The 117,900-nt window shown below is 42.5% G+C and overlaps 3 protein-coding genes across 3 annotated transcripts; all 3 read right to left on the bottom strand.

Annotated features, from left to right (window-relative positions):
• Positions 1-13,869: 13,869 nt before the first annotated feature.
• Positions 13,870-14,704, bottom strand: LOC132494248 (RAD52 motif-containing protein 1-like). Its single transcript, XM_060105246.1, has 2 exons — positions 14,089-14,704; positions 13,870-13,887 (listed from the first exon to the last, which is right to left on the bottom strand). The coding sequence occupies exons 1-2, from the start codon at positions 14,602-14,604 to the stop codon at positions 13,870-13,872; spliced, it is 534 nt and encodes a 177-aa protein (XP_059961229.1). The 5' UTR covers positions 14,605-14,704.
• A 25,244-nt stretch (positions 14,705-39,948) lies between these two features.
• POU2AF3 (POU class 2 homeobox associating factor 3) lies at positions 39,949-49,204 on the bottom strand. Its single transcript, XM_060105245.1, is given in 9 exon segments — positions 39,949-40,320; positions 41,707-41,936; positions 43,341-43,395; positions 47,326-47,420; positions 47,909-48,012; positions 48,116-48,656; positions 48,930-49,014; positions 49,017-49,069; positions 49,072-49,204. Coding segments are annotated over 9 exon segments (1,668 nt in total).
• Positions 49,205-59,350: 10,146 nt separating this feature from the next.
• On the bottom strand, positions 59,351-105,956 carry POU2AF2 (POU class 2 homeobox associating factor 2). Its single transcript, XM_060105244.1, is given in 10 exon segments — positions 59,351-59,675; positions 59,677-59,726; positions 61,139-61,314; positions 61,317-61,436; positions 63,977-64,019; positions 87,603-87,712; positions 89,225-89,370; positions 94,619-94,731; positions 95,545-95,643; positions 105,822-105,956. Coding segments are annotated over 10 exon segments (1,317 nt in total).
• Positions 105,957-117,900: the final 11,944 nt, after the last annotated feature.

Here is a 117,900-nt window from a genome sequence, read left to right as displayed (position 1 = left end):
TAGAGGGAGAAACGTTATTGAATATGTCTAATTGCTTTTAAAAATCTTTGTAATATACCAATTTGAAGATCTGGGACTAAGTTCAATTGATTTCAGTTCTCTGCCTGAATAGATGTTACAGCTGAAAAAGATACCATACAAAGATATTTAAATCCAAATAAAATAGTATATAATTCGCTGTACTAAGTAAATTACAAAACTCATTTCGAAATTCCTTCCATCAATTTTGCAAAGGCTTTATTTTAAAATTTGGCTAGTAAATTTCATCTTAGTTTATGTCAGCTAGTCTTGCAAACTCGTTAAGGGGGTTGACTTTTTATTTTTTAACACAGTGAGTAAAAACCACTCAAATTCTTTATTTGGAAAATTTAAAATAAACTAGAAAATTCTCCTACTTTTAAAAAAAGTGTAAAGATAAGTTTTACAGGTGACACATACCTACATTGTTGTTAGAAATAATATCACATAATGGTGGAATCATTCCTAAACATGCACTAGACTTCACTTTCTAAAGTTTTCCCCATTCATTTCTTTCTAAAAGCACTATTAAAATGTCATCTCTACCTTGATGGTCTGGATTAAATGAAAATTGTGATTATTACTTTAAAAAAGTCTGCAGGTAGCATATTTTGGACAGTCAACTTATCAACCAAAAAAGGTCAGAATGGCTTCCCTGGTGGTGCAGTGGTTGAGAGTCCGCCTGCCGACGCAGGGGACATGGGTTCTTGCCCCGATCCGGGAAGATCCCACATGCCGTGGAGCGGCTAGGCCCGTGAGCCATGGCCGCTTAGCCTGCACATCCGGAGCCTGTGCTCCACAATGGGAGAGGCCCCAACAGTGAGAGGCCCGCATATCGGAAAAAAAAAAAAAAAAAAAAAAAAAAAAAAAAGTCAGAAGATTTAGTACTATTGCATTTTTTAAAAATTGCTAATAATTTATTTTTAAGTTTGACAGTTCTTTGGAGTTTTTTGCCATGAGATAATCAGTGATTCTCTTTGTGGTGGAAGAATCTCATATCACTATAAAGATTGTATCATTTAAAGCTATTGCACCTATAAAATTAATCACATTTGTAATTGCCCTGTAAACTTGAAAGGTTGCCATATGATATGGAAATGAATAAGCTGAGCAAGGGCATCACCATTACCCCTCCTCTCGTGCGTAACTTCCACTTGTCCCTGCAGACACTTTCAAAACCATGGATCACACATAACCAAGTGGGATGCCCCCATTAGTCCGTGTTTGGTGACCAATTGGTTCTGGTTTGCCTGGGACCTTCCTGGATTTAGTCCTGTGTTCCAGGAAATCCTTTAGTCTGGAGCAAATTGGGACATTTGATCACCTCAGTCCACATATTAGGTACAACTAGATATTAATTTCTTCTTTTCTCTGCTTTTTTTCTTATAAATTAGTAGGTTATTGGTCTGCACGCCAATGGTTTGTCTCATGTCATTACTAGGATATATGTGTCCCACTTCAGAGCTTGTAACTGAGATTCTTGCTGACTAGAATTCTCAGTAAAAGCTCCCCTGGGAACCACAGGAGGGAAGCTGGCTCTAACCTGAAGAACCTTGTCCTAATGGGTTCTAAGTCAATACTAGGTCTAGAAACACCAGTGATTCTACCAGGGAATGATCCTGGGGTTTCTCATTTGAGTGGTAATAGCATGAGATACACATTACATACTGTCTTAAAACTAAAATCAAGTTCTCACAAAAGGTTTTCTTTATGTATCCCGATCTTAAAGCAACACCTGTACAAATAAGACAATGTCAACTCATTTGGGAAAATCTTAAGAGAAGGCACATTTTTCCTAAGGTCAAGGTGATGGCTTCTTCCACCCAATTCAATCAGGTGGGACACTTTAACAGCAGTCTCTGCCTAGCCTGCATATTAGAACTTCTTGGGGAATTTTTAAAAATCCCTGTGTCCAGACCAAGACTTAGATCAACTAAAACAGAATTGCTGGGAGTGCGAACTGGGCATCAGGAATTTTTAAGCTCTCAGGTGATTCCAGTGTACAGCCCAAGCCCAGAACCACTGCTCATCTACCCTCCCCTGCCAGTGGTTTTGGAATAGCTGTCATATCTGAAACCTGAAAAGGAGATCTCAGTGACTTGTGCATGACATGTAGAATTGATTCTGTTTTATTTAATTAGCATTGTTTTCCTACCAAGCCAGGCAGGGGTATAGTACTGCACCATCTCTTCATTAGAGGGTGAAAGCCCAGTGGTCTTAGCAATCACTATAGGAGGTCTCTAGAGTGGATACATTCAGTTGAGAGATAGCAGCTAAAGTCATTTCAGATGCCCATTATCTGCTAGCACACGGATTTTCTTTTAATATGTGTAGTTCCCACAAGCAAATGTAAGAATGAAACATAAAGGAAAGAGCAGGATGTTAGAATCTTCTCCCCTTGCCTCACTTGTGTGCTTTTAAACTTCAGTAATGGATTGATATATTCAATATGGGGCTGCTTGGGTGAAATGAAAAGATAACGGGGACAACAGCTATGGTAGAATTCCTCATATAAGCCTAGGCTTGTGGTCAAGTCCAGGGCCTCCCTGGGCAGAAGGATTTATGACCTTCAAACCAAACCAAACCTTAAAGGATGAGCCATGTAGGACCGAGAAATCTGCTTCTTCCAGTGATGGAATATAACTAAGCCTTGACCAATGTCCTTATTTGCTATCTTATTATTTTTTTTTACATATGTTCCCATATGCCCTCCCTTTTGCGTCTCCCTCCCACCCTCCCTATCCCACCCCTTCAGGCGGTCACAAAGCACCGAGATGATCTCCCTGTGCTATGCGGCTGCTTCCCACTAGCTATCTACCTTACGTTTGGTAGTGTATATATGTCCATGCCACTCTTTCACTTTGTCACAGCTTACCCTTCCCCCTCCCCATATCCTCAAGTCCTTTCTCTAGTAGGTCTGTGTCTTTATTCCTGTCTTACCCCTATGTTCTTCATGACATTTTTTTTTCTTAAATTCCATATATATGTGTCAGCATACAGTATTTGTCGTTCTCTTTCTGACTTACTTCACTCTGTATGACAGGCTCTAGGTCCATCCACCTCATTACAAATAGCTCAATTTCGTTTCTTTTTATGGCTGAGTAATATTCCATTGTATATATGTGCCACATCTTCTTTACCCATTCATCCGATGATGGACACTTAGGTTGTTTCCATCTCCGGGCTATTGTAAATAGGGCTGCTATGAACATTTTGGTACATGTCTCTTTTTGAATTATGGTTTTCTCAGGGTATATGCCGAGTAGTGGGATTGCTGGGTCATATGGTAGCTCTATTTGTAGTTTTTTAAGGAACCTCCATACCGTTCTCCATAGTGGCTGTACCAATTCACATTCCCACCAGCAGTGCAAGAGTGTTCCCTTTTTTCCACACCCTCTCCAGCATTTATTGTTTCTAGATTTTTTGATGATGGCCATTCTGACTGGTGTGAGATGATATCTCATTGTAGTTTTGATTTGCATTTCTCTAATGAGTAAAGATGTTGAGCATCCTTTCATGTGTTTGTTGGCAGTCTGTATATCTTCTGTGGAGAAATGTCTATTTAGGTCTTCTGCCCATTTTTGGATTGGGTTGTTTGTTTTTTTGTTATTGAGCTGCATGAGCTGTTTATAAATTTTGGAGATTAATCCTTTGTCAGTTGCTTCATTGGCAAATATTTTCTCCCATTCTGAGGGTTGTCTTTTGGTCTTGTTTATGGTTTCCTTTGCTGTGCAAAAGCTTTGAAGTTTCATTAGGTCCCATGTGTTTATTTTTGTCTTTATTTCCATTTCTCTAGGAGGTGGGTCAAAAAGGATCTTGCTGTGATTTATGTCATAGAGTGTTCTGCCTATGTTTTCCTCTAAGAGTTTGATAGTGTCTGGCCTTACATTTAGGTCTTTAATCCATTTTGAGCTTATTTTTGTGTATGGTGTTAGGGAGTGATCTAATCTCATACTTTTACATGTCCCTATCCAGTTTTCCCAGCATCACTTATTGAAGAGACTGTCCTTTCTCCACTGTACATTCCTGCCTCCTTTATCAAAGATAAGGTGACCATATGTCCGTGGGTTTATCTCTGGGCTTTCTATCCTGTTCCATTGATCTATCTTTCTGTTTTTGTGCCAATACCATATTGTCTTGATTACTGTAGCTTTGTAGTATAGTCTGAAATCAGGGAGCCTGATTCCTCCAGCTCCATTTTTCGTTCTCAAGATTGCTTTGGCTATTCGGGGTCATTTGTGTTTCCATACAAACTGTGAATTTTTTTGTTCTAGTTCTGTGAAAAATGCCAGTGGTAGTTTGATAGGGATTGCATTGAATCTGTAGATTGCTTTGGGTAGTAGAGTCATTTTCACAATGTTGATTCTTCCAATCCAAGAACACGGTATATCTCTCCATCTATTTGTATCATCTTTAATTTCTTTCATTAGTGTCTTATAATTTTCTGCATACAGGTCTTTTGTCTCCTTAGGTAGGTTTATTCCTAGATATTTTATTCTTTTTGTTGCAATGATAAATGGGAGTGTTTCCTTGATTTCACTTTCAGATTTTTCATCATTAGTATATAGGAATGCCAGAGATTTCTGTGCATTAATTTTGTATCCTGCAACTTTACCAAGTTCATTGATTAGCTCTAGTAGTTTTCTGGTAGCATCTTTAGGATTCTCTATGTATAGTATCATGTCATCTGCAAACAGTGACAGCTTTACTTCTTCTTTTCTGATTTGGATTCCTTTTATTTCCTTTTCTTCTCTGATTGCTGTGGCTAAAACTTCCAAAACTATGTTGAATAAGAGTGGTGAGAGTGGGCAACCTTGTCTTGTTCCTGATCTTAGTGGAAATGGTTTCAGTTTTTCACCATTGAGGACGATGCTGGCTGTGGGTTTGTCATATATGGCCTTTATTATGTTGAGGAAAGTTCCCACTATGCCTACTTTCTGCAGGGTTTTTATCATAAATGGGTGTTGAATTTTGTCGAAAGCTTTCTCTGCATTTATTGAGATGATCATATGGTTTTTCTCCTTCAAGTTGTTAATATGGTGTATCATGTTGATTGATTTGCGTATATTGAAAAATCCTTGCATTCCTGGAATAAACCCCACTTGATCATGGTGTATGATCCTTTTAATTTGCTGTTGGATTCTGTTTGCTAGTATTTTGTTGAGGATTTTTGCATCTATGTTCATCAGTGATATTGGCCTGTAGTTTTCTTTCTTTGTGACATCCTTGTCTGGTTTTGGTATCAAGGTGATGGTGGCCTCGTAGAATGAGTTTGGGAGTGTTCCTTCCTCTGCTATATTTTGGAAGAGTTTGAGAAGGATAGGTGTTAGCTCTTCTCTAAATGCTTGATAGAATTCGCCTGTGAAGCCATCTGGTCCTGGGCTTTTGTGTGTTGGAAGATTTTTTATCACAGTTTCAATTTCAGTGCTTGTGATTGGTCTGTTCATATTTTCTATTTCTTCCTGGTTCAGTCTGGGAAGGTTGTGTATTTCTAAGAATTTGTCCATTTCTTCCAGGTTGTCCATTTTATTGGCATATATTTGCTTGTAGTAATCTCTCATGATCCTTTGTATTTCTGCAGTGTCAGTTGTTACTTCTCCTTTTTCATTTCTAATTCCAGTGAGTTGAGTCTTCTCCCTTTGTTTCTTGATGAGTCTGGCTAATGTTTTATCAATTTTGTTTATCTTCTCAAAGAACCAGCTTTTAGTTTTATTGATCTTTGCTATCGTTTCCTTCATTTCTTTTTCATTTATTTCTGATCTGATTTTTATGATTTCTTTCCTTCTGCTAACTTTGGGATGTTTTTGTTCTTCTTTCTCTGATTGCTTTAGGTCCAAGGTTAGGTTGTTTATTCGAGATGTTTCCTGTTTCTTTTTTTATTTATTTTTATTTTTATTTTTTTTTATTTATTTATTTTTGGCTGTGTTGGGTCTTCGTTTCTGTGCGAGGGCTTTCTCTAGTTGCGGCGAGTGGGGGCCACTCTTCATCACGTTGCGCGGGCCTCTCACTGTCGCGGCCTCTCTTGTTGCAGAGCATGGTCTCCAGACGCGCAGGCTCAGTAGTTTGGCTCACGGGCCTAGTTGCTCCGCGGCATGTGGGATCTTCCCAGACCTGGGCTCGAACCCGTGTGCCCTGCATTGGCAAGCAGATTCTCAACCACTGCGCCACCAGGGAAGCCCGTTTCCTGTTTCTTAAGGTGGGATTGTATTGCTATAAACTTCCCTCTTAGAACTGCTTTTGCTGCATCCCATAGGTTTTGGGTCATCGTGTCTCCATTGTCATTTGTTTCTAGGTATTTTTTGATTTCCTCTTTGATTTCTTCAGTGGTCACTTCGTTATTAAGTAGTGTATTGTTTAGCCTCCATGTGTTTATATTTTTTACAGCTCTTTTCCTGTCATTGATATCTAGTCTCATAGCATTGTGGTCGGAAAAGATACTTGATACAATTTCAATTTTCTTAAATTTACCAAGGCTTAATTTGTGACCCAAGATATGATCTATCCTGGAGAATGTTCCATGAGTACTTGAGAAAAATGTGTATTCTGTTGTTTTTGGATGGAATGTCCTATAAATATCAATTAAGTCCATCTTGTTTAATGTATCATTTAAAGCTTGTGTTTCCTTATTTATTTTCATTTTGGATGATCTGTCCATTGGTGAAAGTGGGGTGTTAAAGTCCCCTACTATGATTGTGTTACTGTCGATTTCTCCTTTTATGGCTGTTAGTATTTGCCTTATGTATTGAGGTGCTCCTATGTTTGGTGCATAAATATTTACAATTGTTATATCTTCTTCTTGGATCGATCCCTTGATCATTATGTAGTGTCCTTCTTTGTCTCTTCTAGTAGTCTTTATTTTAAAGTCTATTTTGTCTGATATGAGAATTGCTACTCCAGCTTTCTTTTGGTTTCCATTTGCATGGAATATCTTTTTCCATCCCCTCACTTTCAGTCTGTATGTGTCTCTAAGTCTGAAGTGGGTCTCTTGTAGACAGCATATATATGGGTCTCGTTTTTGTATCCATTCAGCCAATCTGTGTCTTTTGGTGGGAGCATTTAGTGCATTTACATTTAAGGTAATTATCGATATGTATGTTCCTATTCCCATTTTCTTAATTGTTTTGGGTTCGTTATTGTAGGTCTTTTCCTTCTGCTGTGTTTCTTGCCTAGAGAAGTTCCTTTAGCATTTGTTGTAAAGCTGGTTTGGTGGTGCTGAACTCTCTCAGCTTTTGCTTGTCTGTAAAGGTTTTAATTTCTCCATCAAATCTGAATGAGATCCTTGCTGGGTAGAGTAATCTTGGTTGCAGGTTTTTCTCCTTCATCACTTTAATTATGTCCTGCCACTCCCTTCTGGCTTGTAGAGTTTCTGCTGAGAGATCAGCTGTTAACCTGATGGGGATTCCCTTGTGTGTTATTTGTTGTTTTTGCCTTGCTACTTTTAATATGATTTCTTTGTGCTTAATTTTTGACAGTTTGATTAATATGTGTCTTGGCCTATTTCTCCTTGGATTTATTCTGTATGGGACTCTCTGTGCCTCCTGGACTTGATTAACTATTTCCTTTCCCATATTAGGGAAGTTTTCAACTATAATCTCTTCAAATATTTTCTCAGTCCCTTTCTTTTTCTCTTCTTCTTCTGGAACCCCTATAATTCGAATGTTGGTGTGTTTAATGTTGTCCCAGAGGTCTCTGAGACTGTCCTCTGTTCTTTTCATTCTTTTTTCTTTATTTTGCTCTGCATCCATTATTTCCACTATTTTATCTTCCACCTCACTTATCCATTCTTCTGCCTCAGTTATTCTGCTATTGATCCCATCTAGAGTATTTTTTATTTCATTTATTGTGTTTTTAATCAATGCTTGATTCATCTTTAGTTCTTCTAGGTCCTTGTTAACTGTTTCTTGCATTTTGTCTATTCTATTTCCAAGATTTTGGATCTTGGAAATAGAATCTTGGATCATCTTTACTATCATTATTCTGAATTCTTTTTCGGGTAGACTGCCTATTACCTCTTCATTTGTTAGGTCTGGTGGGTTTTTATCTTGCTCCTTCTCCTGCTGTGTGTTTTTCTGTCTTCTCATTTTGCTTATGTTACTGTGTTTGGGGTCTCCTTTTTGCAGGCTGCAGGTTCGTAGTTCCCGTTGTCTTTGCTGTCTGTCCCCAGTGGCTAAGGTTGGTTTAGTGGGTTGTGTAGGCTTCCTGGTGGAGGGGACTAGTGCCTGTGTTCTGGTGGATGAGGCTGGATCTTGTCTTTCTGGTGGGCAGGTCCACGTGTGCTGGTGTGTTTTGGGGTGTCTGCGGACTTTTTATGATTTTAGGCAGCCTCTCTGCTAATGGGTGGCGTTGTGTTCCTGTCCTGCTAGTTGTTTGGCATAGGGTGTCCAGCACTGTAGCTTGCTGGTCGTTGAGTGAAGCTGGGTGCTGGTGTTGAGATGGAGATCTCTGGAAGGTTTTCGCCGTTTGATATTATGTGGAGTTGGGAGGTCTCTTGTGGACCAGTGTCCTGAAGTTGGCTCTCCCACCTCAGAGGCACAGCACTGACTCCTGGCTCCTCAATTTGGGATGATTTGTTGTCTATTCATGTCTTCCACAGATGCAGGGTACATCAAGTTGATTGTGGAGCTTTAATCCGCTGCTTCTGAGGCTGCTGGGAGAGGTTTCCCTTTCTCTTCTTTGTTCTCACAGCTCCTGGGTCTCAGCTTTGGATTTGGCCCCGCCTCTGCGTGTAGGTCGCCGGAGGGCGTCTGTTCTTCGGTCAGACAGGACAGGGTTAAAGGAGCAGCCTCTTCGGGGGCTCTGGCTCACTCAGGCCGGGCGGGAGGGAGGAGCATAGAGTGCGGGGCGAGCCTGCAGCGGCAAAGTTTGGCGTGACGTTGCACCAGCCCGAGGCGCGCCGTGCGTTCTCCCAGGGAAGCCGCCCCTGGATCCCGGGACGCCGGCGTTGGCAGGCTGTACAGGCTCCCGGAAGGGCGGTGTGGACAGTGACCTGCGCTCGCACACAGGCTTCTTGGCGGCGGCAGCAGCAGCCCCGGCGTCCCACGCCCGTCTCTGGGCTCCGCACTTTCAGCCGCGACTCCCTTATTTGCTATCTTAGATTCTATGTATTTCAGTGGAGAAAGATCTTGATGTCTGGCGGGCCTGAGAGAACTGGAGGACTTGGGGCCCAGGAGTGTAAGGAAGATTGTCACCAACTGCTGGTAAACAAGACTGGAGACCCTTATTTTGTTTACCAGGTGCAACAGCATTTATGTGCTGGGTACTTGTTGTGGAACTCCAGGCCCGGACCACGAGAAGCTCAGAGTTATTGGGGCAAGTGGAAGGTTTCAGTAGAGCGAAATGAGTGGTAGATCTAAACACAGTTGATTTACCTGTCCCTCCTTTACCAATGAAAACGTTATTACCATGTCATTTAATCTTCACAAAAAGCAAATAAAGACTGTACAATTTTAATTCCCATTTATGGGAGGAAGACACAGATTTAAAGAGGCTAAGTAACACGTCCAAGTTCACACAGTCAGTAAATGGCCCTGCTGGTGTTCAAACCCACCATGTCCAATGCTCATTCTTTTAATCATTTTGTCATACAGCCAACAACATTGGCTCTGGCCTGAAGAGCCCTGTCATAATGGGTTCTATGTCAGTACTAGGTCTAGGAACACCAGGGATTCTAACAGGGAATGATCCTAGGGTTTCTCATTTGAGGCAGAGAGTAGGGATGGAGACCGAATATATCTATTTCTTACTATAAATCACAGTATCATAGTGACCAACTAATATGTCCAGACTTGGTGCTGGGACCCTTTACAAATCAAGAATTTGTTGCCTTCTTGGTTCCTGGCATACTTAACACAAATCAGAATATTTAAAGGGCTGAAGTAAAATGTATTAATATTTTGGTCAATTTCAACACAATATTCAGTTCTGTTAAAGTATTTGTTAGAGTCTCTTAATCTGTAGATTTGGCTAAAAATGACTTTCAGAGGAAGGATATGATTAATATGAAATTTTTACAGAGATAATTCAAAATACGTATTTCACTTGATTATGAAAAGGATTTTCTTTTGTTTTTCCAAAAGACTTAGATTTACATATTCACGTTCCCCCTTTTAAACGGAAATCTGCAAACCATCTATTAAAAAGAAATAGCCTAATTCTTTCTGCACAAGCCAGTAAAGAGTCCAAGGGCTTTGGGGCTAAGATGCACTAAAAATGCCTCAGTGCCATGGCAGACTTGGATTTCTAGAGGTGTGCTTTCTTTATGTCTAGGGAAGTAAGTCAGGATAAAGAGTTTTCAGAGTTGCAGCATCTGCAGCATTTGGCCCTGTTCACCCCTGGGAACAGTGACTCTGATCTATGTACTTGAAAGACAAGGAGGCAGACAGGAGATCCTCATGATGCTGAAGGGGCTTTTGATCAGACTTGTCTGCTCACCACAGTGACTCAGCACCAACTTACAGAGACTAGCTCAGACTGCTGTGCATTTGCTGCTGTGTTTCATGTCCAAGTCTTGATTAGGGGCCCTTTTGACATGGAATAACCGTCTCTTTCACATATCAAAAGCCATTGTTACCTCATCTGAGGCAATGGAGCATAGTGGAAGGAAGAACAGTTTGGAGCAGACAAAAGTTGGTTTGAATGGGGATAATATATGTGATAATATAATTAAAGAGACCACTGTAATGTCTGATATTTCATAAGCCTTTCATAAATGTTAGTACCTCTTAAGTAGAAGGTTAGAAGGTCCTGGATCTGAAGCTTTTAAAATTTAAAAACAGCTCACAGTTTTGATAGAAATACTTTATATAAACAAAATTTAGAGGCAAATCAGTTTTCATATAGCTGATGTTGAAACAGAATCTCCTGGATGGGAAATAATTTGCCTTCCTGTTTACAGTTGTCATTTTTCACCAATTTTAGGTCTGAAATAAGAGTATTTTTTACATAAATAATGTAGTTGTCATAAGCTTTATCGTATTAGTAATCACAGTTTTTAAAATTAGAATGTACACACAGACTTGCTGAAGTAGTAATGACTTGCTGTATATTCTTTTTCTGGGAAAGTTCAGTGCAATGAATGAGCTGGGTTTATGAGAAGTCTGGGTATTGGATAACCCATGCATGGCGCAGATGGGCTGATGGGCTGGTATGTGACACGGAGAGCACATCTTCCAGGGGCTGAATTCCTCAGGGTTATGTCCTGAGGTCACCAGGGAGAGTTTTGATCTTTCACATCAGTGTTACCTTTTTTCTACCCACCATCTTATTATGCAAATGTTCAAACATGCACAGAAATTTAAAGGATTATACAGTGAACATCCATATATTCACCACCTAAGATTCTATAATTAACATTTTACCACAAATCTGTCTAGCTTATTTACTCACCCTCTATTTCTCCTTTAATCTGTCTTGTATTAAGATAGATTTCAAAGTGAGTTGCTGATACCAGTACACTCACCCCTAGATACTTTATGATGCATACAAGAAACTGGTATTAGATTAGGGTTTTTTTTTTTTTTTTAAATTGTGAGGTCAAATTTGCGTATGGTGAAACAGATAAATCTTAAGGGTACCATTAAATGAGTTCACCTGTGTAACTCAAATCTCTATCAAGACACAGAACACTACCATCAACCCCAAAATTTCCTCATGACCCTTCTCAGTTAATCTCCATGCCTACCTCCTTAAAGGCAACCACCAATTTTTCTTTTCACCATAGATTAATCAGTGTTGCCTTTTGTAGAATTAACATGAATGGAATGACACAGTGTGCACTCTCTTGTGTAAATCTTCTTTTGCTCTGCATAATGTTTTTTATATTCATCTGTGTTGTGCACGTATAGGCAGTTTGTTCTTTTTTATTGCTGAGTAATATTCCATTGCAAGAATATCTAGTGTAGCTTATTTATCCATTTTCCTATTGATTGACACCTGGGCTGTTTCCAGTTTTAGGTTATTATGGATACAGTTGCTAAGAACATTCTTGTACAAGTTGGTTTACTTTGTGTGTGTGTGTGTGTGTACATACACTTTTATTTCTCTTGGGTAAATATCTAAGAACAAAATTACTGGAGCATACAGTAGATATATGTTTAGTTTTATAAGAAAACTGTTAGATCTTTTTCCAGTGTGGTTATACCACTTTACACTCTCACCAGAAATGTATGAGAGTTCCTGTTACTTCACTGCCTTGCCAACATTTGGTCTATCTCATTTTGGTTTTAATTTGCATTTCTTTGATGACTAATGATGTTGGACAATTTGTTCTACATTTATTTATTGATGAGTCATCTTCCTTTGTGAAATGTATGTTCAAATCTTTTGTCCATTTTTTTTTTTTTTTTTTTTTTGTGGTATGCGGGCCTCTCACTGTTGTGGCCTCCCCCATTGCGGAGCACAGGCTCCGGACGCGCAGGCTCCGGACGCGCAGGCTCCGGACGCGCAGGCTCAGCGGCCATGGCTCACGGGCCCAGCCGCTCCGCGGCATATGGGATCCTCCCAGACCGGGGCACGAACCCGTATCCCCTGCATCGGCAGGCGGACTCTCAACCACTTGCGCCACCAGGGAGGCCCCTGTCCATTTTTAATAGGTTAATTTGTCTTCCTTTTACTGAGTTATAGGAGTTCTTGATATACTGTGAATACAATTCCTTTGTTAGGTATATATTTTGTGAATATTTTCCTCCAGGCTGCAGCTTGCCTATCATTTTTCTAATAGTGTCTTTTGATGAGGATAAGCTTTTAAACTTGATGCAGTACAATTTATCATTCTTTTCTTTTATGGGTGTTTATTTCTGTGTCTTATCTAAGAAATCTTTCCCTCCCCAACCCCAAGTTGTGAAGATATTATCCTGTTTTCTCACAGGGGCTTGGTAGTTTTATGCTTTACATTGAAACCTAAGATCCGTTTGTGTGTGTGGTATGATATAGGAGTCAAGGTTCTTTTTTTTTTTTCTGTATGAACATTCAGTTTATAGGAGACAAGTTTCTTTTTTTTTCCTACATGAACATTCAGTTTTCCTAATACCATTTGTTGAAAAGCATTTCCTTTCTCCATTGGAATTCTCTGATGTTTTTTGTTGAAATTAAGTGACTATATAAGTGTGATTCTACTTCTCAACTTTATTTTCTGATCTTTTGATACTTTTTATCTATTCTTATACCACTACCACACTGTTTTAACTAATGTAGCTTTATAGCAAGACTTGAAATCAAATATGTAAGCCCTCCAATCTTGTTTTCCTTTTTTCAAGATTGTTTTGAATATTATAGGTCCTTTTCATTTCCATGTAAATTTTAGAATCAGCTTATCAATTCCTACAAAAAACCAGGTGAGATTATGATTGGGTTGCATTAAAGTTGTAGATCAACTTGTAGAAGATTGACATCTTAAAACATTGCATCTTCTAATCCATGAACATAGTACATCTCTCCATGTATTTAGACCTTTAAAGTTTTTCTCAGTAAGGTTTTGTATTTTTTAGTGTACAAGTCCTATGCATTTTTTTTCACATTTTTTGCTCCTTTTTAATAAAAATCCTATATACAGTACATTAATGTTTTCTTTTAGAAATTAAGTTGGCAACTTAATCCCTAATTCGAGGCATCCATATAACTGGCTTACAGAAAGGTTCTTCAGCAAAATATTTAACACAAGATATATATGAGATGCTGAGATCTGGATAATATACCTTACTTGAAAGGCATGAATAGTTTTAAAACACTGTAGCATAATCACACTTAAGGCCATAGTTACTTTGTTCCCAAATCCCTGCAATTCTATTTGAGGGGAGTTCTAAAAGGCCTGTGTCTTCTCCTGTGTCCACAACTGTAGACATACACTGATGGCCCTCAATCCTGCTCTCCAAACTTCAAATAACGGGCCAGAGGCAAGGCTCGGGACTTGGAAAAGTCCTAGAAATTCCCTGCCTCAAAAGCAGTTTCAGAGTTTCACATTTTCCTAAGGAAGACAGAGCTGAGTAGACATGCCAAAGTCTTCCAAATCCTGCTGCTTGTTTTGAATTATGGCTATACTGGCTGTGTACCCCTTGAGTTTGTATCTCCACATACTTGAATTAAATCCTGTAGTTCCTCTTCGGTTCTAGCATCTGTGACCTCTTCACAGGGTCTATGGGCCACAGCTATTTTACCACTTTCTAAAGCCACAATCAGCAGTTTCTGGAATGCATCTCTCATAGCCTTCTGAATAGCAAGCTTCTGGGTTACCTTCCTTTCCATAGGGAATGATAATGACCCTTCCTCCAACTTATCCAAAGCTTCCTCAGCCATGACAACTCTGGGACTCCTGCACTCGTGGGAGGGCAACACCACCTCTAAAGCACAGAAGAACTTCAGGCTTTGCTTCTGAAGTGGTGTCACAATATCTTCATTTTCCCCTTCTTCAAGGTTAGAAAGATCCTGAAGCTTGATGATCCTTTTTGACCACCCATTGAAACCAAAGTAGTGATTTGCCAATTCTTGGCATCTGGAGCTGTTTAGGGCCAGCGTATTATGTTGAACCACCTTATGTCTGGTGCCGAGATGAACCTGCAGTTCACTGCACTGTGTATCACCCAAAGAGCCCATCAGAGCTCTTTATAATTTCTTACACATCTCACCAGCACTGTAGTTCTTTAGTCATCAATGACTTCATCCAATTCCTCTCATTACTTTCTACTCCATCTTGGATCCACTTGTCAACCCCTATGCATTTTTAAAATTTATTATTAAGTATTTTATGTTTTTGATGTTATTATGAAATAAATTGTATTTTTAAATTTTATTTTCTAATTGCTACTAGTATATACAACACAATTATTATTTGTGGATTGACCTTGTGTCCATCACCTGCTAAAGTTATTTACTGTCTCTAGTATCTATTTTTTTGTAGATTTGTAATGATTTCACATGTAAGCATTCATGTCTGAGCAGAGGTTTTACTTCTTTCTTTCCAATCTGAATTATTTCTTTTCCTTGTTTTATTGTATTGGTTAGAACCTTGGGTAAAATGTTGAGTGAAAAATGGTGAGAGACAATCTATTTGCCTTATTCCCAATCTTAGAGAGAAACAATTCAATATTTCACCATTATATATGATATTAGTTATAGGTTTTTTTTTAATGTAAAACCTTTATCATATTGAGGAAATATCCTTATATTCCTAATTGCAGAGTTAAAAAAAATCACACTGGTGCTTAATTTGGATTTTTTTGATCCACTGAGGTATTCATTCAGATCTCTGAATATCAGAGGAGGGGCTGGGCTATGAACATCACTGTCACAACACACATTTGATGAGCATCAGCTATTCGTCTTCATTGTGTTGTATGTAGTAGAGTTTGGCCTGGAGACAGAGGGCTGGATAAGGTGATCTCTGGTTGGCTGCCTGCCCTAAGATTCCATGACTCCTTCCTATGTAAGCCACAAGAAAAGCTGATGTCTCAAGCTGCCACTCACTAGGGAAACTGATCTTCCCTGAAGGAGCCCCTCCCTAATTCTCACCTGGCAGTCTAAGCCCCAGGTGGCCAATTTATTGGTCCTCATGGGGCTGGGCTGCTCCAGCTGGACCCAGGAGCTCAGCTATGCAAATACCAATTATGAGTTTGTATTTGTGTTGACCTCACCTTTTGCTTTGAAACCTCCAATGCCCACCAGAAGGAATCTGTCTAGGGAATTTGGACAGTAGTGTTCTTTTTTTTTGGCTTGTTGTTTATTTGGTTTTTGCTCGTGGTGAATTTTATATCTCATAGACATGGACTTGTGATTTTGAAAAATATACCTAGCTTTGATACAGTGATTCTTCTTAAAAAAAAAATGCACTTTGCCTTTATTTGTCACCTAGCCAACTTTACTTCAATCACTTGCTGCTCCTAAAATAAGCTGTGGACCTTCCTACCTCTGGGTCCTTGACATGCCCTTTCTCTGCTGTTGATTCATCTCCAGTGTCCAGTTCAAATACTGCCTTCTCTGAGAAACCCTCACCATCTGATCAGAGTAAATGGTTCTGAGCTCCCAAGGCCCACTGAAGAAATCCTTCCACCTCCTGTGAACCCCAAGGATCCTCTGAAGGAAACACTTTCCCCTTCAAGATGTGTGGGGAGGCAGGGATTGGGCTTCAAACCCACTGTAAGGACAAGACTGAGGGATGAGTTGTGTGCCTGTCACAGCAGCCCTGGGTGGTCACCCTCTGCTCGTCAGGTTGTCACGTCCTGGGAAACCTCTTTGCATTGATCAATGGTGTCTGTTTTTGCTCTATAGCTGGATGGAAAGGGTTAAGCAGTTAGGCAGTTCCCCTGTGGCTTGGTAATTTCTGGAGAATCCTGGTACAAGTAATTTGCATAAGGCAGACATCTCCTGGACGATGCAATGCCCTGCAATCCCAATGCAAACGAACTGCAGCTGTATTAACCTCCGAGGCTTGGGGGACTGATTGGACAGTCCCTGGGAGCCCTTGCAGATCACCCTGCCCCATCCGGCCCCAGGGACAGCAAAGTAGAGACAGAACTTCCTTCGTCTGGGGTCGGAGTTACGCTGAAGATGATTTTCCCCTCATTTCATCGCATCAGCAATAGGGCTCGGGAGACTGCCGGAGAGCTTCGCCTATGAGGTTATACAGACCTGGGTTCAAATCCTGGTAGTCATGTGACCAAGGGCAAGTTGCTTGGTAACCCTCTGCCCTCGTTTCTCCATCTATAAAATGGGTTCTCAAAGGATTGCCATGAGGATTAGATGAGATAATATAATATATGCAAAGTACTCAGCCTAGGGCCTGATGACTTGAGTGATTTGTGGCTGTGATGATGATAAGGAAGAAAATCTACTCTCAGAGATTCCTCTCTGAAACCTGTGAAATCTGACATTCTCCCCTGAATAAGAAGACCATCGGCAGTGTTCTAAAGACATGTGGCCCCCTCTCACTGAACTCTGCAGCTCCATCGGGGATGACCAGGGGTCCCCTTGCATGGGGACACCCCCATCCGTTCAGATGATCTGCTGCCTATTGAGGGATGAAAGGGAGAAAGGAATGACACTGAATCAGATATCCCACGAGAAGAGTCTTAGGACACTGTGCAAACAGAAAATTCAGTCCTGTGCCTTGCGCTCTGATCAGATTCACTTCTCTACCAGGATGAGCAGAAACTCCTGGATCACACCTGCCAGCAGGGCCCCAGCCCCAAAGAGTTACAAGAGCCTAAGCTCTCTGCCCTTATGAATATCTACCCCTCTATAGGATCCCTGCCATCAGAAGCCCTCCTGGTGAGGAAGACTCTGCCGGCCTCTGTGAACAAGGAGACCTAGCACGTGGGCTCACCTTCTCATCTCCAAGGAGAATATCATTTTCTATTCTTGCCCCATTAATGGGGGGAAGGGGGTAGGACAGGAGTCTTCTGCAGGGACCTGGGAAGTCCCCAGGGAAGACTCAGTGAAGAGGCTGGGGTCCTGGTTGGCCCAGAAGAGTCTGAAGGACCTGGTGGGACCAGGAGAACTAGGCACCCTGGGACTGAAGATCACCTTTGCCCCTTCCAAACTTCAATCCGGGCTGGTCTTTTCTTTATGTCTGGGGCTCTTGGACGCCCTCAGACCAGCAGACCCTGCTGACCCCGGGTTGGAGGGCCTGGACTTGGTTCTCAGCCTCAGGCAGGGCTCAGGTTCCCACTCTTCACCCCTCCCCATACCCCGTGCCCGCACCTGCAGGGTTTCGCGGCGGTAACTCCCACAGGTGCTATTCCTTCTATCCAGGCCCCCAGACCCAGAGGGCTGAAGCAGACTTTCATTCTAGGATTTAACAATCCAGAAAACTTGTTTTGCCGAGGAGTGTAGATTCAGATTCTGTGTATCCTGGAGCAGTTTCTTTGTCGAGATGTCTCAGGAAAGACTCTAGGGCACCTGCTGTGGGAGGCAAATTCCACCCTGCGTGCTCCTCAGGGACCGCGTTTCCACCGAATCAAGATAAAGCAGGTAGAACTATTGTCAATATTTAATCGGGTACACGGATTCGGCTCTGTAAAGGCAACACTCAGGACTTGTGTTTGCAGACGCTGGCCAAGTGTCAAGAAAGTATTAGTCCCTCCCACGTTTTAAGGGCAAGATTACAGAATTTCTCCCAAAGTATGTCAGAGGAATTCAGATGAATAACAGCTGCATAACAACCCCAGACCCCTACCTCTTCAAAGCCACGCTGCGGTTCTGTGCTGGGCCGGGCTGGGAGGAACAGAGCCTTGTCCTCCTAAGTGGACTTTCCCAGGTCCCCTTATTGCCCTGACCTGCTCTGTTCACCTTCTCTGCTCAGACAGCGCTGAGAGCGGTCAACTGCGTGGTGGCCTCACAGGAAGGAAGAAATGCTCTCTTTAAGTTCTTATATTTGACCTTTGTTTTTCCAAATGACTTACTCTAGGGATTTGGTCTCCTTGGTGGCCAACTCCTGTCCTCAGATCGAACGGGCTCCACCAAGTCGGGGCTAGGACCACAGATGCTCTGAGGCCGAGTCCTGGGTCCCGGTCCTACTTCCATTAACGTCCTTTGATCTCAACAGACAAATGTTTCCACCCGTGCTCTCCACCCAACTCTCCTCTTGGATGTCACTTGCCCTCCCATTTCTTCTCCCTTGGGGTGCGTGCACCTGCGTGTGCCTGTGTGCGGGGTGGAGGAGGGGCATGCGCTCTTGCTGTTTCCCTGGTAGAAATCCTGGAGTTGTGATGAGGTATTGTTACTTCCCAACAGATTTCTGCCAGCTCGAAGGCATACATCACAGCTCCTCCAGATCTTTAAGAGCAATAAAAGTTGCCTGCAATGATTGATCACTATATACGCACAGGGTTAAGAGCTTTATCCATTACCTCATTTAATCCTTCACTACATCTTCCGAGCTAAGTGTGATTATCAACTTCATTTTATAGCTGAGGCTAAAGAGACGTAGAAAGGTTAAGTAATTTATTTAAGATCACAGAGCTACTGAGTGGTCAAGTCAGGGTAGAAGCCCAGATCTGTCTGAGTCTACACTGCATCCTTTACCACCACATGCTATCATTTTTCTAATGTAAATAATTAAAACAACTTTATATTAAATTTACTATAATTGCACAAGTAACACATGAATACATTATTCTTGTGTAAACTTAAAACTGCTCAGATAGAGCTGGAATCCCCTTTGATCAAATCCCCTATTTTTTGTTACTTTCCCTCACTCAGTGGGTAATTATTCTCAGTTTGGCTAATACAATTTCAGACCTTTTCCTTTATCTTTACATACATCTAAATATATGCATAGAAAACATCAGCATCACTAGCTGTGCATAAATACGTGGGATCATGCTTATAAGCATCATTCTGAAGCTGCTTTCCTTTCACAATAGGTCTTGATTCTCTTTCCATGTAAGCATAGCAGATTCGTTCATTCCTATCAGTACCTAAAATTTCATGTTATGTGTACATACCATAGTTTTCTGTTTTGTTGGTCGTTCCGCAATTGGTGAACATTTGAGTTGTTATCCACTTTCCATTATCACAATGTTTCAACCAAGATCCTTGAACATAGCTCCTTGTACACTTTTGTAAGTATTTTTCTAGGACAGAGGAAGTGGGGTTGCTGTATGATAGAGTATGCAAAATTTAAATTTTAATAGATACCAGCAAATGATCCTCCAAAGTGGCTGCACCAATAAATAACTTTAACAATTGTTACACACATGTTGGGGGAAAAGTACTGTCTCTCCAGTGAGGATGGCACGAAAGAAAATGGGCTCAAATGGCAATAGGACATGCACAGGCAACAGGCAGCAAGTGACTGAGCTGTGGCTTCACAGCCTTCTAGTTGGGCAGCTGATAACCTCTCTGAACCTCAGTGTTCACATCTGTAAAATGGAGACAACAATCTCACTAACTCAGAGGGCTGTTGTGAGGATTAATTGAGATGATACATGAAAAACTCATAGTATATATAGCCCTGAAGACAGTTATCATTAGCTCTAGGGGAGGTTTGGGGCTGTCTTTCCTAGGAAATCTTTAAGGACAGCAAACCCACATCTGGGCTGGACCCAGGTGCTGTCCCCTGGAGGCAGAAAGTTGGATGACAGGGCATTGATGCTCAGCCAATTTAAAAGCAGAGCTATAAGCCACTAGCCATGACCTTGAGCTTGACAGGCCAGCCTAGGAGTGGTAGAAGACCATACAGCATGGACATTCACTGCTGTTTTATGAAAATTACAAGGTCATAAGAAATGCTCTTGATGTTTTTGCCCTTGAAATATCTTGACTTTTTACCCCCGACTTCTTTAACATTCTGTGTGGCAAATATTCAGGATTTCAGACCCTCAAGGCAATGCTAGAGTAGTAATGCTTTATTTGGTGGGTTTTATTTTCCTACCAGCATGGCATAGTCACCTTGGCTCTGACCTTCACTTGGTATGAATAGCCCTGAGAAAAATGTGGAACCGCTTTAGGTCTCAAATCCTTTGTAAAAATTAGATGATAATAATATCTATAAGTAAAGATAATGTTTATGGAACACTTAAAATGTATCAGACATTGTGCTAACTAATCACTTTACATGTATTATTAGGTTATTACCTAATTTAATGCTCACAATAAGTAGAAGTGGGTGGTGGTCTAGGAGGCAAATCTGGGTTTAAACCCACTAGCAAGAACTGACCCCAAGTGCCAGGCTGGACCCAGCTCTCCTGGGGAGTGGTCTTCTCTTGGGCCTGGTAGATGAGACCAGTACTGGCAATCCTTGGCTTGAGAGGAAGCAAAGAAGGTCATGTGTTGCTGACCTGCTTCTCGGAAGCCTTCATGGTGATCTGATGCTTGCATGGCAGATTGGGTCTGAAACCAGAGCTCTTGAACCATCTTGAGCTTCTTAAACCACCGTCTCCCTTCTCCATCCTTCCCTATGCCCAACTCCGTGTGCCAAAGGGAGGGTGCCAAAACCCAGTCCCTCTTTCTCCAGCTTCTAAGCTGCTGAAACCCAAGGGGGAAATTCTACAGGCGGAGCAGCACCTTAGCATCTTGGCACCTTGGAACTCATCAGAGCTGATTTTCTGTCAGATAGGAATGCTGAGAACAGGGCAGTGAGAGAACGGGACACCACAGAGGTAAGATATGGTGGTGGAGAAGTTTGGAGACTTGCCCTGGGAGGACGGGCCTAAGCATGGAGAAAAGAGAGAAACACAGACAGAGAAGGAAGGGGCTTCTGAAGAAAATCTATATGCTTGTGACCATCCCCATCTTGGTGACTCAGTTGTCTCCTCATCAACCCAGGGACTGTGAACTCCCTTCTCGGGATGTGACAACAGTCATACTGTCCTCACTGGGCAGGCTGGGAGCTCAGATGGGAGCTCTGCCTTCTCAAGTGCCTCCTGGAAACTCCTGTTCCCTGAGCAGGTAGGACATGGGGGAAGCCAGTCATAGGAACATGGATCTGTCTGGGCATCAGAAGCTCTTTGCCTGTATGAAACTGGACATCCCAGGGCCCTTCGACCATCACGCCTAGCAGCACCTGGCTCATCACCATCTTTAAAGAAAACCTGTTTCTTGTGTGGTTGTGCCTGGGCCTGAGCTGTCCCCTCCAAATTCAACAGGGACAGTGTTCTGGCCCAGGGTATGGCTGACCAAGAACAGGATTGGGGGCCCTAAGACCGGGGTTAAGTAGTTGGGTGAACCTGGGCAGGTCTCTTTGGCACCGAGCTTCAGTTTTATTCTCAGCGGAGTGTGGGGCTGGCCGGCTCTGAGTGGGGAAACAGTCACCCCACAGCACGCGAGGTTGAAGGCAGCTGAGTGTTTAAGCAAAGGAGGCTAGTCTCTTCCTTGGTGAAATTGACAAATACCAGCTCCACACGGAACCGACTTCTTCAGAGGTCCTAAAACAAAGCTAGTGAGTCTGAGGGTGTCACACAGTGAGGGGAGCTTCTGAGCTTCCAGATCTCTGTTTTGCCAGGAGCACTCACTGTTCCTAAGGTGACCAACTGTCCCAGTTTTCCCAGGACTAAGGGAGTCCACAGAAAGCTGTGGGGGATGTTGAGTGGTAAAACTGAGAAATTTGAGGCAAACTGGTCAAATTGGTCATTCTAACTCTTCCCCGAGCTCTCTTCCTGGAGGCCTAGGTCAAGGCCTTTCTGTCCCTTGGTCTTGGGTTGAGTCCAAACCCAGATGCACTTGGCTCTGACCCACTGGAGTCTAGCAATGGACCTGGGCTGCTTGCTTTTCTTGCCCATGGGCTTGGTGTCTTTCTCTCCTCTGTGCCTTATCAATCTCATCTCCCTCACCCACTCGAGTCAGACAGTCCTGGATTTCGACTCTTGGGGAAGTTATTTGATCAGGTGTTCCCATCCGTACAGCATAAAATGACACATATTGTGCTCTCATCAGGTGCCAGACAAAGTGCTAAGGACTGTCCATATCTTAACTCATTATTCCTCACAGCAATCTCACGAGCATTATTATTATCTGTATTATCAGGCATTATTATTATTATCTGTTTTAGTCAGAGTTCCCCAGAGAAACAGAACCAATAGGATGTGCATCCATCCATCTATCTATCCAGCTGTCTATCTGTCTATCTATCTATCATCTATCTATCTGGAGAGATTTGTTTTAAGGAGTTAGCTCACATGATTAAGGAGGCTGGGAAATCCAAAATCTGTAGGGATGGGGAACAGCAGGCTGCAGACCAGGGAAGAACTGATGAGCATGGAAAATGAGGCACAGAGAGGTCAAGTAACTTGCCCAAGGGCACATAGCATTAAGAAGGGGAGCCAAAATTTGAAACTAGGCATTCTTTTTTTTTTTTTTTTTGTGGTACGCAGGCCTCACTGTTGTGGCCTCTCCCATTGTGGTGCACAGGCTCCGGACGCGCAGGCTCAGTGGCCACGGCTCACGGGCCCAGCCGCTCCGTGGCATGTGGGATCTTCCCGGACCGGGGCACGAACCTGTGTCCCCTGCATCGGCAGACGGACTCTCAACCACTGCACCACCAGGGAAGTCCAAAACCGGGCAATCTTTTTTTTCAGAGCCTAAGCCCCTAATTACCATGGTAAACAGCCTTTGTAATATGGGGCTATTACTATACCTATTACCTTGCTGAGTTCTTGGGAGGATAAAAAGAGATACGTTAATCATTAGAGAAATTCAAATCAAAACCACAATGAAGTATCACCTCACACCCGACAGAATGGGCATCAATCATCAAAAAATCTAGAAACAATAAATGCTGGAGAGGGTGTGGAGAAAAGGGAACCCTCCTACACTGTTGGTGGGAATGTAAATTGATACAGCCACTATGGAGAATAGTATGGAGATTCGTTAAAAAACTAAAAATAAAACTACCATATGACCCAGCAACTCCACTACTGGGCATATACCCTGAGAAAGCCATAATTCAAAAGGACACATGTACCTCAGTGTTCATTGCAGCACTATTTACAATAGCCAGGACATGGAAGCAACCTAAGTGTCCATTGACAGATTAATGGATAAAGAAGACATGGCACATATGTACAATGGAGTTACTCAGCCATAAAAAGGAATGAAATTGAGTTATTTGTAGTGAGGTGGATGGACATAGAGTCTGTCATACAGAGTGAAGTAAGTCAGAAAGAGAAAATCAAATACCGTATGCTAACACATATATATGGAATCTAAAAAAAAAAAAAAAAGGTTCTGATGAACCTAGGGGCAGGACAGGAATAAAGACCCAGATGTAGAGAATGGACTTGAGGACATGGGGAGGGGGAAGGATAAACTGGGACAAAGTGAGAGAGTGGCATGGACATATATACACTACCAAATGTAAAATAGCTAGCTAGTGGGAAGCAGCCGCATAGCACAGGGAGATCAGCTAGAGGGGTGGGATAGGGAGGGTGGGAGGGGGGCGCAAGAGGGAAGAGCTATGGGGACATATGTATATGTATGGCTGATTCACTTTGTTGTACAGCGGAAACTAACACACCATTATAAAACAGTTATACTCCAATAAAGATGTATTAAAAAAAAAAAGAGAGATACTTTGTGTGCTTGGTGACTGGAAGTGAGGAGACACTCAGTACTTGCTACTTCCCTTCTCCCAGATCTTTTCTGTTGTAAACAATGAGCCATGTGGCCACAGATAGTCTGGTTACTATTACTATTAGACTCAGATGGTTGGCACCCATGAGGAATGGATTTTTAGCCAGGAACGCATGTGCCTTATACACGCTTATTACGTTGCATGGCTGGGGGCAGTGGGGATGCTGGGCCAGTCACCTGCATTCCTCTGTGTGTCTCTAAGCCAGAGCAGGGCCAAGCCAGGAGCCTGGCGAGAGATAACAGGGTCTGGGGCAGGCCTGTAAATCCCAGGGCCCTGCAGCCAGCAGGGAGAGAGGGGCCAGGTGGCCTCAGGGGGCTTTGTGAGCCTGCCCTTTGTCCCAGGCCATGGCCTTGGCATGTGCCCAGCCCCCCCGTCTCTGCTGCCAGATGCTAGGATGTGGAGCCAGTCGGACGGTGACCCCTGAGGCCGCCTCACCTGACCCTCTGCCGCAGTTATCGGTCCATCTGACCTGAGACCCACGTTGAAGCTATTGAACTGCTGGCTGTGGTATGTGCAGGTGACATTCACGCTCATGTCTGCAAGCTGTTGTGCAGGACCCTGTCAGTTTTCGAGGAGACGCCACCAAAGGCAAAGAGGTGAGCTCTGGCGCCAGCAGGCCTGGGCTCAAATCCTGACTCCATTTACTAACTTTGTGACACTGATCAAGTCAATTTACCTCTCTAAGCCTTGGTTGACCTCTGAGCTGGTTGGTTCAGCTACAGGGACTCACACATGTCAAAGGGCTTGGCCCAGAATAGGAGCTCCTTTCTCTTCTGTGCTTGGAATCACTCCTCATCTGCTTAAGACGTTGATCCTGAGGCCACCTTCTCTGACCATCTGCTCTGTTTTCCTTGAGTCTAGAAGCATCAGGAAGGGCTCAAAGCATCTTTGACTAGCCTCATGCTTGGAGCCTAGGCTTACAGTGACTGACAAAGCCAGGCTGGGCTCCTGAGAGGGGGGCCAAACTTGGCTGAAACCCAGATGGTGGCAACAGTCTCGCTGCAGGGAAAGCACCCCAAACTGCTGGGGTGGATTCTTGTGCATTTCAGTTATATCTCCTGGGAACAAGTCCTGGCTGGCTGTGATTGATTTTTTTGGCTTTCAAGTTATAGCATATGAATTTCTAAATTTCAAAGCCCTCTAGCCAATATGCAAATGGCTTTAATTTGAGGTGTGACAGGTGGAGTTAACACTAGAAAGCCAACACTTTTTTGGTTCCTGCCATAATGCTGATCACCGAAAAGCAAGATTATTCTTTCAGTTTATAGAAATTGTTTGGGTCTCTTCCATCCCATGATCCTTCTAGGCTGTGGTGTTGAAGAGGAAAACATTTAAGGAGAAAATTCTAAGAAGAAGGAATTTTTTCCCTGCTTTTGGATATGACACCTCGCTCTCTGTGTGGGTTTAGCAGGAGTCTCTTGGGGGCTGTGTTTGGTTGACAGTTGGGTCAATCTTGGATCATAGAGGACAGGACTTGTTTTGGTCCTTTTTTGTCAAGTTTTCTTTTTTCTTTAACTCCTCATGGACTTTTGTTTGTGGGACACTCTGGCCCTACAGAACAGTCCCTGTCTGAGTAATTGGGATTAAGATAATCGTTAAAAGCATGAGCTTTAGAGATGGACAGATGTGGATTCAAGTCCTGACTTTTTCCACTTCCTGTCCTTGTGACTATGGGAACTTCAAAAACCACCCTAAGACTTGAGTACCTGTAAAATGGAAATCAAAACAGCATCTGCTTCATTTTGCCAGGGTGAAATACGTAATTATGTAAATCACATAGTACAGCACATGATACTTAAAAACTCCCTCACAGAATGTTTCATTCTTTGTTTACTGTATTATTAACAAACTAAAGAGCTCTAACCCATTAACAGCTGGTGGGTCATACTGTGGTTCCAGACTGTGCTGAGTGCTCCATGGGGAGACAAGAGAAAGATTAGCCTTGTTTCCTGGCTCTGAGGAGCTCCAGGAGAGACAGGACTTACACATGAATAGAAAATGATGAGCCAGTGAACAGCCAAGCCAGTGTCTAATAAAATGCTAAGTTGAATGAGACCGGTGATAAGGGGGATTGAGATTCAAGGAGGGAGGCTGCTATGAGAAGTGAAGAGGTGCCCAGCATTTACTGAGTACTTACTATGTGCTGGCTTCACAGGACTGGACCCTCAGTCCTTACCATAGCCCTGGGAGGTGGACATTTTCACATGTGTTTTACTCACCAGAGGGCACTGAGGCTCAGACACATGAAATAACCTGTTCGAAGTCATCCAGGTAGACTTGGCTGGAGGTGGCATTGGAGTCTGGATGACAGAGGGTGAGCTTGAGCTGACATGGAAAGAGGGGTGGGGTGTGGAGAGGCAGAGGTTGGAGGGGAGCTGTATTCCTTGGTTTGCTGCCTTTGGCCCTTGGAGCTGGGCCCTGCTAGGAAGACACTAGAAGTTCTGCCTGGGACCCACCGCTGGACTTGCCACTCCTGACAGGCAGTGGGCATCAGTGCCAGCCAGTCCTGGCAGGTGGAGACCACATACAGCTCCTACCTTGCCACAGTCCAGCAGTGAAACCCGACCTGTGTCTTGGCTCCACAAGGTGCCAGGCATTTGCCTTCTTATCAGGCTGGGCACATTCCATGGCCAAGTGGCCACCTGGGTTGCTTGTCAGGGTAGATCCACTTTGGGCTGTGTGTGCATTTGCATCGCTGCCTGTCCTGCAACTTTTGCATTTTTGAGAGTCTGGCCTGGCGATGCGGGAGCGGGTGCCGGGGTGGGGGGCTGCCTTGGCTGCTGCCCTTTGTGGCAATGAGACACACTGCATCCTGGGAGAAGCGTGGTTCTGGTGTAAGAGGACCTGGCTTTGAATCCTGCCCTCCTTTCTTGGTTGTATGATCTGGGGCAGGTCACCTAACCGCTCTAGGCCTCAGCTTCCTTTACCCAAAATGGAAATGGTAAAAAATACCTACGCTCAGTTTCAGTTTGAATATCAAATATTATAAAGACCCTGACCTACCTTGCTAGGTGCTCCATCAAGTTAATAATCATTATTTTTAATGGTAATCACTGCTTCTGGAATATTGAGAGTTCTAATCTCCAAAATCGTGCTCAGAAGGGAGTGCGCGGGGATGAATACAAGCGTGTGGTGTGAGGCTGCCACAGTATCTCACTTGTGCAGACTCGGGGGAAGCCCAGCTTCCAGTCCTCAACTGTGTGAGGGAATCTGAGCTTGCAGAAATCCTGTGCTTCACCAGATGGCTCAGAAAGGCTGCGTGATTGTGATAAAACTTTGCCCCTACAAAGTCTCTGTTGGGCTGGAACTGGGTTTGTGGAGAGTTTAGCTCAAATGCATCACTCTGTAGGGAGCTACAGTGATCATAACGTGCAACTGCATGTATACCTTTCTCGTCCGTCATATCCGAGGCTCAGTGGAGAGAGAACACAGTATGTGTCAGATGCACCTGGGTTTAAACTGCAGCTTGGGTTTAAACTTCAGGTGATCTGGGGCAAGTTCTTCCACTTCTCTCAGCCCTCTCTCATGTCAGCAGGGCTGCATTCCTCTACACTTTCTTTCACTTGGCATTTACAAGAGCCTGTGAGGTTGGCGTGATGATGATGATTATTGAGCAAACAAGCTCAGATCACTTCAGCGACTTGCCCGAGGTCACTTGTGTGAGAAACCCAGAGTGAGAACAAAGTGTCACACAAGCTTGAGCCTCATGTGTTGAAAACTTCATCTAGATTCCCCGGGACCCTCTCAAAAAAGTTCTAGGCCAGTAGTCCAGTTTGAGACCTTGAGTTCTTCCTTTGGCTTCTTAATCACTGCGCTTTTCCAAACAAAATTCCTGTCCTCTGGTGATACCGACTGCATGTTTGCATAGTGTATCTCTGAGAACAATCTCAGGCCCCAAATCTGCCATTTTATGAGAAGTTGGCTAATTATATGAGGCACCATCCGTCTGCAACATGGAGAAGATAGGGCAGATTGACTGTTTCAGGGGATTGTAAAAATTCCCCACATGGCTGTTGCTAAAAAAGCTCTAAAATGGACTACAGGGTGGTTCTGCAAAGACATTTTTGGGGAGGGGAGGTCTGGCTTTATGGAGAGTCACTAAAGAATAGTCTAGATTGGCCTGGGGTTTTGATTTTGATCAGTTCAGTCTGAAATCAACTTTATTCTCAAAAACCTGGTCGACCAGCTCTGAAGTCTCAGTCAGGTGAACACAATGCAGAGTTAGTGAGAGGGTGAAGGTAGTTCTGGTAAATTCGGGGTTCTTTTCTGAGTTTCAAAAAGTAGAATGACCCCTTAGAGGAGGCAGACCTGTGGATCAAAAATTTTATTTTCCTCTAGCAAATGAACAATTCACAGTGGCTGGAGGAGAAGCTGTGGCTTTTGTGGATGCCACCTTCTCTACAAGAGCACGTGGCAGCCGAGCGGAGAGCAGGGAGGAAGAGGAGCCGAATGATGGATGGCGCTCGGCCAGGAGAAGCAGATTTCTGCAAATCAGGCTGCGGGTGATTCTGAGACCTCTGCTTGATCTTAACTTGCCCAGCTCCCAGCTTGGACAGTGAAAGACAATCCCCAGTCCACGTGGGGAGCTGAGGTTCAAAAAAGAGGCAGCTAATGGTTGCATGAGTCAGGCTGACAGCTGGAGATGCAGTGGGTTTTTTTTTTTTTTAACATCTTTGTTGGAGTATAACTGCTTTACAATGGTGTGTTAGTTTCTTCTTTATAACAAAGTGAATCAGCTAGGGTTTCCCTGGTGGCGCAGTGGTTGAGAGTCCGCCTGCCGATGCAGGGGACACGGGTTCGTGTCCCGGTCCGGGAAGATCCCACATGCCGCGGAGCGGCTGGGCCCGTGAGCCATGGCCACTGAGCCTGTGCGTCCGGAGCCTGTGCTCTGCAATGGGAGAGGCCACAGCAGTGAGAGGTGTGCGTACCGCAAAGCAAAACAAAACAAAACAAAACAAAACAACAAAGTGAATCAGCTATACATATACATATATCCCCATATCTCCTCCCTCTTGCGTCTCCCTCCCACCCTCCCTATCCCACCCCTCTAGGTGGTCACAAAGCACCGACCTGATCTCCCTGTGCTATGCGACCGCTTCCCACTAGCTATCTATTATCCATTTGGTAGTGTATATATGAGACGCAGTGGTTTGATTGGCAGGTTTGGAGACTGGGACTCAGGAGCTGGCTGACTTCTTAGCTTCAGCCCTCCAGCCTCTAGGTGAGTGTAATTCCCTGTCCTCCCCACCCCCTACTTCATAGGCTGTAAGTGAAGGGAATAGAGGACCAAGAGTAATGCCTCAAGGTCTCCCTTGAAGCCAAGGTAACCCGGTTCCGCCCTTCCCAGTACCACGAGCTGGCGAACCCATCAGTCTCTCTCTTTGAGCATCTACCTCTTCTTCCTGGCTTTTGCGGTGGGTCGTTCCCTTTTCTGGGAGGAGTCAGGAGGCATCCCACAGTGGATGTGCTAGCACCCTCATGCTTGTTCTCTTTTCTCTCTCTTTTTTTTTTTTTCTTTGCAGTACGCGAGCCTCTCACTGTTGTGGCCTCTCGCGTTGTGGAGCACAGGCTCCGGACGCACAGGCTCAGCGACCATGGCTCATGGGCCCAGCCGCTCCGCGGCATGTGGGATCTTCCCGGACCGGGGCACGAACCCGCGTCCCCTGCATCGGCAGGCAGACTCTCAACCACTGCGCCACCAGGGAAGCCCTCTCCTTCTTCTTAATCAGCACTTGAGACATGCTAGGAATAGAGTCCTTGCTTTCTCCTTCTCTCCCTCGCCTCCCCTCACTCTCACTCTCTTGCTCTCTCCCTTCTTCTTTTAACCTTTTCTGTTCCTCTTCTTCTTTTCTCTGTTTTCCCAGCCTTTCCCCTTCCTTGTTTGGATGCATTGATTTGGTCCCTACCCCTGACAATGTTGCCCCCTTAACAGAAGCATGGGCTCCCTGAGGCCAGGGACCACGGACTGAACTTGCACCCCGATCTGGCATATGCAAGGACTGTCTTGAAACATTTGTCAGTGTGGTTCTCAGTGAGGCTGTGTCCTTCCTGGCCTGTGACTCCACTGCAGAGAGCAAGGCAGGAGTGCCGCCTTCACTCCCCAAGCCCTCCTGGGCTACTTTCCTGGGCTGTGGCTCTGTTGGGGCAGATTTAGTAGCTGATGGTGGCTTGTCTCTGCCCTGGGTGGCGTGTCCTGTCCTCAGCCCAGTGTCAGTCCTCAGCTGCTGTCTCCACTGCACAGACTCTTTTTTAGCAGCAGAAAAGGTCTTGGACAGCAACTAGGAGAGTCTAAAGTTCCCTGTTCTCTGCATTTCTTTATTCCTCTACTGGCAACAGGAATCCTTAGTGGCTGGAAAAACCAAAAAATATCTGAGCTGTAAGTGTCTGACCCAATCTGTCTGAAAAAATAACACAAAATAAAAAAATGAATTTGTTCAACTCTACTTGTAAGATATTACTGCAGACAAGCATATATCATTATCCAAGTTTAAGGGTGAAATCTTGGCTTTTCATGGCTAGAGACTGACCAAAATTCAGAGGTGCATGAGAGTTGGGGTCAGGAAATATCCATGGAAGGTTTAATTGAAACCTTAAGGTAAATAGCTAACTGCCAGGAACCCGGTTAGCTGCTTCATGTACATTCTCACTGAGTCTGCAAACAATCCTAGGAGGCAAGCAAGTGTTATTTTTATGCCTATTTTACACATGAAAAAGCTGAAGCTTAGGAAGGGTTAAGTAGTTTAGACAAACTTATGTGCCTGGAGATTCAAACCTGGGGTGACTCTGGTTGGTGCTTATGTTCTTAGCTCCTGTATTGTACTGCCTCCAAAAGGAAGTATAGTGTCAAGTTTGGAAAGCCTTCAGGCCCTGAAGTGAGGCTATCCAATCGATAATGAACTCTCATATTAATAAGTCATCACAAGAGGATTATGATGCTTGCCTCTGTTTTATATGTTTGGGTCCATTAGACTAGCCCTAACATGTATATTCTTTACTTCTGGACACCATTACTACAATTTGTGTAGCTGCCACCAGGTGAATAAGTATCTTGGTCCCTTGCTACTCAGAGTGTGGCTGAGCAAGGCACTGAAAATACCTAGATGAGTTTATGAACTCCATAAACACATAGGTTTGGTCCCAGACGACCAGAAGTGTCAGCCTCAGCTGGGAGCCTGCTAGAAATGCAGGATCTCAGACCCACCCGACCTGCCCAAGCTCAGTCTCCACTCTAATGAGAGCCCCCAGTGACCCAGGTGCATGTGAAGAGAGTTGGGCTCACAGCCTTGGCCTATGGCTACGTTACCTAAGCAGTTGGATTTTTCTCAAGAGTAGAAGACAGAGCTAATTGATTCATAATTCAGTCCACCCATTTTTCTAAAGGAACACAACTTTTTATTATTTAAAAAATATTTAACCAATTATGATGTAACTGATAACCATGACTAGCTCATAAGAACTAACCATTTAAAAACATTTCTGTTGAACAGTGACATTTACCTGAATCTAAATACCTGGGCACACCTCAAGTACTTCATTCACTGAACATCACCTGTTCTCATTCTATCACCTAGAGACTTTCTGAGTCACTCCACAGGATGAGATCCTTGAAAATCACTCAACAAAAGCATTTAGCCACCTGTGTGCACTTATTAGAGAAAAGAACAAAGATAGCCACCACTTATTAAGTACTTCTACTTGGGGTCAATACACGTTACTCATATTTCTATCATTTTTTTTGGTGTGGTACTTCAATTTGCATCTCTTCTGATTTATTTTATAGAAGAGAATTTCATATAATATTGTGAGTTTTTGTTGACAGGGGCTATCTTAGTCACCTTTCCACCTGCAGAGTGCCTGGTGCAGTGTTTTATATAGGGTAGTTGCCCAATAAATGTCTTTTGAATGTGGGACAGCCCAGAAACTCCAAGCTTTTCCCAAGGATGCTTCTTAAAGGAGCCTTTTGATTTTTCTTTAGGACATTAAAAATAATAGTTCCATGGCATCATTTGAAACAGAGTTGTACTGGAGCAGTTTCTTTGCAGAGGCCATGATAATATCTGATCAAATTCTCTTAGCTCCTTTTCTGTTCTGTACCATGTTTTACCCCACAGCTTTCCATTTCAGCATTTTGTTGTTAGTCAAAGATGCTCTCATTCTGCTGATGGGTAGCGCTGACTTGTCCATGGATGAAGAGTGGGTCAGTAGTGTGAACCTCAGGAGAATTCTGTTCTAGAAGCACCTAGGGCCTTTCCTAGGGAAAGGAGGTCATAGGCTATGGAATTAGACAGATTTAGGTTTGAGTTATGCTCCTTTAACTTATTGGCTTGGCATTTGACTCAACCTTTCTGAATTTTAGTTTTCTCATCTATAAAATGGGATAACAATACCTACCTTATTGGCTGGTTTGGGGGACCAAATGAGATAGTGGCAGGTAGGTGACCTGGCAGAAACAAAGTAACTGGGTATCTCTACCTGCAGGGGTGACCAGCTGAAATCAGCAAAACCATGATTTTCTCCTGAAGTGCAGAGAGAGCAGAAAAACCAGATAGTTAGGGAAATCTTTTCCAAAGGAAGGAATGTGACTCTTCTCAGACCCCTGTAACACTGATGATGCTCTCACAATCCCCATCCTCTCCAAGACAGGATGACCTCTTGTCTCAATGTCTTAGAGAATTTGGAAAGGTCTTGGATGCTCTGGCCATGCAATGTGACCCAACTTCCTGAGCTCTTTTTTTTAAATGGAAGTATAATTGACCTAGAACGCTGTTATTCCCAGGTGCACAAATAGTGATTCTGTTTCTATACATTACAAATGATCACCACCATAAGTCTAGTTACCATCTGTCACCATACAAAGTTATTACAATGTTATTGACTATATTTCTCATGTTGTACATTGCATCCCCTGGACTGTATGAGCTCCTTTTGATCAATGCAAAAACCGCCCCCCCAAAACAAAATAGTATTCCATAAGTTGTTCCCAGGACAAAACCAATTTTTAAGAGTTTTTCTGAATGAGTAGGTTTTACTCCATTGATTTATGTGCTTTGGTCACCAAATTGTAGCCCAGAGAGGTTAAGGCTCTTGTCCAATATCACAGAGGAAATAAGTGGTAGAACCAGGAATCAAACCCAGGTCTGTCTTGCTCGAAAGATTGTAAGTCTGGGTTGTATTGCTTTGTGCCTGGGGAGCTGGATTCCCACTCCCCTTGTCTGCTGCAGGAAGGAGACAGACAGAAGCCAATGCTCCTTTCTTCCGTTGCAGGGGTGGGAAAGAACACAGAGGCTCAGGCTCCGCTTGGCTACCCAGATGAGGAGGCTCATTTCGTCCTCCCCAGGTGACCTCCTCCAGGTGATCAGCCAGGTCTGTAGGGGGTGGGGTGGGGGCCCTCCTCCAGCCATTCCCACCGCGGGGAGAGGAAGCCTCAGGAAAGGGCAGCCAAGCCCATCGTAGCTTTGATCCTTCCTGCAAAACATTGGGAACACAGAGAAAACTTCAGCCTTTTCATTTTCTTATTCACAAAGCTCGGTGAGTGAGTGATTAAAACTCTTGAAGAAGAACTTGAAAGAAGCCACAGGGAGACTGCCCTGCAGTCTGAGTCTACCTCTGCTTGCTGAGCCTGTGGCAGAGAACAAGTTGCTTGGACAAGCCTGGCCCCTCAGACCCAGCTCAAACTGGCTTCAGCTGGCATGTGCCGGACAGGAGAGAGGAGAGCCGGGGAAAGGGGCCCCCGAGGTTCTCATCTGCCACACCCATCTCTGCAATCCCTCAACCCGCTGTGCTGCCCTGAGGCCAGAATCCAGTTAAAGTTTAGATGGATGTCCTGGCTGTGTTTTTCTGTCTCAGGTAAAGGGTGGCACGGAGAGAGATTGACTCAGGCAGAGGAGGTGCTCAGGCTGGACCCATCTCACCCACATGAGGCCACCTTCCATGCCCTCCCCCGGCTGTGCCGTGTCTGGTGGACAGAACAGTTCCATCAAACTGTGGAACGTCTCTGTGTAGGAGCAGGCTACTACAGAAGGAGGAAACATTCCTGTGGCTTCCTCAGGCCAAAATGCACATAAAAGGGAGACACAGAGCCCCAGAGAGAGTAGGTGATCGCCTCCACCACCTGGCTCAATGCTTCAGTGGAGATGGGGAGACTGGTCCCCAGAGAGCATGGCAGGAGGTCATCTGAACAAGGCTGACTATGTGTCCCAGCCACTGAAAGTCCCTTTGCGACATGAAGCAAGTAAAGGAGCCTCATAGAGAAAAGGTCAAAGGATATGAGAATGTCCACATGATGCCAGGCCTGAAGTCCCTCCAGGCCACAATTCTCTGATAATAATAATCAAGGGAGGGAGGTTTTCTGTTGGCCAGGACCTATGCTTTTTATGAAACTTTAAAAAATGTCTTTCAATAACCTTATGAGGTTTGAAGGGCTACCAGAGGATGGATTTTCTGTTTGTCCCTCAAGGGGACCTAAGCAGTTAGGCACGTGTCCCTTCTACCTCTCGCTCCCCCTCTCCATCAGCTCTTTCTCAGTAGCTCATTGTGGACCTGTAACAGCTTTATGTGCAGTAAAGAACTTCCCTCCTGAAAGACAGTCGTGTGCTCGGACAAGTCACCTTGCCCCTCTGGACTCAGTTTCCTCACTTGTGGAATGAGGGTTGGTTGGACAAAACCACTGGTTCTCAACCCTGTCTCTGCATTAGGATCTTCTGGGGAAGTTCTTAAAACATACGAATGCTTATTTCATAGACACACACACACATCTATGACACATAAATGCATGCATGTGAAAAGGGTGAAAACTGCATAAGATCTGTAGTCTAGTTAATAGCATTGTACCAATGTCACCTTCCTGATTTTGCTATTGTACTGTAGTTATTTAAGATGTCAGTCACCAGTGAGGGCAGCTCTGTGAAGGGTACATAGGACTTTAAGTACTAATTTTGCAACTTCCTGTAATTTTAAAGTACGGAGTTAAAAAAATCCTAATCCCCAAGTTCTACCCCAGAGATTGTGATTCATTAGTCTGGGGCTTGGATGGCTATGTTTTTTTAAAACCTCCTTGGTGATTGTAATTCGCAGCCAGGGTTGAGGACTCCTGAAGTAGACGATGTCTGGGTCCCTTTCCAGCCCTGAAATATTATCAGCCAAATTAATCTCAACCCCTTCCTGAAACTATTTAAATGTTCAACTTGTAGGGGTAATTTTTTAAAGTTTATTACCCACTGTGTAAAGGCGTTCTTTTATTTGTCCTAAAGTTACCCCTTGTCTGTTAGCCTCTTTCATTTCCAAGCACTGTCATCCTCTAGCTGGATCTTGGAATTGCTGCTACTAATTGATGCCCTTTCCTTGTGATACCCTTGCCACCACTCACTGGCTGCAGGTCATTTCTTATTCACCTGGGCCACAAGCCCCTGCATTAGATGCTGCCAACTCCGCACGGGTCTCAGCAGATAGGGGTGAATCGGGCAGGCTTCCCTTTAAAGTCTCTTCACTTTATTCTCTGGACTTCCACCCAAAGCCCTATGGGGAACCAGACTTTCCTGAGCCACTGGGGGGTAACCAGTAGGAATTATAATGTGGGAAGGGGAGGATTCAGACATAATGCTGAATGGGACTGTGCTCACCGTCTGGAAGAAAACCACGTCAAACTTAAACCTCTCACGGGGAGCACACTTAAGGATGTGCCCCTGTTCTTATGCTAGATCGTCTGCCCTCTGACAAACTGTCTTTTCAGAGAGCACTTCCTTCCTTTCACAACCACAGTGAAATTGTTACCCTATCCACCTTTAGGAAAAGTGTCACCTATCGACAAATTGATCTCTTCCGGTCATCAGAGCAATCCTAGGACTTGAGTAGCCCCCAGCAGAGCTCGTCTCAAAATCTGACTTATTCGACTATGAATTACGCAGAGGGAGGGAAGTGGGCCTCGATAGGACAGCCCCATGTGAGCTTGGACAGGTTTAGTCCTGACAGGTTAAAAGTGAATATCTCTTCTTTCCTGCTGATCACCCAGGTGGCAATGAATGAATGTCTCTTTCTCTGTCTCTGTCTCTGTCTCTCTCTCTCTCTCTCTCTCTCACACACACACACACACACATTTTCCAAGACCCAACTGCATGTTCTTTATCTATATGAAGCAAGAGAAACTGTTTTCTAAATGGATGCAGATTGCTGCCTTCAATGAGTTTGAAGCTTCATTACTGTGCAGAGCTGTGTCCACTCAGATTTGTTCATCTTCCAGCTCCTACATCTTGCCCAGAGGCCTATTGGAGCAGAAGAAACGGGTCTACTTTCCCTGCCTTTTAAAGCACGGAGCCACCTAGTCCCGAATCCCCCCTCCATTGCCACACTAAAATCTAGTCACTCGGGCTTTGTGATACCCCCCACCCGGGACCAAATCTTGTTTCTTAGGCAGGGCATCCCCATCCCCTTCGCTGTGAGAGGAAGGGAGGCAGTGTGAGGGTTAATTTTCCTGAGCAGCCCTGCCACCATTGTGCAGGCATCACAGAGGGTTTGAGGATTTAGAAACGATTGTAAGTCTGTGTTTATTTTAGTCTATTATAGTCACAGTTTTCATTGGCTTTGATTCGAGCTCATTGTAGCCTTCATCTTTCTGGAATGAATAATGATTTTAAAAAACAATTTCTATCAAAAAGTAGCACTGCACCCCCTCCCTCCCCATTCCTGCCCTGGCCCCATCATTCCAGTTATCCTTATCTGTGCCTTGCTTTCTGATGTCCACCTGCAGTCTTAGGCAAGCTGCCAAATGTCACCGCTCTGGCCCATTGCTTGAGGTAATAGTTTCCAAATGTTTACTGCTTTAAACTTTGTCTCATCTTATCTCTCTCAGGCTCCAAGGCTTGACTCCTAATGTAAATTTCCCAAGAATTTGAAAATCAGTCCACTCCCATCCTCCCCGTTTTAGATTTTTAAAATCACACCCTCTTTTAAACTTTTGACTGGAGTTTGAAGGCATGTAATCCATCTTGCACACAGTAAGCACTTGATATTTTGTTTTATTGATCTCTCTAATGGTTCTGAATAACAAAATGATTCATTCATTTAAATTTCCATTTTTAATCTTATTAAATGCCTCTGAGGTATGAGGAACTGGTTACAGATATACATGTACAGATACATATATGACTTTTAAGGCAAAAGATCAAGTTCCAAATAGATTATGCCTCCAGGTCTAATGCATGGAAAGTATACTGAGACCATTGGAAGTTCTGACTGTGGCATCAGATAACCTGAATTGGAGAACACTGATCCCGACTTATAGGTTGTGTGACCTCGGGCAAGTTATTTCATCTCTCGAAGCAGCAGTTTTATCATTGAGAAAAATGAGAACCATAATAGTATCTATCGGGTGTGCTTGTTTGAGGATTAAATGAGATAATGTTCACGTCCCTGGCCCATAGAAAGAGCTTAGTCCATGTAAGGTATTATTATTGTGCTTCTAGGTTCTACAAGGGAACAATCCAGACATTGAATACATCAGTGTTTTTCAAGTGTTTTTCAGAAGCAGCTTAGGTACATTTAACAATGCAGATGCCTGGGCCCCACCACCGGGTTACTGATCATGCTTTCTCGCACTGAGGTGTAGGCACCTGTATTTTACCCAGCTTCCCAGGCATTTGTTGATGAGAAGCCTTCTAGGTTGTCCCACTGCTGCTGCGGGGCTCCCGAGCTGTTGTTTGAGCTGCAGTGGTAAGAGACTGGGTGGGCTGTGATAGACTTTGTAATGTGCCAGGTGATCTGTTGCCCCAAATTTCTGCAAAGGTCTTAAGGACCATTTTAAGGTTGGAGATATTCATCATAATGCACAGTAGCGATATTAGCTATTGTCTCACATTTTTAAATGCATCTTTTTCCACGCCAGATTTAAGGAAAACCTCAGGGGCATGTGAAGAAAGAACAAGAAACGGGGAGGTAGGAAGTGCTCTCTGTTTGTTAGAGCTGCAAGATCACCTATTCAGAAGGCAGAGGATAGAAGTGGGGAATAAAAAAAAAAGAATGGCATCCAGGAAAGAGAGATTTTGCCAACCACTGGACATCTATGGGTTCTCTGCTCTTTGTCCCTTTGGGACAGCTGCTGGGGGTGGGGTGCAGGGTGTGCAGGGGCTTTGGGCTGTGTGAACAGACGTTTGTTGACAATAGGCCAGTTTCAGTTTAGTTCAAAACTATTAAAAATTTAGTTTTATTGGTGTCTCAGAAAGGCAGTAATTGTTCTGTTCCCCTGGCATATCTATTCCATGAGACAGGTTGTAACTTGTCTTGTTTTCCCAAGCCTTAGCAGAGTCTCCAGTGAGGGAACAATCAGACGGTGTCAATTTGAAAGCAAATCTGTCTCCTGATCAAAAGAAACCCACTGAGATAGCAGTTTGTCACCTTCTTCCCCTCCGTCCCCAGAGTGGGGGACTCTAGCAGCTCTTGTGCTTGGCATCTTTGTATCCTGTGGACAGCTCGACCTGTCTGGGGAGCTCTGACTATTGGTAGTCAGCTGGGAACGCAGCTTTGTGTGTACAGGGGTTTAATGGAGGATGATTCCACAGGTTCCTGAACAGCCTTTCACAAATGGCGACAAACTTTTCACCAGTGGAGAGTAGGAAGCACCACTTTGTGTTTTTCAGACCCAAGTTCAGGCACTTATTGGCTGGGTGACATTGGGCAGGTGACAACTTCTCTGAGCCTCAGACTCCTCATTTTGCTACCAATGTGTTGCGAAGATTAAATGAAAGAATTAAATGTGTGAGAAAACCCTTAGACAATTCTGGCACACAGGAAGGGCTCAGAAAATGGTAGCTGTGGCCAGTACCAATGGTACCAGTATTGCTGCCACTGTGATGAACCCCAAGATGAGGAAAATGTCCCCCAGACCTCACAGCAGGGATGAAGTCCTGTGCCCTAACGCCCTCTGCAAACAGGATTTAACAGTATAGTCTAGCACAGATGGCTTAAGTAACTCCTCTTCAGCTTGAAAGACAGTTGGCCTTGTTCAAATAGATCAATCAGAGGAAGTTCAGTTGTAAACAACATGGTCAATCCTACAAATCAATCTGTAAACACGAGTGATGCATATTTAAAGACCTAAAGCAAAAATCCAGAAATAGAAGGTAACAAAGAATTCTAACCTTTTTGGTACATCAACTGCATGGTAGCTCTCAAGAGAAAGATCAAGTATTTGCCCCGAAAGTTTACAAAAAAGGATTTTGGAAATGAAAAAGAATTATCTACTGGTTAACAGTGCTGTAGCTAAGATGTGCTTTTTGGTCATATTAACCTTCCACTGACTACTGATAGATATGAGAAACTAATGATTCATAAATGTCTTTCTCTGATGTTGCCCCAAGACATACACTCTCATCTAGTCGTGAGGCTGACTGTCCCTCTTCAGCCATCATAGCTGTGTCTACCCTCCATCTCCATGGGAGCCAAGGCACCTCACGATATTAAAATAATTTTCGATCCATGAACAAGTGAGATTAAATACTGAAGAGTAATTAGTGATTTCCAGAATTAGTTGGTATTACTCAAATCAACTGGGGAATGAGTATGGGAAAATAAAAAAAATAAGCCAACTTTTAATAATACAAAATTATTTATTAGTTAAAAAATTATAATTTGTTCGTTACACAGAAAGTAAAATGAATATTCCCTACAACAATTTTAACTGTAAGCATACAAAGTAGGAGTGGCAGTATGACTGGGTCTGAATTTCATATTAATGCCTAAATTAGTGTCAGAAAATCAAAAATGGTGACATGTAAACTGTGCCTGTGATATTTTGTTAGCAGGTTGCATATTGTGAGTTGTCATCTAGAGGTGGTAAAAAAATAGATTTATGCATGCCATGTTCCAAACTAATGTAATTTCTATTAACTATAGCAGATGTCCCAGTTTGTTTCCCTCCTATAGAAATCACTGCTTGCTGCTGCTGAGGGAGTGAGGTTCACATAGTCTGTGCTGGGGTAAGAAAAACACTCTGAAGCTCTGAAGGTGTCCAAGTGTTCTGCCTCGCAGGATGCACAGCAGCAGACAGAGGCGGTGGCAGAGGAGAAGCAGTTGTACTGGGTGTGTGAGGGCAGGTGAGGGTAGGAGTAGTCTTCCGAGGGGTAGCCACAGTTTCTGGTGTCCAGAGAAGGGGGAGAGTTGTAATTCTCTGGAGTATATGAAGGTAGCTGAGCAGGAGAGTAACTGTAGTCTAAGGAACCAGAGAGAGTGGAGGAATCCGAAGGCCATCCTGGGGTCTAGAAGATGAAAACCAAGGAACAAAAAGCTTGATAAATTAGACAGAATTAAAGGAACTGAATAGAGTAGATTTATTAACTCAGAGTAAGAACATTAGGGAGGGAAAAAAAGAGAAAAGCACAACAAAACACCCAACCCAAGTCTGCAGAAGTAATTTTATTTGCTGGCTGGCGTGATTCCATGACACCGCATTCTATACTTACCTATTTCTTTCCCAACAATAAATTGCCTTGCTTCACTGGCTTTCTTTGTTATAAGCATACTTTAGAGCATGCTTTGTTCTTAAACCACAAAATCCCATTGTGCTTCATCACCTGCACATCAAATCCTGCTGTGTGCCACGATATAAGCTGCAGGTGGCACCCTGGATGTTTCTCCACACACTTGACTGTGGAGAACAAGGTGAACATACACAGGTAGAACCGAGATCCTCAATGAGCCAGTGTCTGGGAGACTCCAAGACTCGAAACTACTGTTACACACGCTAAAGTCTTGACCCCTGCGGAGAAAGGTACTTTCTGCTTCCTCTTAAGCAGGTCCACAATTGTTACTGAGAAAGCCTAACTTGGAAGCTGGAAGAGAAGTGAATGACTGGGGCCCTGTGTGCAGATCCTGTGGAGTTAATTTCTTATCCCCTTAAAATTTAGTCAGATACCTACACGGACTTTCGGCAAAACAAAAGAAAAAAGTATTTACATTAAAAAACTACTTTCTAAGGTTTAAAAAAAACTATATGAGTATCTAAAAGACATCTTCAACAACTGCTATCTACCAATGGACACCTTATTTCCATTTTAAGTGGTAACACATTTTCAAACATTTGAGGTCCATGAAGAACAGACAATCCAAACGTTTTCAACTATTAGGGCTTCATTTTTTTACCAACCATCTCAGACCCAAATGAGTTCTTGTGCCTGTACCAGACCAAAACAACCAGTTAGTAGAGCCAATTCAGTGCCAGAATAAAACAAAAAATCCCTTATCAGATGACAGTTTGTACTGTGTTGAAACAGCCTTAATTCTAATTTCTAAACTCAAAAATCCAAGGGCCATTGTTTAAATCAGTAATTTCAAAATGAGTAGATTTCTGAACTTTACAGTTTAAAAACATTAAATGAGTATTGCCAGGAAACCTCTTTTTATGGCCACACACCAAAGTACTTGGGCGTAGCCGACTTGGGAAATCATAATTACGCGTGTATCCAAAGGTTTTTGCCCTTCAGTGTGTGGCTATTTCTACCTCCATTGAGTTTTAAATGGTTCTTTGCTTGTTTCCTGGATGATTTTCTTGTTGATAGTGTTTTTATGATTTCTCACGAGATGATACAAACTCTCTGCCCCATAGTAAACAATAAGAGGTTTTGTAAAGAACAGAGATAAATTACCAGGCTCTGGTTAAAGCAGAAAGGGGCAGCCTGGAAGCTGTCTGGGAAATAGTGTGGAGTACTTTGCATGGAATTGGGCGAAGGGTCCGGGTGTGTCTCTGTCTGAAGGTAGGAATCAAATATCTGGTCGAGGAAGCCTGGATTTTCTTCACAAGAAACACAACTGGAAAATTCTCGGGGTTGGAAATAATTGGGTGTGGAAGGAATTGGTTCAGGCTCAAAATACTGTCCTAGAAGAAAAAGGAAAAGGAGAGATTTTTGTTTAAAAATTGCACTTACAGATTTGAATGGAGTTCTGTTCTATATTCTGAATATTTACTACCTCTAGGGGGAAAGGGGGCTTAAGAAGTTCGAGAAAAGTAAGCAGGCAGGCAATCTGGATTTTTTAGTTGCCTTAGAGAATTCAAGCCCACTGAAATGAATCTGGTTAATAATGTGAAAACTGGCTGTAAATGTGGCCTGGGAAAAGAAAACAATGGTGATCCCATTTCTGTCCAACTGTCACAGTCAAGCTCAAACTTCCCCTGTCCACTCTCTTAGACTATAAAGCACCAACACCCCACCCCTATCTGCAGTCCAAGTGACCCTCATCTCTTAGAAGTAACTTGTAGCGTTGTTTGAGACTTTAAGAAAACTTCTGATGCCATGGGAAATAATTCTCTTGATTTAGGGTTAACTGCTTTCCAAAAGTTTTCACACTTACTCAGTAACTTAAATTTTGAGGAGTATCACAAATGGCAATGCATATTATAAATAAAGAAACCAGGAATGTCTACAGATTAGTATTGCTCATTTTATATTACAAAAAGCAAAATGTTTCCTTAGTGAACATGTTACACATGATCATGGAATTAATATGTTAAATACCAAACAAGAATACTTCTGAAACCCCTCCCTTTTCCATTTCAGTATTAATAGGCCCCATTTCTGATTATTACCCTTAAATGCTCAAAGAAGATAGGTTTAGAGTGTGTCCATCAGAGGAACGACAGAACACTGGAGTTTCTGAAGTCTCGAGGCTCCTTTAAGGTTAAGTGGCACATTCAGTGGGGAGCTCCCATAGCACTGGTTTCCTTATATATGACCTCCTTAAACTCTGAGCCGTTGAGTGGCATAGGTAGGAGTGTTTATGTAATAGAGTTATTCATAATGGGCTGAGAAGACTTACACTTGTTTGAACTGCTTTCTGGGAAGAGAGAAAAGAAGGGGAGGGAAGCCCCTGTTGGCTAGAAACTAAGCGAAACAAGAGCAAAGGCATTGTTCTAGGACCTCGGGATGTTCTGTATTCCATCTAATAGTACACTAAAAAAGATAACAGGTTTCTGAAAACAATTCTGATCTTTTAATCGTGTTTAGTTACTTGGAGACGAGGACCTGGAACTAATGTGAAGAGCAAGCTCTTGGAGCAGAGTAGGTAGCAGGGAATAGACAGTTCAGAAATGAGGACAAAATGTTGCACTTGCTTCCTTGCTGGGCTTGTATTTGGAGTCACCATGCCTTTTTTCACCTTCTGATTGGTTGGATTCCAATTAAATGGTGGTGCCTATCTTAACCCCTGAATCAAGTACTGAAAGCCTTTCGAGATGGACTTTTGGAAGTGTTTTTGAGGGAACTGTAAGGCTGGCTTTACTGACCTGCAGAAGATGGTGGGACTGGGTCTGAAAGGTGGACACTGTTGCCTCCGGACAGCTGCCAAAGCAAGAAGATGACCACAAAGCAAAGTGAAATAAAAGTTCTTTAAAGGGAAAGCTAAGACATTTTGACGTGAACTGTGTTGCCTTCCGCTTAAGGTAAGCCAGCTTCTTTCTTCTGAAAAGAACTCACTGTTGTGAAATACAACCAATGTTATATCTTCTTCGGATTCAACTTTTAGTTTTGCTTGGGAATTTTTTTCTAATATCTCCCACTTAAATTATACAGGTTGTTAATTTTGATAAAAATTAATTTAAATGATTTTTTATATGACATAAATGAACAGTGCAAGAAAACACAGTAAATAGCCTTTCTATTAAACTATTTAATTTAAAATAAATAAGGATTAACATTTATTTAATCCCAACTATCCATAACTTAGTCAATCATTTTCCTCAAAATTTTCATATACTATCTGGCAGCTTAATCCTGGATAGCTAAAAATAGTCACATGCTCTTCCTAGCTATGAAATATTAAAATAGAAAATATTTTCTTAAAGTTGTGAACTGGAGTGAACTGGAGCCTATCTACATTCTAGTTAATGGCTGGGAAATATTTCACCTCTCGGTATGTTTTTTACTATTTTCTATAAAAGTTGCTTTTTTTTCACTATGATAGTTAAATACCTGAAGTTTATGAGACTGTTCCTTTTAACTATTCAAAGTAAAGCAGCCTGTGTCATCCAGTCAAATTGATAATTGTACTAACTGAGTAATTTAGGACTTCTTTTGTTTTTAGATTTCAGGTGGTGGCTTTAAAATTTAAAGGGACCAGCCTTGCTCTGAGAATCTGTGCTGGGAAGCAGAGCTCAGCATGCCTCTCTCCTGGTTTACAGGGTATACTCACTCCTGTACACTGAGCCGCTGGGAGCCTGCACAGTCAGCCGCTGCTGAAACAGGAGGTGGTGTTAATTTTGAAAACGATCCATGCTGTAATGTCATGAACCAGGAAGTTGGAATCCCTCACCAGTTCTTTATGCAAATATTTGGCTGCAGCTTAAGTTCAAGCACTTGCAAGGAGTGGGTTTTAAAAACTCGGCTTCAATGTAGAGCTCTGGTTAACCCCATTCCTCCCCCGGAATGGTCCATTTGTAGGCCTCCCCAGGTTATCTCCCTCAGGTATGTTTACAATACCCTACTTGATATTATCTTTCTAGTCATGGGTTCACTTTCTACTTTGCTGCAAGTATACAAAGTCTCCTCTCTCTTAGATTTCCAACAGCACAAAAATCCACAATCTACAATTTATAAAAATACATCAAGGCTGTTTAAAAAAATTAATGGTAGAAAAAGGGTAAATTATGTCTTTTGATAAGTACTAACTCCAGTTTCTCTTTATCCTAAAGGTAAAAGAGTTGTGTGTGCATGCATGTATGTGTGTAGGGCTGTTTGTAAATTGATCTGGCCAAAGTAAGTTTTTTAATCAAACTGACAAATCTGGAATACACATGTTTCTCCTGGCACTGAGACCCTAATATTTGTCTCAATCTATAACTTCCATTCAGGATTGCCTTCTTAAAATTTCAAATTGTGGATTCTACTCTGACTTTATAGCAAATTACGATAAATTTCTTCCTGCTTTATATATTTGATAAAGTTAAATCTTTCCTTGGCTTAATGTTTCCCAGAGGTATCCTTAAACCACTGAACAAATTGGAGATGATCTCTGTTAAACCAGAAGCAGGCACACACCATGCCCTGTTACCTGCCATCCCTGCCTACTGAGTATACCTCACAGCTCTCCTAGAATCCTGGATCCTTCTGATGGTTCCCAGTGAGAGATTTTACATTTGGCTATTGTAATTAAATCATCTCTGTGTTACTCCTCCATGTCTGTGAGGATCTGGGTGGATAAAATCTTCCAGGAGCAAAGCAGGGCTGGCTTTGCTCTGCATGTTCCTGAAAGGCACTGGCTCAGAAGTACTGCTTGATTATTTCTCAGGGAGGAATTCAGAAAATTCAGATAAGTCAGCCTGCTCCAGGAAACAGATACTGGTCAGATGCACAAGTGAAATGTTTCAGCCTTGCCTTCCTTCCAGCAGCTAGCTAACAGGGGAACAGTGGCCAAACCATCCTGTAAGAGGCCAAGAGTAATAAAATTGCCATGTGCAAGTGGGCAATTGCTGTGCAGGTTGCAGCTGGAGCAGAATTCTACCAGGTACCAAAGCTCCTTAACAAAAGATTACATTTTGTTAGGAATGTCTTGATGTTTTTTTTTTTTTTGGCACCAGCAGTATTTTGCAGTTCCCTTGTTCCTGGTTTTATTAATTTTATAATAATCTTTGACCTGAAGGGGTTGAGGCTATCAGACTCCTGCTCAGCACAGCTGGATCTGCAGAAAGATGAATTTTAAGAGCCAGTGCGTGGGAAGTTTCTTTAAATATTAAGAACAAGAAGATCTTAGTCCCACGTTTTGCTCTACCATTAGTGACTGTAAGGCTTTGACCTTTAGACATAATAGAGGCATACAGATCCCCGATCTACTTACCTCCCCTGGTTGTCATAAGAATTAAAAGAAATAGTGAGTGTGCAAAAGTGCTTTAAAAGAACCACTGGAAAACCCTGTACAAATGGAAGGAAGTTTTATGGTGTTAGCTGAAATTCTGCACATGGAGGTACTGACTTTACATCCAGCAAATGTAAAATTTGTGCTGTACATGCCATATCACAGCAAGCTCACACCAGAACTCTAAACTCTGAGCAAAGGATATGAATGAACATTACTGAATAGCTGGCTTTCAATCCCTGGTTGTACTTTTATTTTAGCTGCTTTTTGCAAATAATAATAATGATAGTTAACATGTATTGAGCACTTTCTAAGTGGAAAGCACCCTTCTAAGTGCTTATGTGCAGTGACATTTAATCCTCACGAAATCCCATTATCTCCAGTTTAAAGATGAGGAAACTGAGACTGAGTAACTTGCTCGAGGCTTCACGCCATGGAGGAGCTGAGGTCTGAACCCAGTCCATTGGTTCTAAAACCTGTGTTGATCACCCCTACGGCATCTACCTTTTCCCGAAAAGGCCCAGTTTCATGAAGTCGGGCATTGTACACAAACAGCACTGGACACAAAAACTGTTGTGCGACAGATGCCAGTAAGCTGGAGACAGGACCAGTCTTACCACTGGCAATATGAGCTCTATCCTTCATATCCGACATTCACACCCAAACCAACCCAAAGGCAACTGTGTGATCAAGGGCTCTCAGCAATGAATTGCCCTGTCTTGGAGGATAACCCCACCTAGTTTATTTGGGTCTGCTGCTGCCCTGAGCACTCTTGGTAGTACTTTCTACTTTAGGATGTACATAAAATGGCAGGGTACCCTTATGAGTGCCCAGATCAATCGCATGATAACTTGGAACTGCTCAAGGCTTCATTACATCTTAAGGAGTTTCTATATTTCAAGCTGTCTCCTCTGAGGCTACATGGCCCCTTTCAGCTGGGAAATTTCAGTGCCTGGTGATTTACAGATCAATGACCTCAGAGGCTGGGTTCCAGAAGAATGAGGTGGCGGGGAATGCTCCACGGAGATTCTCTCCTTGAAGGGCTCCCTAAAAGGAAGTTTCTGGGAGAGATTTTCTTTGCGTATGTGAGGGCACATACACTGTCTTCCTACAAAATAACAACCTACTTACCTGCTGGCTGCTTCTCTCCGTGTATTGGACCAACACGCTCTTATACTCAACTATGATCAGTGAGGGATGGGCTCCCCCAAATCTTGAGCTCCACAACATGCCCCAGCTGTTCTCTGTGGTTTTCTGCGGTGAACTGGGATGAAGGTGGGCACAGACGTTATAAGAACAGCTATGTATGGCCAGGCCTGGGGATGGTGACTGGGGCCTAGGGTGGCCTCCTACACCTTCCCAGACACAGGGCTGAATGAAGCTGAACACGAGTTGGGAAGAAGTGAAGGGTTTATGCTTACAGTTCCCCCCGAGGCTGCCTGGTGTGCCCTTCTCTGCTGCAGCAGCTCCTTCACTGTGATCTTCACCCGGACACCTTGATACACCTTAGGTTTTTCTGGGGAAAGGCAACTGAGTCAGTGGTCAAGTGTGAGGTTTGGGTGTCCGGCTGGGGTGTGTGGGGGTTCTTCTTTATAAACTATGGCACCTGAGGCCAGATCTCTAGGTCAGGAGAATGGAAAGAGAACGCTAAAAGACAGGTGGGAAAGAAACTCAAATTTCTCAAACTCGAAAGGATGAAGAGATACCGTGGGCAGGTTTCAGGGCCCCAGTGGAAACAGAACCTATGGAAATCTGTGGGGCTACCTGCCCCAGGCTGAGCCCTATCCCTAGGCCAGTAGCACAGGTTTTTCTGCTCAGGAATGTGGAGACCAGTCTAGGGGAGCTCACCCCTTGGCTAAGTTAGGGGAACCTAGGGTTCTGGTCTGGGAGAGGATGGAGACCTCTCCCAGACCAGAACCTGGGGAGGGGCTGGGCGTCGCCGCAGCTGACCTAGCCCACCCCACTCCCACGCCAGTGGAAGTTCTGAGTCCCTTCCTTCTCCGCCAGGCCAGACGTGGCTTCTGGGGAGCCTCTGACCTCTACGTGCCCTTGGTCTGGAAGCCAGCCCTGGGGCAAGCAGCGGACAGGTGGGTTTGGCCAACCTTGTCCTTGGGTCGGTGAGGGACTCGCCAGACTGACCCCGGTAAAGGGGCCAGGCCCGAGAACTCCCTCCCTCCCTCCCGTCTCTTTCTTCTGCCTTCTCTCCCTCACCCCCTTTCTCGCCTTTCCTGCGCTCCATCTTTTCCTCCTCCCTCCTTAGTCTCCGCTCCCGCTCGCTCTTCTTCCCGTCTCTCCCCACCCCCTCCCTTTCTGGGGCAGGCATTTCTCCGCGGCGCCCGAAGACTCCGAGTCGAGTCCGCGCAGCGCGAGCGGGGGAAGGCATGCGGGGCGGCCGAGGACTGCGCACTCGGCCGGGAGGCCGCCCTCCGGAAGGGGCCGCCCCTGGGGCTGGCGGGGCCGGGCCTGGGTGCCCGGCTTGCTGGAGAGGCCGAGCGCGCCCTAGGGGTCGGCGGGGAGGGCGTCCTGCGCGCCGGGAGCAGGGGCAGCCGCGGCCCCGGGCGGGCCCCGCGGAGCCGCGGTGAGTAGGTCGGGCCGGGCGGGCGTTTGCGGGCGGGGGTGGCCGCGGGATCCCAGGAGCGACTCCGGCCCTGACGTCGACCCTGGAGTGAGCGCGGGAGAGCCGCGCGGGGAGGGGCGGGCCGCGCGATCAGCCGGGGCGCCCGGCGACAGGGCCGGGCCGCCAGCGCCTCGCCTGGTCACTGCGGAGACAGCAGCAGGACATCTGGGAGCCCCCCGGGCCGGGTCCCGGGAGCTAGGGGTCTCCCCGGGAAAGGAGGTCGCGGTGTCCGTCGCCCAGACCCAAGGAATCCCGCGCCTGGCCCGCAGGGCCTGGGCGCCGCGCCCTCTCCGCGGTCCAGCGTCTCCCTGCGACTTCCTCGCCGCGTCCGCGGCCCCGCGGACAGCGGGTGCTGCCCGGGGTCCGCACAGGGACCGCCACGGCTCAGCTCTGTGCGGCCGGCTCAGCCGGCTTGAGTCCCGGGCTCACCGTGAGCCTCTAGCTCCCGCCGCCGCTGCTGGGCGCACAAAGTCCGCGCCGAGAAGTCCCAGGGTCACAACTATGGCCAAGTGAAAGGACCGGTGGTGGACCGGGGTATGCGGACGCCACAGCGGCCAACTGAGCCTGTGGGCCTCTGCCCTCGGGACCAGGCGTGGAGTGGGAGCGGCCACAGCGTGGCCCGTGCCCTCTCCGGATCCCCGGCTCCTACTTGCATGCCCTGACTTTGTGCCTCTCTGTTCCATGCAGGAAAAGCCGTGGAAATACACCCGGATCAAAACGCCCCTTACCCTCGTGACCCTACCCCAGGACAAGCAGCCGAGTTACCCGACATCGTGGTCAGCAGAAGCTGGGCTGGTGGCTGGATGCTGCAGCTGCAGGGACTCAGCGCCTAGGAGGGCTCCTGTGCAGGGGGAGAGGCAGAGATGCAACATTTTTAAAGTTTCACAAAGCATCCAGCTGCACCCAGGTTCCTGGAGCAGGAGACAAACAGAATTAATGTTTTATACCTTCGGGTATAGGTTTGAGTTTTTTCCCCCTCATGCCAAGTATTTAAAACCTCTAGAAACCCATGATTTGACAATCAATGATTGCGCGATACTTTCAATTTGAATATTCAAAGGCTTAACAAAATGGACTATCTTCTGCAGAAATCCTGCACACAGGCACCCCACAGAAAGTCCACAGAAACAGGGAGTGAGACCCCTTCGGGGCCTGACCCTTGCTTTTATTGTATTTTGAGCATTTTGCCCACCTTCCCACAGACAGAGCAGGAGTCCTCAAAGATGCTCTGTATTTCTGCCTCAAAGGCAGCTCTGGGAGCCTTGAGTGACTTAGGCTGCCCTTTATGACCACTTGAGCCAGGCTGGCCGGGCTGACTGATTTCCATCTCTTCAGTCTCTGTTTTAAGAGAAAATCTCAGGTTTTGGGGAGTGAACATGGCAGCCAGTAGGTCTGGCCTGGCAAGGAGTCACTCTGGGCCCAGGTTGCAGGCTGGAGGCCTGCAGAGGCCTCAGCTCTGCGCCTCATCTCCTTCTGGCCCCGCCTGGCCACGTGCTGGCTTCCCTCCCCTTTCTTCTGCTCTTTGTCTTTGCCCCAGACACTGGGGTTTCAGTACAGAATGCCTGCCTGTTAAGACCCTTTGCTCCTCCCCACAGAGCTGGGGATGCCTATGGGGCTTCACCCTCTGGAGAGTTTCTGAGGCTGGTGTTTTTTTCACTATGAAGTTCCCTTTTTTCTCCTCTTTATCCCTCTAGAGCCATCCCTGCCTTTTTGCTGCAGGAGCGTGTGTTGAGAGAAATGATAAGCTTGGCTTCTGCTCATTCTAGCTGAAAGGATGTGTATTTGTGTCAGGCCTTCACACTTTGGGTGAGAGGTGGGAGGGATATGAAGTCAACTGCGTCATTGGTCCAGGCCTAAGCCCCTCACAAATGACCAGGGATTGCGCTGGGTTAAGTTCTCCAACCACTTGCTGTACCTCTTCTGTGTGATTTGGAAGCTGAGAAGACAGGAGTGGTCCAGAGAGGGAGTGGGTGCCAGGCCAAATCCTCTCCTGGCTCCCAAGAGAGGGCAGGGTGGGGCTACCTTTCCAGATAAGCCAAGACATTTCCATGTTGCCAGGACAGGCAATGGTTATAGGCCTCTGTTCTTTGTTCTCTGAAATTCTCTGAAATGCAAGAAGTGGAGTTGAGCCCCTCAGGCCACCAGAAAAACACCCCAATGCCCTGGAATGTGTTGGATGCAGGAAGGAGCACACAGAAATGGAAGAAAGGGGCTCTAAGAGTGACAAGACACCAGGGTCTGTGATGGATCAGAGTTGCTTGGAAACTGAAGTTGTGTCTCTGGGGGGAGGGAATCAGGGCTGGGAACACTTGAGATGGCACCTGGCAGTAGGTGTGGTGTGTGTTTGTCCCCAGCCCAGCTGGAATCTGTCAGCTTCTGGAGCCTCTTTCTCCAAAGGCACTGAGCCTATGTCCTGAGTTTCCCTGATGTACCTCAGGACCAGACTCATGAGGAGGCGAAGGACACTGGGAGTTCAGAGAGCCCCTATTTCTTTCTCCCTGTCCTGCTATGTGTTCCTTCTGAAGGAACAGTGAGCAAAGCAGCATAGAATTAGGGACAGTCTCTTGTCCTCATAGCTTCTTCCATAACTTCTTTTCTCTTTTGTCCTCCTTTTTGTTTTATACTTATTTTTTGGTTTGCTTTAAAAAAATCTTCCTCTATGGCCTTTGTGTTTATTTTTTTCTGGGTTTCTTTCTTTTTGTCTCTCTCCTTGTCATTGCTTTCTATTTCTTACCTACATTGCTGTTTTTCTCCCCAGCTTTCTGTGTGTGTCTGTTTTCCCATGTTCTGGGGCGCTGTCTCATGTTTTCAGGCTTAGTGTCCTTCCTAACCTTTCCTTCCATGTGGAAGTGGACAAGAACGGCAGGAGGCCATTGAGTGCCCTTGGCAACATCACTGAAATTGATGCTGATGATTGGCTGCCCTTTGGAGAAGGCAGGCAGGGCTGAGTGAGAGGTGAGCTCCTTGGAAGTCACGGGCTCTGTAGAGACAGCAAAGACCTCTTTGTCCCTTCCTCCAGAAGCCTCTGCCCAAAGAAGGACAGCAGTTCTGGGGGCTTCTGCGTTGGCCCCTGCTGCTGGGATGGATGTTCCAGTGCTGTTGCTAGCCAGCAACTTCAGAAAACTGGGTTTCCTTAGGCCTGAGCCCTGATTTGAGAAAGAAGCCCCCCAGTTTTTAGCTCAACAATAAGGAGTTTCGTTCCCACTGTTTCTATAATTGCAGAACCCCAGCACAGGTATTTAAGAGCCACACGCCACACCTGCAGGGGTGAGGGAGGGTTCTTCTTAAATTGGGTACTGTGAACCCTCCTTGTGGGGCTGCGTGTGTCATGAGGCCTGGAACAACCGGCTCAGCTCTGAGGCCCCATGGAGTTGGATGTTCCTCATAGACTTTTTAGAGTTTGTCCTTTATTGAGTGTTTATTGCATGTCAGGCACTGTATGGTATAGCCTCCCCATGTCACAGATGAGGAAACAGGCTCAGAGGGGTGAGCAGCATGACCAAGATTACTGAGCACACACAGGATTGGGAATCAAACTTTGATAAATCAGATGCTAAACTTTTACTCTTTTTTTGTTTTTTTTGCGGTACGCCGGCCTCTCACTGTTGTGGCCTCTCCCGTTCCGGAGCACAGGCTCCGGATGCACAGGCTCAGCAGCCATGGCTCACGGGCCCAGCCGCTCCACGGCATGTGGGATCTTCCCGAACCGGGGCACGAACCCGTGTCCCCTGCATCGGCAGGCAGACTCTCAACCACTGCGCCACCAGGGAAGCCCTAAACCTTTACTCTTAATTAACATTGTTGTCTTCCTGATCTTTTATAGCAGAGGCTTTCAAACTTTTCGGACTTCAACCCACACAAGGAAATTCATTTTACATGTTCACATACTATATCTATAACAATATATGTTTACAAAACAAACTTTTCATGGAACAATGTACACCTATGCATAAGAGATATCCTGAAAATTTCTATTCCATCTTTTCCATCTCATTCTATTCATGAAAAAATCTATGTTGATTCGGAGTCGCTAATATAATTTAATGACCCACCAGTGCGTTGTGACTGACACTGGAAAATATTGCCTGTGAGACATGCAAACCCACTTGTCAGAGTTGTGCTTGTGGACAGCGTGTCCTGTCTGCTCTACTGTCGGGGTGTGTGGGGAGGCTGGGGCAGTGCAGATACTGACTGGAGAGTGGTCTGTAAACACTGGGGTCACCGGAACCCCAAGAAGAGGCTGACTGGAGGGGAGGGGAAGCTGCTAATTAGGCTAATGACAGTTTGTGTGTCTCAGACTGGAAACTCTTCTTTCTTGCTGGGGTCATGGTCACCTTCAAGGTGTTTGCCCTGAGGTCCTGATCATCTCTTTGGGGTTTTTAATAAGAGTGGAAAAAATGTTGTGGCCTTTAACAGGCTCACTTGCTTCAAAATATAACATAGGATCCAGATGTTTGGATGTTGGAAGGGATCTTTGAGGGACTAAGACACACTTGGAGTGTTTTTCCAACATCCCTGCTGGTCGTTGTCCGGCCCAGGCTCCCTCCGCCACTTGGCTGAGCTGCCAGCCCATAGAGGATGTGGGAGCTCACCGTGTGTCAGGACGCCTGTTCCCCTATTGGACTGCTTTAAATATAATGATTGTTGGCTGAGACAAAATCCAATGTGGTATATTAGCTGAGCACCATCTATGTACCAGGCCTGGTACCAAGCACCAGAAATACAGACTGATAGTCCTGCTTTCTGTCATCAGCTGCTTGCTGAGTAACATGGAATACCTGTTCTCCCATGTCCACACCACTGCTCCTTCATTACAGGTCTATTTGGCTCATTCATTTGTTCATTCATTCATTCATTCAACAAGCGTATACTGATGATCTTCTCTGACCAGGCCGAGGGCTAAGCCTGAAGAAGGTATCATGTCCCCTTCCACCCCCACTGCAAACCTTGTCTTTCTAAGGTTCACCATCTGTAATTTCTCTAGTTCTTCATATGTTATAGTATTTCAAATCTCTGAGCCATGGATCTCAGAAACCCTTTAGTTGGTCTTTGGCCTTCTTAAAGTCCTGTAGCACCAGAATAATGGGAATAGAATACATTTTTAAAAGAGTTTTAAACTGAATATTTTAACTGAAATTTTTTGGCAGGCTTTTGTATGCAAATGACACTGCAGAACATTATATTTAGGAGACATTATTAAATTAGACACATGTGACACATGAATATGAAAAGACTTTCAGTAGAAGAAAAGGAGGGAGTTTATTCCCTCCAAATTTGACTGTGGCTCTAAATTCTCTTTATTAATGCAGAGTTCTTTTGTCATTTTGACTGTGGGACACTGTTACCAAACCTTGTGGGAAATACCAAGTTCCAAAAACATGGAGGAAACAAGTACTTACTGGGTCCAATGTGAATGTTTGGTCCATATGAAAATGACCAGGAAGACTATTAGATGAAGGTTATTTAATGATTTGTGGTAAGTCAGTCTCTTCCCATAAAATATATCCAAAGTTTTTACTTTAAGAGACTTCCATAAGGAATGGGCATTTGATAGTTTATCATTTAAATTAGGAAGATACCATCAGATTCTGCTTGAAAAGTTCATCTTTTACTTAAGACATTTTTTTAACATCTTTATTGGAGTATAATTGCTTTACAATGGTGTGTTAGTTTCTGCTTTATAACAAAGTGAATCAGTTATACATATACATATGTCCCCATATCTCTTCCCTCTTGCATCTCCCTCCCTCCCACCCTCCCAAGACATTTTTATTAGGCAACATTTGAGACATACAAAAGCATAAAGATTGCTGTAATAAAAGCCTGTGAATATATTATCAACGTTAAGAAATAAGTGATATTTCATTTATGATTAAATTAATTTATTAAGCCTTAAACTTTTAGATTTTCCACTCAAGAGATTTGGTTAAGAGAGAAGGTTAGCAGGGATGGCTATCAATTTTCCCAATTTGAAAAGCTAATTCTTAGGTACTATTTGTTTTGTCCACATTTTCTTCCTTTTGGAACTTGTAAATTTTTTTTTCTCTCTTTTCCTTTTGGCTTGTAATATACTGACAATGACATTACATATTGCAAACCCACACGTTTATCATCAGAGATTATGATTAGAGGATACTTTTATAGCAAAGATCAAATATAACATGGTGTCATCATTTACAAATAATTATAGAAGATTTTCTTATTATTTATTTAACCTGATCGTTAGGGATTCTAATTCCTGATCTATTTATCATATGTGTTTTAATCACACCAGAGATAATACCAAACACTGAATAACTTTTATTTATAAGAATTCTTAGCAATATTTATAGTCTACATAGATACTAAATGAATATATAAACATTTTTCTATGCTACTTCAAAGGTTCAGTAATTTTCCTTCTTAAAGACATTTAAAAATATGAAATCAGTCGTCTTAAATATATTACCACTACAACTCGATAGCCAGTACTGTCATGATTTGCAAAGAGTATGACTAAGTTAAATACTAAGCATGGTGAGGACTTTCTTATACATCAGAATTGTCACCCGTAGTGTTGGGATCTAAGTTGTTACTCATCTTTGTGGTATAATGTTCCCTCAACTTAACAGAGATTTACTGAGCACCTACAACCTGCTGGACACTAAGCCAGGTGCTGAGGGCACAGAACTGTCCTTCCCTTGATGAGTCTAGTTAGAGAATCCTCTTTAGCCAGAGTGTACGATTTTGCACTTAACCTCTCGAGAGTCAGTAGTTATCAAATATGGTGTGTAAGATGAACAGTGTAATATTGTTTTGAACAATGAGGATACCTTAGACAGAACCTAATGATTGAACATAAAGAAAGAGTATAATTTTGATGTGTGGTTGGTAGAATGACTGTAACGTAATGTGACTTAAACCTTGGACATCAATTGTTGTTTCAGTTCTTTAAATATACCTGATGTTTTATTTCTTGTGAATGTATTATTTAGATTTACATGTTAAAAATGGATCACAGGGGCTTCCCTGGTGGCACAGTGGTTGAGAGTCCATCTGCCGATTCAGGGGACACGGGTTCGTGCCCCGGTCCGGGAAGATCCCACATGCCGCGGAGCGGCTGGGCCCGTGAGCCATGGCCGCTGAGCCTGGGCGTCTGGAGCCTGTGCTCCACAACGGGAGAGGCCACAGCAGTGAGAGCCCCGAGTGCAGAAAAAAAAAAAAAAGGGATCACAGAGGTACTAGTAATTCCTTTATATATGTTTACATTTACATGTATATAGATATATATGTGTATATGTATGTTTGCAAATATATATTTTACTATTGGGATTAGTAATTCTTTTTCCTTTGTGGAATTTTCTGTACAGTGCTCTAGTACTGAAGTCTTCTCCTTGCCATCATACTGTATTATTAACTGAGCTGTAGCAAGTCATAATGCTGATTTAAAAGCAGTTATTAAATAAATGAGGTAAAGCTGTGGTTTTCTTCTCTCTGAGGTTTGTATAGCATTGTAAGAGAAGTACAAACAGTTTCAACTACATACTATAGTATCTGTTTTTAGTGATGTATGGGGTGATTGCCTATATTTTAGCTTTTGCATGGGAAAATTTTGCTTTCCACTTTTTTTGGACATTATTCTCTAGGGATATTTCTTAGCTTGAATTTGACATCACCATCTGTGCTTACTTTAAATCTTAAGGGACCTAAAAGAAATGGTGTTTTGAACCTGAACACTTAAATTTTCTCTGGCTTCCCCAGGAAAGCTGTGAGTCTGAGAAGAGCAGGTTTAAGAAGGAGAGGGGGAGGAGAAAATGTATAATCTTTATGTTGGCATTCTGCATTATTACATAAAGGTGCAGTTAGTCCCTGGAATGAGGTAGGAAATAGAGAGTACTTGAATGGGAAATGGGATAGGGAAATATAATTTATTTTCCTAGCATAAGTTTATATCTTGGTTTCACTTTTTAACAAAGTATTGTAAATTCTCAGAACAATAAAACAGAACCAAATTAAAATATATGCAATATAGCAACACTGTCAAGCTAAATAGAATTCTTAAAAGTCATTTACCATTTGGAATTATTAGCACCATTTTCTCCACTCCACTTGATCCTTTAGACTAGAGAACTGAAACGGGTACTAGACAGAGTATGGGCCTGTGTGTGTCTCCTTTTTTATAAATTAAATTTGCCAAACACTATGAAAGGGCTTGGACGCTCTAAGAAGAATGTAGACACCACTGGTCACTGAGCTCTACTTATCTGAGAGCCAGTGCATCCTCAGGTTGTGAGAAGATGAACATAATAGGTGAATAGACAATAGCAAACTAAGAGAAATAAGCATGCCTAACTTTTAGTGTTATAATTAAACCAAAATTAAAGTTATAGGAATGCATATTTATGACTTACACATAAACTTATGATTATTGTGTTATGTGCTACTTAGTAACAAATGGTAAGCAGTAGATGACTGTAATTATTATAAAATTTATACAACCAATCTAGAAAAGTGACTTTGAGATCTTTCCTTGTGAAGACCCTGTGTCTACAGGGAGGGCCAGATCTCTTCCTTCTGATGTGGGGCCTGCCGTCCAGGTATGAGTGAGGCTGGATGACAGATGGCTCTCCCGAAGGTGCTGGCAACCAGGACTAAGGTCTCCAGTCTCAGCAGACTTGAGAAGGGTGGCTCTCTCCCATGGTAGAAGCTGGCCCCTTCCATTGAAGAGCAAATATTGAGCAAAGTAAAGATCAGGTTGTGAAAAGGAGTGGTGGGAGGGAAGGAGTAGGCAGGGGACCCGGGAGAGTGCAGCCCAACAGCTATGGACCACGAATGCTCCTTTGTTTGTTCCTCCAGGGATGCTGTCCCAGGAGGGGGATGAAGGTTGTGAGGTAAAAGAAGGCCCCTATTCAAGTATTTCTGTGAGAACTCCATAAATTATGTGTGTGTTTGCTCAACCAGAATATACCCTTGAAGGCCTAGAGAAGGAGGAATATCCATTATTCACTTCTAAATGCAAATTAATATCCGTATTTGACTTTCTAGACTCCTACTTAGAGCACGGAACCCTGTCACAGAGGATGCGATGGAGACTGCATTGAGGGGCTTTGGACCCCCGGGAGATGGAGGGAAAAAGCACTGCATCGGGAAAGACCCGATGGGTCAGAAAAATGTGGTGAAGGGAATAAAGAAAGGAAGGTGGTAGGAAGACAGGAGGAAGACTGTGGGTGTGACCTGTGAGCCTTGCCCCACACTTTGCAAAGTTAAAGTACGTGCAAGGTGTTTATGATGGGCTTGGCCTGCAGACAGGCACGCTGCTTGGTGGGAATTACTATAGGAATTTAATTGCCAAAGGAGTCCACACCAGTCAGACTTACATGAGACAGATTGATGCTTCAAATGTCAGTTTCTTCATTTATACATAGTAAGAGCTATATAATTCTGACCAGTGAGCCATCAACAAGGTCTTTCTTCAAAGGTCATGTTGTTAAAGGACCTGACAACATGTCCTTCTCCAAAGACCCTTTGCTTCTTGGTGTTCTGTAGTCTGTTGTTTCTTGCCGACAGCCCAGGACTGCTCTCTGTGTTTTCCTTACAATGCATGCATTCTTATTTGATCATAGAATGTCCATTTTGCTAATGCATTCTGATAACTGTCGGTTTATTCCATCAGAGAGACAATGTCTAGCTTAATTAAGGCTACCATTGATCAAAGAAAGTCTTTGGTCTTTGTGGTTTTTTGGATTAGCCTGATTTTTGGACATCCTGGGCTTTAGTGCAGAGTCAAAACCATGCTATTTATGAAGCCATAATGTCCTGACCTCATTTTAATGACAATAAAGCATTTATATGTGGTGTCACATTTGTTACTTGCAAGTTATTGTTATTTGCAAGTCACCGTAAGGGGATAAATGCGTATAATGCTTCACACTTTATAAAGTCACATGATATAAAATGAGTTTTGTGTTATGCACCCTAATCTATATTATATCCTATGCATTCTCTTTTATTGAAGAACACACATAGTTCATAACTAAGAAAAACTGGACAGGGAAATCAGTATGTTTTATGATCTGCATGAAGGTTTTCTTTCTTTTTTTTTTTTTTGCCGTACGCGGGCCTCTCACTGTTGTGGCCTCTCCCGTTGCGGAGCACAGGCTCCGGATGCGCAGGCTCAGCGGCCATGGCTCACGGGCCCAGCCGCTCCGCGGCATATGGGATCCTCCCAGACCGGGGCACGAACCCGTATCCCCTGCATCGGCAGGCGGACTCTCAACCACTGCGCCACCAGGGAGGCCCGAAGGTTTTCTTTTGCGATACGCGGGCCTCTCACCGCTGTGGCCTCCCCCCGTTGCGGAGCACAGGCTCCGGATGCGCAGGCTCAGTGGCCATGGCTCACGGGCCCAGCCGCTCCGCGGCATGTGGGATCCTCCCAGACCGGGGCACGAACCCGTGTCCCCTGCATCGGCAGGCGGACTCTCAACCACTGCGCCACCAGGGAAGCCCTGCATGAAGTTTTTAATGTAATTTAAGAAAAAACTATCAGTGCTAAAAATGATACTTCAAAGATAACAAAAGATACAGAACATAATGGGTTACTAAATTCCCCCAGAGACCCCACTGTCAGGCTGTCTAACTAGAATATGGTCCCTGACACACTGAATTCACATCGTGGTGTGTTTCAGTGGGGTTATAGTGGGAGGATCACAAATAAATGCCATCATCATCCATTAACAAGGGTGGCACGATGGCTTATCCTGAAAATCCAGTTCTGAAAGAGCCGCCACACCACAACAGTCTGTGAATACAGACAATGACTTAAAGAAAAGCACAGAAGTCCTCTGGCATACTCAGTAAGCTTGGCGGCACTCATATGCCCCCCATACCAGCCTCCCATCTTCTTTGGTCCACGGAGAAGGGTCCTGGAGGACAGAGGTGTCTGCCCCCTCGTCCCGGGAGAAGGGCCCCACCTTGGGTGGTGGGTCATTGGACATTGTCATGAAAGAGGTGAAGGGCTAGGGGGATGGGGTTGGGTACCCCTGCACGTGGTACAGATCCTCCAGTGTGTGCAGAGAGTAGGACGGAACACCCGCTAGGGGGGCTGCCCAACTGGAGCTCCTGTGCTGGGCAGTGCTCCCCGACTCTAGCTGGGAGAGGCAGACTGTGCTGGGCGCCGGGGTCTGGTTGGCTGAGGCCTTCGGGCACCGTCTGCTCCCACGAGTCCCTCTGAGGAGGATGGAAAGATCACTGGGGTTAGTCATTAGGTGATTGTCTGATGTGGGCAGATTTCCTTCCCAACACAGGGTGCTGCTGGCCCATGTCTTCCAAAGCAGACTAGGTGTCCTCCCTCTGCTGTCCAAAGCCTCCCTACCAGGCAGCTCTCCCCTCTGGTGTTTGACATTGGCCGTGGGAGTTTTTTTTTTTTTTTTTTTTTTTTTTTTTTGTGGTATGCGGGCCTCTCACTGTTGTGGCCTCTCCCGTTGCGGAGCACAGGCTCCGGACGCGCAGGCTCAGCGGCCATGGCTCACGGGCCCAGCCGCTCCGCGGCATATGGGATCCTCTCAGACCGGGGCACGAACCCGTATCCCCTGCATCGGCAGGCAGACTCTCAACCACTTGCGCCACCAGGGAGGCCCGGCCGTGGGAGTTTTAATTCCTTTCTTACTCTAGAATTAGATTGTGTGTGTGTGTGTGTGTGTGTGTGTGTGTGTGTGTGGAGAGAGAGTCCTTTCCCCAGAAAACATTAAATGTGAAGATAATAAAATGAACATTTTGACAGTGTTTCATCATTTACTCCTGGAAGAAGTAGACCCTAAGCTACACAGTGGGCTTCTGAGTGGGCTAGGAAGGCTACCTGCCCTCAGTGAGCAAGGGGTTAGAGCCTCATAGGCTTGGAGCTGGGAAGATTTGGCTTCGATTCACGGCTGGGCCACTTACTACCTTCCTGATTCTGAGTACTTCACTTTGTGCATCTGTAAGATGGGGCTTTAATAACTATACCCTGAGTTATTGCAAGTATTAAATGAACAAGTGCACATAAAAGTTCCTGGCTGTAGTAGATACTCAATAATGTTAATTCCTACTCTCCCACGGCCTGTTTTGTCTAAAATCCCATCTCCAGAGATTCATGCCTTTGTGGTTGAGGGCTTTACAGTATAAGAAAGTTACTAGTATTCTTCTTTATGAACTCATCTCTGGAAGGACTGCGAGAGAACAAGGTTCTAGAGGGTAGAAATATCGTGGGAGAGGGGAGGCAGGGAGGGGGAGGGCGAGAGGAGTCCTGATGCGCCTGCCCTGGCTGTCTGCGAGGTAACTTCAGTGCTCTTTCCTTATGCACGGGAGGAATAATGGGGAAACATCGGGCACAATCGGTAGAGTATTAACAAAATGGATATATATCCTGTTTTATCAGTCGTCCCCGCCCAAATCCCTACATAGAGCTTCCTGCCGCGTGGCTGTCACGGATCTTTGAGGAGGGCTCCCTGGGCGTGGATCCTGGCATATCCCGGGGCGGCGCAGAGAAGCCTCCCGGGGCATCTCCGGGGCGAGCAGACCTGGTTGCTAAGCACGTGGGCTGGCCAGGGCCGCGGGAGCCCCGACGTTAGTGACCCCCCTAAACTAAGCCCCTGCATACTCACCAGCACGAAGCGTGAGGGCTCGCTGGGGAAGGGAGGCGGCAGGAGCTGGGGCAGGGGTGAGGCGCTGACTAGGGAGCCGCTGTTGGGGGTCAGGGCCATGGGGCGGTGGTCCCCGTAGAGCTCCGGGAAGTAGGAGTCCAGGTGGGCCGGGTGGCCCTGCCCTGCCGAGGACTCAGAGGCAAAGTCGTCGCCACAGTTCGGGTGCAGGCATCGTTTGCGAACTGTTTACTGTTGTGGAAGTCCGAGTCGGTTGGGAGAGATCTCCTGACACCATAGTAACCTGACATCACTGGTGAGCCTGTTGCCAAGGGGAAAACAAATGGGCAAAAGTTTCCTTGGAGGAAGTCAAGGCATCTCTGTTGCAGCCAGGTCTCTCCACGTGTGAAATGGTATTTCCAACGCAGGCCTGACACCAAGGCCAACATTTAAATAGATAAATGTCTTGAAAGGCATTAAATATAGCGGCATTACCTCTTTTAACGGGTCCAGCCCAAATAATTCATACACTTAAAGTTCGCTCTGCCTTTGGGGATAAGTTCACTTTAGATGGAGCAATAACTGTTCAGTGTCTCTCACTTCTTGTGCACCTTCAATGTGCCAGGTGCTGTGCTAGGCGCTGTGCTTATTCTATCTCTTTGGGCTTCAGGAGATAGAATAAGAAGCCCTTGGCATTTACATTTCATCTAATGAAGTATCTTTTTCACAGCTTCTGAGCTCTATCCCCATAGATACGGGGCCGTTTACAAGAGGCTGCTTCTGGGGCATGTTATGTGAGACTCAGCATCTCTAGATAAGGTGAGACAATAACCCCGCCCCAAATCAGAGGCAGGCTGTACTCTTCTTCTAATTTTTTTGTACACTGGCCGTGACTTGCACCTATTAGGCACCAGAAATGGCTGCTTGCTTTGCTTCTGTGAAGCAAAGTTAGAGGACCACAAAAGATGTTTTCTGGCTTTGATGAGTCTGGTGTTATTTGCTGCCCTCTTGTGGCCGCGTTGAGTGTCTCACTCAGCTCACCTGGGCACTGAAAGCGTGAGAAGGGAATGCGTGGCACAGAAAGCTCCCCTTGGTGGAAACCTGGAGAGGCTGAAACTGAGAAGAATCTCATTTAAGGTAAGGCCGGTGAAATAGTCCCAGAGGAGAAGAGATGTGTTTGTTAAAGACTTTCTGATCTCGTAGCTCAGTTGTAGCAGGAAACCCTTCACCACTTAGAACATGTTGAGGAGCACAGACTCAAGGGCTGTAAAACTGATTTTTTTTTTTTTTTTCCAGCTGGTGGTGGGTGTGATCCAATTAGCTAAGACCTACTCCCTCAGGTCACAAAGAGGCTGAGCTGGGAGGATGATGCAGTTGCTTGTCTTTCTCACCTTCCCCAAACACAGTGGACCGCTTCTGAGCTTTGTCCCTGCCCACCCTGCCTACTCTTCCACAGGGAGAGAAAACAGACTCATCAAGACCCTCCTTCTTATTACCCTGACTCAGTCATACATGACTCTCCAGACACAGCACTTTGGCCCCTGCCAGCTGATGTGGCACTTCGTATTATGCTCCATACTCTCTCACCTGAGTTACAGCCCTCTTTCCAATCCATCCGCAAGCTCCATGGGGGCAGAGCTTGTCCTACACATTTTCTGTAAACCAGCCGTATAATACTGTGTTCAACAATTACATGTGAATTTATTCATTCATTCAGAGGAAATCAAAATTCCCTGTAGAAACTTAAAGCACAATTCCACTCACTCCACTTTCATCTTAAATTCTATAGCCCCAAACTTCTAATCTGCTCATGAATTTGAAAGCTGCAGTTAGAGGTTTCATCGTGAGCATAATTCTCCAGAAAAAACATCTGTGCAAGTGAAAATTAATATCAGTAAATAAGGTTTTGTTTCATGCCAGGAATTTATATCCACAGTAGTGGTTAAGGCTGAGAACAGAATGAAGAGTAAGGAAACAAGGCTTCCAGGATCTCATGTCTGTATATCCAATTTCCAAATAAAAAAAACACAGAGAAAAAACCCCTTTGCTTTTTAAGCATGTATTTTTCTCCCTAAGAAGAAGAAGAAGAATTCTAGATGATAACAGAGGCTGCAGAAATTTTCTTCTGTAGAGACTGCAGAAATTTTCTTCTGTAGAATGGAGCAGATACAACCAGATTCCAGTGACAATAAATATGATTGGGAAACACAGCATAGAGACATTCAGATATGTGGGATCGTCTCCTACTCTTATTCCTTTCCCTTTTCCAGCTCTGAAGATTACCAACATTAGTGAGAAACCATATGCCCTTCTGAGTTTGGGATCTGGAAGGAACATGTGTGTGTGTGTGTGTGTGTGTGTGTGTGTGTATCTATGTGTGTATACACACACATATGAGAGTGCTCCAAATTATTATTAAGAATTCTCCTATTCCATCCCAACAGGAGTACTTAAAGAGACATATGTATTAAAATGAATGTAAGATGCTTAACTAAGTTCCTGGCATATAGAAAGCACCAATAAATAATGGTTATTCCACCTGCCCTCAGGTCTCTCTCTTTCTGTTCTGAAGCATGTGCAGAATCTATCAGACCACAGTGCCAGAATCTTAAACATTTTAAAACTGTATCAAGGGTTTAATTTCTATTGCTTTTGCCCAATAAGCTTATGCTGGACAGAATGCGTTCCAAATTCAGGAATGACTGAATGAAGTCTGCCTTCCCTGATTTTACATTTTAAAAATAAATGTTTTAAAGCTGCAAAATGTTGAAAGTGCTGTAAGGCAGCTATGAAAGAATGGAAGCCTAAATGCCTGATTTAGCTCAAAAGGGAAGGAATTGCCCCCTGAACTGCAATACTCACCTGGCATCGGGCCAAACGGAGACTGCACAGAGCTGACACTGCCCTGGAAGACAGAGGGGGCACAAGTGTTTTCTTCTTTAGTTACAAGTTTGAACTTAAAAAATGCTTAGGAATACATTTTACAAACTTTATTTTCTGCTACTGAGAAACATTTTAGGAGAGATTAGCTCAGAGGAGGGTCAAATGTGAGTTAAGAACACAATACCAGAAAACAAACAAGGGACAGAGAGAATCCAAAGTTCTTGATTCTGATAAACTTGCCAAAAAGCACAGTCTAGATGAAATAATTTATCCTTTGTTTTTTTTTTTTACTGTTTGTGTTAATATCCTTCATCAAATATATATCAAAGATTTATATAAATACATACATACATGCACACACAATATGTTTGTATTTGGTTTTAACATTGAATGGCCACTTTTTAAGCTATCTGACTCCACGTAGAATGGAAGCTTCACTAAGGGTAGAGACCTTGACTGTGACTTGTTCTCAGTGTCTGGAACAGAGTGTGATTCATCATAGACACAATAAAAATATGTGGAATAAAAATAGGCATCAAAGATCCCGCAGTTTAGTGAGCATAGGAGGTTGAGGGATGCTGTCGGTTGAATTATGTCCCCTGAAAAGATATATTGAAGTCCTAATTACCAGAACCTGTGAATGTGAACTTATTTGGAAATAGAAGTTTTGAAGATGAAACTAGTTAAATTAAAATGAGTTCGTCCTGGAGGACTGTGGGCCCTAAATCCAATATGATTGTTGTCCTTATAAGAAGAGGAGAGAGACACGCAGAGACACACACACACAGAGGGGAGAAGGCAGTCTGAAGAAAGAGGCAGAAATCTGAGAGCTACAACCTTCAAGCTAAGCTTTGCCAGCAACCACCAGAAGCTAGGAAGAGGCAAAGAAGGATGCTCTCCTAAAGCCTTCTGAGGGAGCCTGGCCTGCCGACAACTTGATTTTGGACCTCTAGTCTCCAGATTGGTGAGATGGTAAATTTTTATTGTTTTAAAGCATCCCATTTGTGGTAATTTGTTACTATAGCCCTAGGACACTAATACAGGGAGTGGTTGATGATGAAACAGATAATTCAGTGTAGTGTGAGAAGTGGCATTGTAGAAGTAAGGTGGGTTGAGGTGGACACCTGAGCCAGTATTAGGGATGGGATGGGGGACATATCCTGGAGGAGGTGATGCTTAAGCTGAGTGCTGAAGGAAGAGTATCCAAGTGTGTAAAGTCTTAAGATATACAAATGCAAGCTCTGGCTCCAAGAGGCCCAGGAACAATGTTGCTGTTGTAAAAGGTGAGTCCTCAACATCTAGTTCTTTGGATTTGAACACTTAGTCTTGACCCTAATAATCCTACAGACTCTCAAGAGTTGGAAGAGATTTTACAGAGAGTCTCATTCAACTACCACTCAAGGCTGAAATACTCTCCATGTTATTAGCCCTGGGTGCATTTAGCCTATAGTGGTGGATAACTCAGCACCCTCTGAGAAAGCCTATTTCTTCTTTGGGGACCTCCAGCTGTGATAAAGTAGGCTGAAAAGAGTCATGTTCTTAATTCTAATCTCCTTGGTCCATACAGAATAAGTTAAACCCTTCTTCCATACACAGCTCTTCAAATATCTGAAGATAACCCATCATTTCTCAACTGTCTTAATCAGTCTGGGCTGCTATAACAAATACCATAGATGTGGTGGCTTAAACAACAAACATTTCTCCCAGTTCTGGAGGCTGGAAGTTTGAGATCAGGGTGCAAGTATGTCGGGTTCTCTGGGGGCCCTCATCCTGGCTTGCAGATGGTTGTCTTCTCACTGTGTCTTCATGTGGCACAAAGAGAGATCATCTTTTCCATGTGTCTCTTCTTATAAGGGCACCAATCCCATTCATGAGGGCTTTGCCCTCATGACCTAACTACCTCCCCAAAGGCCCCATCTCCAAATACCATCACTCTGGGGATCAGGGCTTTTTAAAAAAATTTTTAGATTCCATATATATGTCTTAGCATACAGTATTTGTTTTTCTCTTTCTGACTTACTTCACTCTGTATGACAGACTCTAGGTCCATCCACCTCACTACAAATAACTCAATTTTGTTCCTTTTTATGGCTGAGTAATATTCCATTGTATATATGTGCCACATCTTCTTTATCCATTCATCTGTTGATGGACACTTAGGTTGCTTCCAGTGGTGAGGGCTTTAGCATATGAATTATAGGGGTGGGGTACAAACATTCCATCCATAGTCCCAAACTGGAATTGTATCTTCTTCAGGCAAAATGTCCTCCAATCGTTCAGAAGTAACACAGTATTTGAGAGTGAAGGCTCTGGAACCAGAGTGTGTGTTTGAATCCCAGCTCTGCCTCTTGTTAGTTGTATGATCTTGGGCACATGAAGATTAAGTGTGATTTTATGTGTCAGGCACTTAGAATATTTCCTGGCTTAGAGTAAGGAGGATGTAGGTATTAGCTATTATCACTCAGATGCATTTTTATGTCTCTTCAAATCTATGATATATTCCTCTAAACATGTTTTCCTATTTAATAAGTTAACACTTTCTTTTTTTGTTAAATTTAATTTATTGACCTATAGTTGATTTATAATGTTGTATAAGTTTGTACTGTACAGCAAAGTGATTCATTTATGCATATATATATATATATTTTTTTTTTATATTCTTTTCCATTATGGTTTATCACAGGATATTGAATATAGTTCCCTGTGCTATACAGTAGGACCTTGTTGTTTATCCATTCTATATATAATAGTTTGCCTCTGCTAATCTCAAACTCCCTAATAAATTAATAATGGCAAATGGCAGAAGGGAACTCGTGGGCATGTGGGGTCAGAGATGGGTGTAGGTCAGGGTACTGTGATTCTTATATGGGAAGGAAAGGAGTTACTGATTAACTATAGAAGCACTTGTGTTTGGGCACATTTTCCCATGTTGCCAGGGCCCCTGTTATCCAGTGTTTCCCTCTGATTTCCAGCTCTGTCCATCTGGGTCTTTCCTCCGAGGCCTGTGCCAGGGCCCATTCCTTCTGGCTTCTGCCTCAGCCTCCTTCACTGGGTAAGCAGGGTGTGGCAGGGCGGTAGCTGTCCTGGGTGCTGCCTGGGGAGATGTCTTGTTGCTCTCTTGCCTCTTTTCCTCCCTGCCTGCTCCCTTAAACTGCTCTGGCCAAGGCTGGGGCCAGGAGGAAGGCTTCTGTGAGATGCAGTGCACATGCCCAACCTGATGGACAGAAGTGTCGGCACCTGTCAGCCATGCACTGGTTCATCAGCTGCTGTGGCTCTGCTCTGGCCTCTGCCTGAGGCATGAACAGAACTCAGTCTGTGCCAACACAGCCCCTGCAGCATCTACCACCACCAATGCCACCAACTGTCTTCTTATATCCCTTCTTCTTCTGCCCAGTTTTACATATTACTGTGAAATTGCCAGCACTGTACCTCCCACCCCAACCCAATTTTAATACCTGAAGACTCTACAAAGCTTTCATAATTACTAGCCTAGTTGATTTTATTTATTATTTGATGAAAAGAAGCCTCTTGTGTTTGTTTCTCCTGCATACTTTTGCCCTTTACCTGCTGTGGAAAGTAAACACTCTATTTCCATTCTTTATGGTTAGTCATAAAATTTTACCTGCGTATTTAACAAAGACGAAAAACAGTATCTTTTTAAAAAATTTATTTATTTTATTTTATTTATTTTTGGCTGCATTGGGTCTTCCTTTCTGTATGCAGGCTTCCTCTAGTTGTGGAGAGCATGGGCTACTCTTCACTGAAGTGCACGAGCTTCTCATTGCGGTGGCTTCTTTTGTTGTGGAGCACGGGCTCTAGGCGTGCAGGCTTCAGTAGTTGCAGCACGCAGGCTCAGTAGTTATGGCTTGCAGGCTCTGGAGTGCAGGCTCAGTAGTTGTGGCGCATGGGCTTAGTTGCTCGCGGTATGTGGGATCTTCCCAGATCAAATCCGTGTCCCACTCATTGACAGGCGGATTCTTAACCACTGAGCCACCAGGGAAGTCCCTACAAACAGTATCTTAAACCTCCCACTGACAGACAAAATCCTTAGGACATTAACTCTTATTGCTCCTCTCCTAATTTACACGAGTATGTATTTTCTTGTATTTTAGCTTGTTTCTTTTTATTAAACCTCCACAAATTAGACTTCATAATTATTTTCATCATCATTTTATCAAGTAAATCTATATTAGATTTACTTACATGTTCATCATTTTCTTTGCTTATCTGTCCTCCAAACTTTTTCTAGATTCCATTTTCCTTCTTCTGAAATAACCCTTTAGAAAATTCCTTCCCTGTAGGTGGTGTTAGTGGTAAACTGTTTCAGTTTTTTATTTATCTGAAAATATAATTTCTTTTTCCCTGTACTTAAAAGATACTATTTTGGGGTTCATAATTATAACTTTACAGTTATTCCTTTGTCAGCACTTTAAAGATAGCACTCCACTGTCTTGTGGCTTCCATGATTGCTGTTGAGAAGTTTGCTATTAACCTTAAACTTATTCTTTGTAACAATCTTTCTTTCTTTTCTGACTACCTTTTTTTTTTTTTTTTTTTTTTGCTGTACGCGGGCCTCTCACTGCTGTGGCCTCTCCCGTTGCGGAGCACAGGCTCTGGACACACAGGCTCCGCGGCCATGGCTCGCGGGCCCAGCCGCTCCGCGGCATGTGGGATCTTCCGGGATCGGGGCACGAACCCTAGTCCCCTGCATCGGCAGGCGGACTCTCAACCACTGCGCCACCAGGGAAGCCCCTACCTTTTTAATATACTCCCTTTGTCTTTATGGTTTTTCAAGTCCATCTCATTTTACCTTGGGGTAGATTTTTTAAATGTGTTCTGCTTGTATAGGGTGTGCTTCATGTGGCTGGGGGTACATGTCTTTCAGAAAAGTTTCAACCATCCTCTCCTTAAATATTGCCTTGCCTGTATTATCTGTATTCTCTCCTTCTGGGTCTTCGATGTATTTTAAATCTTTTACTTTTATCCCCTATATATTCTTAACTTTTTGTTACTTCCTCTATATCCATGATTCTGTGTTCTATATTTTGGGATAGATAGGTATAGATTTCTTCAGCTCTACATCCAGTTCACTAATTCCTTCTTCAACTGTAGCTAATTTACTGTTTAACACAAACATTGAAATTTTTTGGTATCAATAATTAGATATTTTTTCATTTCTAGAAGTTCCATTGATTTTTTAAAAAAATTGCTTGGTCTTTTGTTGAGTGTTCATTATGTATTATGTTATTATTTATTTTGTATTTGGTAGTTCTAATATCTGGAAGTCCTGAGAATTTAACTTTATTGTTTATGCTGACTGTCATTCTTAGTGACTTGTTTCCTTGTGCATTTGGTGATCTTTGATTGAAACTCATATCTGGTTGACCTAAATCTGTGAAATTCTGGGTTCCTAACTTGAGGTTGTGCTTCTCCAGAAGAGTTATGCTTATATTTCTTGGGAGGCAGCTCCCTTCCAGGTTCCCTGTCCAAGGTTCCCCAATCTTGGCAAAAATAGCTCAAGAACCAGTCTTCATGTATCAGGCTAATTTGAACACCCTTCCTTAGGGGAATCTGCCTTTTTGGTGTGATCAACTTCTCTTCATTCTGTGTCCTTACTTCTGCTCAAGCATTTTCCCCACCTTCCATGCTAACCTTCAACCCAACCCCCCCTGCCCCAAACTCCCTAGCTTTGGTGATTTCTCTTACTTCCAGCCAGCCCAACAAATTAGCAAAATTTATTTTATGCAGGATTCTATTTTGTTTTGGGTATTATCTCCCCACCTCCAGACTGTTGACTGTCTGAAACAGAGTCAAATCCCTAAGTAGTAAAACTAGAAGTAGATACTGTCTTGTTTTAACCACTGCAGCTTTTATTTTTAACTTTTTATTTTTCTATGACTGCCAACTTTTTCCAGCAGAGATTTAGATTATAAATAAAATTCATAAGCACGCACTTGTAGTAATTTCATAAGCACACCATTAGGCACATGACCAAATGTGTTATATCTACTAACTCATTTAATTATCACAACCACCCCAGAAGATAAGTAATGCTATTTTCATCTTGATGAGGAAATTGAAACAGAGAGAAGAATAACTCGGGTTCCCCTGTAGGTAGGGTTGTTGTTAGTGGTGGTGGGTGGGATCAAACAAGGATCTTTCTGATTCCAGAGCCTGTTTCTTAACTACCACAGCATACTGCCTTCCAAGAGCTTTCATAACTTGAAAATAGAAGTCGGAAAACATCATAGTTTAAAATATTAGTATAAAGGAGACTTAGGGACATTCAGAGAGATCATATAATTATATAAAAGTTCTCAAAGAACTAGTGGGATTTGTATTTCCCTGTGTGTAAATACTATCTTGGGGGGCTTCCCTGGTCGGGCAGTGGTTAAGAATCCGCCTGCCAATGCAGGGGATACGGGTTCGGTCCGTGGTCCGGGAAGATCCCACATGCCGCGGAGCAACTAAGCCCATGCACCACAACTACTGAGCCTGTGCTGTAGAGCCCACGAGGCACAGCTACTGAAGCCCGCGTGCCTAGAGCCTGTGCTCTGAAACAAGAGAAGCCACTGCAATGAGAAGCCTGTGCACCACAATGAAGAGTAGCCCCCGCTCACTGCAACTAGAGAAAGCTCACGCACAGCAGCAAAGACCCAACACAGCCAAAAATAAATAAATTAAAAAAAACTACCCTGCATATATATGTGTGTGTGTGTGTGTATATGTATATATATATACACACACACACACACACACACACACACACACACTCTTTAGTCCTTCAGTGGATATTCTATTTTTTGTGGGGGAAGTCAGCTTTATTAAGGTATAATTTACATATAATAAAATTCACAAATTTTAAGCATACAATTTGATGAATTTTGACCACTTTAACAAACTCTTAGGACCCACCACCATGATATAAAACATTTCCATTTAATTATTTATAGCTGTACTTAGTGCTGTGCTCTCTATGGTGGCCTGGGAAATATTTAGATGGATAAGTAATATAAAAAGCAATGATAACACACAACTTCAGTTTGTCTCACAGAACATAGATGAGATCTAAAGGTCTTATGTTGGGACTGGGAAGGATTTCACTGGATAGGTTTTAGAGCTGGTGTCCCAAATTTATAGGCTGAGAAAGAACAGCTTAAAACATGAGCCTTCGACATGTGCACTAGTTATCATTGCTCATGTGAAGGGAAAACACATTCCTTTTCACCTTGTTCAAGATATTATATTTGGGACTTCCCTGGTGGTGCAGTGGTTGGGAGTCCACCTGCCAATGCAGGAGACAAGGGTTCGAGCCCTGGTCTGGGAGGATCCCACATTCCACGGAGCGACTGAGCTCATGCGCCACAACTGCTGACGCCCGCGAGCCTGGAGCCCGTGCTCCACAACAAAGAGAAGCCACCGCAATGAGAAGCCTGCGTACCGCAGCAAAGAGTAGCCCCGGCTCGCCACAAATAGAGAAAGCCCATGCACAGCAACGAAGACCCAATGGAGCCAAAAATAAATAAATAAATATATTAAAACAATAAAGATATTATATTTACGCAGTTGCATCTCACCATACTAATTCTCCAGAAGTAATATTGAAATTAATATCGAAAAGCCCATAAATTTTGACCAAGTGAGATGGTATATAATTTTTATTTTGCATACTGCAAACAACAGGATCCTGCAATGCCAGGTAGCCAAATTTAGAGGTTTACATTTGAATGAAATTTGACAGTCTGCAACTTCCTGTAGCTAACACAGCAGCCTCACAGCTGTCCCAAAAGCCCCTCCATGAAAATGAGTTAATTTGAACCAACAGGTCACCATGGTAGTAAAGTGATAAGATTAGGAGTTCAGTACATTTATTGTCATTTTTATGACCCTATAATATTTTTAGATGCCAACCTAGTTGAAGGACTATTTTGAAATGTACTAAGGAAGAGAGCTCCAAGTTGCATAAGCTTTTTCACACTGCTGTATATTTTAAAAATTCTGATTACATAGTTTGAAAGTGTCTCTTTAAACTTAAGTACATTGCTATTAATGCTTAAATAAAAATCATAGCCACTTGTGAATAGCTGTGATCTTTCTTCAAGGAATTCACAGTATATTTAAATTTTCATTGTCATCATATTTATGGTTGGGAGAGAGGTGGAACTGATGAAATACTGAACATTTTAAAACCATGTTTTAATATCTGTTTTGAGACCCACCGCGAGTCATATGACTTTCCTCCAACTTTGAAATGAATGTAAAGTTAATGCCAAATATAATGCTGTTAGCTTTTAAATGGACACCTGTGTTAGGATGGAATACCTTCTTCCTCCAGAAGAAAATGGGCATAGAGAATTAGATGCCTTAGTTAATGTGACAAGTATGTAGTAGAACTGGGGCATTCTGATTGGTGTGAAATCTTACACAGTGACTAAATTATACCATACCTGTTCTAATAAATCTTACTCGTTTTGCAAAGTTTGAAAGAGGTTTTGATTTATGGACCCATTATCTGAGTTACTGATACATAATCATTTAATCATAAATAAGAAAAACACTCCATAATGAATAGGAACTACAGTTTTAAGCATCTACCATGTGCCAGATGCTTTATATGATGTTATCTTATTATAAAGTAGATATTATGGGCTTCCCTGGTAGCACAGTGGTTGAGAGTCCGCCTGCCGATGCAGGGGACACGGGTTTGTGCCCCGGTCCGGGAAGATCCCACATGCCGCAGAGCAGCTGTGCCCGTAAGCCATGGCCGCTGAGCCTGTGTGTCCGGAGCCTGTGCTCCGCAATGGGAGAGGCCACAACAGTGAGAGGCATGTGTACCACACACACACACAAAAGTAGATATTATCATCTCAAGTTTACAAAAGAGGAAACCAAGCAACAGAGAAGTTAAGTAATGTGTCCCAAGTTATCTATTTAGTAAATTACAGAACTAGGATTTAAACCCAAACTCTCTGACTCTCAAATTTATTCTCCTTTAACCAGTAGGTTCTGTGCACTAGCTCTTCCATCAAACCAAAGATATTTACTGGGCACCTCTGTTAATCTAGGCACAATGCTGAATGTTTCAGGTGCTAGAAAAAATGCAACAAGGGCTTAGATTAGTATCTACTTAGGGAAACAAGCCATTTGTAGTGGATTACATATGGCCAGAATTACTTTGCAGCTCTTCCCATTGACAAGTTAGTCTATCTCTCTACCCCTTGAATCTGGGATGGTTTTGTGACTAATAGAATGTGGCAGAAGTGATGTTGTGTGAGTTTCAGAGTCTAGACTTCAAGATGATTTGCTGCTTTCACCTTTGCTTGCTTGAAATTCTGCCTTACAATTTCCTCCTAAAAAGTCATTCTAGGACTTCCCTTGTGGTGCAGTGGTTAAGAATCTGCCTGCCGATGCAGGGCACCTGGGTTTGATCCCTGGCCAGGGAAGATCCCACAAGCCGCGGAGCAACTAAGCCCATGCACCACAACTACTGAGCCTGCGCTCTAGAGCCTGCAAGCCAAAACTACTGAAGCCCACGTGCTCTAGGGTCCATGTGCCACAACTACTGAGCCCGTGTGCTGCAACTACTGGAGCCTGTGTGCTGCAACTTCTGAAGCCCGTGTGCCTAGAGCCCATGCTCCACAACAAGAGAAGCCACCACAATAAGCCTGCACACTGTAAGGAAGAGTAACCCCTGCTTGCTTCAACCAGAGAAAGCCTGAGCACAGCAATGAAGACCCAACACAGCCAAAAAATAAATTAAAAAAAATTAAAAAAAACCCCTATGTATTAAAAAAGAAAAAGTCAGTCTAGCTTCCTGGAGGATGAGTGAGTGTGTGGAAGTGAATCCAGGCACTCTGTGGACAGCTAACACCAACTGCCAGACATGGAAAGAGCCTTCCTGGACTTTCCGACAAGGCTGGACCTCCAGTTGAATGCAACTGCAAGAGTGCACAGAAGTACACAGCCAACCCACAGTATTGTGAGAAATAATAAATCACTATTATAAATGACTAAGTTTCAGTGGGCTCTTATGCAGCAATAAGTAACTGATAGAGACATACCCAGGAAAAAGTAGCTCATGGTACAGAACAGTATGTACCTAGTTTCCAGATGCATGGTCCATGCTCTATATACTCTGGAAGTGAGAAAAGGGGCAAATAAATGGGCTAAGGATTTGAATTTGACACTGAAAGATGAGAGGATGCAGAGGAGAAAGGATGCTCCCAGGTGCAAGGAATTTTGTGAACCAAGCACAGATATGGAAAAACATGGCTCTTCTCCAAGGAATAACAAGCAAGTTGGTTTGCCCAGAGCAGAAGTTTCACTTAATTGATTAAATAAAAATATGTTGTGGGGACTTCCCTGGTGGTCCAGTGGTTAAGACTTCGCCTTCCAATGTAGGGGGCGCAGGTTCGATCCCTGGTCGGGGAGCTGAGATCCCACATGCCTCGGGGCCAAAACCCAAAACATAAAACAGAAGCAGTATTGTAACAAATTCAATTCAAATTAAAAATGGTCCACATCAAAAAATCTTAAAAAAATATATGGTGTGCCTACTATGTATCAGGATTGTGGTAATTTCCAGAAATACAAAGAGGAATAAGGCATGGATTCTAAGGGAGCTCACAGTTTAAAAAAGAAGAGAGTTGCAGAAATATATATGTAATTGGTGCAGTAATAAAAATAAGGGTTGAGAAGACTAGCATTTTACGAATACCTGTTTCATGCCAGACTCTGTATCAGGCACTTTACATACGTGTTTCATCATTTTTAGTAACAGCTAACATTTGTGTGCTTTATATACTCTGCAGTATGCTAAAGATTCACATGCATGATCTCATTAAAGCCTTGTCATTAACCAATGAAATAGATTGTAGTAAGTTATTATCTCTAGATTACAGATTGGAAACTAATAGACAGTATAAGCACTTGTCAAGGTCACAAAGCTAGTGAGTGGCATAGGCTGGATTCTACTAGATCTACTTTAACCATGATTTAGTGCAGGTAGGGGGAGGAGACTGGTGTTAGGATGAGGGTAGGGGTGGAGGCGAGTTGCTATCTTGAGGGATGACTGAACGTATCATACTGTAGGTGATATATGAATCCCCTTTTGAAGTATGAAAATAAATCAGTAAGCAGTTAGGATAAGGGGCATTGTTTTTGGGGAGCAAAGCAAAGGATCAAATGTGTGGACAGCATGCCAGAGACAAGGAAATGTGTGCAGGAATTGTGCAGACAGGGAAGCTGGGGAGAAGCTGGAGGAGAGGGCAGGAGCCAGGTTATAAAAAGCTTTTTTGAGCCAGGCTGAGGAGCTTGAACTTTGTCCAGTAGCAGGCAATGGTTCTTTAGATGGTTCTTAGCAGTGTAGATGTGCTGAAAGTGGCATTCTAGGAAATTTAATCTGGGGCTGAAAATGATAGGTCAGAAATTGTTGGTGGGGTGAGTATATGGGTTATTGCAGCTGAACAGATCTGGTGATACAGGTGTGAGGGGCTCTCAGTAGGGCAGGGCTTCGAGAGACCAGCAGGGGACATTTATATCCACCTCTATTTCGCTTTGTGTTAGAGCCTGGCGAGAGCTGATACTCTCCCTGTGGGTGCTAAGGCCACCTGTCCCAGTTGTACCAATTTCCAGGGCTCTTTCTCTCTTATCTTCTTTATCCCCATCCTCCCTACTGATACCCGTGTGTAAAGAGGGGCCTGGCATGTCTCCCTCATACTGCCCTGTTTACAGAGGAAAAAACTCTACATCCTTAAGTGATTTAATAGGGCATTGTGTAGGCCCAATCCTAAAGCCTATAAGAATTTGTGAGGAAGGAATATTGAAACATATATCCTTAAAAACATTTACCTTGCATCTATAAAACCTAGATTTTAGGGGATTTATCTCACTAAGAAAGAGTTCTATTTGTGCACCTTGTTTGCAATATCACCACTTCAGGTGACAGTAGGGACTATGTAATTGACATAGATGGAGACATGAAAGGATGAAGTGCTTTGCTTAGTGCCTTCAAATGTATAGAAGTAAAATGAAGACTACAAAAGGTCTGTTTAAATTCTCTCTTGGGGGACAGGAATTCACCATGAGAACATTATTTTATGCATTTTTGTAATCATACATGTAAATGTTCATTAACTTGGTGCAACAGCTTAATTTCTTTCTAATAAAATGTCATAGAGAAATTCTGGAAGACTGCACATAAAACTCAGTATGGTGACCCTGGGAAGTAGAATGAGGGGATTGGTAGGCAGGGAAGGTCAGTAGACTTCTATGTTTTTATTTTATATTGTTTTATTATGTTTGAAATTTTATCATGTGTTACTTTTGTAATCGAAACAACCAGTTAATAAAAATTTAAAAATAGAATTTAAGTCATATCTTTATTGTAAATCTCAAATTAAAAAAAAACCAAATTGTGGTTCCAAGTGTCTTGCATTTCTGGTATATGAACTATTTTATGCCCTTTGGAAAGTAACACTGTTTACAGAATTCCAAATTTCTTGAAATTTTATTGTTAAAACTCTCCTGCTTGGCGCAAAATTATGTCCAGGCTGCCTTTTGTGGGAAAGTGATTTCTGTTGCTTGAGTTACAAAATGAAACACTTTTTTTTTTTTTTAACCCCTGGGTCTTGGTGTGCCTTTGGAATGCTATTTGTATTTATGTAGCTAAGTTAGAACAACAGGAGCTACTGGGATGGACATTAATAAATGGTCCTGTACACTTTGGCCAGAGCAGAATCTGCAGAACTTCAACTCTGCCAGATGGACCCGCCATGGCTGTTTCACTGCAAAATCTGATTATTTTTGCAAGCTGTGTGAAAGGATTCACCACCAGGAAATGTTTTAGATTTCATGATATTAAAAAAAAACCCTACAGGGCTTCCCTGGTGGTGCAGTGGTTGAGAGTCCGCCTGCCGATGCAGGGGACACGGGTTCGTGCCCTGGTCTGGGAAGATCCCACATGCCCCGGAGTGTCTAGGCCCGTGAGCTATGGCCACTGAGCCTGCGCATCCGGAGCCTGTGCTCCGCAATGGGAGAGGCCACAACAGTGAGAGGCCCGCATACCGCAAAAAAAAACACAAAAAAAACCCCCTACAGAATCAATAAGACAATAAGGTGCTTGCAGAAGGTTTGCCTTTATTATTATTATTATTTTTAAATTTCTGCACTTGTGAAGGAGCAGGTGGTTGGGTGGGGAATATGGACAGCCCTGGAAATGCGGTTCAGTTCTCCAAACAGGCGGGACCGTGGGCTAATTAAAGTCAGACAATGGGTCATTTTGAAAGCTTTATATAAAACATTCATTCAAATGAATGCCAGGGATATAATATATACTTATGTATTAAAACATTGGCATTTGGACTTTACAAGGCATTGCCTGCTCAGAAAATGCTTTTTCTCTTTTTTAATTCTTTCTGGGCTCAGGAAGGGGGTTAGCTGGCAAGGTTAACAAGCAATATGCAAAGCACTGCATTATGAGAGCGAGTGAAAGGTTTGGGGGGACACTCCCAGGGTAGACACTGATTCCATTTATCAATAACTGTGCAAACATTACAGATGAATGGATCCTTCTGCTGGCAATTCAGAAAAAAGTGGCAAGGACAAGCGAGATGTACTCATTAAGGAAAAATTATAGTTTTCCTAAGAATTTGATAAACACAAAGAGCATACATACTTCTAAAATATAAAAAATATATATATAAGAAAACTAAAACGTTAGCAAAGCAGAAAGATACACATTGGGCCATCTGATGACCATTTGCTGTGCCCAGGCAAGCAGGAAATTCTTACTAAAGCCAGAACACATTGTAGGAAGGGTTCTTTTATGAAAGTGGAAGAGATGAAAAATAACTTTTATGTTAGACCTTTAGAAATAATAGAAGAGCATGAGGATTTCTGGTAATAGCAGTAGTACAGATAATTTGCACTCCTGTGCCTTCAGAGCTTGCGGATGCCTCTGACGATGGAGTCAACAGAACGTACATGTGCTGTGCTTTTACACTTGGCAAGTACAGTGAGGGCTGCAATGGCTGTGATTTCTTCTTTGAACTTATATACGTCCAACTGCCTAAATTTAAAGCATGGATGGTCAGTGTGTGGGCTTATTTACATTCTGCCTGTTTCTTTCTTTGAGGCTTTTCATTGTTATTTAGCACCACCATTAGAATATCAAAGAGAAGTAGCACAGTATAAAATTGTCCAAGTTTTAGGAGGCTTTGGGGGTTATATCTTGATTAAAATTAGATTTTGATGTTAGTAAAGGCTTCCATCTGTCTTTAGCATGGAATTCTAAAAACTGCCCAGGAAATGAGACTATTGGTGGTCCTTCTCTCTCCATCTTTTTCCATTTGTTCATAAGAAGGTAAGAGCAGAAGGAAATTGCCCTCCCCTTTCCTTAGTGGTTGTTATATTTATTCAGAGTGTGCATATGATTCTTTAGTGTGTGCAACTGTGAGAGAGTGCTGGACACCACGTAGGTTGCAAGAACACCTAAGAGGTGGCTCAGCAGAGTCAACTGAGCTGATAAGTTCTGCATTTCCCTGGGCTCTGGGATCTTTTTCAGCCTTCAGAAGGGAGCTGAGATGGTCTCCTCCTCCTCGAGTGGGAGAAGTGACATATTACATCTTGTCCCGGGAGCAAGCCATGTGATACCAGCCTCTCAGGTCAACTCGGCAACTTTCAGAAAAGAAATCACACCTCAGCAACAGACAGAGCAGGGCTATAGGATTCAGGCAAGAAGAAGAGGTCAGAGTATAACGGGTTGGCCGAGGCAGACCCCAGAGAGATCAAGCAGAGCAGCAGAGAGGTTTCTGCGAGGTCGGTGTGGTGTGCTTGGACTCTGGCTCCGGAAATGGTTTCCTCTTTTACAGGGAGGGTAGATGCCATGCAAAGCTCAGGAGAACAGGGGTCCCGGAGTGGTGGGGAATGGCAGAGAGAAACTACACTCTGGAAGCAGGTTCTGGGACAGAGCTAGAGATAGGTTCTAGAAGGAAATTGAGAACTTCTGTGTCCAGTTTCTTCTAAGATGTCCGGGTATCAGAGGAGAGGAAGGTCCTGGCTCTGGTTTGGGCTGGGTGTGGCATCATCTGAGCAGTCTACGGAATTGCTGCAGAGACGGACAGGGATGAGGACATATGGTTGAGAGGGAATGAAAGCATGATGGGGCCAACAGAATATATGGAGTGTGAAGGGTGAGCTCAGCACTGAGCAGAGAACTCGAAGCAAAGTGGTTATTCCTAAGATAGCCCTTCCTTGGGCCAGAAATGTAAACTTAAGAAGGCAATACTACTTTGGGTAAAATAAAGACCTGGGTCCAAATCTAAGCTCCACTGATTCCTACACGATTCTTAGTTTTGTCATCTGAAAAATAGATATGAGTGTCACCCTCTTAGGGCTATTGTGCTCCTTGTTGATAAGTGAAATTTACTTTAAAATGGATAAATGAAAATATTTGTAAAGTTTCTATTTCAGAGCCTAGCAGTAAATGATAGCTATTATCATTAAGAATTCTTATTTACCCCAGAGAAAATTGAGGTGATGGAAGGGAACTCAGGCCCAGAAGTCACCGCAACTGTCCTACCCATGCCAATCTTTGACCAGATATTAGTGTAGAATAGTTGCACTCCACATAATTGTTCTTGTGCTTTATGTGATTTTTCTGTTGCCTATTTCCCTTGCAAACTCAATTTGCAACTCTTGTCAAACTAGAGGAAAGATGATTTATCTTTTTCAGAATACACAAGGGATACAGTTTAGCTTTGGGTAGACCCCTCAGGTCGGGCATAGGGTAGAACATGTTTTGGGGTCGGGAAAATCTAGCAAAGCAGAAAGATAAGCAGCTGTACCCAGTGGGGATAAGGGAGACACATCAAAAACACAGTGAGTATTGGTCCCCTCCCACTCATACCATTCATAGAATTATATGATCCTTTGTAATTGAGGAAATGTAGGCTTAAAAAAGTAACTTGTTAGGTCAGTAAATTGAGAGCAAATCCTGATCAAAATGTTAAGACTTTTATTTCCTTCTTCCTGCTGTTTGAAGTTGGTGTTTTCATAAAACAGTCATCCACGATGGGTAAGTATAATGCTTGGTTTGTTATCCAAGACTGATTAAATATTTGGAGATTTAGAACTGCAGGATGGGAGCAGTTGAATCTATCTTAATGAAATGCACCAAGTTGGAGCTTCAACTCTAGCCATCTCAACCCGCAGAATGGAGGAGGGTGGTATTGCTGAGTCAGAATAAAAACAAAGTTGCTAACTGTCGCTTCCACTATTTTGTTGTTTCATTGGCTCATAGTGAATCAATTTTTCGAACCTACAAAAGTTACCCAGTGGCCTTTCTCCGGGTCGATTTATTTATACTCTATTAGAATTTGTAGTAATGAATTCAAAGTATCTAATTCCCAAGGCTGCTGTTCGGAGCTCACCACCAACTGTGGGTGTCTGCCTTTGCGCAGCACACTTGCACGATAAGTAACATTTATCAAATGCTACCACACTCCAGGTACTAGCAAAACCATACAAGCTGCCATTTGCTGAGCACTTACAATGTGCCCTGTACCAGCCGTACCAGGGGCTTTTTATACCTTATCTAATTTAATTTTCATGACACATCTGTGGTGGGTATCACTCTCTCCATTTACATAGAATGAAACAGAAGTCCAGAGAACTTCGATCACCTTGACACAATAGAGTCAGATCCTCACTCTATCAGACTCCAAAACACAAGCTCTCAACAGTTCTACCCCACTGCTGTTTCTCCTGGGCTGGAGGCTCCAAAAGGAAAAAAAATGGGAATAGCAAGACATTAGCCAGTTGGGGGAGAGATTTAATAAAACAAGCAATTATCGTGCAGCGTAATAAGTATTTTAGCAGATAAATATGCCGGAGGCACTGGGCGTGGAGGGGAGTGTCTGGGAGACCTCAGCAGGCAAGACTAGAACTAACTTTTGAAAGGTCATGTACCAGGCCAGGCCTCCTGACTTTCTCTTCACTTCTCCACCCTATAGACCAAGTGGGTCTACCCAGTGCACATCACAGACAGAGTCTCTCCTCTCCCTCTGGACCGTCACCCCCTTCTCGTGTTCTGTTTGGACTCTACCCCTCCTCGCTGCTCATCTGAGTTATCGTCTTCCTTCCAAACTTAGCTCAAGGCTCACCCTCCTCCAAGAAGTCTTCTTCCATCTACCCCGTCCACGCCTTGCTCTCCCCCTTTTCAACCTCCATCCTGTTCACTGATGGTCACTATTATGCATTTGGCACTTGGAAACAAAAGCCATCTTTTAATTTTTAATCACTTATTTCATGTATAATTCTTTCTCCCACAGCTGGACTGTACATTTCTTCAGCTCAGTGAATTTCTTACATCACTTGAATTCTAATGTTCCTTCACTGCAGTATTTAATAGCGCTAGTATTGATTGAACACATACCATGTGCAAAGCTCTTGACATATTAAACCTAACCTTGCAAGGCATGTATTATTATCTTCCTCTGACACCAAGATTAAAGTTCCTTTACAGTTATCATACAGTTGACAAAGTGCATTCAGGTCATCTTGACCCAGAGCCCATACTCTTCATCTTGCTATGCTGCCTGTGCCTTAGATGAGAAAATTCTGTGAACCTAAGCACTGAAGATTCCCAGATGATAGAGTGATCTGAAACTTCAGCTCAAGGATGCTGCAGCTTGAATATGAACTAGTTCTCAGAGATTCAGATTTACTTCAAATCATAAACAGTGAGATGTGAACATTTGAAATATGAATAATAAAGAAGGGGATGGGATAAATTTTTAAAGTTTGAGTACTAAAATTGAATACTGAAATGAGATGAATCAAACTCTACTTTTATTGACAAGGACACTGAGGCCCAGAGAGGAGAAAGGAATTGCCAGAGACCACTGAAAACCAGAAGGAGGGGGTTCAAACAGACTGAGGAGGCAGCAATTTCCCTTTTGGTGCAGAAGAGAAGTCTCAGATGTGTTTTCCAAAGTTTCAGGGAAATCAAAGAAACTTTGAGATGCTGTAATATACAGTTTCCAATTGCCTACTTTCATTTTTTAATACTCCACAAGAACTCCAAATGCAAATCACAGATATGGACATCATGTTTACACTCGGTGATAACTGAAATGTGCATGTGATTGGTGCCACAAAACAGCAGCTGGATATAGAACAAAACAAATCTCTAACTAGCAGTCCTGATGGAAAGACAGACAGTTGTTACAGATGGAGCTGGACAATGCGCATCTGTTCTACAGTTAGAGTTCACCGGCCTCTCAAGGAAGATCAAACACTTTCATATAATTTATGCCATAAATGCACTATATGGCTTCCATTCATCTTCAGTTCTTCCAGTTTTTTCCATCAGTATGTACTATTGTCATGCTTCTTTCTGTGCTTACAATGTTTTACTTCCAAAAATAATTAGGAAAGATTAACCAAGACACCTAGCTGACAGTATGGCTTTAAGGTTAGTATAAAAAGAATCATACCAAGTGGAAATAGTTAGATTTTGGTCTGTGTATGTATATTATGTATAATTCAAGGTTGATATGATCGAAATATATTTCCCACTTGGGATATTGCTCCTCAACATTTCCCTCCATTCAGATCTTCTAAGAACAACCAGAAATCGTCACTTGTTTTTCCTCATATTTATGTAGGATATTAACTTAAAATCACTTTCATATCTATTTCCTTATTGTCCCTCACTATAGCATTTTGATGAATGAGCAGAGCAGAATAGCTATGAGGGAGTCCATAAACCAGTAAAATAGATTAAATATCAGAGACCCTGATTGCTAAGCCCATTCTTAATTCCCCCTACATTGCACTGAACTCCCCCTTTCCACTACTCAATTTTAACTCCAAATTTGGGTTACTGAGCTCCATTTCCTACTTAGCAAGTTTAGAATTTTTTCCCTCATGCATGCAGCTGCTTTATATTCAATGATTTTATATGAATCTTTATGATAGCTTGGGAAAAATTTGATTAGAACGTTCAATAGCCTGCAAATTGTTCATTGAATTTCAAAACAAAATGAAAAATTGTGGCTATTAGGCTTACTGCCTCTTCTTTTTAATTTTACTGTAGATAACTGAGAGCTCACCGAATTTTGTGATATTATTTAAAATTTTCAATGATCGGTTTTTATGGAATGTCACTGAAATAGTGTAATTGAAAACAATGCAACATAAACTTACACCAAAAGTCTAAATACGTATCCTTTGGTACCAGATGGTGGTGAGTGGCTCGTATTTTTAATGATCTGGTTGATAGTATAGTAAAGAATAACCCAGAAAAATTTGAAAAAGAAAGAGGAAACGATTATTTAAAAAGATATCCATGATAATAGTTGTAGAACCACAGGATTATGGCTAAAATGCACACAGTGGTTTTAAGTCCAGTATTTGGTGAAAGTTTCTTTTGATGCAAGGGATATTTTCCCCCTTCGATTCCTACTGCAAAAATGTGGAAAACACTTCATGGTATCGAAAACAGATGGTCATGAGAGAAATTGTGGTAAAGATGAGTCAACATAACCCATGTAAACTTATTCAAGTGCTGTCATAAAGAACAGAGCAGCAATTTGGGCATCAGATAGACAATTCCTAGAGAGTACTTAACCGGGGGATGTAGTTCTCATAATATCTGTGTACTAGTTTCCTAGGGCTGCTGGAAAAAACTACCACCACCTGGGTGGCTTAAAAAGACCAGAATTTATTCTTTCTCTCTCCAGGGGCCTTGAGGGGAGAGTCTACTCTTCCTCTTCCAGCTTTGGTGACTGCCTGCCTTCCTGCCTTCCTTGATATGTGATATCTGCCTCCCTGGTCACGTGGCCTCTTCCTCTTTTGCGTGTCTCTCAAAACTCCCTCTTATAAATGTGGCACATATATACAATGGAATATTGCTCAGCCATAAAAAGAAACGAAATTGAGTTATTTGTAGTGAGGTGGATGGACCTAGAGTCTGTCATACAGAGTGAAGTGAGTCAGAAAGAGAAAAACAAATACTGTATGCTAACACATATATACACTACCAAATGTATAATAGATTGCTAGTGGGAAGCAGCTGCATAGCACAGGGAGATCAGCTTGATGCTTTGTGACCATCTAGAGGGGTGGGACAGGGAGGGTGGGAGGGAGATGCAAGAGGGAGGAGATATGGGGATATATGTATACATATAGCTGATTCACTTCGTTATAAAGCAGAAACTAACACACCATTGTAAAGCAATTATAATACTCCAATAAGGATGTTAAAAAGACCCCACAAAAACAGAAAAAACACAATTCTTCCACATTAAAAAAAAAAAAAAGAGTACATGGGATTGCATTTAGGGATCACCTCTTCCAGGGTAAGTGGAAAATCCACCCAAGATCCTTAACTTAATCACATATTTTGCCATTTAAGTCGACATTCACATGTTTCAGGGATTTGATGTAGGATCTTTGGGGGTCCAGTTTTTGGCTTAGGGCAATATCTATGGTAAAACAGTGTGGTAGGGCCTCCAATCTCCTCAAGTTATCCTTTGACTGGTTATTACTCATGTTATCAGTAGCAAATTTTGAACACATCTAAGGATAGCTTTCCTATCTAAACTTACCCAAGATATCAGACTCATTGTCACCTAGTGAACTGGGATGAAAAATAGTAGGGGGTGTCAGTATTCCTCATGCCATTAGAGCCCTGTAAGTGTTGCCAGTAATGTGATTCTCCATGATTCCTGCTCATTGAGTTGTGTTTGCCACAGGGACAGAAAAAGTCCTTGAGAGTCAGTGATTAATTAATATGATGTCTTTCTTGGGATTTTCTAGAATAATGGTTGAGATGAAAGAAGTAGACAGTAAAATCAGTGCATGGAGATATCTAAAGTCCAAATAGCCATGTAATGGGACTATATGCATTTAATTACACAAATTTAAAAGGTCTTTGAAATGAGGATGAGAGTAAGATACCAGCAGTGAGACACTGAGTAATATCTGAGAACAGGAAGTTAGGGCTGAGCTCATACTGCCTGTACACCTGATGCCTGAGAAGAACAACCATAGTTAGAGCTGGTTTGCACCTTTCCAGTCCTTTCTGTATGATATTTTCTTATGCCTTCATTTCCTTTGTTTGCATGTGCTGTGGTCTGAATGTTTGTGTCCTCCCCAAATTGACGTTGAAATCCTAAGGCCCCGTGTGATTGTATTAGGAGGTGGGGCCTTTGGGAGGCAATTGGGTCATGAGGGTGGGACCCTCATGAATGGGATTAGTGCCTTTATAAAAGGGCCCTAGAGAGCTCCCTATGCCCTCCCATCATGTGAGGATACAATGAGAATTCTGTAACCAGAAAAGGGCCTTCACAAGAACCTGACCATGTTGGCAACCTGAACTTGGTCATAAAGCCTCCAGAACTGTGAGAAATAAATGTATGCTGTTTATAAACTACGCTGTCTGTGGTATTTTGTGATGAAAGCGCAAACAGATGAAGACAGCATGAATCAAAAGTGATTCTACTCCAGTCCACATTGATCTTTCCCTTTAGAAGGGATATGGAATTGGCAGTCAGAAGACCTGCCACTTGTTAACTGCAACTTGCAAACAATCCCTTCCCTTCTTTTGTTCTCTACTTTTTCATCTGTAAGATGGAGAATGATGTCAACATCAATCTCATAGGAGTAGTGTGTCTATCGAATGAGATAACACACAGGAAGTCCACTTTAAACTGTGCTTATGTAAATAGTATTCCAATCTTCATAACACATGGCTATGTTGTCTTCAGCATTCAGTGTAGTGCTTGGTTATATGGTCTTGTGTTTTTTAAATGTATAAATGTTTTCCTTTCCACCAGGTTATTTGTTGTTTAATGGCACAGACCATGTATCACATGTTTCCTGTACCCACTTTTGTATAACACTTGCAGTGTCACTGGGCCAGTAGCAATAGCTCAGCAACTTCTAATCCGGGTAGAGATAAGAACCTTGGTTATATGTGGGGTTTTGACAGTTGCTCTTTGCTGTGTGGTAAAGTTCTCTTATTATGATGTGCAAAGAAATCACCCAAGGAGCTTGTTAAGAATGACCATTCCCTGGCCCCAGACCAATAACTCTATGTTAATAGACATGGAACAGGGACCAGGAATTTTCATTTTAAAATTAAATCAAATAATATGACTTATTGTTAATTATGTGTATAGTGTTATATCTTTTAAAAAGTAAAAGCATCAAAAATAGAGAAAACACGCTCTTCGATAGTCGCAGAGCTTAAGTAAGAAATCATGTTAGGTAATTTTTTAATAAAAAATATATTTCCATCCACCATTTGGATAGGTGCCTCTTTGTCTTGTTATGTAATTCCATCTGGCACAGTGCCCTATCACTGTATGTGTGTATGGATGACGCTGCTAAGGAGGGAATTATAGCCTCACATGGGGCAGATAGACTATCTGTTCCTTGACTATGAAGTTATCCTCATTGCGTCTCTTGTCTTCCCAACTGACAGTATGCCTGGAACTTTTGCAAGTTTCACAATTCTAGCCATAGTAGTGGCCAAGCAATCCACGTTACATCCATGCTGCTATGATTCACTTAGAGTAGACTGAATTCTCTGTCTCTTTCTTTTTTCCTCCCTCTCTTTCTCTCAAGAGACTAGATTTGTATGGATGTTTTTAACTCACATTCCAGATGATTCTGAAGAAGCATGAGGAGAAACACGGCACTAGGAACAGACAAGGAGCCAATTATTCAGATTTCTCTTTATCAACTAAGCTCCATTTGTTGAACTAGAAGAGAGGAGGTGGTTTAAAAGAAAGGAAAGCCAAAAAATGTGCAAATAAAGGATGTTCTCGGATGGGAGGAAATTGAATCTGGAATTGGTTCATTTGAAACAAGTCCCAGAAGTTTGACTTCGGAGCAGTGTTGAATATGGTGCTGACGTTCTGGGCAGAACACACTGGAAGAAGCAGTTCCCACTGTGTACCAGCCCCTGTGCTCAGTGCTGTATGTGGTCGCCTCCTTTATTCCTCGTCATCTGCTCTCGTGTCCTGCCCCCAGCAATGCAGGTGAGTAATTACATACACAACTCGATAAGCAACTGCTATTTCCATTCAAGAATCATTATTGGAGATTTGGGTGTAACTACTTAAACATTTTAGGTATAGAGCAGAGCTATTTATAAAGACAAGGATGTCAGATAGAGATTTTAGACTGAAGACAACTCCTACTAAGATTTTAAAATCTGATTTTGCACATTACAGAGAAGATGTTTAGAAGTTGTCTCTATCAGATTTAGAATAACATGAAGATGAAGGTCAGCATTATTCCCACCAACTGAGCCTTTGGTAGTTCATGACTGACAGAAATGAAAAAGTCAGGACTCATCATCATTTCATATCCACTAGCTGAAGTAGCCAGCCAATAAGTTCACAGAGCTCTTGGAATCCTTGCTTATAGATTAATTATATAGTGTGTACCAGTTAAAGGGGGGCTTTGCTGTGGAGAATATCAGACTCAAGAGGTGAGAGATTGGTGGGAAGATAAAAGGAGAGAGGAGATAACTAACCTTAATAGGACTTAAACCCCCAAAGACTTCAGAATGTATTCAACTGAGACTTACATTAAATCTTGAGTTACTTGTTTGCTTGGATCGTTTTTCTGCCAGTAGATCTTTGACTGTGTGCTTCACTCTCATGCCTTGATACACTCGTTTGCTGTAGTCTCCTGGGACTTAAAGAAATGGAATAGTAACAATCAAATGTGGATACTATAAGTAGGTTAACCTGTCCAGGGCTAATATTGTGATGCTATTTTCTCATTAGAATGATAGACTTGAATTTGAAGTGGCTTCAACACAGGTCCTTTAGTCCTATCTCCTGGTCCTTGACAGAAACTGATCCAAGCTAAGTGAAAGAAACACTATTCCATCTTTTACATATTAGCCACTGACTTGGGAAAATCACAATTTCTCAGCCCTGTTTTCTTCATCTGTAAAATGGGTATAATAATCTCTCTGAAACTGACTACAGAGTTATATAAGATATGCATATGAAAATGTTGTAAAAAGTACCAAGTTAAATACAAAATTCCTGTACAAAATGAAGGAGAGAAAAAAAACTAGGTTCCAAGACAATTTATTATTCAATTCAAATAAAGCCACATGCAAACTGATTTCAGCAAAACAAAGTTATTTGACTGATCCTTTGGGTCTTATTTTGACAGGATTTGGCCTATATATCTTTTAATTAAAGAGGCTTAAGTATCTCTTTCAAATCAGCCTCAAATTTAAAGCTAAATGATCTTAATGTTTGTTCCAAAGGGATCTAAGTGTTGCTCTTAGAATTGTGTGTGATGCCTTATTTTTTGGGAAAAGCCTGAGGCTACATTTATTCATTGATAATTTATTGAGTATTTTTTATGTGTCAGGCATTGTGTCAGAGCTGTGAATACGAAAGAACATGCCATCTAGTGGGAGGAGAGAAATACTTAAAAATAATTATAAAGCAAATGTGCAAAGTACAACAAAAAGTATGCCTGAATAGAATACTCAGAAAAACACAGAACATGTCAATTTCTCTTGAGGGTGGGGAAGGAGTTAGGGAAGGCAATGTGATAGTGGAGGTAAGCGGTGTGTATGATGGTAAATGGGTAAGAACATTCCAGGTATAGAGGGCAGCATGGGCAAAGTCCTGGAGGTAAGAACAGAAGGATGGAGAAACTGAGCCTGGGGAAAGGAAATGATCAGGGAGCAGTCATTAAGTTTCTTGTAGGCGAAGGAGTTTGGATCTCATCCTGTGTGCAGTGAGCCATTGGAGGCTTCCAAGCATGGTAGTAGTGTGGTTAGATTTGCATTTTAGACAGACTTTTCTAGCAGCTGTATGAGGGTGGATTTAGATTTAAGAATCACAAAGCCACAGGGAGAACAGTCAGGAGGATTCTAGGATAATTCAGGCAAGAGATAGTGAAGTCTGAGTTGTGGTTGATAGGAGGACAAGGAGAGGACAGATTTGGAAATTATTTAGATGTAGGAGGGAAAGGAGAGGGAAGATTCAAGGCTGACTCTCAGGCTTCCACCATGGGATTGGTCTGGGTTTATAAGTTTCAGAGCCATCATAATGTTGATAGTAAGGAAACCAGGAAAGAGCATGAACTCTCTTGGAATGTTTGAAAGGTAGAGTCATAACAATGGCACTCATGGAAAACTTATGCATCTGGCATATTGGGATAAATAGACCAGGCTACTCTCAATGGATGAGATCAATATCCTGGGAACTCCTACAGTGCTGATTCCTGACACACTGTCTGGGAAGCTCTGGACTAGATGATTAAAGATGGAAGCCTGGGGAATATCCACATTTGAAGCGTTGTTTGAGGAGAAGGAGAGAATCCTATTGAAGAAGAAATGGTTGGAGAAGAACCAGAATAAGACAGGGGAATGAGGCATCACAGATTTCAAGGGAAGGGATTTCAAGAAAGAAGGAAAAAGGTGAGATACAGCAGAATTGTTCAGGAAGATAAGGACAGCAAAGCATCCATTGCTTTCAATTCAGTGGTTGGTGTTGTTTTAGCAAGAGCAATTTTGGAAGCATTATCTAGAAGCCAGGTGATAATGTCAAGGGCAGAGGTGGAGACAGGGAGGGAGACTATTTCTTCTTGAAGTTTAAATGAGGAAGAGAAGCAAGAGATTGAATGATCATTGGAGACAATTACAGGGACAAGGAGAGGTTTGCTTATGTTTTTATATATATTTAATGAACTCGTGGATAGGAGATATTTGAGGATATTTGAACAGGAAGAGGGAGGGATTGAAGATTTAGGGAAGAGGGAGAAAATGATGAAAGGAAATCTTGAAGAGGGAGAGAGAAATTGGGGTCAAGGACACAAGTTGGCTCTCAACCTTTGAGCCCGGAATAAAGAAGGGCAGGGGAAGGGTGATGGTCCGGTGGTATGTTCAGTGACTAAGACATCTTTAGTGCCCGTTCCAAGCAGCCTGGAGTAGGAGAGTGACTCATGCACTAAAGGTCAGAACAAGGCAGGAGTCAAAGCCAGACAGAAAAGTCCAAGTGAGAATACACACCAGTGATCCTCAGAGTGTGAATCTTGGGCCAGGAACAATAGCATCGGCTAGGAATGTGTTAAAAATGCAGATTTTCAGGTCCTGCTCCAGATGTACTGAATCAGAAACTTTAGGGGTGGGCCCAGCAATTGTGTTTTAACAAGCCCTTTAGGTGATTCTGATGTTCTCTGAAGTTTGAGAACCAAAGATATACATAAGAGTAGGGACTTTATAAGTTTCCTGTGGAAGTGGGGGCCAAATCTAACCTAGGCATTCCCAGCTGGCTGATTGATGGTGGGTGTGGACTTAGGTCTGAGAAGGAGATTGGTGTGGACGTTGAAGAGGTCCAGTTGCCCAGTCCCAAATGTTGATCCTTTGTGTGTTTGCAGACAGTCTTGGTTTCACTTTTCTGAAGGGCTTTTTAGTTGATGGTTTCAATCTGAATTATCCATTTATGCTTTATGTGTATGCCAAAAAGCCTAGAGGAAATATACCTATTCTAAATAAGTTTAACAAATAACCACATGGTGACTAATGGATAAAGTTCATGAGATGGCAAATAAGCAGATCAAAACTTCTGAAGTTTTGTCATAAAACAATCAGTCTTATGTACCAGTTGGCACCGACTCTAGTGCAAAATGTGGGGCTATATGCCACACATATAGGATGCAAAACAAGTTTAGAACATATAACAGATGTCCTTAAAGACATCTTCTTTTAGTGAGAGAAATAAGACATTCACATGTGAAGGATTAAGGGAGGGGGAAGAGTATACTTTGGTTTGTTGATGAAAATTTTGTGGGAAGGGATGGGATTTAGTCTGGATTCAGACAGATGCGGATAGGTTAGGAGGAGGGAGAAAGGCCTTGTAGACATTAGGCATGGCATGAGCAAAAGCAGAGGTCGGAAAGAGCAAGGCATGTGTAGGAAGGGAAAGGAATGAGGGTAATTGGAGTTAATGGATTTAAATATCATCAATATATAGATGAAGTTCAGATGGATATCCCTAGACCAGACCTGTCCTGGACTTTAGACTTGGATGTCCATCTTCACTTCGATGTCTAGTAGACATTTCAAACTCCACATGTCCAAATCTGAACTCTGTCCTTCCCTCTATATTTGCTTTTCTGAAACCTTCCTATTAGTCGATGGCAACTCCATCCTTCTGGTTGCCCAGTCCCAAAGCTATAAAGTCATTCTTAGTTCCTCTCTTTTCTCTCATACTTCACAACCCATCCTTTAGGAGCTCCTGATGGTGCCACCTATAAAACAGAGCCAGAATCTGCTGACTTTTCTCCAGCTCCACTGCTGATATCCAGGTAAACTGGACTGTCATCTCTCATGTAGATACTGCAGTAGCCTTTCAACTGATCTCTTTGCTTCCACTCTTACCCCATCCCCAGTGTATCTCAACACAGCAGCCAAAGTGATTCTTTCAAAAAGAAAGTCCAATTGCCTCACTCCTCTTCTCAAAACCATACAATGGCTCCCCGTTTAACTCAGGGTAAAAGCCAAGGTCCTTACAATGGTTCTACATAACCTTGTTCCATGACACCTCTGATCTCATCTCTATTGTACTCCAGCCAGTTTCTGAAATGCATCAACCACACCACTTCTGCCTTAGGACTTTGCATTGGCTGTCCACTCTATCTGGAATATTCTTCCTCCAGTTATCCACATGACTAAATGCCCTTGTCTCCTTCAAAATTTGGCTCAAAAGTCATTTTCTCAATGAGAACATATTTAAAGTTACACCTTCCCATAAAACATCTCTATTCCCCTTTACCCTATTCTACTTTTTCTTTCTATGTAGTACTTGTCATGTTATAATGTCCTATATAATTTCCTTATTTATTAAGTTTATTGTTTATTGTCTGTTTCTTCCTTGCTAGAATGTAAGTTCCATGAGGGTAGGGATCTTTGCTTGTTTTTACTCACTGAAACATCTTAAGTGCCAATGCCCAGAACAGTGCCTGACACTTAGTAGGCCTTCAGTAAATATTTGCTGGAAATATCCTTTTTTTTTTTTAGTTGAGAATAATGGAAATGTTGAAGTTCTTGAAAACCAGGCTGTAAAAATTTATACTTTATGTTGTAGGTGATGGAAACCACTAATCTTTTTGACCAGGGCTATGTTATGACTTTATCGTATTTAAGAAGATTTAGAATTTTTTTTGGAAGATTAATCTGAGGGCACATCTTAGGATGGGTTGAGGATGAGGAAGCAGAGAGGATGGAAAATGATAAAACAGTGAGAAGCTAACCGGAAACATTGGAAATGACAAGGGAAGGGCAGATTTAAGGAATCTTAAAGGTCTCTTTCAAAAGAACACAAACACACACACATGCACACACACAATAAAAAAGACTACCATGATTAAGAAGAGAAACCAAGGAGGCAGAGAAGAGGGTTGGTTTTGATGTGGAAAGAAGAGTTCAGTTTTGAATATGCTGACTTTGAGGTTGTGGTGGCTTAATCAAGTGAAATCATCCTATAGATAGACGAGAACTTTGACTGGCGTTAGAACTGTACGTCTAAGAAAAATCTATAAAACTATGATAACTAGAGCTATGGAAATAAAGTTCTCCAAGGAAGACTTTGTAGCAGAAAGGAGTAGAAGCCCTGGGAAAAGGCTATAGTTCTGATGCCCAGGGAAAGTAAGGGGCCAGGGAAGGTCAGGGCAGAAGTGGGGAGGAGGGGGCAGAGATGTAGGTATGTGACACAGCAGAGTGGTAACAATAGGGAAATGAAGGAAAGAGGGAGTGTAGAGAAAGAGGAAGAATGGTGAAGGGAGAAAGACCTTGTAGACATGAGGCATGGAGAAAGAGGTGGTGTCAAGTATCTGGCAGCTAGTAGGTGCTCAGTAAATACTTGTGGGGTAAAGAAAGTGCCTTAGAGAATTTGAGGAAAATGAAGACATAGAAATACCATAGGGTTTGGAAAACTAGAGATCTTTAGAATGTGGGAGAGAGCAGTTTCATAAGAGGTGGGGAAGAAACCCTTTCTCTGGGGCTTCAGCATGGGTGGTAAGAAAACAGGGACAATGGAGATAAACCGAGTTCTGGAGTAGATACAAAAAAGCAAATGCATTTTACACAGTATCTAAGGTCGATTAAAATACATTTTAACTAAGAGATGGAACCTAGTAAAAATTCTTTAAACTATTACCTGGATTATTCTTCCTATTTTTGGGAATTCTGGAAGTTCCTTAACCTACCTTATACTCCTTTTTTAAAGAGGAGTGATATTTAGAGTTTAAAAATGTTGTTAGTATTCCTACTTCCAAATATATTTCCCCTTGTGCACTGTGTGTATTTAAAGAATCCACATCTGCATAAACGAGGAAAATGCTTAAGAGGTTTTATTCAAATATTCTAGATACAAACTTGCATTTAGATAAGTTGTTGAGAAAACAAAGACATGTGTTTCCAGAGAGAAAGCACAAGCAAATTTATTAATAAGAATCCATTTATCCTTTCGAATTTGGGAAAAAAATTCATGCTGTAGTATCGTGACTGTGCACACGCAACAAACTGTCTCAGTCATGCCCTCTCCACATTCCTGTTCACTTTGAAGAAGAATTTGGCCCACAGTAGATTTAATGATGCTGTTGCTTTAATGTTGTTTCTGAAAATTACATCTTTTCTCCATCAAATCAAACTCATACATTCTGAAATTGGCTATTTAAAATGTAAGCGATTCCTCAACTGTTTTTAGTTATGAAATATCAAATATATTTATGACATTTGAAGCACCTTATTTTACTACTTTTGATGACAGTTTCTGTAATACATTTTCTTGCTTTTAAGTTCTTTAGAGTCTCTGAGCAGGTGCTTGTTACATAAGGTAAGGGAATAAAGAGACAGTTCAAAACAAACAAAAAAAAGAGTAAAACAAAAAAAATCCCATAACTTTAGAAAACAATTCATATTTTGAGTTACGTCATTAGACAATGGTAAAATTAAGATAATAGATGACGTCTCTCTGAATTGTGGTCCCTCATGATATGAAATACAGGCACACTCTCACTTAAGAAAGAGCAGAATAAACATCCTGGATTATTGGTGAACAGCATCCACATTTGTTCCATTTCTCTGCCCGTCAGGGAAGTGCCAAGAATGAGGTTCTGGACAGGCCAGTGACAATACAGTGTTTTGGCCCACCATCTGGCTCAGGTGACAGTCTTGAGGCTGTAGGTACCCCTCTCCTTACCCCACCAACCCAGCTCAGCCTGTCTTGCTGAGGCTGAGAACCCTCTCCCTAAGAGGAGACAGATCCTTACGTAGGAATATAGTGCTTGATCTAGCATTTGTGGTTCCACTTTTGATCTGGGGAGATGATATTACTAGTTTTATTATGCAAAGCCTCTAGGAGAATACAAGGAAAGACAAGTTCAGCAATTAATCTTGAAATATTCAATATATTAATTAATATATACTACTTAGGAAATTTTACACTGGAAATAAAGATGGAAACTTTTAAAGAAGGGGGGCTAAATTAGTTAACATGTGAGGAGTTTCTAGCAGTTTGGTTTGCCCATATCATAGGCATCCACAAACCCCTCCCAATAGCCACCCACCTCTTCCACTTTTTAAGCCTCAGAGCTGGATCCAAAAACTTAGCACTTCTGTCATAACTTGTTCCATACTGCAGAAGATAGATGCTCTTATGGCTCTTTTTATCTTTGAGGAGCTGTGGTGTTTTAAAAAATATTAATTTTTCTTTCAAGCTACTTTACCAAGTGTTTAAAGAATATTTCTTCTATCATCACTTATTAACACTTAAAATGCTAACTTCTTTTTTCAGATAAAATAGACTTTATTTTTTTTTCTTTTTTCTTTTTTTAAATTAGTTTCTGCTTTATAACAAAGTAAAATGCTAACTTTTTAATCTAAAATTTGTTCCTGAAAGGGGTTTACTCTATGTTGACACTAACATTTGTATCCTCAGAGTGAACACACTGAGAAAGATCTATATATAGTTTGAATTCGTGAAACAACAGCCCTTCCTTACTGTGTGTATGTGGAAAGTCCTTCATCCTTAATCTCAAAAGCAAGATGCATGAATAAAAGATATTTCAAGTTCTATATAAATGTGGATTCTTCTCCTGCACTTTCTTTATAATTGAGGGCTTACTAGAAGTTGTTACCTTTAATATAAAATTTAGCTTCACTGGAAAAAATGCTTTAATATCCAAGTTCTCATTTTATAAAAATAATGTTCAATAGAATTGATCTTTCAGAAACCATACCTCCATGAACTTGAAACAGCAAAATAAATGCAACAATTAATAATTAAATGCAACAGAATTATGGAAATGTTATCAAGAGTTCAAAGTTGTTGGTCTCTGGTCTGTGCTTTTATACTTTTACTGTATATGTTCTAGCTGGAGTTAGGGATATTTCTTCTTGTCCTTTGCTTTATGTTATGCATTTGTGATGTTAAAAATAAACATTAGGATTATTAAAGTTTTAAAAAAGTTTTAAATAATTGATATTGACTCACCACGTTCCATTCTGGATGGTTCTGGTGAATTTCCTTCTTAATGGCAATGTAGGATTTCTGGTGAATGGTGTATTTTGCTTGATAAGGGAGCCTGGTCTCCTGGAAAGGTCAGCCTGATGCTGATGGGAAAGGCTTCTGTACACGGTAGTGATGCTTCTGAAATGACTTGCTTTAGATTTGATTAAATGCAAATACTTTTGTGTCTGTTTCTCTACAATTTGCATCCTCAATGTAGATTATATATGAAGGTACTTTTTTCCTCCTCAAGAGGATTTTTAGACAGTAACAATGAGTTTCCATTGGGAACAAACTCTCTTGAACGTTTATTATGGAAGCAAGGAATCCATTATTTGCTTTATGAATAGCAGTGGCATTTTCTATCCTTTTAATATAGAGTTAAGTTTTAAAAAAAATAGCACGTATGAAAAAGCCATATTTCCCAGTAGGAAATATAGGTACTATGCTGTTAATCCCGTAATTATGAGTACACGATTTTTAAAAGCTAGGCTGTCTTTTAGATAACGATAGAATTCAGAAAGGTTTTTTATTTAGGGATAAAAATCAAAATGAATGTCACTTTAATACAGTAGGATATCCTTTTTATTATATATAAACATCAATATATGATCTACAGCAGAGGTTCCTATACCTGGCAGTACATCAAAATCACCAGTGGAGCTTGTTAAAAATAACTTTGCTCAGCGCCCTGCCAATTCTAATTCAGAATCTTTTGAAGTAGAGGCCCAGATAGCTATATTTTAAAACAAACTTTCTGATTTTTTTAAAAAAGGGTTTTTTTTGATGCACAATCAGTGTGAACTCCTTTAGATCATAATTTAAAGAAACGAAATTTGAGTTACTTTTAAATATTTCCATCATTTATCTTAACCCACTATTGCTGCTTAACCTAATTTTGGTTTTGTCTCCCAGTCTTTTTTTTTTAACATCTTTATTGGAGTATAATTGCTTTACAATGGTGTGCTCCCAGTCTTTTAAATTATTTATTTATTTTTGGTTGTGTTGAGTCTTCGATGCTGTGCGTGAGAATCCTCTAGTTGCTTCAAGTGGGGACTACTCTTCCTTGCCGTGCACGGGCTTCTCATTGCGGTGGCTTCTCTTGTTGAGGAGCACGGGCTCTAGGCGCGTGGGCTTCTGTAGTTGTGGTGCACGGACTTAGGTGCTCCGCGGCACATGGGATCTTCCTGGACCAGGGATTGAACCCCAGTTCCCCACATTGGCAGGCAGATTCTTTTTTTAAATATATATACAATTTTTAAAGGTTATACTCCATTTACGTATATTACAAAATACTGATTTTATTCCCACCCCTTTTTTTTTCTGTTAGTAAGATTTTTTTTAAACATCTTTATTGGAGTATAATTGCTTCACAATGGTGTGTTAGTTTCTGCTTCATAACAAAGTGAATCAGCTATACATATACATATCTCCCCATATCCCTTCCCTCTTGCATCTCCCTCCCTCCCAACTTCCCTATCCCAGCCCTCTAGGTGGTCACAAAGCACCGAGCTGATCTCCCTGTGCTATGCGGCTGCTTCCCACTAGCTATCGGTTTTACATTTGGTAGTGTATATATGTCCATGCCACTCTCACTTTGTCCCAGCTTACCCTTCACCCTCCCCGTGTCCTCAAGTCTATTCTCTAGTAGGTCTGAGTCTTTATTCCTGTCCTGCCCCTATGTTCTTCATGACCATTTTCCCCCTTAGATTCCATGTATACGTGTTAACATACGGTATGTGTTTTTCTCTTTCTGACTTATTTCACTCTGCATGACAGACTCTAGGTCCATACACCTCACTACGAATAACTCAGTTTTGTTTCTTTTTATGGCCGAGTAATATTCCATTGTATATATGTGCCACATCTTCTTTATCGATTCATCTGTCAATGGACACTTAGGTTGCTTCCATGTCCTGGCTATTGTAAATAGAGCTGCAATGAACATTGTGGTACATGACTCTTTTTTTTTTTTTTTTTTGCAGTACACGGGCCTCTCACTGTTGTGGCCTCTCCTGTTGCAGAGCACAGGCTCTGGACGCGCAGGGTCAGCAGCCATGACTTACGGGCCTAGCCACTCCACGGCATGTGGGATCTTCCCAGACTGGGGCATGGACCCATGTCCCCTGCATCGGTAGGTGGACTCTCAACCACTGTGCCACCAGGGAAGCCTACATGTCTCATTTTGAATTATGGTTTTCTCCGGGTATATGCCCAGTAGTGGGATTGCTGGGTCATATGGTAGTTCTATTTTTAGATTTTTAAGGAACCTCCATACTGTTCTCCATAGTGGCTGTATCAGTTTACATTCCCACCAACAGAGCAAGAGGGTTCCCTTTTCTTCACACCCTCTCCAGCATTTACTGTTTGTAGATTTTTTGATGGTGGCCATTCTGACTGGTGTGTGGTGATAACATTGTAGTTTTGATTTGCATTTCTCTAATGATTAATGATGTTGAGTATTCTTTCATGTGTTTGTTGGCAATATGTATGTCTTCTTTGGAGAAACATCTACTTAGGTCTTCTGCCCATTTTTGGATTGGGTTGTTTGTTATTTTGATATTGGGCTGCATGAGCTGCTTGTAAATTTTGAAAATTAATCCTTTGTCAGTTGCTTCATTAGCAAATATTTTCTCCCATGTGAGGGTGGTCTTTCGTCTTTATGGTTTCCTTTGCTGTGCAAAAACTCTTAAGTTTCATGAGGTCCCATTTGTTTATTTTCATTTTTATTTCCATTTCTCTAGGACATGGGTCAAAAAGGATCTTGCTGTGATATATGTCATAGAGTGTTCTGCCTATGTTTTCCTCTAAGAGTTTGATAGGGTCTGGCCTTACATTTAGGTCTTTAATCCATTTTGAATTTATTTTTGTGTAAGGTGTTAGGGAGTGTTCTAATGTCATTCTTTTACATGTAGCTGTCCAGTTTTCTCAGCACCACTTATTGAAGGGGCTGTCTTTTCTCCATTGTATATTCTTGCCTCCTTTATCAAAAATAAGGTGACCATATGTGTGTGGGTTTATCTCTGGGCTTTCTATCCTGTTCCATTGATCAATATATCTGTTTTTGTGTCAGTACCATACTGTATTGATTACTGTAGCTTTGTAGTATAGTTTGAAGTCAGAGCACCTGATTCCTCCAGCTATGTTTTTCTTTCTCCAGATTGCTTTGGCTATTCGGGGTCTTTTGTGTTTCCCTAAAAATTGTGAAATTTTTGATTCCAGTTCTGTGAAAAATGCCCTTGGTAGTGTGATAGGAATTGCATTGAATCTGTAGATTGATTTGGGTAGTAGAGTCATTTTCACAATGTTGCTTCTTCCAATCAAAGAACATGGTATAACTCTCCATGTGTTGGTATCATCTTTAATTTCTTTCATCAGTGTCTTATAGTTTTCTGCATGCAGGTCTTTTTCTCTCCTTAGATAGATTTAATCCTAGGTATTTTATTCTTTTTGTTGCAATGGTAAATGGGAGTTTTTCCTTAATTTCTCTTTCAGATTTTTCATCATTAGTGCACAGGAATGCAAGAGATTTCTGTGCATTAATTTTGTGTCCTTCTACTTTACCAAATTCATTGATTAACTGTAGTAGTTTTCTGGTAGCATCCTTAGGATTCTCTATGTATAGTATCATGTCATATGCAAACAGTGACAGCTTTACTTCTTCTTTTATGATTTGGATTCCTTTTATTTCTTTTTCTTCTCTGATTGCTGTGGTGAAAACTTCCAAAACAATGTTGAATAATAGTGATGAGAGTGGGCAACCTTGTCTTGTTCCTGATCTTAGTGGAAATGGTTTCAGATTTTCACCATTGAGGACAATGTTGGCTGAGTGTTTGTCATATATGACCTTTATTATGTTGAGGTAAGTTCCCTCTATGCCTACTTTCTGCAGGATTTTTATCATAAATGGGTGTTGAATTTTGTCAGAAGCTTTTTCTGCATCTATTGAGATGATCATATGTTTTTATTTTTCAATTTGTTAATATGGTGCATTTTATTGATTGATTTGCGTGTACTGAAGAATCCTTGCATCTGTGGGATAAACCGCATGTGATTATGATGTATGATCCTTTCAATGTGCTGTTGGATTCTGTTTGCTAGTATTTTGTTGAGGATTTTTGCATCTATGTTCATCAGTGATATTGGTCTGTAGTTTTATTTCTTTGTGACATCTTTGTCTGGTTTTGGTATCAGGGTGATAGTGGCCTCGTAGAATGAGTTTGGGAGTGTTCCTCACTCTGCCATATTTTGGAAGAGTTTGAGAAGGGTAGGTGTTAACTCTTTTCTAAATGTTTGATAGAATTCGCCTGTGAAGCCATCTGGTCCTGGGCTTTTGTTTGTTGGAAGATTTTTGAACACGGTTTCAATTTCAGTGCTTGAGTTTGGTCTGTTTATATTTTCTATTTCTTCCTGGTTCAGTCTGGGAAGGTTGTGCATTTCTAAGAATTTGTCCATTTCTTCCAGGTTGTCCATTTTATTGGCATATATTTGCTTGTAGCAATCTCTCATGATCCTTTGTATTTCTGCAGTGTCAGTTGTTACTTCTCCTTTTTCATTTCAAATTCCAGTGAGTTGAGTATTCTCCCTTTGTTTCTTGATGAGTCTGGCTAATGTTTTATCAATTTTCTTTATCTTCTCAAAGAACCAGCCTTTAGTGTTCTTGATCTTTGCTATCGTTTCCTTCATTTATTTTTCATTTATTTCTGATCTGATATTTATGATTTTTTTCCTCTTCTATCTTTGGGTTTTTTTTTTCTTCTTCTTTCTCTAATTGCTTTAGGTGTAAGGTTAGGTTGTTTATTTGAGTTGTTTACTGTTTCTGAAGGTAGGATTGTGTTGCTATAAACTTCCCTCTTAGAACTGCTTTTGCTGCGTCCCATAGGTTTTGGGTGGTCGTGTTTTCATTGTCATTTGTTTCTAGGTATTTTTTGATTTCCTCTTTGATTTCTTCAGTGATCTCTTGGTTAGTTAGTAGTGTATTGTTTAGCCTCCATGTGTTTGTATTTCTTACACATTTTTTCCTGTAATTGGTATCTAGTCTCATAGCATTGTTGTTGGAAAAGATACTTGACACGATTTCAATTTTCTTAAATTTACCAAGTCTCAATTTGTCACCCAAGATATGATCTATCCTGGAGAGTGTTCCATGAGCACTTGAGAAGAAAGTATATTCTTTTTTTTTAGATGGAATGTCCTGTAAATATCAATTAAGTCCATCTTGTTTTATGTATCATTTAAAGCTTGTGTTTCCTTATTTATTTTTATTTTGGATGACCTGTCCATTGGTGAAAGTGGGTGTTAAAGTCCCCTACTATGATTGTGCTACTGTCAATTTCCTCTTTTATAGCTGTTAGCATTTGCCTTATATATTGAGGTGCTCCTATATTGCATGCATAAATATTTACAATTGTTATATCTTCTTCTTGGATTGATCCCTTGATCATTATGTAGTGTCCTTCTTTGTCTCTTGTAATAGTCTTTATTTTAAAGTGTATTTTGTCTGATGTGGGAATTGCTACTCCAGCTTTCTTTTGATTTGTATTTGTATGGAATATCTTTTACATCCCCTCACTTTCAGTCTGTATGTGTCCCTAGGTCTGAAGTGGGTCTCTTGTAGACAGCATATATATAGGTCTTGTTTTTGTATCCCTCAGTCTGTCTATGTCTTTTGGTTGGAGCATTTAATCCATTTTCATTTAAGGTAGTTATCAATATGTATTTTCCTATTATGATTTTCTTAATTGTTTTGGGTTTGTTATTGTAGTTCTTTTCTTTCTCTTGTGTTTCCTGCCTAGAGAAGTTCATTTAGCATTTGTTGTAAAGCTGGTTCAGTGGTGCTGAATTCTCTTAGCTTTTGCTTGTCTGTAAAAGTTTTAATTTCTCCATCAAATCTGAATGAGATCATTGCTGGGTAGAGTAATCTTGGTTGTAGATTTTTCCCTTTCATCACTTTAAATATGTCCTGCCACTCCCTTCTGGCTTACAGAGTTTCTGCTGAAAGTTCAGCTCTTAACCTTATGGGAATTCACTTGTATGTTATTTGTTGTTTTTCCCTTGCTGCTTTTAATATCTTTTTTTGTATTTAATTTTTGATAGTTTGATTAATGTGTGTTGGTGTGTTTCTCCTTGGATTTATCCTGTATGGGACTCTCTGTGCTTCCTGGACTTGATTAACTATTTCCTTTCCCATATTAGGGAAATTTTCAACTATAATCTCTTCAAACATTTTTTCAGTCTCTTTCTTTTCCTCTTCTTCTTCTGGGGCCCCTATAATTTGAATGTTGGTGCATTTAATATCATCCCAGACATCTCTGAGACTGTCCTCAATTCTTTTCATTCTTTTTTCTTTACTCTGCCCTGCAGTAGTTATTTCCACTACTTTATCTTCCAGGTCAATTGTCCGTTCTTCTGCCTCAGTTTTTCTGCTATTGATCCCTTGTAGAGAATTTTAAATTTCATTTATTGTGTTGTTCATCATTGTTTGTTTGCTCTTTAGTTCTTCTAGTTCCTTTTTAAACGTTTATTGTATTTTCTCCATTGTATTTCCAAGATTTTGGATCATCTTTACTATCATTATTCTGAATTCTTTTTCAGGTAGACTGCCTACTTCCTCTTCATTGTTTTGGTCTGATGGGTTTTTGCTTTGCTCCTTCATCTGCTGTGTTTCTCTGTCATCTCATTTTGCTTAACTTACTGTGTTTGGGGTCTGCTTTTCACAGGCTGCTCATTCATAGTTCCTCTTGTTTTTGGTGTCTGCTCCCATTGGCTAAGGTTGGTTCAGTGGGTTGTGCAGGCTTCCTGGTGGAGGGGACTAGTGCCTGTGTTCTGGTGGATGAGGCTGGATCTTGTCTTTGTGGTGGGCAGGACCACGTCTAGTGGTGTGTTTTGGGGTGTCTGTGACCTTATTATGATTTTAGGCAACCTCTCTGCTATTGGGTGGGGTTGTGTTCCTGTCTTGCTAGTTGTTTGGCATAGGGTGTCCAGCTCTGTAGCTTGCTGGTCGTTGAGTGGATCTGGGTCTTTGCATTGAGATGGAGATCTCTGGGAGTTTTCGCTCTTTGATAGTATGTGGAGCTGGGAGGTCTCTGGTTGTCTAATGTCCTGAACTCAGATCTCCCACCTCAGAGGCACTGGCCTGATGCCCGGCCAGAGCACCAAGCCCCTGTCATCCACACCACTCAGAATAAACAGGAGAAAAAAAGAAAGAAAGAAAGAAAAAATAAAATAAAATTATTAAAATAAAAAATAATTATTGAAAATTAAAAAAAATGTAAAATGTAACAAGTTAAAAAAATGAAAGAAAGAAACAAAGAAGAGAGCAACCAAATCAAAAAACAAATCCACCAATGATAATAAGTGCTAAAAAGTATACTAAAAAAACCCCCCCACAAAACAACAAAGAAACAGACAGACAGAACCCTGGGACAAATGGTAGAAGCAAAGCTATACAGACAAAATCACACACAGAAGCATACACATACACACTCACAAAAAAGAGAAAAAGAAAAAATATATATATCGTTGCTCCCAAAGTCCACCACCTCAATTTAGGAGGATTCGTTGTCTATTCAGGTATTCCACAGATGCAGTGTACATCAAGTTGATTGTGTATATTTAATCCGCTGCTCCTGAGGCTGCTGGGAGAGATTTCCCTTTCTTTTCTTTGTTCGCACAGCTCCCGGGGTTCAGCTTTGGATTTGGCCCCGCCTCTGCGTGTAGGTCATCTGAGGACGTTTGTTCTTCGCTCAGGCAGGATGGGGTTAAAGGAGCAGCTCATTCAGGGGCTCTGGCTCACTCAGGACAGGGGGAGGGAGGGGTATGGAGTGCGGGGCGAGCCTGCAGCAGCCGAGGCCGGCGTGATGTTGCACCAGCCTGAGGTGCGCAGTGCGTTCTCCCGGGGAAGTTGTCCCTGTATCACGGGACCCTGGCAGTGGCGGGCTGCACAGACTCCCCGGAGGGGAGGTGTGGATAGTGACCTGTGCTTGCACACAGGCTTCTTGGTGGCAGCAGCAGCAGCCTTAGCGTCTCATGCCCGTCTCTGGGATCCGCGTTCTTAGCCGCAGCTCGCGCCCGTCCCTGGAGCTTGTTTAAGCGGTGCTCTGAATCCCCTCTCCTCGCGCACCAGGAAACAAAGAGAGAGGCCCGAAAAAGTCTCTTGCCTATTCGGCAGCTCCAGACTTTTTCCCGGACTCCCTCCCGGCTAGCCTTGGCACACTAACCCCTTCAGGCTGTGTTCACGCCGCCAACCCCAGTCCTCTCCCTGGGATCCGACCGAAGCCCGAGCCTCAGCTCCCAGCCCCGCCTGCCCCAGCGGGTGAGCAGACAAGCCTCTCGGGCTGGTGAGTGCTGGTCGGCACCGATCCTCTGTGCGGTAATATCTCCGCTTTGCCCTCCGCACCCCTGTGGCTGTTCTCTCCTCCGTGGCTCCGAAGCTTCCCCCTTCCGCCACCCGCAGTCTCTGCCTGCGAAGGGGCTCCTAGTGTGTGGAAACCTTTCCTCCTTCACAGCTCCCTCCCACTGGTGCAGGTCCCATCCCTATTCTTTTGTCTCTGTTTTTTTCTTTTTTCTTTTGCCCTACCCGGGTACGTGGGGGAGCTTCTTGCCTTTTGGGAGGTCTGAGGTCTTCTGCCAGCGTTCAGTAGGTGTTATGTAGGAGTTGTTCCACATGTAGATGTATTTCTGATGTATTTGTGGGGAGGAAGGTGATCTTCACGTCTTACTCTTCTGCCATCTTGAAGCTCCTCGGCAGGCGGATTCTTAACCACTGCACCACCAGGGAAGTCCCTGTCTCCTAGTCTTGAACAAAGTTAGTTCCTGGACACTTTCCAGGTTGTTCTGGATTTGTATAACATGGTATTTCAGGTCTTCAAATGGGTAACAGCTAGTAGTCCTCCAGCTTTGCATCACATGCCCATTTCAGACAAATGGAATCTAGATGACAGCGGTTGTGTTCTGTTCAGAATGTGTTCTGGAGATCCTCATAGGTCCCAGAGAATGGTTCAGGAGATCTGCATAGTTCAAACTGATTTCATAATAAAAGTAATAAGTTATTTGCCATTTACTCTTTCATTTTCTCATGAATGTCCAGAGGAGTTCTCTAGAGGCTACATGACCTGTGATATTGTAGCAGATTGAATGGAGAAGCAGATATGAGAATCTGGCTATTTTTTTTTTGAAGCCAGACAGGCAATTTGTAAAATTGTAAAACAGTGCCACCCTTTTCAATAAATTTGTTTGGTTTTGGAAAGCATAGCTATTTTTTTTGAAAAGTTATTTATGTTGACATGTTATGGATTATTACTGTTATTTTAAATGAATAATAAATATTTTAAATACTATTAGTTTTAATTTACAATGTGATAAATATACGTTGATATAAGTCCTATAAAACAGCTGTTTGGTGTCCTCAATAATGTATAAGAGAATAAAGGTGTTCTGAGACCAAACAGTGTGAGAACTCTCCTCTGGAAGAACATCGGTAGTTTAAATGAGTTTCTAGAGTGTTCTAATGCACAGTTAATTTGAGAACTTTGTGTCTGTGTTTCTCTTACTGATAGAATATACCTTTTGTGATGTCCACATTTCTAAAAGAAAACCAGAATGACAAAACTTGTCTCAATTTCCCAGTTTCTCATACCTGTTTTCTTTCCTCCTTTAAGCAAAGAAAGAGGAAGAGCATAACCACACTGGTCCTAGAGCTGGTGATTTGCATCATTTTTTTTCAAGCAGGAGTGCATTCTTGCTTAATCTTTGAACCAGTAGCTCTACAATAAAATAAAATATAAAAATTTTAAGTGACAGTAAATTCTCCAAGCATGTAGATTTTTCTCAACACTGTAGTTTTAAAGGAGCTGGAACATTATAAAGCTTTCAAGCAGAATGGAACCATTTACAAACACAGATACAGCCCCCATTGCTGATGGAATAAAACTCAACTTCCTTAGCCTGGCACTCGATGTCTTCTATGATCTGGGCCCGTCCTACCTTTCCTCTTGTTTACTATTTCTTCCCTCCACACAGCCTCAGTCCCAGTGCACAGTGTGGTCCTTGACCACCTGCCTCAGAATTACCTACAACACTTAATAAATGCAGCCTACCTTAGATTTACTGAATCAGAATATCAGGCTGTCATGCCAGATAATCTGCATAATACACAAGATTCACCCCCCCCCATTTTGATTCTTACTAAATACTGAAGTTTGAGGGCCCTGCTCTAGCTATAACTGATAACTCAGTGATTTTCAAGATTCAGCCCAAATTACCTTCTCCAGGCAGTTTGCTTGTATACTCACCAAGATGCGTTCAATGGCCCATTTCATGGTGCTTCTTGCTTGAGTCTCTGTAATGGCAGTGATTTCATGCTGCTTTCCATTCTGGTCAATGGCTTGCATAGTCATCCTCCATCCCCATGCAGACTGCCTCTCTCTTCTGCTCTGTATTCCCTCCTCTGTTAACTGTGTTGATGGTGCTGTGTACCTAGTAGGTCCCCAGTGAGTGCCTGCCATGCTGAACCCTGCTACAGAATCTATCAGAGATGACAGTTTCTGGATATGAGCAGCAATAAGAGATAAAACATAGCAGAGGGAATTCCATTATTTTTCATGGTAGAGAAAAGTTATCACAAGTATAACCTTTCTCTTTCCACAAACTGGACACAAAACTGAAGAGTTTATAACCATCTCCCTGTAGGCTGATCCTGCATCCAAAACTCAAAGACACGATGATTTTCTAGAAGAAGTTTAATGTTGAGACGTCTAGTACCCTGCAGAAGCATTTCAGAGACTAGACATCATGGGAAGAGCTGAAATGAGTTGAAGCTGAGAAATTGATTAGAAATAGGTATGGGCTTGGGCTTTAAAAATACCCTCTAGTACACTTGCTACATTTGCGTTGAACTCCAGAATTGTTTACATAGAATTAAATACATTTAAAAAGAAATCCCAGAAAGGCTGTTTTCTTATCCCAAGGAACCAAGTCTTTGGCAGATGTGAGTGGGTGGTTGTTGCTGGAAGGATGCGGGTTGGTGACAGATTTTGCCTGTGTTTGCTTCAGTTGCTGGTGGGTTCAGAAACATGGCACATGCACAGTCAGGCAGGTTGTTGGGTCAAAGTAAGGTCTGATGATGGTGTGGAGCAGCCTGTTAAGAGTAGGGGAAAACGAGTGTAAGTTTATGTAAGATAAACACAAACCCACATAACACAGGCACCACTAGTATTTGCTTCCTTTATCTTTTTGGGGAACACCCGTCAGATGCCCCCAACCACAACATTTCTGTACCAGCTTCCCTATCCTTTCCAGGGCCTGCTGCACAGGTTGGGTAGGTCCTGACGACTTGGCAGGGGCTTCACTGACAAACTTGCTGTAAGGCAGTCAAGTGGAGGTGAGGTTGCAGGGGGCAGGTGAGAGGAAGCCCAGAGCGGGCCTGCCAAGGTGGGAAGCATGGCACCCTCTGTTTCTTCCACCCTGCCTTTGTTCCAAGCCTTTCCTATTTCCAAGGCCTCTTTATGAGGGGGCGTTGAAGGGAGCAGTAAAGGCCGTCTGGTGGTTGGGCTTCACTGCACAGTGCATAGGGGCCCAGGGACACCCTTACTACAGGGGCAGGAGCAAAAGGGAGAGGATTCTACAGGGAGGCAGAGGTGAAGTGTGCTAGTAACATGAGCTGCCTCTTAAATGGAGAAAAGAACAGGCATTATGACATAGTAAATATATATTCAGGCTCTGCTCTTGATTCTCGACACAGAGCTTCTAAAAATCCTTGTAATTTCCTGAGCGTTAGGGGTGCTAGGAGCAACTTTTTTTTTCTAATATTTGGCCTTTGACCCTGGTTCCTGGCACAGAATTCCTGAATCCCTTAGAATTTCCTGGTTGATAGGCGAGTCTGTTGTTTTAAGGAGGTGACACTTGATGGGATAACTTCAGAATGGGTGCTGGTCACCAGAAAGACCAAACCACGACTAAAAGCTTGGAACATTCAGCCCTACTCCTCATCCTCCAGGGAGGGGAGAGGAGCTGGAGTTTCTTCATGCTTACATGATGGAGCCTCCATGAAAATCCCTAAACAGCAGGGTCCAGAGAGCCCAAGGGTTGGTGAGGTGCCACTGTCTGGGAGGGCGGCACCTGGGAGAAGGTGTGGAAGCTTCCCACCCCTTGCCCTGTGCATGTCTTCCATTTGTTCCTGAGCTGCATCCTTTATAATAAATGCATGATAGTAGGTAAACTGTTTCCCTGGGTTCTATGAGCCATTCTAGCAAATTATTGAACCTGAGGAGGGGTCATGGGTACTCCTGATTTATTGCCTGTTGGTCAGAAGCACAGGTGACAACCTGGGACTTGTAACTGACCTCTGAAGTGGGGGCAGTCTTCTGAGGCTGAGCCCTTACCCTGTGAGGGCTGCACTAAACTCAAGGCAGTTAGCGTCAAACCTGAGTGAAATTCTAGGACACCCAGCCGGCATCTGCTGAAAGTTGGAGAACTGCTTGATGTGTGAAAACCCACGCATTTGGTGTCAGAAGTGTTGTGAGTAGAGAGAGGAGAAACAGTTTTGTTCTTGTTTTATTCTTTTGGGCTTGAACAAACCTGTGCCCAGTGGGCCCAGTGGGATTCTCACATGAAAACCGAAGTTACTTTCCTCTCTATGCTTGGACAGGTATGAAGATTAGCGTGGCTTAGGCACCTCTGAGTGGGTGGCTGTGTCTGCTCTGAGGCACAGACTCGTTTCTGGGTCTGCCCCGCAGCTTCACGCTTCACTGTGGGTGGTAGGGCACGGTGGTCCTGATGAGGACTGAGCAGAGAGTGGGCTTGGCCACAGGAGTTTGCCATGTGAGGGTGAGGATGGCTGGAGAAAAGATCTGAGGCACAGAGAGGGAAGGGGAGGTGCTAACACAGCCACTCTAAGCCAGCTAAGTTGTCATTTGGAGGGACCTGCCTGGGGTTTGCGGTGGTGACCTGGCGGCTTATCATCCAATCCTTCTACATGCAGCCAGTTTCAGGCCACAAGCTTTTCCTTCAAATCTGAAAACGACTGTTTTGCAAATACTCTGGCATTGGGCGTAAGGAAAGTCAGCTGGGAAATAAAATGTGGATGATAGTCTGTGTCTGTTGGAAGGGACATTGGAGATCAGTGACCTATATTCCTCAGTTTGCATGGGAGAAAATGCAGTCCTAGACCTGCCAGGTCAGAGTGAATCACCACCCCTGAAAATGATTAAATTGGCTCTGGTGGTTTGCTTGGTAGAGCAGGCACATTGGAGTTACAGACTTGAGGGGTCTTGAAGCCCCACCCTAGGGACTGCTTTGCGGCCAGACATGCTCCAGGGGAGGTTCACCTAACCATGGGAGAGGAGGAATGAGAGGGCCTAAGGAAGACTTTGAGGATGCAGTTATTTATTTCTTAGGTGACGCCATTCTACGACCCCACTCGATCCTCCAGGAAGCAGTGAGATTGCTGAAAAATCTCTTTAGGGCAGGGAGGTGGATGGGTTTATTTGCTGAGCAGTGCATAGGGGCTGAAGAGGGTCTTGGACGCTGAGATTTACAGAAATCAGTCAATTCCCTGAGCCTGTTTCCAGAATCCTTTAGCGAGGGAAATTTAGATATTGGGGGAAATGCTGAGTGAGCTGGTCTGGTGGTGCTGAAGGTGAACGCCTGCCCCTCCCACCCCCGACTCTCAAACCTTTTTCTTTGGTGAAATAGGCCAACTCTGAGTCCCTCCACCATGGTGTCTGAGGGGGAAGAAGCAGTGATGAAAGGATGGAAATAAACCCTGTTCCCAACCAGGATCCTGATTAGCAAAAATGCCAGAGTTTTACAATCATAAAGTTCCTATATACCGAGGTTCCTGAATGTGACAGTTGAAGTGGAGATCTTGATTATACAAGTCAAGAGGGAGACTCAGTAGATTTTATTTATTTATTTATTTTTAAAATTTTAAAAACCTTTTTTGGCTGCGTTGTGTCTCTGTTGCTGTGCGTGGGCTTTCTCTAGTTGCGGTGTGCGGGTTTCTCATTGCAGTGGCTTCTCTTGCGGGGGCACAGGCTCTAGGTGCTTGGGCTTCAGTAGTTGTGACACATGGGATCAGTAGTTGCGGCACACAGACCCTAGAGCGCGTGGGCTTCAGTAGTTGCGGCTTGCAGGCTCTAGAGCTCAGGCTTAGTTGTTGTGGCACATGGGCTTAGTTGCTCCGTGGCATGTGGAATCTTCCCAGACCAGGGTTTGAAGCCTTGTCTCCTGCATTGGCAGGCAGAGTCTTAACCACTGTACCACCAGGGAAGTCCCTAGATTTTATTTAAATAGCGATTTTATTTCACATTTTTGAGGTACAAGAGCATGTAAGCCCGCAGGGGGATTCTTGCTTTCTGGCCAGAGCTGTGCCTGAAGCTTGGCCCGAGCATACTGCAGGGAGGAGCTGAGGGGACTTGATAAACCACCCTGACAAACAGCTTCAAGTCAGATACTTTTTCATATTTTCTACCAAAAAAAAGTAATACACCTCTATGGACTTTAAGTATCTACTTTACTTGGGTCTCATGGACACTGGGCTTTACATTGTAAGAAAAACCTGGAATTGTGGCCATTTCTCCAAAAATGAATACTTGTTTTACTAATATCAAATTTACATTCCACTGCTGTTTCTGTGCCTTTTGTGGACATGACATTTTAAACTTCAATACTTATCACAGTATAGTCTGTTTGAAGACATTTTGAATGACATTTATATCCAGCATACATGGTACTAACTAGATGTGTCACTAGGGTGACCTTCTGTCCATGTTTGCCTGGGACAGGCCCCAATTACTCTTGTCATAGCATCCTGTCTGGTTACTGTCCCCTTTCAATCTCAAAAGAGTCTCATTTTGGAGGATCAAATTCTGTGGTCACCTTACATATACTTCAACTGGGGTGGCAGCATGAACATCTATGATCAAGTGCAGTGACACATGCAGGGATGACTAGTCCTAACTGTTGCTCAGATGGCAGGGATTGAGAGGTGCTACTCAATTTCAGAGATGATGAAACCTGAAAACATAAATGTCTTGGAATCCATAAAATAAGGAAGAACTCTTATAAGATTTGCATGTCTGAGTGTTCATTTTCCCAAGCTGCTAACATTTTCCTCTAGTAAGGGGTACAAATCCATTCTCTTCAGTCCTTCAAATGGATCACCCTGTGTTTGAGGAAACCATAAAATCCATTCCCTTAAGGGGCTTGTGGTTTAGTGGGAAAGACAAAGAAATGAATGATTAGCTTGCAGTGTGATAAGAGCTATTTGGAGATGATTATCCCTGCCCTCAAAGTGTTTACAGTGCAGGTCAGTGTTTCTCAACCATTTTAAAATGCATGTTTCTTTGTGTTAAAGATGAAAAATCTCCTCCTCCTAAAGATTCAGAAAGTAGCAACTTCCTCCTCATTTTCACCCCCATTTCCTCTCTTCTTCCTCTACTTGTCTTCTCTGCCTCCTCCTCTTTCTTCTTAGAGGAACAAAGAATTCCATTCAAATTGAGGTAAATCAAAGAAGAGCATAGTGCCCTACTAATGGCACAAAATGTCTATGAGTGGCCCAGAGAAGGTGTTCAGAAGGCAGGAAGGTTAGAGAAGGAGACCTCTGAGCTGAGTCTTGAAAATGTATGTGTGTGCAGATGTGTGCTTGTGCATGTGTGTGTGTTGGTATATAATGAAAAGTTTCCTATTTACCCATCCCTTCTATCCTACAGATAATCAGCATTGTTAGTTTCTTGTATATTTTTCCAGGGATTCTATATGCATTTACTAGTAAATACAAATATAAATTCTTATCTGGCTCTCAGCTTCTACAAAAAGATAGCACACTCTATGCACTATTCTTCCACCTTCCAATTTTTGCTTCTTAATTGTCTTGGAGATTCTTTTAAATTTCTACATTGTACTCTTTTGTATGCCTGTACCACCATTCATTCAATCAGTTTCCTATTAGTAAACATTTGAGTTGTTTCCAATCTCCTATTGCAAACATTGCTACAATAGATAATCTTGGACATCCATCATTTCATCTGTATGTAAGTATATCTATAGAATAGATTCTCAAAGTGGAATGGCTGGATCAAAGGTAATGTGCATTTATTTATTTATTTAAATTTTAATTTTTATTAATTTTTTTCCAGTTGTATTGAAGTAGAATTGACATATTACATTGTCTAATTTTAAGGTGTACAACATAGTGTTTTGATATATGTATATATTGGAAGTTTATTTTAAATCTTGAGACATATTGTCATATTACATAGCCTTTGTACCAATTTCCCTCCTGTCAGTAATTGTGGGAGTGCCTGTTTCTTACATCCTCATTGGTAGTGTCTATAGTAGGTAGGAAGATAATCCCCTCCTCCCATGTCCAAGTCCTAATCCCTGGAACCTGTGACTATGTTAAGTAACATGGCAAAGAGGAATTAGGGTTGTTAATTAGCAGACCTCAAGATAGGGAGATTTTTTTGGATTATCTAGGTGGGCCTAATGTAATCATAAATGTCCTTAAAATAGAAGAGGGAGGCAGAAGAAGAGTCAGAGGAAGATGTGTCAGTGGAAGAAAGACACAAAGAGATGCAATGCTGCTTGTTTTGCAGATGCTGGACTAAGACCACCAGCCAAGGAATATGGGCAACTCTGGAAGGTGGAAAGAGCAAGGACGCATATTCTCTCCTAGAGCCTCCAGAAAGGAACGCAGCTCCCGTGACACCTCGATGTTAGCCGGTGAGACCCATGTTGGACTCTAACCTATAAAACTGTAAGATAATTAATTTGTGTTGCTTAAGATTTTAAGTTTGTATAATTTGTTACAGTAGCAATAGAAAACTAATACATTGTGCTGTCAAATTTATAGATCTTTGCCAATCTAAGGTGATAAAATGTTATCTCAACTATTTTTTTTTTTTTTTTTTTTTTGGCTGTGTTGGGTCTTCATTGCTGTGCGCGCGGCTTTCTCTTGCGGTGAGCAGGGGCTACTCTTTGTTGCAGTATGCAGGCTTCTCATTGCGGTGGCTTCTCTTTGCTGCACAGCACCGGCTCTAGGCACCAGGCTTTAGTAGTTGTGGTGAAAGGGCTTAGTTGCTCCGTGGCATGTGGGATCTTCCCCAACCAGGGTTCGAACACATGTCCCCTGCATTGGCAGGAGGATTCTTAACCATTGCGCCACCAGGGAAGTCCCTCTCAGCATAGTTTTAATGTACATTTCCCTTACTATGAGTGAGATTGAGCATCTTTTTTACACATTTATTTCCTTTTCTGTGACCTGTATACTTTTATATTGGGTTGATTGTTTTTCATTTTATCAAAATCTAGTATTTTATAAATTGAGATCATCTTTTTCTGTGATATGAATTGCAAATAATTTCCCCCAGGTTGTCATTGTCTTTTGACTTTGCTATGGCTTTAGTTTTTGTAGGTTTTTTTTTTTTGCACAGGATTTTAATTTTTATTTAGCAAGATGTATCAATCTTTTCTTTAAGTCTTCTAGAGGCCTAGTCTTTTAGGCCTTTTTAAAATACAGGTTTATAAAGGAATTCTCCCACATTTTTCTTTAGTATTTTAATTCATTATTTATTTTTAAACACTTAAATCTTGGATCCAATTGGAATCCATATGGTAAAACAATTATTTGAAAAATTATCTTTTCTATACTGATTTGAGATGACTCTTTTATCATAATCTAAATTCCTGTGTACATTTTTGTGTATTTCTTGACTTTCTATTCTGTTCCATAAGTCTATTTATGTATCAAACCAGCATCATTTGAATTATTGAGACTTTAGGTTTTAAGATTTGATAGGGAGATTTTCTCCTATTTTCCCAGAGTTTTCTTAAGCTATTTTAATTTGGTTTTTCTCCATATGAACTTTATAATTAGCCTGTCTAGTCCAAAACAAGAGAGAGAGAGAAAGAGAGAGAGAGAGAAAAGTAGAAAACCAAAACCCTTCTGGTATATTTATTGATTAGGTTCATGTTAGTTACATTTACAAATTAACATTTTTCATTTGTTCAATAAAAAATACCTTATTTGGTATCTTTCTGTATTGTTTAATTTTTCTTCATGTTTAACCTAATTCTTATGAAGTTTATTCTAGATAATTTATTTGTTTTCTTGATATTGAAAATGGAGTTTTTTCTTCCATTTTACTCTAACTCGTTGTCTGTATATATGAAAGCTGTTGATTTCTACATATTAATTCAGCACCTCTCTATGTTATCAGATTTCTTATTGTTTCCAGTAGTTTTACAGTTAGTTGTATTGTGTTTTTAAAATATATGATTGTATCATCTGGGGATATTTTAAGTAAATTATATATTCATGGAAAAATATCCTTTTAATGTAGATTATCAGATTTATTTGTGTAGAGTTGAATGAAGTGGACTATTATGATTCTTTTAATTTCTTCTTTATGTGTGTTTCTCACTTATTTCTTTTTATGTATATTGGGTGCTTTACCTTTTCCTTAACTAAGTTAGCTGGTAGTTTATTCACTTTTAAGGTACACTTTTTGCATTTATTTATTAGTTCTGTTTTCTAGCTCATTAATTTCTGCTTTATCAATTCTTTACTTCTATTTTCCTTTGCTTTATTATGTTATTCCTTTCCTAACATTCTGTGTTGTTTTCCTAACTTGCTGATTAACACATTTGTTTTTATCCTTATTAGTTTACTAAGATACTGTCCTGAAAGTTATGACTTAAACATTAATTATCAAATTCGATGGCTTTTGCCCATCTGCATCATCTTTGTCTTTCACATAGTTGCCCCTTGCTGAGAATCCTTTCTTTTTCCTCCCAGAACACTGAGCCCTTCTGATTTTTCAGCTTTTCAGGTAAGTTTTCCTTTTTTTCCCTGAAGATTCTTCCCTGTACTGTTACTGTGTGTGAGTTTTCTAAAGTCCCACCAACACCCTTGTTTAAGCCCAAGTTGGTCATCCTGTCTTCTCTTACCCTCCTGGTCTCTTTCCCTACTGACTACTTTAAATCCATATCCTACACTAGAAATAACTCTCATCTCAGCTTCAGACTTAACATTTTGACCTGCTTTTAGAAACCTCTCTCTGGGTCTTCTAGGAATTTAAACGTAATATTTGAAGCTGAACGCTTCTCCCCACCATCTTTACCCAATCTCCTTTGTGCTTTGACTTCCATACCTCAGCAGCCTCACCATTGTTTAATGAGCTAAACCTTGACAACCCTGAGTTATGTTTTATTTTTCCTTTTCACTCCCAACATTCAACCAATTGTCAAATCCTGTCAGTCCTGCTTCCACTGTGGTTTTCGTTTCAGGCTCCTCACTGTACTTATAACTTGATTGCAGCCTGTGCTTTCTCCTCCTTGACTATGGCAGTGGTTTTCTATTAGTTTCGCTATTTCCAACCTCCCCCTTCACTCCACCTGTCTCAACCAGCTCAGCGCTCGGAACATTCACTGCCCAACTCGAAATACCGGAAGATACCTCATGGCTCACAAGTAAAGGATTTCCTTGTGTGGTCCTCTGCAATGAGGCTCTGATCTCCTCCCGGCTTATATGCTATATACTCATATGCTCATTGCTTTCTAGAGTTCCTGCATTTTATTATCTTCAAACTTGGCTCATACTCTTTTCTCCACTGGTAATGTTTTATTCTCTTCTTTATCTACTAAAATTTTATTTATCCTTCAAATTCCATCTCATATACAACTTCCTCTGTGAGGACTTTCCTGTTGCCCCTGAATCTAAGACAATTTCTCTCTCTCCATTGTGTTGGATTTTCTTCTCTGAACACATTTATTAGTTTACTTGCTTTGTCTTCCCATTAGATCTTGAGTCCTGAGAAGGCTGAGACTGTATCTTCTGAGAAATGTAAGCCAGCACTTTTTTGTGTGTGTGGTACGCGGGCCTCACTGTTGTGGCCTCTCCTGTTGCAGAGCACAGGCTCTGGATGTACAGGCTCAGCAGCCATGGCTCATGGGCCTAGCTGCTCCGTGGCATGTGGGATCTTCCCGGACTGGGGCACGAACCTGTGTCCCCTGCATCGGCAGGCGGACTCTCAACCACTGCGCCACCAGGGAAACCCAAGCCAGCACTTTTAGACAGTAAGTTCTCAAATATGTATTGAACATAGGAAAATTCTCTAAAACAAGATGAAGAAATAAAATAGAAGAGTCCCTGAGTGACTGTGTCCGGCAAACAGATGTGACCTTTCTGAACTGTAACATGAGAGAGAAATAAACTTTATTTTTAAGTCACTGTAATTCAAGGTCTCTTTGTTACAACAGATTAGTCTTTCAAACCAATACTATGGGGAACATACATAAGTAGCTGATGACATTAACATCTATAGAGGAAGGCTCATTGATTCATTGATCTCAGGGGGTGATAATCAGCTCTGTCTGACAAATACATGAAGACCTAGGGGTGACCCTTCCAGGCTGACTGAACCTTTGCAGTAGGGAATGACAGCAGTCTGGCAGTGTGGGAGTGACCTGACATAGTGGAGAGTCTCATGTCATGATGACCTTGTAACCGCTGGTGAGACTAAGACTCTCATGTCATGATGACCTTGTAACCGCTGGTGAGAATAAGACCCGAGCTCAGCTTAGAACAAGAGGTGAAGAATCCACACTTCTCCCAAGGTTAGAAGCAACCTTGAAAGGTAAAAATAAGGTGAGCAAAAATAGACAAGACTCACAGGAATGTGATGGAGTGGGATGCAGTGCCAGTCCAGATGTGCCTGAAAGGCAAGAATTCTTGAGGCTCAAGTGAGAGAGGTACCATCCTCTGCCTTGGTCAGAATACTGGGGGCTTGCAGGGGCTGGAGTGCCTACAGAGTAGATATGATAAGGCCTAAGGACAGAAAGGAACACCTGGAGGCTCATTCTTAGAAAATGTATCAGCACCCTGGTTCCAACAGGGTCAAGAGTCTGTCACACCTGGCAAGATGCTAACCTGAACTGAGTTGGGACCAAGTCTGTGTAGCTTAAAAAACACTTGACCTCATGTTGGTTGACACTACATTGGGCTGCTTCCTGAATCTACTTTTGTCTGTCCAGATCTCTCCTGTCTGATCCTTTGAATGCTTGTGCCAACTGAAACAAACAAACAAAAACAACAACAACAAAAAACAACATACAATGTGAGAGCTGTGAGTTCAGTTTTATTTGGGGACCTCCTGAGGACTATAGCCACGGAGATAGCCTTTCAGATAGCTCTGAGGAACTGCTCTGAACAGGTAGCAGGGAGGTCAGTATACATATGATTTTGTGAAGGGATACATGCAATCAGTCACACAACTTGGTAGAAGGTTGCTGCTAGTCATGAGGAGCGAATGTCTCTGTTAATTATTTTAAGTGTTTTTCTAGGTAGGAGAATATGCAAGAAATTTGGTTCAAAATATTTTCTCCTGAAAATATCTGACTATCTGAAAGCTTGTTCTGCCAGTTTTTTCCGAAGGCACAGTGTCTCATTCCTGATCTCAACCCTGAACTCCTTTCAGGCCCTGTTAAAAGTCAGCAACTGCAGTGGCTAGTGACTGCATTCTTGTAGAACCAGATGGGGAGTGACATTTTTTAGTTTGCACTTGGAATTTCTCCATCTCCCCAGGTTTCTAGAGGTGGGTAGGGGAGACCAGCCAGCTGCCTGTTTCTCTAGGCTGGGCCCTATCACAGATCCTTCTTACCAACCACCCTGACTTGATGACACCTGACACCAGAGTATGACCACTGCTTGGGATTCTAGAAGCTGTACTTATATCCTGTTGCTTCAGACTGCACCTCTTAGCTATCCCTTGTTCTTATAACTCTCTATATGCCAGAGCTAGCTGGGAGTTCTGCTGGGGCCGTTGACCTGACCTGCTAACCTCTCTCCCATGGAAGTGACTGACGCTTCAGTCTCAGGTGGACTGTCTCGCTTCTGTGTGCCAAATAAGGGACAAGGGATAGAGATCCACTAACAGCTCCTGAAATTGCAAGGAAGGTTGGGGTACAGCCTGCAACAGTGCATACTGCAGCCCTTCCTTCTATTATTCTGAGCTTTTATATAAGCTTAGGGAAAACTATTTTATGAGAAGAAACAACCATTCCCCCCACCCATTTTCTCTTTCCTTTCCTCTTTCTTCATTACCACTAACTTCTCTATTGAGTTTCCCCCAGATGTTGGGTAAGGCCCATAGATATCCAAGATGGTTCCTAAGGCTGGGGAGAGGTTTTAGAAGACAGGATTTTTCAGTCTGCTGTAGAGTAAGGGACTGGGGTCTGGGATCTAGATCTCCTGGATTCTAGCCCTTGCTTTATTCCTGATACACTGGGTAAATCCTTGAGCAGGCTGGCATGAAAAAAGACATCTTTTAATGATGTGCGTCT

This window comes from Mesoplodon densirostris, chromosome 7, assembly GCF_025265405.1.
Source record: "Mesoplodon densirostris isolate mMesDen1 chromosome 7, mMesDen1 primary haplotype, whole genome shotgun sequence".
Taxonomy (NCBI): domain Eukaryota; kingdom Metazoa; phylum Chordata; class Mammalia; order Artiodactyla; family Ziphiidae; genus Mesoplodon; species Mesoplodon densirostris.
The sequence above is the reverse complement of the archived record's forward strand: the minus strand, read 5'-3'. Positions and strand labels throughout refer to the sequence as shown.

Bases quoted from the DNA above. Each gene is read 5' to 3' on its own strand.
- LOC132494248 (XM_060105246.1), bottom strand. From the start codon at position 14,604: ATGGGCTCTTTGGGTGATACACAGTGCAGTGAACTGCAGGTTCATCTC.